A 144,179-nucleotide genomic window follows, 5' to 3' on the forward strand; every position below is an offset into this window, starting at 1 on the left:
CTTCTAATGAAGAAAAAAGGTTTTTCATTGCAACAGCCTCAGCTATGAGCACATATTTAATTTCCTAAAAACGTAAAAATGCAATTTTTGTTTATTTGACTTTTTTTTAAATAATAAATAATGATTGGGATTCATAAATCTTTTTGAGAGTAATTGCAGCATGCAGATCTGCCTCTTAGCCCTATGCAGTGTTTGTAATCGTGCAGGGAAATGAAAAGCTTAATTGGCACGCTTAACAGAAACGCTCACTGCCAAGGCCATCTGTGGATTCAGATCTGTCCAGCCTGTTGACTTTCTGCCAAATTACTAAATACTTTTTTTTTTTTTCGGTTCAACTTGATTCAGGTAGAAAATAAATTAAACAGCTTCTCTAAATTGTGGAGTTTGCAGCCTCAATAGATAATCTGTGGTAGTTTGCATTCAGAAGCAAAAAAGCAGCTTTGTTTTAGTTTATGCTTTTCGCGCTTACATTTTCCATCAGTTAAAGTGGCACAACAGTTGCATAAATGTTATATTCTGAATTTAATTTTAAAATATAAAATGCACAGTTTTAAAAAGAAAATTACATTTTTTAATAAAAGAGTAAAATCGCTGTGGAAACTCTTTTTTTCCCTCTTTATTTTATAGCCACAAGTCTTTCCCACATCCAGCAATAGTCTCCTTCTGTAAACCACTCAGCACTGAGTTGATATTAAAACATTTAATCACACTAATCCCATTTCCTCTCAAACCCAAAGGAGTCTTCTTTTGTTGAAAAAAAAAAAAAGAATTGCCTTAAATTACCAGTAAACAAGTTACGATGATGCAGATGGGAAATTCAACCCAAAGGGGGGAAAAGAGGGATCTGCGTGGGCAAAAAAAAAGGGCACAAAAAGGTTCTGCAGGTAGGGTTTCAACAACCATCTTCCCGACTGGGATGCTCAGTCGGGAAGATGCAGGTGCCTCTCCTTCACATCTGCAGACATGAGGTAGAGTCAGCTGAACTATGAGTTCCCGTCAAACATCTTTCTGCATGAATACTGGTTTTTGAGCTCCAAAAACCAGCAAAAAGGAAAAAAAAAGAATGAAAAGGCACTAACTACAAAAATATGATGGATGTGGGCTGTTCTGCAATTCTCCAAAATGTCTGTGACATTTAAAAAAGATGGAGCTCATTACGTCTCATTAGTGTATACAGGTGCAGCTCTCGTCATTAGCCAGTCTTTGATTGTTCCAAACATTTCATTCCTGAATGCATCACGTCGTAAAAGATGAATGCTGTGTGAGGCTTGTGTTCTTTGTGCACCCATATCATGTGCGAGCAGATGCCTATGATGTTTAATGCCACCTTGTGGATTTGCCCTGCAAATGCAAAGTCTCCAGGGACCGGTCAGAATCGGGGAGGTGAGGAGGATGTTTGAGGCAGCAGAGAGGCTGCTTGGATTCATGTTAAGTGCAGTTTTTGTCATTGCTGTCTGTATATTTTTTCAACCAGAATGTAAACTGTATATCTGAGAGGGTACTGCGGCTGAATTTCAGCTTTAAAGTCATGCCTCAAATCACTATTGCCAGAGATGTTCTGGAGGAGCATCTGTTTTAAAAAAATGGTCAATAATGAATACAATGAGTGAACAAAACTGCATGAAAAACATCTGTTAGTTTGTGGAAGCGCCAAAACGTAGGACTTTGAAAAATGTAAACAGGAATATAAAAAGCTTTTGTTTATTTTTTTAAATAAAGAGTCAAAATAGCTTAACAAAGAAAAAAAAATGCAAAAGACAAAAATTAAACAAGACAGGAGAAAATATCGTAAAAAACTTTCCACACAGTGAAGACCTGAGAGGAGTAACACGGAATTCCCTGATGATGTGTATACATACATATATACATTCTTTTATCATAAACATTACTTCACTGGTATTTCATTTTATTGCTTCCAAAGCACTTGGACTTGTTCTTCTATATTAAATGTGCTGCAATAATAAGTAAGCACAATCCTTGTTGCTTAAAAACAAAAAAAATAGACAATCCATTTCTTTCATGGTAAAGAATAAAATAATCGTTGGCCAGTTAACTCAGCTTTAAATTGAACAACTAGTGATCATCAAAAATTGCAAGTGTGCTTTTTGGGTGGGGTAAAATAAAAACAACTGATGATACATCATGACATTTTCTAAGTCAGGAGTCAGAGTTCTTATTTGGGTTATTCTGTCCTGGACTAGAAAGACCAGATTGTTTTCACATATATCTTCTTACTGCAAATTTGAGTGAAGTGTGAAAATTCTGGCAATTTTGCCATAAAACACGCAGACTATTTTAACAAAATTTCACATATAGACCATCAGCTTAAGACTGTTTCATTGACCTTTGACTTTTGGTGGAGGCGACCACCTTGTATTTTCAGAACATAATCACCACTGGTAGCCGATTCAAATTTAAACTACTCCTTCCTATCTTGTATCTCCTCGTGCATCACAGGGAAACTACTTGGGGGGTGGGGGGTCAGCCTGCGATGCACCTTTGGGGGAGGAGCTACTTGGCAGTGGTCCCCCTCCCATGGTTGCTGTATGGAGACAGGCCCCCCCTCTCGGTTTTAATTGCACCTAAGACCTGTAGTGACCCTTGGTAGGGGGGTTGCTGGGACTTCACTGCCAGCAAGCAGCAGATGTCCTCTCAGTGCCCCACCCACCAATTTTAACTGCACCTTCTAGTACACACATCCCTTAACCCTCAAAATGTACACTCCAACACAGACACACATACATGGACACACACCCTCACAAAGAAACAAACATGCATCTCACAAGGAAGGTGGGACCTCGGACCATCTATCCCTTACCCCATCCCTGGAGGGGGGTCCCAGGCGGCGGCCGTATCCCTTGGGTGCTGGCTTCCTGGGCCCGCCAGTCCTCTCTCCACGCAGGGAGAGGGATCCCTGAGTTCTCTGGCGAGACCAAGGATCACATCACATCTGAGCCTGGGGGTGTCCATGTCCCAGTGGTGTGGGTTCTGGTCCTTGCCCCTAAGCGCTGGGCCTCGCCAAATTTCCGACTGTGGGTGAGCCTGGTCGGGCCATGTTTACAACACTCCTTGTGGACCCCCTCTTCTCCTGGGTGTCTTCCGCCTGGGCGGGGATGGCTGGCCCCTGCCTTGCTGTCTCCAGGACCAACCGTGGGCCGGGTGGGTGGCTGCCTGGAGCGCGGGGCGGGTTTCCCTTGGGGGGGCCCTGACTCGTGCCTGGGGTTGGGGTGGGGTGCTCGTCTGGGGCTGGGGGTGCTCTTCTGGGGCGGGCTTGCACTTTGTCCCCCATGACTCCCTGGTCTCTGGCTTTTTGGGCCTCTGCGGCGGTCCTGCTGCCCCCTCCCCCCTTCTACAATCACCCTCCTATCCCCCCTCTCTAACATTCCTCTCTCTTCTTCCCTCCAACAAACAAAATTCAAATATGATTAACCCTTGTGCTATCTTAGATGACCCCACCCTTACATTGACGGGTTCTCCCTACCATAACAAAGGTGGATAAAGGTGGAAAGATTTCATGTAATCCATGGACAGTGAGTCTCACAAATCATTGAAGAAAAAAGGTTCAGGGCACTGTTTAGTAGGGTCTAGATGACCCAACTTCCAATGGTAAAGTGCCTACGATAGCACAAGGGTTACAATGAATAAAGTTTGGACTACATTACAAAAGGGGTTTACTCAGACATACCCAATCATGTTCATCAGAATAACCATTATTACTCTACTACCTTTTATTAACTCTTCTTCTTCCACTTTCGGCTTCTCCCATCAGGGGTTGCCACAGCGAACAAGTCGCATGGTAAACTTGGCAATGTTTTACGCCGGATGCCCTTCCTGACGCAACCTTCTCAAACCGGGCTTGGAACCGGCACAGAAGTAGATGTGACCGAACGCCCTCTTACATTTGTAACCCAAATGGAGACTGGATTTGATAGGTTAAAAACATATAATTTATTAAAAACTTGACACAAGTTCCATAAAAAAGAAAGTTAAAATAGGCTCGGACAGTTGGACCGCACTCCAACACTGCATGAGGGCGGCTGCCTCCAGGATCGCCTCAGTCCCACTGCACTGGCGGGTAGCCACAAACACCACCAAGGGAGATCTCTGATCCAACTCTCACCAGGAGTACCTGCTCAGGGCCCAAATGCACACAAAAACACACCACAACCCAAACAGTGATTAAAAGAAAATACAAAACAGAAGCGGTGCACCTGAGCAGGTCACCACTAATTTATGGGCTGAAAACAGGGGGGTCCCCCCTACACAATACTGTATATGGCACCCACCAGCTACCATAAGGATAAAAGGAGGAGGCAGCCACCCTCAGCCAGGTCCAGACACCAAGATACTAAAAATGAGCACAACAGTTTAAAAATGGATAAAAGCAAGGGTGTCAAGCTTGATTAAAACATTAAAAACAATGACTAAAAACACTAAGCAAAACAGCAGTGGCAACTCTGCTGGAAAAAGAAAAATAAGTTAGTTCTCCCCTGGGACAAACACATGTTTTACAAACCCTTATATTACCTCTCATGCCCCAGGGTCAGAACTCATGCCACCACCTGTTAATATAAATAGAATTTAAAATGTTGCAAACTCAAATGCTAAAAACTTTAGTAAAAGGACTCAAATGATTAAAAGCTTTAGTAAAAACGGTCCACATGTCAAGCTCACCTACCAAGGCCAAACCAGGAAACCAGCATCTAGATGGAACTCCCACTGCTGCTATTTATCAGCCTTGTGAGCCAATCACAGCTCAACAGATAGGTGCTGGCCATGAATGCTAAACTATGGAACACCATGAGGGACAAACCACCACCCACAGCTCTGTCTGTCACATAGAGAAGGGAACAGGGAGCAGCCCGGAGTTGAACCCTGGTTTCACAGATGGAAGGCGCTGCAAACTAGCACGAGCTAAACCGGCTCCCACTACCTTTTATTAACATGTTCTTGATAATCAAAGTTTTTATTAATGATATTTTTGCTGTGGTGCAAGTTATTCAAGTTATAAACTAACCAATCAGATATCTCAGTAAAAGCAGGTGGCTTTATGTCGTACGTTCAAAGCGTTTGATTGACAGATTCTCCAGAGCCGCCTTTCAATGGAAGGGGTGTGGCCTTCTAACGTGATCACTCCTGATTGGAGACAGTGGCTGCCACGGAAATGTAGGCAGGCCAACCACAGCTAACGGGAAGGACGTCTGGTTTCAACATGGTAAAGGACAGATAGCGGAAAATGGCAACTTAATTGACCTAATCTGGTTGAAACCGGCAGCAAGGCATTTTCTATGGGTGACATTTTCATTAATTATTAATTAATTAATTCACCTTATAAACCTTTTTTGTCCCATTCGGGGTCACAGGGTTGCTGAGGCCTTTCCCGGCCACTCGTGGGTGAAGGCAGGGGACATCCTGGACAGGCCACCCATGCACACTCACATTCACGCCCACGACAATTTAGAGTAACCAATTAACCTATGAAGCATGTTTTTGGATGGTTGGTTGAAAGCCCACACATGCACAGGGAAAACATGCAAACTTGGCACAGAAAGGTCCCCCATTGGTGTTCTGTTTCGTGTCCCCCCTTGGACAGGGGGCCTTCTTGCTGTGAGGCAAGAGCCTTTCCAATGCGCCACCGTGCAGCCCCGTCTATGGGTGACGTCACGTGCAATTCGCCCAGTTACTCATTATACAATCAATGGTGTGCAGCAGGTGATTAATCAGTGAGGGTGGATCAAGAGGGGTCGGCAAGTGCAGGACGGCTAGCAGCACTCCTCGTGGCTTTAATTTCTTTGATCTTTTAAGTGCCTTCAAAAGTGTATTTTCATTTTTACATATTTTCTCCTTTTTCAAGACAAAAACCATTTTAAAGTAGAAATTCCGCATTTAGGGGGAGGAAATCTGAGCAGGTGTTGTGAGTGATCCCTGCCGCAGGACAGAAACATCAGCTGCTGCTTTCATTGTGGATGCAGAGACGCTGCTGTCTGTGGAAACACAGCGAAATCTCTGTGAACACAGCAGCAAAAAAAAAAAAAGAGAGAAGACTGCATCAGACAGCTTGTCTTATTGCAATATCCATTTATTGTTCTGATCACATAAATCTCTACAAAACAGAGGGTTCTTCTGCAGTAGGTTCAAAGGAAGCGCAGCCTTCGCTCAGTGCTGCAGATCAGACGGAGACAGGTGCTTTTTATTCGCATGTCAGTCAGCCACGGCGTGTTTGTTCTTTGATTTTAAACAAGTTACCAAAGACTTTACAGGAAAGTAAAGCTGGGCATCTGACAGCTGAACAAAAGGAGAGTCTGTCTCTTCAAGAAGGGTGTTTCACTTTGAGGGTTCACTCGCCTGAATCTCATTTGTGATTTTCTGCTGCTTGGAGCAGCACTCGCACACCACAGTGATGACTCCACTCACACAGAGTCTTCACTCAACCCACAATGCACCATTGTTTAGAAACCTGCAGCAAATATCCCAAGGGATAATTTCAGGGCAGATGAGTTTGACTGGGATAGATAAGAATGCAGCAGACATTGTCACGAATGTTACGGCTGTGGAAAGTTGTGAGACCAGCAGACTTAGCTTTCGTTGGTTCAGTTTGCTCTCGCAGGTTGGTGGAGTGAACCACCTGTAACCATCATACTGTCACATGATGCGGTACCAGGAAGAAGAAAACTGTCAGGTTCTCTGATTGTCATCCTGGTAATAAATTTTTACGATCTTACTGAATAACGTGGACCTGAGAGAGATTTTATAACCTTTTCCTGACTCAGACCCTATCACAGTTACACAAACATGTCTAAGGGGTCATAGCATGTAGAATACGCAGAATTTGGCACTGTTCATCTGTTACAATGGCGCAAGCATGAACCATTTGGCAAAACTGACGTGAGATGTAGAGTTTGTATGAAGATGCCGCATTTTATTTTGAAAATCACATGGATTCTCTCGGGATGTGTGCCCTTAGCTTGCTCTTCACATCAAAGACTTTTTGTCTTTTGATGAAACGTGTGTGAAGTCACGTGATTCACCTGCAGCAACACAGCCTCCTGCTGCCTCATGAACTCTGTGGTCCAGTGCTGCATCACCGCATGAGTTCCATTCAAAGCAGCTATTTTCCACACCCAACGGACGTCTCCGGAAAGTCTGATACACTTAAGGTCACTAACACCCTCGTCTTCAGGTAGGCCAATGTCTCCATTGTTAAGTCCACACCGGAGTTTGAGCGATCTGTTCTATCTGCCCAGAGAAGCTAATAAACTGAGGACCGAAAATCTGGAGTGGTCCAAAAAAACCAATGTCAGAAGGCCCTAACTTTCATGCTAGGTTCACAACACCCTTAGCTGTTCAAGCAACCACTTTCATGCGCATTTTGGGTTTCTGCTTTCATCACTTCGCAATTTCCTATGGCCATTTTTGGGCTATGCGTCCAAAACGCAGGGCTATTAAACAGGCTTTGAAAGTTAAAGCAGTTGAACTTTAACCAATCAGGGACTTGAATTGGGTGGTGACGTCTGGATGGCGTCTTTTTTTAATTACTCAAGTGCCAAATTTGAACATTTAACATGGAGGAGGAACCAGAATAGAGCTCTAAACGAAAAAACCAGGAGCAAGATCTGTGACACTGCGACTTTTTGCACCACGCCTCGTCCAACTGTAGGTAACAGGCGTGTGCTGGTAATCGATAGCAACAGTCCGGTGTTAAGGCCACATGCTATACGCACAGGAACGTGCATTGAGTGAACCTAGCATCAGGGTGAGTGAACCAAACATCTACTTGATAAATATCAGGGCAGGATTTCACTGCCTTATAGCTTTTTGATCAGTTTGATTTCCAAGTTTTCCATTCAGTTTATTTCTGACATTTTAAAGTCCCACTCTGAGCATCATGTGATCCACTGTGAAAGCGTCCCCAGTGGTCTTTTATTTATAATTGTGCTGTCGCCAAAAAGAAATAAAAAAACCTGTGTCTTTTTCTAGGACATAGTTTCTGCAGAGCAGCAGGAGTTCATTACAAATTTACTTCTGAGTTGAATTTTTATCTCACCTCTGCCCTGATATCCCATCAACCCTTTGTTTCCATGCTCTCCCGCTTACAGCCCCCCACAACCTCAACCCAACGTTAGTGCAACAAAAATGGCGAGCAGTATTGGAGCTATCCAGCCCCACAGTTTTGATCCAGATGATATAAATTGATCTATTTGTCTGCAAGTGATTGTCATCAGGATGGAGCAGAGCCCCACCCAGCAAATTTTCTACGCAACAACTACAAGCTTTTTCAAACTGCCTTTTTTTTTACCTGCTCCTGATTCAACCCGATTTGAATACAGAAACACTCAGGATTGCTATTTTAATCTGAATTTTCTTAATGTCTGTTTTTATTTCTAGAAAAATACTTCAAGAATATGTCAAAAACACCAAAAACACAAATTTTATTGGAGTGGGGCTTTAAAATATCTATTTTTTTGTTCATCTTTCATTTTTATTATGATTATCAGTTTGATCCGCGACCCGGATAAGCGGAGGAAGATGGATGGATGGATGGACCATCAGTTTTCCAATAATGAGTGATTTAAATTAAATATGTAAAAATTCTTTCTTAGAAACTTTATTGATTTGATAAAGTTATATTGCTTATAAATAAAATTTTTGTTAACATTTTTTTACGGCCCAACTTTAAAAAACAGTTTTTCCCCTCAACTGGCAAGACATCAATAAAAATACTTTATTGCTTTTAAAAGGAAAACCTTATAATTATATTTGCCATCAAACAGTAAACAAACCGTTATCTTTAACATTGCTAAACCTAATTTATGTTAAAAGAATTCATTTTTTTAACAGATTTTAGCTCTAATTTTCTTACCAAACACCAACTTCCTCTTTGAGAGTCAACTAACATGGTTTCACGTCCACATTTGATCCCGTTTCCTTGTCCTGAAGACAGGTTAGAAGATTCCTTCTGCTGGAAATTTGGAAAGACAGGGGTCAGGAAAATGCAGAATTATCATCGCATTCCTTCAAACCTTTTAGGCTTTTATGAATCCAACGCTTCTGCTATTCCTGTTCAAAAAACAATTTGTTCCGTTGGTACGATATAAACAAACCAATCAAAACTCTGCAGAGGCGTCAGAAGAAGTGTTGTGCTTGGAGGTCCTTCAGGAGATTGTCTTAAACAGAAAAACAGTTTAATTAGACGGGAAGGGGGCAGGGATTTATTTAGAAAGCTTGCTATCTGCAGTTGTGTTTAAAAAAATAGGTAAAAGTTCATTTGTTAAAAAGAAAATAGAAATAACACCACTGCAGCCAATGAGAAAATATTAACTAAATTGCAGTGTTAGTTGCAGAATAAAGTCAGGGTCCATATCTTAATACCATGTCTAGTTCAATTAAAATAATGTCTTTGCTCTAGAGTAAAAAGAGAAAACATCAGATGTAACCCTTGTGCTACCTTGGCATTTTAACATTGGGAGTTGGGTCATCTAGACCCACTAGACAGTGCTCTGAACAATTTTTCTTCAATGATTTGTGATCTTCACTGGTGTCCATGGATTACATGAAATCTTTCCACCTTTATCCACCTTTGTCATGGTAGGGAGAACACGTCAATGGAAGGGTGGGGTCATCTAAGATAGCACAAGGGTTAAACATGTGTCAAGCATGGTGGTGGAGGGGTTGCTATATGGGGTTATTTGCAGGTTATCATAAGACTGTGAGAAATGTTCATCTTAAACATTTTAAACATTTTAGAGTTTACCAAAAAGCTAAAACGTTCATTCCCCAGAAAACAACTTAGTTTAAGACTGTGATTTAAACATAATGTTGTTTCGTAAGCACGTTTTTCTCATCCTCTAACTGTTTCACTTTATCATATATTTATATATATATATTTATGCATTTCAACATTGGGCAGTTTGACAGTAAACGATACTGGGCAAATAAATTTACAATTCCTAAAAGACCCACTCCGATGAAGATGGTGTTTTTAACATGTTCTTGTGGCATTTTTCTCATGATGGAGGACATTTATAAAGGCAACTAAGATTACAAATGCATGTTAAGTCTTTCCATTGTTCCATATAGGGGGGCGGGATTGCTCCATGCCAACGGTCCCATCCAAATCAGAAGTAAATCCTTGACCACAACTGCAGCTCTGCAGAAATGATCTCCAAAGAAACAATTCATTTTTTTTGTTTGTGGCTTAAAACAGCATAATCGTAATTAAAAGACCCCTGGGAATGCTTTGAAAATAGACCAGAAGATGATCAGAGTGGGACTTTAAATGCAAAAACAACCAGATTACAGGAGCCCTTTTGTCCCTTTATGTTTATACCTAATGTATATGACCAGAAGTCTTAACTTTTTACATTTCTAGCTTGTTTTTGCCGTAACATTTAGCAAATCAGCCTTCATATATGAGGCCCTTAGACACTTTGCATTCACTGAGTTGACCGTAAACTTCTCTGAATGCTGTAAGGAGAGATGAAAGGCCGTCTAACAGATAGGTTAAACTTCAGCTATTTCATTATTTTTTATGCCTTCGACATAAAAATTTCAAAATAGGAGGAAATACTTCCGCAAAAAGTCTGTAACAAAAAAAAAATGGGAGTTATAAGACGAATATTACGGTAATACTAGAAACTGTACATAAAATTTGTCAATTTAAAGAAGTAAATTATTGTTGCCAGGGGTGGATTAGAAGATGTTGAAAATGTTGTGTACCTTTCTATCCCCATATGTTTTTCAGTGTTCTAGCATTGCAAAATAAAGCATAATTTGGATTTATGACATACTCTTTTTTTACCAAAAGAATACAGAAACAAGAGATTAAAAGAAGGAACAACTTCTACTGACTGTATAGTTTTGGCCTCTTTTTAACTGGATAGAGTGATTTAGCAAAGTCACACGTAATTGCATCACCTTTACACAAATGCAAGAACTTTGACTAATTTTCTGAGACACTATTGTAGAAAAGAACTTCTCAGTACAAAAAAATTCAATGCACAGTATGATACAAATCAGTTACAGAGTAAAGAAGGTTACGTGAGAATGAGTGTGATGTGCTCTTTAAAAATGTTCCGGTACACAAACATGTGCTTCACAAAAAAATGTGTTTATTGTGTGTGTGTGCACGCTTTCTGTCCGTGCATGTGTGTGTTGTGTCCAGCAGAGGGAAATATTTCACAGCACAGTGGCGGCAGCACGGCCAGAAACCAGAGATTCATCTGACGCTGAAGGATGTCGGTCAAAAAAAAAGGAACCCGGATTAAAGGGAGTGTGCAAATCAAAATCAGCTCAACTGTGGTGCCACACGGGGCACCCGATGGCGAGCTGCAACGTATATACAGTACATGTGGAGAAACTTATGCTGAACCACGAGGGAATCACATTCTGAAGGGAAGCGAAGGAAAAAAACAGCTGGCAACCGTTTTTGCATGACAGTGCTTTGACTGAACACAAACACGTGTTCAGCGTGAGCTCCTGCCTGTCTGCCACTTTATCTGCTCCTGCAGTTTCACGCAGGAATTTGGCTAAGTTGCAACCAAATGATGATGAAAAAACAACAAAAAACAGAGATAGCTGGTTGAAGAGTTCTGCGCTTTCGTCTAGTTTGCTTCTGTGCGTCGCCTTTTGCAGAGAGATATATGGGTTCTTTGATCTGGGTGAGGCTCACGCAGGGCTGACGAGTGCACTGCTGCTCAGACTGCAGGTGTCTGTTTGTGCATGGGATAAGATAAGGAGGGTGAGAGCGTAGGGGTGCTTGGCTTCAGCAGTGTGCTCCTCTTGCTGTGGATTTCTTTGGTCCAGCGTCGCCGTCTTTGGGCAGCCCACCTGGAAGCGGCGTTCCTTTGAGCTGTCAGGATCTGCCCCTTCAAACGGGGGTAAGCCCATCCGTACAAAGAAGCAGAGGAGGAGATCAGTTTTTTTTTCTTGCAGAGTTCTCCACAGAAGATCAAAGTGGGCTTCATGTGTGGTTTGAGTTCATAACAAAAGAAAAGGGTTCACCGGCTGTCCAGTGAAGATACAAGTCTCAAAGAGTTTGCCTATCGGTTCCCCGGGGATTGAGAGGGCAGCAGGGTGATGTCCGTGTGCTCTAGACCTGGGTGGAGTAGGAGCGATGCAGCGTTGTGCGCCGTCCGGCGTGCAGGGCGGCGCAGCGCGGCGAGTGCTGCTCTGGCTGGTCTAGGCTTCGCTGGAAATGGAGCGAGACGGTGTGAGGACATCGGGGTTGGCGGGGAACCGATAGGGCTGCTGGTCATGTGATCTCGGTGAAAGGTGATCTCCGAGCGGTCTGCAGGGGACAGAGCGGAGTGAGAAAGAGAGAGGACGGGGGCCAGTGGAAAAGGCGAGAAGAGAGAGAGGAGTGAAGAAAAAGAATAAATCAAGAGCGATGCGCGAGGTGAGAAGGAGCAGGAGTTAAAACAGAAAAAGGCAAACAGATGACAAATGAGGAGAGGTCAGAAGAGGCTAGAATGGTTGGTAGGCATTGTACGGCTGGGAGGAGGCTGAGAGGGCAAGTGCAGGATGCTGAAGGAGTGTGAGGGGGAAGGGGGTGTTGGGAGGACAGAGGCAAGGTGGGAGACAGAGGAAAAGAGTCAGGTAAGGGTTAGTGACAGACCACAAAGGGTGCAAGACATTTTGACTACTGTCACTTCAGGGCGTCAACTCAGAAAACATCAAGGGTTCTTAGGAGACAATACATTTCCAGGTAACCTCTGATGTCACCAAGGTGTCCCGGGACGTTCCTCAACAGGGCCGCCCAATGCTGGTCCAAAAGATCTACCACAGTCAGAATGAGGAAACACCTGACTTACGTCTTAGACATCACCGTCGTTAAGGCTAGATATGGACGGTCGATGGGAAAAAATTGGGCAAACCTGTCCAGGGGACACAGGTGACCTGCATGAGATAGCAAGGCATGATATCTCATGCAGGTCACCTGTGTTTTCAAGGATAACAAGCAGGACAGTGTTTTCCCTGGGGTACCAGGGTTGGGAAACACACCGTATGACAGAATCACCTGTTTGGCATACGTGGTGCAGCCTTACCCATACTTCACCATAGACCTACCACACGCACGACAACTGTATGCTACATTTTCATGATGTTTCTTGAGGCGGCCAAACGAGCCTCAAGACACACCTGCACTCCCCTTAAGATCCGGTCGCTCCTCTCTATAACCGTCCACAGGCTCAGAAAAAAAACAAAATCCTGCAGCAACCACCGTACGAGTGCAATTAAGGTTTTAGCTAATCAGCAGCAAGGGCAGAAGAACTGGACATCAGACAGGATGGTAGATCTCAAGGACCAGATTTGCGTAGCCCTGTTTCATAAAGATCCATCAATTCAAGTGTGTCTGATCACAAAGTACACTTATTCTGGTTGGACATGACTCAAACAAAAAAGCAGTGGACGCACAGATCTGCTGTGATTGTGAAACGCATTGAGGTTGCCTCTGCATCGGTTAGGTGACAGACAGATTCCTACATGAGAGCCATGAAGGAGGCGGACCGTACAAAGAATCACACTCCAGCACGACTGCCTGCTGTGAGAAGTGTCTTACAAATTCTAGTTGTTTTAAATTACTCTCCAATAAAATCCCCTCAAGTGAAATAACTGGATCATAAACCAATTTTTAAGCATCTTCAAACAGTAAAAAAAAAAAGAAACCAAACATATATACTATAATCTGTTCTTGCTGCAAAAACTGTGGAGGTTTAGGACCAGAAAGGAGCTCAAACCATGCATGTTAGGGGGAATTTGTGTTTTTTTGGGGGGAAGAGGAGACTAGGGGTGTGACCACCATGCCTTGCCCCTTACCTGAGAGCCATTTAAGTTATCGAGCGGACTCTCCACACAGGGCAGCGTTACCATCGGCACCCCCAGGACTGACTCGGGGTGCTGCGCCAGCAGTGGGGGGGTACAGGGCTGCAGCTGCCTGAAGTTGTTAATTACACAAGTGACCTGAAGGCAGAGAGGTTCAAAATGAGCAAGACGGAAGAGGATGTCTTTTGTTTATTCTAACATTACCCTTTAAAAAAAAATTTCCCCACATAAGATGCTGCACTTTGAAAAAAATATATATATTTACAGGTAAATTTTTTATTCCTATTTAAGACATGTGGCTTTTTAATCAATCAGCTGACCGGTCAGTTCAGGCCAGATCTGCTGCAACGAAATAAAGTGCATTTTCTGGAAAATGCAATTTTATAAAGTGCAATTATGAGCCCTTCAACAAGATGGATTGTTTTAATTCACTGGGAGAGACCCGTTTTTTCTGCGTTTGAATGTGAGCCACAAACAAACTTTAGGATTGGAAGTTAAATGTTGTTTAGTCAAAACTACTGGTGTTTCATTCAACGGTGTTTTCACTGCAATATTTTATCTGAAAGATCATGTTTTGGTGTTTGCAAACCGGATTCATGCTGAGAGACCATTAAAAATGGAACAAAAGTATTTTTAAAGGGTTTCACCTCAAAACAATAGCAGAAATTTCCCCTTCGATTTACATTCACCAAATCTGGGTTTGAGTCTAATTTTATGCTTTTTATGCTGATTCTTTTTTTAAATGTAAGGGGGGGGGAAGCATTTTTGTTTGCCAAAGAAAACATTTTTATGATAAATAAAGTTCATAAATGAAAAAGAAAAAAAAGATTTTTTTTTAGGAAAATCCCAAGCTCCTGTAAGTAACTGAAAAAAATGACTTTAAAGAGCAATTGATGTATTTTAAAAACCAACGCTTTAAATTTGACTTGATTAATCTATATTAAAATCCAACCCAACATCTAACTGGGACTTTGATTCAAAATGTTCCATTTTGATTCAGTTATGTTTTGATTTTTGAGTGATGGATTTATTGATTGATTTCAAGCATTAATTATAGACAATACAATAAATAAATTTAAAAAAACAGATTTATCAAACTCATTGCAGAAATCATGAAATGCGTAGATGGAAAAAGCAAAAACAAAGACACACTTAAGTCAAATTTGCTTAATTAAATATAGTGATCATTAACTAAAGACATGCTGAGCTTGATTTATTGCTTGAAAAGGAGCAGGAAGAAGCAAACTTATATTTTCTCACCCCTACTGAGTGAATTCATTTTCTAGTTTTGCTTAGTTTTCTTAAACCGACCAATTGGTTACATAGGTTGGCTACCTATATCCGGCCCGTTTTGAAACACGGACCAAGGAGTTAACAGTTTGAGTGAATCTAAGTCTGTAAGTAGATTTTAATAAAATCACAACCATGCACCAGGAATGCATTGCCTTTCCTAAATAATGACATATTTAATAATGAAAAGTTTGAAATTGTTGTTCATCTGTTGCATCTTGCACAAAAAGCATCAATACCTTGATATGGGTTTTATTTATTTGATGATTTGAGTTTCTTTCCTTTTAAATTCAGACTGAAATTAAGCATTTTATGGTCATTTGACTGTATCTGCTGAGCTATGTCTCGTTGTTTACAGACTTTTCCAAAATGGCGTCACTTTTTACGTATCTTAAACAATGGCAACAGGCTAGCATAGCATCTCTAGCAATATACACATCTTCCCATTCATTTGAATGAGAAGGTGTGTCCAAACTTTTGGTCTGTACGGTATAACTCATTGGTTTTGATGCACACATTTGGCATCTCTGTTTTACTTAACCCTTGTGCTATCTTAGATGCTATGAAGACCATTTTTCACCATTTACTTTACTTTTAATCCTATTGCATAACTCCTGCCACATTTAAAAGACTTGGGTCCTCTTTCTTATTAGTGTGTTTCGTTCTTTATCTTTGCAGAACTTTGGTGCAAAATGCACTTTAAATAACGATGGATTGAATGAGATTCCTGTGATGAGGAGAAACTTAAAATCTAAAAAAGGCAGGCTGGAGTCAGTAGTTTTCTGTTAAGGTGTCATTTCTAGCTTTGAAGTCAGATGCGACCCCATGATGAACTGGCCCAAGTGCAAATCTGAAACCATTGTTTTTTTCTTTCTTTTGTATACTTTTATTGGTTCATTTAATCCATTTATCTCTGTGATAAGCTTTGATTTTTAAGCCACGTAACCACAGAAAACCTGCTAACTTAAATTGCCGGACTGTTCCTTGAAAAACAGCTTTAAATCCGAAATGATGAATGAAAATCCCTGCTGTAGATGAGCACAAAGCCTCCTTTCCTCTTTGACAGAAAGGGACCGAAAGGCTCTCTCTACTTCTGCAGAATACAACTTAGCATGCAGAAGGATTACAGAAACTTTTTTTTTTTCAGAAAGGGTTATCTTAACTGAGTTGAGTTCATTTTTTAAGTTGAAAACGCTTGCCTCTTATCTAAGAAGCATTTTCACTTCTGAGGTAAATCGCCTTAAGAAACTGTTAATCCACACGACCCTCTGATGCTGCGTTCACACTGAATGCAATATGCGTGGCGTATTTGCGTCCTCTGCCTCTGTTTCGGCGTGTGGTGATTCGCTGCTGGACGTTTGTCCAAAAATGCATTCATAAATATGCAGCTCTCATGTGTGGGAAAAGCTGCAGTCCAAGGTTTTTGGCCTCAGTGCTACTTGGAATCATTGATTTTACGTCTCTTGTAACAAATGGAAGATGCAGATGATATTGAGAGATCAGATTTATGAATTTTGGAGAGCTCTAATGCACGCCTGAATGTCTGGGTTCATGAGGTCATTCAGAGACTCCCCCAGTACGGGGGGGTTCACCATCTAGTACAGGAGCTGTATCTGAATGACGGTCGCTTTCAGCTGTACTTCCGTCTATCTGAGACACAGTTTGACGACATGCCGTCCCGCATTAGTCCAAGGAGGGAAAACATAAATACAAGAATAAAATTAAAGGATCCTTTTGTAATTGTCTGGAGAAAAAATATATATCATACAGATCAAGAGGAAAATCAGCTTCTCCTCCATGATGGTTTTGGACTCCACCCTCTGATTAAATCATCAACTCATTTATTGATAAATGCAATGGGAATTCTTTGCCAAAAGTCAGATATTTGAACTTGAGCTGGGAATTTTTGCCGTGTTGTCACACCTCCTGACACCAGAACGCCATGCTGCGGCCAACGCTCAAAACAGGGCCGCAGGGCGTCAGATCGCTTAGTCTTTAATGCTTAGTCCGATTGCGTCTGACTAAGCATTAAAACTGTCTCTGCCACGTGAATCATGGTGTGATCATAGCTTTCATTTTTTATTTTTTTGATGGGCTTTTTGCCAACGTATTCTGGTTCTAAATGGAAATTTTAATGGTTTCATTTTACTGCAGAATTTGAAACTCTCTTTTTTGTTTTTGTTGTAAAAGTTCTTTCAAGAACACAATCTTTGTTTTAATGAGTCATGTGATTTATTGATACTTCGTAATGACCTGAAACTGTATTGGTAAGGCATTGATATTTGATAAAAAGTTATAAACCGGATAATGATAAATCATGTAATAAAATGGTTAAGGTAGAGCAGGGGTGGGATTATGTGAAAGAAATTGTTTTATTATTAGCGTTGTTTAAAATTATTTGGTTAAATTTGTTTAAATGTTAACTCAGATTGACCTTTTTACCTTTTAAGACAGCTTTGTGTGTTTGTTCATCTGGTTCTCATCCCCATCAAGGCTGAGTGGGTTTTACGACACACTGTCCTGAGTTGATAAGGAATACTGTTTGAACTAAGAATCCACCAAATGGGTCATCATAAGACACCCCCTAATGAACTTTTCTCTTTGTTTTGAAATTGTGACCTCCCACTTGAATTCTTAATAGAAGGAACACAAGGGAGAAGCAGAACCTTTGAGAAGAGAAGCGTGGTGGACGTTTTCTGTCACACTTGCTTTTCTCCCTTGTGTTGGGGGAAACTTGATTCTTGTTGTGGTCTGTTGTTTATAATTGTGTTTTTCTTTAATGTCTAGATGCATTTATCTGACAGATTATATAAATTCATTTCCTTCCACTCCCTTTCAAGCAATCTTTGATTTAATGTCTAATTATCCTAAGTTTGATACATCTTTGTATGAATTCTAACTGCTGATTGTATTGTTTTGTGCATTATTCTTGCTTTGATTGCTTGAAAGAAAACATTTCAAATCTAATGTGTGTTGAATAAACATATTTCCAATCCTAACTGTCCCTATCTCGGCATTTTGACCCACCCTCCTTACCAGGAACACAGCTATGGCTCCCCCCGTGAAGAACCCTGCGAGGACGTCAGACCAGTGGTTGCGATATTCAGCGACTCTCACAACACCCACCAGCATGGCTAGGCAGAGCAGGGTCAGGCTTATGGTGGGCTTTGTGAGGCGTGTACCTTTGGTCCTGAACACTAGTGTCACATACATCTGCAGAAAAACATGCGAGGGGGCAAACATTCGGGGGGGTCAGGAAGCCACAAACAGCATGCAAGCACATCCATGTTTTAAACGGCTGTTTCAGCTCGCAGGAAGGTGTCAAATCTATCATATGATGAACTTTAAATATGGCAAACTGGTCTCTTCAATCCTAATCTCTGGTCTATAGAATTGCTTACATTGGAAAGGAACAAAGGTGGTGCAGCCTGCTCCAACCTACCACTGTGTACAGGGCAGAGTACACACTGAGCGCCGCGTCCTTACACGGAAAGGATTTACGCGCAGACATGACAACTAGCGGGTTGCCCGTGCAGGCCCGCCGCTCTGTGATGTACTGCATGGGCGACTGGCAGCCCAGCGCTGTGTAGTTTGGTCTGCAGGCGGACAGGAAGTGAGGCGTCTGGTTTCCTGTCACCACTTGGCCAGCATTAGAGAAAATGGTGGTGGTGAAAAAGCCGAAAGCATAGACACCTGAGTGAAGAAGAAAGAACACATAGCGATGACGCAACGTTTTTTTTCTTTTTTTGTTTTTTTTTAGGCAGAGGGTGAAAAAAAAATACACGTGTTCGCATGATTTAAACAACATGGGGACATGTTAACAGGTGAGGCATGATTTTCCCCCCAAAATAGCACTAACACATTATTAGCAGCAGAGGTGTCACTTCTGCTCATTCAGCTCAAGATACACACTTTCAAGCTGTTTAATATTCATGACAGTCTCTCTGGCAGGAAAAGCAAACATCTACATCTACAGCCCGCTTTCTCTTCCAGTTCACAGTAGCCGGTTACACGAAACAGAATCTTTGAAGAATTCTTTCCCTCATTTCTTTTGTTACACTGAACTATTCTTGATAAAGGCATACATGGAGATAAAGGATTTTCTTTTACAAAAGATCTAAAAGGCTCACCCAGGAAGCGGACTATGCGTCTCAGCAGGGGGTAGAAGTAGCAGCAGTCTGCGGTGACGATGGTCTTCTCCTGGGTTTCCTCTGCCTTGGTGAAGAAAGCACACAGCTCTCCAACGAGAATCTGGGGAAAAACAGACCAAATGCTCTGAGTGACAAATGTTTGAAATATGTCTTTAAAAAGTGACGCTTTGATTGATAACATTATAAAAGATCACGTAAAAAACTCTGAAAATGATGAAACGTCTTGCTCTGGAGAGACTGACATTTATCGTGAAAAAGAAACAAGGCAGGATAAAGGTATGCAAAATGTGTGTGTGTGTGTGTGTGTGGGGGGGGGGGGGGGTATAAGTAACCACAAAAATGTGATGGCCTTCAAAAATCCACAATTACCTAAAGAAAGAAAGAAAGAAAAAACTGCAAAAAGCAAACAAAATAACTGTAAAAAAATGAGAAAGTTAAATGTATATGTTTATATTTTTTTGCCAGACTCAAAATAATGTTTCAATGTGGTGTGTGGTGGTGAACAGGGGTTCCATAGTATTGTCTATGATCTTTTTTTATTATGCATTACAAGGGGAGAGGTGGAGAAACACGACCTGTTAGGCTTTTTGGCTGTCCACTCTCTCCGTCCTCAAGGCAAAAAGGCTTTTTTATTATTCAGTAAGGGAAGATGAAAACATACAAAATACGTCATTAGAATGGTGTGTTTTTGTATACATTGCGGGTGTCGGGGCTCCATAAACACTCCAGTGCAGAAAGAAAACAGAGACCACAACTCAAAAACAGGCCTACTGGTGACCTCGGCACATATTATCTGCTACTGAGGGCAGGAATCAAGCATATTTCTGCAATACAATATACATGCATATATAGAACCCATTAAATGCATAATAACAAGGACATAGAAAATATAATAGAACCCCTGTAATGCATAATAAAAAGATCATAGAAAATATTATGGAACCCCTGTTCACCACCACAGGTGTTTTGAAAAATAGAAATAAAGAAGAGAAACTCTAAAAATGTGTTCATGGATTCATGAATTGATGTATTTTCTATGCAAAATTATATTAAATCAAAAAAGATTTTTGGAAACCAATCCACAATTCAAGCATCACTTGTCAGACAAAGCTCATAACCTGTCATCTGCGATAGTTGACAGTTTAGAGGACCAGCGGACCCATGATCAGCATCAATAGCCTACGTGCATGATAGAACTTCCGGTTAACTTCCGTGTTTCGAGTGTAAGGCCGACAACTTCCTGTCGGTCGTGTTATTGTTGTGGGGAGTTCTGTTGAGTTGCTAGTTTTAAATAAATAGGAGCAGATTTCAGGTAAAAGAGAGGCGTTTGGTGTTTCAACGCGTGACAAAGACATCACAACGTTGTGTACCCGTGTGCGAATTTGTCAAAGTACAACAGTACTATAAGCTTTCATAGCTTTCCAGTATATGTGTCGGTGAGAGCCGAATGGATGGTGAACACGGCGGGAGGACTTCACCCCAAGCAAGACGAGTCGTGTTTCGTATTTGCAGCAATCGGAAAGAAAATGCGTCATGTAAAATGCGTCACTACTGCTCTGGTTAACGTCATGCATAGATGGTGTTTCGCTGAGAGAAAGCTTTGGAGCGCATACGGGACCAACCAGCCGCTCCGCTCTCGCCCCGCCGGCTCTCCCCTCTCTTTCACCCCTCATGAGGGAGATGCGGGGGGGATGCGTGCCCACTGATGTCTGGACCCGGCATCAACCGAGCTCTGCGTTCGGGCTCCGGTGCCAGTGGACCGAGCGAACCTGTCTGAGCAGAGCAGCTGGATTTATTAATGTGTTTGAGGGGAGGGTGCTTTGATACGTGTGCGTTTTGTTGTTTTGTCATGTGTGAAAATTCGGACTGCGAGCCGACCCGCCGCTCTGGGTTAGCGGCTGCCGGACTCACGAGAACAGAGCAGAGCTCGAGCCGCCAGCTTACACAGCCGTCTCAGTCATTAGAAACTGTTCAAAAAATCACACGGAATTGTGTTTCTAGTTGTGCCCTGACAAAATAAAGGCTGATGTTATTCCCAGACATTTACGTGCAGCCAGGATGCAGATTGCAACGTTTCCCACATGGTTTGTCCTGGATTTTGTGTCTAGTGGGTCTAGATGACCCAACTCCCAATGTCAAAGTGTCTAGGATAGCACAAGGGTTAGTAAAACTTTTTTGATAATGCATGTTCTCCTCGGTTTTACTGAACACTCATGTCAATATTTTCACATCTCAAATCAAAGTTGTTGCCATAACTTTAGTTGATGTTCCAATTTTTTGTGGATTTTACAAAAGGGCTTAAAAAACACCTGATTTCTAAAAAAAAAACGTACATTTTCTGTCAATTCTTTATGTAGTGGGCTTTACAGGATCAAGTAAAAAGTATTAGAAAGTTCCCACAAAGTCAGCCCTGAAAAACAGCTGAAACTTTAGGGAATAAAACAGCACTTTAAGAATCATCATGAGAAAACATTAGCCAAACATGCATTACTGCATAAGTACCACCTTTTTAATAAAGCGCACAGGCTCCCTGGCTGTGGGAGATGGATTTTCTGTGACTGAAATAACAGCCATCGCAGTCTCGCAGAGATGTGCTCTCGGTTTCCTTTCTCCTTTTGTTATGAGTTTCTGGCTCTGAGTTTGGTCCGATGGCTGTGTTTAATTTGCTCTGTACGTGTCAGAGCAGTGGTGCCACCTCATGCCGGTGATCACTTAATGGGCTGAGACCGTGAGGCTCATCTATATGAGAGCTGACAGCTCTCAGATATGCTGGCCTGCACTAAAACCAAGCTCTCTTGATAAATGCCTCTCACAGCAGAGAAATACTTCATCTTTAAAATCATCCTGACAATTTAAACGTCCTCCTGTGACCATAATGGATCCCACTTTATCAGCGGGCTGTTACTCGGCGCCACCATCCCCATTCCTCCTCCACACTTTTCATAACTCCACATCCATCCTCCAAACTGCCCGTGTCAGGAACGCTGATGGAGCCTGTGGAGCGGTAGCCGAACGGAGTGAAACGGCTAACTGCATCAACCAAGTGACCCGCTTCCAGTCAGATTTGGTGGTTCCAAGCACTTTCAAGTGTCTCCAGCCAACTCAAGCACTGACAGCATGTGAGAGGGCAGCAGCGCTGTGAAGTGAGTGCCCAGCCAAACGGTTCCCTCCATTAAAACCACAAAGCCCCACTGGGTGTTCCATGGCAACCCTCTAAACACTGACGTGAGCAAGAAATCAAAGCTGAGCAGGATTTAATCAGTGGCTTCGGATCAGATACATTAGGAGTCGTATTGCACAGCAAGGGGTTGTGGAGCAATTAAAATACAGTTTAATGGCTGTTTCCATGGGGACCGCTGGTCTGCGGAACAATGGAGCCGAGATACGGATAACAAGGTGGTGTCACACAGGGTCAAGAATAACACGGTGCCGTGTGGTCTCCCTGTGTTTCTAGCCATGAGAGGTTTTTGTTTAGCTGCTCCACGCATGCTAAATTCATTATTCACGCGTTTACATTATTGTTTACCTGACAGAACTTCAGGGTCCTCAATCTTCCGTATTTAAATACAGTCTCAGAATCATTGTGTTTTTGCATTTATAATAACACTAAAAAGCAAGAGTGGAACTGGGACGCTTTGGGGGCTGCACAGTAGTGTTAAACCGCACACCGAGAAGGCTTCATTGGTTCATTGATCATTCCAAATTCTCCCTATAAGTCTGAATGTGAGTGTAAATGTGAGTGTGTGGTCCTGCAACAGACGAGTGACTTGGTGTACCCCACCTTCACCAAACAGTAGCAGTGGGATAGGCTCCAGCAACCCTTTTGACCCCAAAAGGAACTCAGCGGTTTCTGAAGACGGGAAGTTTTGAAAAACGACAACCGTCAATGTTTATTGCTGCATTAAGTTTCAGTTTTGGAAAAAAAAATACATTTATATATATGAAAAGAAAAAAAGAAAACACCACAGCGGGACAAATCCGTAAAACAATGAATGGGGCTTGGAAAAAATTCAAAAATCCAATAAAGAAACCAAAACACACATTTTTATGGAATGGGCACAGGATCTGTGGCTGGGCAGCCTTTTTGTGACAAAGGTGGAATTCTGTCAATGTTTTCTAAATTTTCCACAGTGTTGGAAAAAAAATGTATTTTAACGATCTTCATGAGAATTCACACACATGCCACCAGGTTAAGTCTAAAACCTTTGACCTCAGGGAGAGGCTGCTATCTGAAATCTAACCCCAAAAAAAGTTCTTTGAAGCCCAGATACATATTGAAAGTTCTCGTGGTGATTTTGATCTATCACCTCCTAACTCCTGAAGCATCTTTGAGAAGCTACTCAGGAAAAATCTTTTGAAATGATAAGTTGTAGATTTTGAACGGCGTTTATTTTTTACCTGAATATTGTCAAAACTGAATATGAATCTCTGGCTTAAGCTGATACGATGTGTTCACGCCGTGGTTAACAAACAACCCCAGTTGCCAAGGAAATACAAGCGTTTACTTTTGCAGATTCTTCTAAAACTTTGTCCCCAGGTGACCAAAAAGAAAACCCACGGCGGGTGGTGTCTGCAGCCCATTCAACGCCACTCCTGGCTTTGGTTTTGGATTGGTTTCTGAAGCTCCAAAGTTATGTTGTTCAATGTCAGATCTTGAAGGTCACCATTTAGCTTTTAGCTTCAGGTTTTGTCTCGCTAAATGCTTTTGCACTGACTATAAAATTCCAATAAATGTGTCTAATGGACACAGATCAATTTTGAAAAAACTCGCATTCATCAAAAAATGTTTTAGCGCTTGGAGGAGGTGGTTTTTGAGACGTATCGAAATGGACATATTTAGCAAAACTGCAATGGAAAACTTTTTTCACGTGACCAACAACCAGATGGCGATGCACTTCTTGGTAGGAACTGGCATCCTTGGGCGCTGCAAAGCAGGCGCTACCGGAGGTCCCACAGCGTCATGCTGCTCATCAATAGTTGAACGTGTCATGTGGAAGTGTTGAATCCACAACTCCTCTGGAAAATCACCAACCAACAATTTCCAAAATGGCTTCATTCGTAGCCCCTCCCACGTGTAAAGAGCCCGCCGCTCCATGGCCTAAAGAAGACGCCAACGTCTCCTTTAATAGATGATGATGAGCACTAGTGACGTATCTGCTGTCAATCAAAGTATTGTTTACATCCACCGCTGTTTGTTTGAAAGAATCATCACCTGAGTTGGTTTGTGTTTATTTGCCTAATGATTATAAGGTGACGTTAAATCATATACAACAGTATCATTGCGAACTGGTGGGTTTGTTTTTACATTTCTGGAATTTTGATAACTTTTTGCGCACATGTAATGGAAACGCTGTTACTTTAGTTAGGTTTGAAAGTTTTTTGATGGTGTTGGGGAAGGTTTGGTTGCCATTTTTCTGTTCTGCTGCATTTAGATCCTTTAGAACCACCAAGTCATCACTTTGTTGACCATGAAAATCTTGCATCCAACCCTAAAACAAAAGCTCGTTTTCAAAACAAATGGATGGACGGATGGACTTTTGCTTCATTTTTTTCAGCACAAAAAAACAAAGACAAAATTAGAAAAACCAGAAAAAATGTCAGGAAAACCATAAGAGCTCACAAAATTTTGGTTTCCAGTTCCATTTGACAGAAAGATAGAGAACTAATCTGACAAGATTCCCAATGGCAAAGCTTTCTGATTGAAAAAGAAATCTGTAAATTGTGCATTTATAATTTTCCCTTGGAAATAACTCTTTAGATTTTGTAGAAATGTTGGGTTGTTGGGAGCAGAACTGCTAAAGGTAACAGTCATGCACTGATGAAATCCATGTGAATTATGAAATGCATCATTTTACCCAACACTTCCAAACTCTCATCTTCTCTTCTCTGATGCGCCCCACCTCTCTGCTTTCTGATAATTCTGCTACCAGTGCAGGGTAAAGCCGGCAAAATTAAAACTTGTTATAAAAAATGACTTTGGAGGTCAGTCTGGAAAATAACAACAACTCCTGCGTGTGTCATTGCAGAACATGTTAACAGGGCTGCAAAACACACGAGGGCAGGTAAGGGCATGCATGACTGTCCGTGCACATTCCGATGCATCCGTTATTTGTGGAACAAGAGGGAAAAGAGAAGAATGAAACATTAATGCAGACGCCGGTTGAGCTTAATTCGCCGTGTCACGACTGCAGGGCCCGTATCTATCCGCATTCAGAAGCCGGGCGACTCTGCTCTGCTGTGTGGAAGTAATTACATCTCAATTTGTGTCGCTGGGTATTGGTCAGATATCAAAGCGCATTCAAGCTGGAGCTTTTTTATGAATCCCACAGCAAAAAAAGCAAGGCTGTTCTCCCCACGGCCCTAAAAGGGATTGTGGATGCTAGAGATCCAGGAAATTGAGGTGGGGGGGGGGGGGGGGGGGTCTGAATTTGTAGTTCTAGATTTTTTAAAATGCATTTGGACTTTTCAGAAATATGGAAAGAAAGACTTCTTTAAAAAAACAAAGAGAACAGAGAGCGAACCGCCGGCTGTGTTTCCATCACCACGAGGGTCGTCATTAAAGCTGAAAGGAATAAATCACTTCTGATTGTGCCTCTGAGTGTTCGCCTGTGCAAATATTTGACCTAGATCCTTCTGTGTTGGTGATAAACGACGCAATAATCAGTCAAAAACCGGCTCTAGTCACTTGCAAATGTCAGCACTTCCTGCAGAAGTTTCCTGTTGGTGTAAATTAGCAACTATCACCCGACTGAAGTGGGTTAGGAGGCACAAAGAGGGCTATTTTCATCCAGGAGCTGATAATCATGAAACAATTCTGAGCTGATGGTTTGCAGATGTGCAGAACTCTCTGAAAGCTACTTTGTTGTTAGTTTGCTTGAGTCTGTTAACGTGTTAGGAGAAAGTTGGAGCATAAGCTTGTATAAGTTCACGCAAAACCCTTAAGCTTTAGTCACATACAGAGGTTGAGCTGTAAGGGGGCTGCTTTTAAGTAGTCTGGGAGGCTTGTGGAGATAAGCAGCTTCATTTGAAGAGGAGTGCAGGTGTGTCTTGAAATTTCTTTAAACCATGCAAAGTCTTTTTTTTTTTTTTGCTTTTAAATTCATTAGAAAGTAAATCCCTCCAAAGCGGTATTTTGATATTATTCCTCTAAATACCTGCGCTCTGACTACCAGCCCCTCCCAACCCACGAAAACAAGCGGGTTCTCACATTGTGATGTAGACCAGAGAGAACAGCCCCCTCCAGGACGAGTCTGCTCCGCCGGTACCTCCCCCAGGCTAACACACCCACTTTTATCTGTGGAGCTATATATTCACAATATGCACATCCAGCTTTGAAAAAGTTTGAATGTTGTTTGTTTTTGTGGGAGAGACGCAAAGACGCTGCACAGGCCAAGTCCAAATGGGCGGCACCCACAAGGAGCGAAAGCTAGTGCCTTTAGAGATGGGGTCATCTTAATTCCAGGTTGGAAATAATATTTAATAAAATAAATGTGATCCTTTTAAATCCGTATTGTTAAGTTTGCTGAAAACCTGTGCAGACACCTCAAACACTTGTGTTACTCACTGCTCCCTTTTCAATCTTCTTACTGCATCTTTTATTCCTTCAACTCTGTGTTGCAGCATCACTAATCCTTTCCTTTTCCCCTTGTCCTCTTTTACCTTTCGTTGTTTTCTGTATACCCCACTATCAGAGACAGTCCATTTTTTTGTTTTTCTCCATCTATTTTCAAACCCTCCATTTCCTGCTGTCTTTTTTCTGCCCGTTGCTCCCTAAAATATGCATCAATGAGACTTGTAGTGTTTTTTTTTTTTTACATCTCTGATCTATGACCCCAGAGTAGAAACAGTTCTCTAATGGATGACAGATTAAAGAACTGAGTCATCAAACCAACTCTTTTCTCAACATAGTTAATGAGATACTTACAGAAAGAACAGGTGAGAAAACCAAAAAATATCAGAAACAAATTCACAAATTATTCCAAATATTTCTTCAGAAAGGTTTCAAGGACAACCTTTAGGTCCTTTTAGGTCCTAACGAGCCACCAGGTTCCTAAAAGGGCTCTAATGATACCGGCTCCCCATGCTGGAGCTGTGGTTGGAGAAGCAGATGGTGCTAGGAGAAGCTACAGGTTTTAAATATAGGTGGAAAAGTGTTTCATTTGTTTAGCTTTTTACGAAACAAAAACATGCAATTCAATAAATCACAAACACAAAGATCATTTTTGATCTTTAAGACAACTGTTTCTGACACCCCTACCCATCCAATTCCCCCCTACAATTTTAGGGGTAAGGAGAAGCGGGGAGAATTTGGATTCAGCCTTAGATTCACCAATTAACCCTTGTGCTATCCTAGGCACTTTAACATTGGAAGTGAGGCCATCTAGACCCCACTAGACAGTGGGCTTAACTTTTTTCTTCAATGATTTGTGATCTTCACTGGTGTCATGGATTACATGAAATCCTCTCTACCTTTGTCATGGTAGGGATAACACGTCAAAGCACAAGGGTTATCTTATGAAGCCCGGTTTGGGACTGTGGGAAAAAAGTGACGCTTAAATAAGGTGAACATGCAAACTCTGGAAAGAACCCAGCTGGGATTTGAACCAGTACCTTTTCACTGTGAAGAGTGAGTTCTAACCACTGCACCATCATGCACATTAAAAAAAAAATGTTGAAATTAAATATATTAGACACTATGCAGTAGGTTGCACAGTCTTATGCTGCTAAATTTCAGTACTGCTGACCTGTCTGAACATTATCTATCCTAAGTGGTTAACAATTGTTTCCCACACCTTGAGTTTAAGTTCTTTCATAATTATCCTCACTTGTCTGGCTAATAGGACCCGACCCACTTTTCACGTGTTCAATTGCTTTAAAATTTCACAATTATCTGTCTTTCTCTTCTCCAGGCTGCTTATTCGCTCACATTCCCCTTCTGACCTGCTGCCACCTCCTCCATCATCTGCTCTACGCCCAACAATCTGTGCATGAAGGATCTCCTCATTTGGATCTGCAGACATGTCAAACTTTTTCATCAGCTGTAAAAATCTAACTCCATCACAAACACTGTTGCAGATTCAAACAGTTATTGAGTTTGGAAAGAGTTTTTAAAAGGCTTCAAAGCTTCAGATGGTATCAGAGAGAGCCAAAATGTCTGTCAATCAACTAATTTGAATCACTTCAATCATTTGATTTAATTATTTGAAAGTTTATATCAAACTTTCAAAGTTTATGATTCAATAAAAGGCAAATAAAAGAGGTGTTTTAAGTCTAGAACCAATCTATTTGGATCTTTTATAAAAGAGTTACCAGTGGTCTAACCATCATGATAATGTTTTTTTTAGACAAAATTAAAAGACCTGTGTTGTTTTCTAGGACATAGTTTCTGCAGAGCGGCAGTAGTTCATTAGTTGATGCAGAGTAAGGCTGCCCCCTTCCCATTCCCGTTGCTGAGGGCTTGGAGCAACGAGCTTGGGTCTGGACCAGCATATTGTCTACATCACAAAATATGATATTTTCCATCTGCTTCTGATTCACAACAATTTGAATAAAAAAAAAGGATGAAATGTAATTTTAAGCTTAATTTTCTTTATATATATGTCCTCCAACTTCAAAAAACTGCAAAAAGAAATACCAAAAACCCAATTTTCATCGGAGTGGGTCATTAAGAAGCCCATCGAGATGACTATTGTTGTAAATATTGGGCAATATAAATAAAGTTGAATTGAATTAAGAGAGAAAGACACTCGACACTGCAGGGCCTCTGAACCAATATTTTGCAGACTGATGAGACAAAATGTGCAGTGAATTTTTTATTTTATTTTTTTAAAGCTATTCATCATCACAAATACTTAAGTGTGAATGCGGCTTCAGCATTGTCAAAACGAGTTTTTAGGGGGCAATTCTTTTCCTCGAACTTATTATTTTGACCGTTTTCCTCTTGAAATAAATGTAAAATCAACCAAAAAAAGTGTCACAAATGGCTGAATATCCAGGAAGACAGACCTTTTTTTTTTAGCACCTCACTTGTTAGTACTTCCTCAAGACTAAATAAAGCTAAAGAGACATCCTGCATTTTTTTAAATGAGCTGCTGTTTTTGATGTGTTTAAGATCAGCTTAAATCACCCAAAGAGGGTGAAGCTGAAATATAAAATCCAAAATGCAGAACCATGCTTCTACTGTTGGTTTCTTTCTGTTCTTCTGGCTGATATCAAAGCTTTGCCATGTTGTCCTGACAACTTGTGTGTGTTTTTGTGTCTTGTGTTTTTTTGTTTTTTTGTTTTCCTGCCATGTGACCAGATGAGACTGAGACAAACATTTTAATTGGTCAGAGTGTGGAGACTGGGCCTAGTGTTCCCATGAGAATAGAATAAGCTGTTCTGATATGGGACACCTGTGTTAGTCAGAGGATTTTGAGACACTTTTTGAGCATAACAGTCCATAAGTGACGCAGGACCCCCAGAGCGCTGTCTGCTTTCTGTGAGAGTAAAAAATGCATCACACCTCAGAGGCAGAAATGACAACACCATTGCATCTAATCTCGTTTCGCTGCGATCGGGGGTTCTGTTGAAACCACAAGACAGACAGCTGGGGAGCATAAAATGGATCTCTGCCTCTTTGCTCATCACACAGCCAGTCTGGTTGATGCAATAACTGCTTTTTCAGTGCTGCTGCAAAGCTACCTGCAGAGAAAGTGGCAGAGAGTAACTAGTTAGGGTGACAGAGGAAAAGAAAGGTGACAGCAGGAACATGCAGACGGTTGATAGGGAGAGACGATGATGCAATCACAGCTCGGATTTTCATCCTAATCAATTAGATGTGAGCTGCAACAAAGGAAATGGTGGTAAATTGTCCATCTTCATGGATTTCAGCAGCAGGAATCTTCAATATGAGAAATAGCAGGAAGGAATTCCTTTTTTGGAGCTCCATTATTTCCCATCCTTTCTAGTTTTACTCATGAACAAATGCAGGAAGTCAGAAGGACTTTAATCAACAAAGGTGCTCACGGTTACACCGCAATCTATTCCGGCCCTCTCCATCCATGAAATACAATTTGCCATCTGTCTTATCAACTTTGTTAGTTAGTCTGTGTTTGGCTAAAAACAAACAAAAAAAACGTTCACAAGTGAAGCAAATTCATTCTTTCTGTACATAAATCCAAAAATCTGAGTTTTCTTCCGGGATAAGCCTGGAGCAATGGCAATTTTTAACGAAAGAGGGGATTATTCTTACAAATAAAATGTTATTACACAGAGATGAATATTGTACAGGTCATTGCTTCATTCAGAAAATAAAAACACTAACATCTGCGAATTTAGGGCTCATGGACTGACCCACTTTCTGTCTGCCTGACAAAGCAATTTTTTTAAGGATGGAGATGAATTTTTTTCCCTGAGTCTTTTGCTTAAGCCCGAAGTGAGCAGACATCCTGGATGCTCCAGCTGTAAACGGACATCAGATGGATCTGTTAACAGTAAAAACATCACAAAGTATCAAGTTTTTATTCATTTAAAGGCCGTGTCACACAGCCACTACGTACATTTTATGCGAATTGCACGGATAAAAATCGGTAACATGTGAATATGTGTAGAGAAAGTGAAAAAGGTTTTGGTCTTAACATGACATTTTTCACAGATTTATCGTGAATGAACCCTGTGAAAACCATGGTACGAATAAACCACACAAAGAAAACAAGTCAACGTAGACCATGAACTGTGTGTGATTATTGCTCTGTTTATATGCAATTCATTGTGATTCATGAATCAGTTTCATAATTTTAATGGGGTATGTGCGCCGTATACGTGCTATAAAAGTAATACATTGGTGGTACATGCGTGCAAAGTCCGTTAGACATGCTGCGACGTATGAGGAAACTTGCGATGCATCTTGCAAAAATCGCACACAATTGTGTTAGATTTACGTGATAATTGCGTATAATCCATGTAAAATACGTGAAAAGTACTTAAAAACGCCCCCAAATTTTGAGAAGCTCAAAATAGAATTCACATAAAGACCCGTTGGCTGAAACCTTCGACAGATGACGAATGCAAGAAACACTACATGTATCAACACATGTGTCACGAAAGACTGAAATTTCATACACAGAAAAAGGTGTGGTGTCACAAAAGGATCATAAAGAGCCCAAAAGGTCAAATGGAACCAAAGAGAAACACTCAAACGCTAACTTTGTTAGCAAAAGTCATTTTGATAATAGTGCAATCAGAAAAAGTAAATGTGTTTATGTGCTGGAGTGATAAATGAAGCACACAAAACAAGCAATAACAGTAGAGATTTCTTAATACTCTGTCAGATTTTTATTTAATTTTACAAATACAAAGACATTTCAATGTTTTAAACTCTTTAGCCAAATTGAATAACTGATTTATAAACCAGCTGTTAGGGTTTAATGATCGGACATTTGTGATTTAATCCTAATGATGCACTCTCAAGAACTTTTTAAATCTCACAAATGCTCAGTCACGGCTGCTCCAGACATTTATGACATTTATTTAGACATTTAAGGAAAACTAAAGAGATATTACTCAGACGATACAACGTCACTGCGGCTCTTTGTGTAAAAAAATTTGACTTTTTCCTTATTCAATTCAGCTGTTCCTAATCATTTTAAATGATTCTAGAAGATTCTTGAATGAGCCGCCTGGTCTGCTGATGTGCAGCATTATGCTGAGGTACGATGGAGGACACACGCACATGCAAAAGCGGAACACATTTCTACAGTTTTAGAAGCTTTGATTAGACATACATTTTATTTCACTTAATACTGATGTGCTTTTCAAACTGTTTCTCAGCATGGAAACTTTTTCACACCGCTAGAGCAACAGTGGACAGTTGTTTACAACCAGGTTTTATTTTGAAAAACTTAAGATTCATTAAGCTTTTTCAAATACTGCCTCACTAACTTTATCCTAGTTAAAGACTGCCAAAGAACAACTCTAAAAAAAACTAATTTTATTGCACAGTACATTTTCAAGAAAATCAGACAACGACGAAAATAAACGAACATCTCTTTGAAGGGCATGTACCATGCAAAATCAACTTTTTGAGCTTTATATGTATTATAAGTTTAAGTCCTCATCAAAAAACAACCCCATAGTGGTATCTTACTCCATCCACACATTTCTCAGAATTCCTCTAAAACTATAAAAACTCCATTGACTCTAACAAAAAACCTAAAGTTGATATGATCAAACCAACTTTTATTTATGGGAGATTTTTTTCATTCCAGATTAGGCAGCTCAAAGCACTGTACATAAAACAAAAAACAAACAAAACACATTCATACACACAGGTTCACACAAATGACCCTCCACCCTGAGTTCTGAAGCAGAACAAACAAGCAAACGACTTGAAAACAAGGGTCAATGATCATTTGCAAGTGAACTTTAATGCGGTTTACATTAGTATGAATGCAGTCCGACAACCAGCTCAACCAGGAAGTGGACTTAGATCCAGAAAAATAGCTGGTATCAGCAAGTGCATTTGGGAAAAGAAAAGAAAAATAACTAGCCTGTTAAATGTGAAGAGCACAAAACCTTTGGTTAAACAGACACATGGAAAAATTAGGGTTCAATTCCCAGGGGGCACAATGAGCTTCATCCAGTGTGGGTCCTTGAGCAAGGCCCTTCACGGTATGGTTGACAACCCACCCCGTGTGGTTAAGAGCATCAAATGAAAATCTAAGAGCAATATTTTGACATTTCAGTGCCTATGATTAGCACTTTTTTCTATAAATCGTGAAGTGCAGTGAGAAGAATCACGGGTTTCGAGGTGAGATGATGTGCTAATTGATAAATGTAAAAAAAAAGAGGGATATGAGGAAAGTTCACAGTAGGGACAGGCACGGCGGATGGAGAAAAGAGAAGAAAAGCAGGTGTTGATGAGGGAGGTAAACACACAGGAAAAACAAGATCAATGTTTTTTTTCAGCAAAACAATACAGTCACGGAGGAGCAGCGAGACGAGAGTAGCTGTAATAAACACAGCGTGAGTGGAAAAAGGTCACTGTGGATGCGGGGAGGGAATTAGATCTGACACGTGAAAAGAGCAGAACACGGGTAAACAACATGTCTGCAACCTAAGTGTACTGGGAATAAAATATTGTTAAAGGCTTTTATTTTGGTAATGAACCAAGGTCAAGTGTGTTCAAAGGCGAAGTTATCAGTGAATTTGTGTCAAAAACCAGATGGAAAACTTCAATCTTCCGTAAATAAGGAGATACGTATTTCTAGGGAGTAATTTAAGAATGTTTACATTGATTTGTACGTTTAATGCTCCAAATTTTGATACATCAGAGGAGGGAGGACAGGCAGCTCCAGGGGCGGAACTACAGGGGGATAAAGGTGCCCACCAGCAAGAAGCTCATCCCCACACTTGTTTTCCCAATTTTTGTGTCAATATTAGTGTCTTTATTGACAAGAAGACGATAACAAAAGCAACATTTTTAAATTAAAAAAAAACAATAACAATAAACTTGTTAGAAATACATATTTTTGATCCTTTCATTTGTAATGGCCTTTCACTCTGATGTTTTTCCATCCTTCGATATTAAATGAACAAGCTCCGCCCCTGGCCGGCACAAACGACAGATCCTGTTCGAGAGCGGCGATGACGTCACCATAACCTCAGTCATGTCCCAGAAGCTACTGGGCACAAAGACATAAAATTGGGCTAAAAACTTTTGAAATGAAACAGCAAATTAGGACTGAAATCCAAAAAAAGGCAGCAGCTGTTTCAAATATTATGAAAAAAATTAATTTGAATAAAGATTTATTAAATGCACAAAGGAGAAGTTCAGCCAGTGTTAAAATTGGTTTCAGTACAACCCAAAAGCAAGATCGTCCAGACAGCAGAAATACACACCTAGAGGCGATACACATAAAAGAGCTCTAAATTGGTAACAATATAGAGCTAAACATAGCAACAATATAAGGGTTTATTCAACTTTTCTACTAATTTTAATTATATATATATATATATATATGTGTGTGTGTGCGTGTGTGTGTGGGGGGGGTATTTTTATAATATCTTTTTTTTTAAATCTACAATCTGGTTTTCCTAACTGATTCTAGGGAGCCCCATATGGTCATGGAAGTTAAAAAAGAAAATAAAAGTATGTGTTTCTCGTGCGCACTAGAAACTTGTGCTCCGTTTGATCTTGATTTGACCCCAAAGGGAACTTTGTTTTTATAACCCTAAAAAACGTTTGTTTCACAAAAAATGTGCTTAATTCTCTAGTTTGTTTCCACATAGAGGATATTTCCATCATTGGCTTTCAGAATTTGTTAAACCAAATATTGCAGTTCATTCAAAGACTGCTGGGAGTAGTCTAAAAGATTGCAGCAGGTATCTATCGACTCCCATGGTAAAAAGTCCAAGTTTACATTTATAAAAAACATATATAACAAATTAATGTGCATTTTTTTCATTTTAAGAATCAGATTCAACATCCCAAGGGGGTGAATGTTTTAATTAACCGTTTAAATGTTATTTGAGCTCAACTGTTTACAGCGGTGAACAAAATTGTTGGTACCCCTCAGTTAATGAAAGAAAGTCCACAATTCTCACTGAAATGACTTCAAACGTTCAAAAGTAACAATAAATTAAAATTTATTGAAAATTAAATTGTCAAAATCTGCCATTACTTTTGAGTTGTTGATTAACAGAATTATTTAAAAAAACAAACTAATGAAATAGGGCTGGACAAAAATGATGGTAACCATAACTTAATATTTTGTTGCACAACATTTGAGGCAATCACTGCAATGAAATGGTTTCTGTATTTGTCAGTGAGCCTTTTGCACCTGTCCACAGGTATTTTGGTCCACTCCTCATGAGCAAACTGCTCCAGTTGTCTCAGGTTTGATGGGTGTCTTCTCCAAATGGCATGTTTCAGCTCCTTCCACAGATGTTCAATGGGATTCAGATCTGGGCTCATAGAAGGCCACTTCAGAATAGTCCAACACTTTTCTCTCAGCCATTCTTGGGGGTTTTTGGCTGTGTGTTTTGGATTGTTGTCCTGTTGGAAGACCCCTGACCTGCCACTGAGACCAAGCCTTCTGACACTAGGCAGCACATTTCTATCCAGAATGCCTTGATAATCTGAAGATTTCATTTTCCTTTGCACAACTTCAAGACACCCTGTGGCAGATGCAGCAAAGCAGCCCCAAAACAGAACTGAGCCTCCTCCATGTTTCACAGTAGGGACAGTGTTCTTTTGGTTGTATGCTTCATTTTTGAGTCTGTGTGTCTTACCAAAAAGCTCCAGTTTGGTCTCATCTGTCCAAAGGACATTTTCCCAGAAGCTTTGTGGCTTGTCAACATGCATTTTTGCAAATTCCAGTCTGGCTTTTTCATGATTTCCTTTCAACAGTGGTGTCCTCCTTGGTTGTCTCCCATGAAGTCCACTCTGGCTCAAACAACGACGAATGGTGCGGTCTGACACTGATGTATCTTGATCTAGGAGTTCACCTTCATTGTCTTTGGAGGTTGTTCTGGGCTCTTTGGATACAGTTCAAACTATCCGTCTCCTCAATTTGTCAGAAGTTTTCCTCTTCCGGCCATGTCCAGGGAGGTTGGCTACTGTCCCGTGGGACTTAAACTTCTGAATAATATGTGCCACTGTCGTTACCGGAACTTCAAGCTGCTTAGAGATGGTTTTCTAGCCTTTACCTTTACCATGTTTGTCTATAATTTTGTTTCTAATGTCCTGGGACAGTTCTCTCCTTGGCTTTCTGTTGTCCATGTTCAGTGTGGTTCACACCTTTTCACCAAACAGCAATGTGACCATTTGTCTCCCTTTAAATAGTCAGACTGACTGATTATCGGTTTGAAAACAGCTGTGATGTCAATTAAAGGACAAACCTGAGTTCATCATGACCCCCTGGGCAATTAGTTCTTTTATGGAGGTAGCATCATTTTTGTCCAGACCCATTTCATTAGTTGTTTTTTTTTAATAGTTCTATTAATCAACAACTCAAAAGTAATGGCTGAATTTGATTATTTAATTTTCTATCGATTTTAATTTATTGTTACTTTTAAACATTTCAAGTCATTTCAGTGAGCATTGTGGACTTTCTTTCTTTAATTGAGGAGTACCAACAATTTTGTCTGCCACTGTTTATTTTGGGGGTGTGTACTATCAATATTAGCAGGTTAGCTGTCCAGGTGAGAGCTTCAGAGGTGAGTATGAGTCTGTGGTTAACCTAAAATGTGCTTGAGAATTGCAAATATCTTACAGTTTAAGTAGATAAATACACAAACTACTCAGTTGTCTGCTACATTATACATTTGTGCAAAGCAAATGTTTTGTCCAACAGCATTAATATGGCACCTTGTTCACTTTTCACATGTTGCTTAAACTGCCCAAATGGCTTTATCAAAATGCCTTATAGAGCGGTGTTGCTTAGCAACAATTATGCTGCAATTTAGCACAGTTTTTTTCTTCTGTGCATCCACTTTACCCGAAGGCAGATATTTACTACCATGGTGAACAAGAGATAAAGCTTTTTTAGCACAAACTATGACCGTGTGCAGCGGACTGGACAGGAGTTAAAACCCGACTTTATTTGCTGCTGTAACACGCGCCACAGTCTTTGCCAGTGGAGGTTAGCACACACTCACTGCTGCATGCATGTCCTCTGACTCAGTTCAGTGTTGAACATTAGCCACTGTTAGAGCAGATTCAGGGTCTGTTTGCTTCAGGTCAGTCTGCCTTCTTTAGACAGAACGTAACCCATTAGTATACCCATAAAGTTATATAATGTTGCATTTTATACAAAAAAACAGGAGCAATATTTACTGTAAAAACAAGCACATAACTGAACAGAATAAAATGCAAACTTGTTTAACTCTTTCAAAGTTTTTTTCTTTAACTGGAATACTTCTGCAAGTTTAAAGTTTAAACCGTGAATTTTACTTTTTTATACATATTCAGCAACAACAGTAAACCTCATCTTGTTGGTTGATACCACATTGCTGCTAAGTTTATCTCCAGATGTCACTGGGGTCATGATATTTTACCACAATAATACATCTGCATGGTAAATGGTGTATACTTATATAGCACTTTCTACCCTCTTTCTATGTGCAATTCTGAATTATGAGACTGTTCTGGCCTCATATCTTTCAAAGGCCCAAAGCGCTTTACAGTCACAGTCCCATTCACCCATGCACACACACATTCACACACTGATGGCAGCTTGAGCACTGGCACCAACCTCCCACCAGAGACAAGGTGGGGTTCAGTGTCTTGCCCAAGGACACTTCGACACATGGGCGTGCAAGGCGGGAATTGAACCTGCAATCTTACGATCATGGGCTGACTGCCCTACCGCTGCACCACGGCCGCCCCGTGGTGCATAAACATGTTTTTATTTCTTCATCACTTTATTTAAATTATTTATTCATTTCTCATTAGAATAGTTTTAAGCCGCTACTATATAGTGTAAAAAAACAAAATAGTCTGGAAATGTTGCATTTAAGTCAGAATTTGGCTATACCTGCAAGCTATCGTGTCCTTTTTCAGTACTTTGATACCAAACATATATACAGAGTTTAATGTTTATCTATATAACAAATGCAATTTTCTTTGAAAAGTTGTTCTTTTCAGCTTAAGTACAAATGTTCAAAGATTCAAAATCGAGGAAGTAAAAGTCTTCTGACATGTTGATGTTACAATAACTTAAGAAAAGCTGTCTGTCAGTACATTCGCTGTACTAATTGAAAATTCTAACATGACTCTAATTTATCATTTTAAAATATTGATTAGACATATCAAATTTGAGATTGATTGGAACATACTTATACATCCACATTCAATTGTTACTATTAATCATTAATTGACACATAAACTCTTATGTATATAGAATATGACACATAAGACCATTAAATATTAAGTTTGTCAAAAGGAGTTTAATTGTTGCTTGAAAGGGAGTGGAAGGAAGCAAATTTATATAATCCCACCCATGTAATATGAGTTTCAATGTTATTTTCACATATTTAATTTTCACATTCTTAGTTGGCATTCACAATCTTTTCGTTTGGCATAAGGCTCCGTACAATTCCATGAGATAATTTTTTCCATAAAACTTTTGGATAATAACCCCGAACGGAGCCTACAGGTGGAAGCCGGGGAAGAGGGTGGGGCGACAAATACGGCATTGCGGTAAGGAAGAGAATGAACGGCTGCACACCTGGACTTAAATAGGACGCTGAACAGGTGAGTTAATTAACTACCCGCCCTGGGGGAGGGGGGGGGGGGGGGGGGGGGTTGGGTGCCGAAGCAAAACACTGCAGAGTCTGCCTTCCTGAAAGGCGAACTCGTTCGCTATTTTCTGCACAATTGGTTCAATTTGACCAAATCCATTTAGAGCTTCATATTCCAGTTTGGCTGTGAAACTGAGAAGTGCCCCGCCGTTTCTCTCCTCTGTTCTTCAAAACCAGTCATTTTTCAAACGGCAGATTGCTTTTTACATTTATAAATAGTCACTTAGCTTATGTTATTTGGTCGGCAGATGGCTGCTCAACCCAGTGACCTACAATCACTACCCATCTTAGCCTTTATTAAGCTACCCCATCACATTAAAATTCAGACGTAGCACCGAAAAGTTGTTTCAAATCTGTGTAGTCGGTTTGCCTTGAGAGATATGATAGAAATAAAGTGGGAAAACTCCTTATTTGCGACTAAATGGCAGAGAGTTTTTGTTTTACAAAAAGTGCTTCAGTAAAAGCCCAAACGAGAGGACTGTCAAACAATACAAAACGTGCCTTTTTGTGCATAACTTTGAAATCACATATAAAACCATCTAGAAAGACACAAATAATTCCTTCCTGAACATTCCTGAAAAGATGAGGGAGTTTTTGAACCTGTACAGCCGAGATGTGGAGTTGAATAGGCCTCTGGAAACTTTAATCGTTTGACTTGTTCATTGTTCATACTTTGGTCTTTTTATTTTCCATATAGAAATCTATGACAGTTTTTGGTTATTTAATGTATGCCTGTGCAGAATTCTACAGACATTTCATTTTGTAAGAGAAAAAAATACTTTTTAACCATGAGACTGAATACTATTAGGTAAAAAGTCAGATAAAGTGACTGGTGAGCCTCTGTGGTACAAAGCCATTTTTATTTTATTTTTTTTAAAAGGAGGGTCCTGCAAGTGACATGCTGGCATGGGAGGCAGGTGAGGCACCACCCCTGCACCCAGACTGCACCGCACACAATGACAGGAGCTACAGGTGACGGACACTGTTTCAATCTTTCTATCAACGTAAAATACGCTTTATTTATGATTATACCATGGTCCGGGTAAATACAGGGTAAATAGATTATTCTGATTGGCTGCTGCGTGTACATTAAAAAGTGACAATGCACAGGGATAATGCACACCTAAAAAAGTAGTTCACATTGTTCAAATGTGCACTGTGCTGGCTTCTTTAAAACAAACTTTTGCTTCATCATCTGGACAAAAACAAGCGGTAAGAGGTGAACATTCTTTCTAAACTGATGCTTTATTCAACCCCTTGTGATGACCACCATATATATATATATATCGCTTGCCTTTGCCGTTGCAGTCGAGGTTGGTGCCCTTGTCAGGGTTAGCAATTAACGCACTACGCGAAAGCATCCATTCTTAGCTTTGCGACGGATGGTACAGGCTTCCACGGCGTGCATTAATTTCTCATAATGCACACCTTGAAGGCCATTGTCAACTGTCTGATTACATTAGTGAAAGTTTGTGACCCAATAAGTCTTCTTTATCCACTAAAAATGTGCTTTAGAAATACACTAGGTGAGGGACGCAGTACGCATGCCTCAAGGCAGAGGGCGCTGGTGATCCCAGAGAATGTGAAACTGCGGCTAAGGAGTAATGTCAAGTGCAACCGTCCAGTTATTCTTTAACATTGTTTAGCATAATTTTCCAAATGGAGGATTACGTATCATGAACTTATTCAGACACGTCTCTGGCAGTGATCTTTATTGAGATGGAGAGACGAAGGAACACTTCTACATGCAGGGGAACTGGATTCATTTAAAAGTAAAAGCAAGCCAATGATTACAATTTTGGTGATTTTTCTTTTCTTTTCAATGCCACAGTTTGTGAACGGATGTTCCAATACTTTTTTTTTTTGACAACACACTTCAACTGTTGTCAATCGAATGTTGAATAAGCTAGTCTCCAGAGTTCATTTGTTTGTAAAGCTGACTGATGACGTCTGTGCCTCACCAGCCGTGAACCTCACTGCACGTCACTGGGTTCGACTGTACATCAACCACCTCAGTTATCAACTGAACTGGTCTGGATCCAGTTACTTTTGTTTTTAAAGTACATTTTGAGGCAGAAATGCAGTTTCCTTGGTGGTACAGTTCAGTTCATGTCAGAATGGACAAGCGTGTAAGTCTGCCCAAGTGCCCTCTCCTTCGTCAGTCCTCAGAGTCCCAATCTGATCATTTTTTTTATCTATTGTAAAAGAATTCCAAAATCAAAAGAACCTTCCCCTCCTCACCCCTTAGTTGTTGAGAACTCAGAGAGCTTGTGTCCCGCGCAGCATCTTCATCCCAACTACAATCTGTTTACTAAACTGAATTTATTTAATCTACTCCTTATTCACAATGATTTGAATGAATAAATAAATACTCAGAAATGCAATTTTAAGCTTTAGTTTCTTTAAATATGTCCTCCATCATCAGAAAAATGTCATCAGAAAATGTGAAAAACACTGTTTTTATCAGAGTGGCTCTTTTAACTTCAGCTTTCACTCCACAGCAGCAGCTCTCGGGTCAAAACTGATGAAAGAGTCAGACACAAGAGCCACACAAATCACCTGAGATGCAAACTTATCAGAGCTCAGATAAATGTAATTCCACAATAACTCTCCTGCACTCAAATCAACATTAACAGCGCTCTGGAAGCTACTGAAGTATTCAGTCCGAAAGCAGACAAGCAGGGCAGAATCATGCTGCACAAACATCTTCAGAGTTGTTTTTTGGTGATTGTTGCTGCACGGTTGATCTTTCTGCATAATCGGCTTTGCATTTGGGCTATCAGCTGCCTCTGTTGGAATTATTTCCTTTTTTTTTGCAGGCTGGACACTGGAGCTTGTGGCTCTGCTTAAAGGCAGATAAAGAAATACATGTTCCTCTTCAAATGAGCTTTTCTTGTCCTCCTTTCATCCCAGTTTTTTTTTTTTTTTTCCATCAGCATCTGCTGCCTGTCATTATCATTCAGTCTCCACTCCAACTTCTGGTCTCCTTCCTTTCTCATTCGCCCCACTCTGCTTTTCTCTAATGACCTGTCTGCCTGTTCCCATTACATCTCCATGTGCTCTGCATTCTGCATTGTGTAGGCTTCTTCTTCCCTGTCATTCACGCCATGCTTATCCGCTCACTTTCTTAACAGTGGAGTCAACACGTAATATGTTTCCTTCAACTGTGAGAAGTCTTTAAACACAACTTCTGCTCATCTTTTCAACACACAGTCCGCATCTTATGCACATGTCATGCCGTCAGCCTAAAAGTAAATAGATCCGAGTCTTACTGTGAATGTTGGGATGGCTGTGACCAGCGAGTAGATGAGCACAGGAGGGATCTTGCTCCGTTCGTCCGGACCGGGGTAGGGCTTGGAGAAGGACTTGTCGTAGCAGAAGAAGCCCTGGATGTGCACGGGGAAGGTGTCAGTGTACTCGAAGTAGTAAGCCAGCAGCACCGTCCCAGCCATGATCACCAGCTGGAAATAGAACATTATCCCCCCGTTAGGAAGTGTGAGGATGAAGGGTGAGGCAGAGGAGCATCGGGAGAGGAAGAGGGGAGAGTGGGCTCCCTGTTCCCCTCACTCAGGAGGAGATGCATATGGAAACAGAAGCAGAGAGAGGCAGCGTGTTTGGATCCAAAATAGAGGGAGAGAGAAAGGAGGAGGAGGCTTTTTCTCTTTAAAGGATGAAAAGGGGGAAATGTCAGAATAAAAAAAGAGAGAACACAGCGAAGGTAGAAAGCATAAAAACAAAGATGGACACAGATGTAGAGAGGTGGGCGGCAGAGAAAGGGGTTTATGCTGCTGGCACTTGTGAAATACTACAGTTGAGCTGTGGGCGTATTTGTAGGCACAGGCGTGTGAGGTAAGAGTGAAGTGGGTTTGTGCAGACGAGAGCTTTTATTCATCATACTAGGTGCTCCGACAAACCAAAACCAAGCAGTGCATGCAGATCAGTTTCCTCACAAAACACAGATTTAGCTTTTCCTCAACTTTTGAGAGGGTAAAGTTTATCTTCATCCTCTGTAAAATATCTGAATCCGGTTTAACCTTTACTTGTACAATAGATTATGTGTAGGATTACATTAATTTCTCATAGGTCCTCTCCTCTTCCTTAATCCAAAACGCTCCACAATGGTATTTTCTAAATCTAATAATAACTCAGTCATTATATTCTATTCCGTCTACTTTATGGCACCTTTTATGAATGTTTTTTCTGTCTGTTTGTTTTTATGATCCTGTCATTTGGACCTTGACTCCATAATAAAACCTTCATTCATTCATTTGAACAACTTTATTAGCAATATCTTTGTAACATGAGACAGCCGGTTGTTGGATTTTCTTCATGATTATTATGGTGTGTTGGAACAACTGTTGCTATAAATCCATATTTGGAGGAAAGACTCCTGGTTTTTGTCAACCTATACTGCTATGTGGGGGCGGGGACTTTCCAGTTTCTATAAGAAAGAAAACAACAGTAAAAGTATTTAAGATGAAGATGAGATTGCCTGAAAACAGAAAGTTATGGTTTTTACTTTTAAATGGCGTAAATGGCGTATGGCACATACTTATATAGCGCTTTTCTACCTACAAGGCCCAAAGGGCTTTACAGTCACAGACGCATTCACCCAGTCACACACACAATCACACACTGATGGTGGCTCCGCTGCCAAACACTGTTGCCAACCTTTCACCAGAGGCAGGTTAACAGAACATGGAAACTCAAAGCTCAGCTAGTCCAGGAAATCACCCTCCACAAATAAAAAATGTACATACATATATATATATATATATATATATATATATATATATATATATATATATATATATATATATATATATATATATATATATATATATATATATATATATATATATATATATATATATATATATATATATATATCACATCTAGTCCATTTCCGTCTTGTTCCGTCTTGTCTTGTTGATTACAAGAAGGCCTATGACTCAATGCCACACACATGGATCACTGAATGCTTGGAGCTGTACAACCAACATCAACAGGGCTCTAAGAGCCTTCATAGGAAACTCAATGAAGCTGTGGAAAACCACCCTTGAAGTCAATGGGAAGCCACTTGCACAAGAGTCCAACAAATGTGGGATATACCAAGGTGATGCTCTGTCCCCACTGCTGTTCTGCATAGGTCTGAACCCCCTCAGCCAAATAATCAACAAGACTGGCTATGGATACCGACTCAGAAATGGGGCCAACATCAGTCACCTCCTCTACATGGATGACATCAAGCTATATGTTAAGAGCGAGCGTGACATTGACTCCCTGATCCACACCACCAGGATTTACAGTACTGACATTGGGATGTCATTCGGGCTCGAGAAATGCAGCCGGATGGTGACAAAGAGAGGCAAGGTAGTCCACACAGGAGGGGTCTCACTCCCAGAAGGAACAATAGCAGACATCGAGGACAGTTACATGTACCTTGGAATTCCACAGGCAAATGGCAACCTGGAACAGGCAACAAGGAAAGCTGCAACAGCTAAATACCTCCAACGAGTAAGGCAAGTCCTGAGAAGCCAGCTCAATGGCAAAAATAAGACCCGGGCAATAAACAGCTACGCACTGCCAGTTATCAGATACCCTGCAGGAATAATAAGATGGCCAAAGGAAGAGATACAGACCACGGATGTTAAGACACAAAAGCTCCTCACCATGCATGGAGGGTTCCATCCCAAATCCAGCACCCTGAGACTGTATGCTAGCCGCAAGGAAGGAGGCCGAGGACTAGTCACTATCCAGGATGAAACATCCAAGATCCATGAGTACATCAAGCTCAAGGCCCCAACTGACAGTGTGCTCAGTGAATGTCTCAGGCAATGGAGAGCAGAGGATACAGTGCTGGAGGACAGATCCTGATGGGAGGACAAACCCCTGCATGGGATGTACCACCGGACCATAACTGAAGTGGCTGATATCAAGAAGTCCTACCAATGGCTAGAAAGGGCTGGCCTACAGGACAGCACCGAAGCGCTCATCCTGGCAGCCCAGTAACAAGCCCTGAGCACCAGAGCAATAGAGGCTCAGATCTACCACACCAGACAAGACCCAAGGTGTAGGCTGTGCAAAGAGGCGCCTGAAACAATCCAGCACATAACTGCAGGATGTAAGATGCTGGCAGGGAAAGCATACATGGAGCGCCACAATCAAGTGGCTGGAATAATATACAGGAACATGTGTGCAGAATATGAACTGGAAACCCCAAGGTCAAAATGGGAAACACCTCCGAAGGTGGTAGAGAATGAGAGGGCAAAGATCCTGTGGGACTTCCACATCCAGACTGATAGGATGGTAATGGCGAACCAACCAGACATTGTAGTGGTGGATAAAGAACAGAGGAAAGCCGTTGTGGTGGATGTGGCAGTGCCAAGCGATGGGAACATCAGGAAGAAGGAACATGAGAAACTGGAGAAATACCAGGGACTCAGAGAAGAACTGGAGAAAGCCTGGAAAGTGAAGGTGACAGTGGTGCCTGTGGTAATTGGAGCACTCGGGGGCAGTAACCCCCAAGCTGGAGGAGTGGCTACAACAGATACCTGGAAAGACTTCAGACCTCTCAGTCCAGAAATGCGCAGTGCTAGGAACAGCTAAGATACTGCAGGACCCTCAAGCTCCCAGGCCTCTGGTAGAGGACCCGAGCTTGGAGGAGAAACCACCCGCAGAGGGTGAGAGGGGCGTTTTTATATATATATATATATATATATATATATATATGGATTCATCTGAACACCTATCATCTTTAATCGTCAGTCCTGAATCAAAGGATTAGACAAATTGAATAATTTTCTGTAATCTGTAATGACCCGTCTGGTGTAGATGTAATTGGGGATTTCATGCATTTTGGTTCAGACAATTGATTTGAATGATAAATATCGATTTGATGCAGACTGGAAGACCCACTCGCCAGAAAATCATTTTAACCCATGCACAGGGTCCAAATTTGTCCGCAGTTTCTTTCATTTTCTTTTTTTTGTAATTTTAAATGTTTTTTGCCATTTCATATTTTTATTCCTTTATTTTTTCAGCTGCTGTCAATTGCTGCTACCTAAAATGAACAAACAATTTTTCTAAATGGTCAAATAAACAGAAGGAAATAGTTTTTGCATTTTTCAGAGTTAAAGGCAGCAATGGGCCAAGATTTTTGTTCTTTGCACTGATCTGTTTTGTTTCCTAGCTCCTTATAGGGAGACTCGTTAGAAGTGTGTGGTTGCCATGGTGAGGAGATAATGGTGTAGCTCTGTTTGCAACATTCTGTTTGGCAATTTCTGTTGGGGTGTGCAGACATCATGAAAGCTCTTTACGTCTGTGAAAGTGACGACGGGCTTGCATTGGAGGATCGGTCTTCTGAGTGTGACTCATAAAGCCTTTCCTTGTTGTCGTGTTTGATGGCTCGCTGCTCCTCCCCAGCATTTACCCAGCACATTGTGACCGGCTCTGACTCATGAATGCTTAACTAAACAAACAGCACTAATTCAGAGTGACGCCCCGGAAACTGCAGCTTGCTCGTGTAGAGTCGAACACGCTTCTCGTCGATGTAAAAAGAAGGAACAGTCAGGAACGTGTTTCAGGGAGAATTGTTGCCTCAAGCTCTCTGTTTACATTTGTTGATCTGCGCTCAGAAGATCTGGATGTTGGAGCCTTAAAGTTTTAAGCACCTCAGCAAGAGTTAAACTAGTTTTTTCAGGCTTAAACAACTAAAACGTGCCTTTTTTTAATTAGATGAATAAGTTATTAGCTTACCCATCAGCAGGGATGCAGGTGACGGTAGCCTGTTTACACCCTGGCAGCTTTTCAGTCTCCCTCTCCTTTTTCTCCACTCTTCTGTGCATTAATCTGTCTGATTTCTCCCCACTGACCACATTAAATTGAAAAAAAAAGGTACCCTTGACAGCCTAAAGGCTTCAGAGTGAAGAACCCCTCCTCTTCTAACCGATTCTGAAGATGGAAAAGCAGTTCAATAGTTGGAGAAAAAAGTGTGGTTTGTCAAGAGGAAGGTCCCATTAAGACAGTTGAGGCTTGGAGCTGTCAGAAGGAAACAAGAAGCTGCCTTTTCAACCATGAAAGCAAGAATGAGTCAGAAGCGCCTTCTTTTACGCCGAAGCCTTTTAGGACGTCATCATCTCCCTCTGAGACCGTCCCTCACATCACTTCTGAAAATATCCTTCACTTCTGTCAGAGCGTCAGAGCCTGGAAATCCTCCACACACACCCCCCCCCCCCCCCCCCCCCCCCTTCATTCTGTGTTACCAGACCTCAGTCTGTTATTTCAGGGACTAAATCAAAAACATTTACATAAATTTGGTAAAAAAATATATGGATCAATCTTATGTTTTAAAAATGAGATTTGCTGACATGTTCAACAACTAAAGCATGAAAGAGCTTTTTTATCTAAAGGGTACCTTCGATTGAATAACACTTTCTTTAACTTGACAAAGAAGAGGTTTTTTTTCACTGAGTTTAAAAACACATTCACTCTTAAAGTTGGAAAAAAAAAAGCGCCATACATCTTTTCTCTCTGAAAATGTCAAAAAGCTTGATTTTCACCAAACTCTGAGGATCTTTTTTGTTGTTTTTGAAATAATCTCCTGATACTTGAAAATGTTTTTTTTGGAATTACAATGCTGCTCTGTGGTTTTCTGAAAGTTAAACAAGTAAAGAATCATTGTTTAGGATGAAATACTCAGCTTTTGAAAAATTTGCTTTTTAAGCACAGTCACTGTGAAACTGTCCTCACAATCATTTTTGAGGGGTAAATCATCTCAGTCCACATTTCTATGGCAACCACTCTCGCCAATTAAGAGTGAGCTTTATGGAAGTCCAAGCCCCTACCACTTGAAAGTGGGCTCGTAAGAATCGGTCAAACATTTTGAAAATGACACGTTAGACCACATACTTTGTATATTTTATATTTTATTTAGATTTTTAACTATTTATAAAAAAAACAACACAGTGAAACAAACAAAAACAAAAAAAAAGGACAGGGCAAAACGTTCTGGGCTAAAAAGAATAAAAATACAATAAAGGCTAATTAGTTTGTGAAATACCTACATTCACACATGTACAACACACATAGGTCGAAAAGCAGAAGGTGATATTGACTATGTCACATGTGTCAAACTCAAGGCCCGGGGGCCAAATGTGGCCCGCCATGTTATTTTATGTGGCCCGTGAGAGCATAAATGTTTTTAATTTCTTAAAATAAAAATTTTCTTTAGTTGATTACATATTATTTATGTGTAGTTGCTGTAAGTATTCAATGTTTGCAGGTCTTATGTCTTTATGCAGACAAAATGTTACAAGTGTAATACATGTTCTTTCTAGCTCATTTTTACGTTATTTTTCTTTATTCACTTGGACAATTTGATCCTTCATTAATGGAGTTATGTGGGTTTTAATAAGCGGACTAAATTAAAATGCTAGAGTGACAAGCAAACATATGTTTTCTATGCAACTGTAATTGTCACTTTAAAAATTTATAATAAATAGTTGTTTAAGAGTTATTTAACATTAATGAGTAGTCACATTTATTTTTCATTACATTTAGTAAGATGTATAAGTTATTTCTGGCCCTTTGAGGACAGCCGCTATGCTGATGTGGCCCTCGGTGAAAATGAGTTTGACACGCCTGTCATCAAGCAGATAAAACAGATAAGACCACACATTATTATTGAGGCATCTGATTGGTCAGTTTATACTCTAGAATAACTTTGTTAAAAAAAAGTTATCAGATCAGGAGTGTTTATTCTGACCAATAGAATGACTGTTTATTTGTCGGTAGACGTTTATGGGATTTTGGCTTCCTAGAGCCAGCAGGTACTTCCTGTTTGGAACGCCAGGGGGAGGAGCCACTCTGTCCAATTCTTATGTACAGTCAATGACGTAAACACAGATTGTTTCTGCAAAATTTCAAGATTCCAAATGTGAGTGGAACGGTGCTCAACAGCGATCCGCACAAATGGGCTGTTTTATGAGGGAGACTGCGTTTTGCTCAAATTAATGTGAAACCAATATAAGGCTTTTATTTTGTAAAGGTGGTCACTACAGTTGAGCCTAAATCAAACGGACTGACTGTTTGATTCACACGCGGCAGTTTTAGTTGTCAGCTTGATTGACAGAATGTCACTGTGTCACCGGGTGAAAATATTTTCAGAACAAACTTCACAAATGAATTTTCTTTACAGAAACAGGTTCAAGTGAGGAAAAAAGACAGCTTTTGTCAATAAAACTGGTGCATTGTGCAGGAATATTACAATATGACGTTTCTGTTTTTGACAGAAACAGAATAGGCAAAAGAGAATTTTAAAATAAAGAAAATGAAGCCGCTAAGAACGCTGGAAAATTTAGTTTATGATGTTATAAATGATGTAGATCTATTTGTCCTGTTCTACTGCAATTAGGCTCTTTATTTCCGTTCGTTTTGATGTGAATGCCAGTGCAGGAAGTAGACTGAAGAAATGTAAAAGATAGATTCAGACTTTAAAATAGAAAAAGACTTGTGAGGCTGAGGATTAAAACCGTAAATTTATGGAAGCCTTTTAGTGCTAGACATATCATCCAAAAATCGCCATCTACTAGTTAAAAAGAGTGACTTGAACGATTTTTCTGCTCAGATACAGAAAAGCCGTTATAAAAATGTTATAAACTGTGGGAAGATGGTGGCTGGCAGTAGTGTCATTAGTGACTGCTTCTACTACCATTGAGTAAAACACTGAAACAGCTCAATGCATTAATAAAACCCATTTTCTGCTGCATACATGCACTGCTTGAGCATCCCAAACAGATAGACAGACAGCAGCAAATAGACAGCTGTTTAAGAGCAAAAAGTGCAAATCTGCTGTCAAATTCGGTGCAATTGAAAGCGTGGCTGCACCAAACCCAGTGCAAACAGGTAGTGTCTTTTCTTCAGAGGAGCATCCTGCTTCAATCTGTGAGTAAAAATCTGGAGAGGTCACTTTGTGGTTCATGTTTTGTGTTTTCAGATTACTAGAAGAAGAACATTTGTTTTTCTGTTTTATTCTTAATCATTTCAGTCTCCCAAAATGCCTAAAAAACACAGCAAGTATCAATTTGAATAAAAGATTAAAGTTATTTTCTGCTCTAATCTCAACGTCTGTTTTTTTCCCCCCCAATCATTCCTAACAGTTTTGAACAGTTTAGAAGTACGCTGCTGGTTTTGAGCGTGCATCATGCATGCACATGGAAAATGACTTTTTGAGAGTAGTTGATTACTTTACTTTAGTTACTGGATGAAAGTGTAAGGAAATTACTTTACTCATTCCTCAGTTTTAAAAGTAATTCACTACTCGTTACTTTATGTTTTCCCAAGCGAATAAAGCTAGCACAAACAAGATCCCCTCGTAAAATCCACAAAATAAAAACATGGAGGCTAAACAAAGGCCATCAGGTTTTTTAGCACCACCTCATGAATTTCACCACATGAACATGAGAAAATGTGCATTGTATAGTAGCCTACATAGCGTTTAGACAGCAGTGGAAAGCAGTTCATCTCCAGGACAAAACTTTCACTTAACTGAAATATTGTTGTCTTTGTTTTTTTAATAAATTGGAAGTAATCAAATATCTCCGGATGTCCTGCCAAATCGTCCACGTCCATATTCCCACTCTTCTCTTCATCTTACTTTGACCAATCTTCAACTCTCCAACTTTTTTTTATTAGTGCCTGTTTTGTTCGATTTAACCATTTGTTTCATTTTTTTGTCAGGCAACTGTTTAGACAAATTATTGTGTTTTATTAGTCAGCAATAGTTTCAATGCACCAAATTGTGAGTAATGAAGTAATGAGCTGAAATACATTATGTTACTCTGTTATAAAAGTAACTAAAGTACTGTCATTCATTCCTTTGAAATCCATTACCCACAACACTGCATGCAAAACACATTTTTCACTCAATCCTGCAGACGTGAAAGTGTATGCAGGATTACTGGTATGGGTCATATATGTTACATTTTGCACATAAGTATCTGCACTGGAGCTGAAAAAACAGTCTTGTGTTTAACGAATGGAGGCTTCCAGCAGAATATTGGGGATCCGCAGGCGTCCACGAACAAAGACGTTACCCAACAAGATGCCTGCTCTCTGAATGCACTGCGATGCACCTGCTCACCTGTCAGTGGTACTGCAGGACGAGGACGAGGACTTGATGATAAGTAGGAGAAGATTTAAAAGGAGGAGGAGATTATCTTTTTTCGTGGTGACTTCACCTCCCCGACTTAGTTTAAATCCAGTGCAAGTTCTGTAAAGCACATGTCAAGCTCCCATGACCCAGTTCTCCTCTCAGGAAGGTTCCTGTGATTCTGTCCAAACTAAAACTTTGCAGCAAAAGTTGGAAACGCTTAATTCTGGTTTGATCTCTAACTTTCTCAAGAAATTATGAGCTTTCCAGACAGAGGAAAACTGGTGTTTTTTATGTCTGCATTCTGTAGGTCTGAAATATTTAACTTCTGTGTTTTTGGTCAGTTTTATGTCACGTAATAAAATAAAAACAATAATCCTGGTATATTTTACCAAATACACTATCATTTGTTTTCTTTTGTTTTGTAGCTTTCAAGATTACTTTTTTGAAATTCTTGTTTTAAAAGCAATCTTTGCCTTTTGTTATTCCCATCCCAAATGAATTCATAACTATATTTCCATATCCTTTCATCCGAGTTGTTTATTGGAAAAAAAATCAAATATGAAAAAATCAATATGAAAAAGCAGACACGTGTAAGGAAATGTGTGAACACATGCATGTACCATGTATGATTTTGATTGTTTTTTTAAACTTTTATTACAAAAAGAAATCACGCCACTCTGACGTTCCTGTTTTTTAATAACTGATAATTAACTTTAAAAAAAGAAAAACTTTAGTTTATTAATGTTGGTTGTAGGTTTATTTGGGTTATGTGTCTTTTATTGTTTGGTTTTAACAGTTGTGATGTGACCTAAAACACGACAGTTTTGGTAAAAACTGTGAACGCAGAATAACTTGAAGTTTTTAAACAAAGCAGATTTTCCCATTTTTACCTGTTTGAACAAACTGATATCAATAAAAACAGAATCAATAATCGCACAATCTCACTTAATACAGAAGCAGCTATGATGGATGGAAAAAAATCAGCTAAATTAAACAAAAACAATGTAAATCTTTAAAAGGGCCGCACAACAGCAATGATCCAGAAGGACCTGAAGGATAACACAGGAGTTGTTCAATTGGAACATATTTTGACTTGGAGACCCATATTTACCGCTGAAATCCCACCAAATGCTCAACGTGGCTACATCAACATCATCACGGCACTCCAAGGAAAAAAAGGGGCTTACAAAATGCCACGGCTGCAGCGTAATGGTTAGGGTTTGCTTTTCTTTTTGCTTTGCTCACATCATTGATGACTCTTGGCTCTGACACTTGGATTTTTGTCTAAGAAGGTCAGCTGTGTGGAGAAAAACTGATGTCACAAAATCTGTTGACATAGGGTCACCATTACTGAAAAAGTAAAGTTAAGCTTCACTCACATCGTAAGGAGGTTTGCGGGTGCTGCAGGGTTTTGAGTTTTTGTCTCAGACAGGAGTGAACCGCATCTTAAATGGAGCGCAGGTGTATTTTCCAGTTCCTTTAAGGCTCAGACAGCCACCTTAACCCTTGTGCTATCTTGTGGGGTCCAGATGACCCCACCTTTACATTTTCATGTTTTCCCTACCATGACAAAGGTGGATAAAGGTGGAGAGGATTTCATGTAATCCATGAACACTAGTGAAGATCACAAATCCTTCAAGAAAAAAGGTTCAGTGCACTGTCTAGTGGGGTCCAGATGACCCCAAACCCAACGTTAAGAAGCACAAGAAGGGACATCATGAAAATGGAACGTACCATTATGGTAAGTGTATTGTGAAGTATTTGTGAGTTTTGCACGCACTTACAACAGACGGGGTGTGCAGGTGATACTAAAATGCCAGGATGTCCACACAAACTAAGATAAGATAAGAGATAAGATAAAGCTTTATTGTCATCGTACAGTCACACTTGGTACAACAGTACAACGAAATTGCAAGTGCTATTGCAACTACTCTAGTTGTCTAATTTCTTTATTTCCAACAGCCAGGCTGCAACGCAGGAGTGCACACTAATCATGTGAACAGCACTAACGGGCTCCATCGGCAGTCCACGGGGCTCAGAGGGGTTAAAAAAGTCTGTTGAACTCATCAGCGTCTCACTCACCTTTACTTACCCTTGTTTTCACTATAACCTGTTGCTTGATCATGGGAAAAAAAACGTGCACGAATATTTTGACAAAATCAGCTGCTGCTTTCAGAAAAAAAGGTTCTATCGAATCAATCACCTCGATATTTTGCGCGGATCATCTGCATGCTTCTTATTGGTTTGCCCATTTTTCCTCTGCAGATAGCTCATATCCACCTTTAGGAACAGTGGTGACTTGAGCTACGTTCACACAGCCCTCAGCAAAAGTTTATGAGATCACACGTATATGCACGTTTTGAGATTCTGCATTTGCTACTCGTGTTTTAAAGTTCATTTTCGGACTCCACTTTGACCAATCAGGGACTCGGATTTGGTACTGACGTATGGTTGATGTTACCTTTAACTCACGGAACCCACCGTTGAAAAAGTGATCATGGAGGAGAAATGAATTATCCCGGTTTGTGTCCGGCTGAAAGTGTATGACACCAAGTCTTTCAAATGTTGAAATAGAGCTGTGAAAGAAGATTCCCAGATTTGCACCGCTTCAACATTTCGCATCACGCCTGTTTCAACTGAAAAAGAAAAAAGAAGGAGATAGCCCTCTCTGTTCGTCCAGTGTGAACACCATATGCCAAGAGCGTCTACAAGAATGAAGTTTAAAATACTAACCTATGTGGTTAAGGTAGCAAAGCTAAAGATTCCATAAACCTAACAGGACTGACTCTCCATGATGCTTCCATCCGATATGGCGTCATGCCAGGGAGCCGAAGAAGCCTCTGTGTGAAGACACTCTTCTGCTTTGACGGATATTGTTCAGAGTGCCTGAAACGTCGCGCTCCTCTTGTCTCCGCGCAGTCCTTTCTGTCTGCAGCTCAAAAGCTTTTTCCAGAGTCTCTCTGGCAGCGAAGCTGCTCCCTTCAGAAGACTGCATGTAAAATAAGCGATCACGCTGACAGCTTTATGAATTAATTATTAGTCTGTGTTACTCTGAAAGGCTGCCTCTCTTCCCTTCAGAGGTGGAGACAGACCCGGTGTAAAGCGGGTCTTTTAAGGGAGTCACTTCACCCCCACAGCTGGCAGATTATGAGTCAGCAGCTCCCTTCACTTATTTGAAGCCACGCTACCGTCATTGATTCAGTCTATGGCGCTCGACCAGCTCGGCTCCATCTTAAGTAGATTTAGATTGATGCAGCCTTTGTTGTCTGCTTTTTTTCAAAGTGTCCACCATCTGCACATGAAAAGCTCTGTCAGAAAACCGTGTCTTATGCTTACTCCAGCACTCAAAACATGCAAACATCCAGACAGAGGAGAGTCCCACAAACTACTGTTTGAAGAGGAGTGACGGTCTCACCGAACGCCGGCCGTCAAGCGTGGGAGAAACTTCAAGATTTCATGCCGTCGCCCGACTTTGTAAAAATCGTTAGCATGTTTATCAAGGTAGATGTTGGGTGGCCACAGGGCAGTGGCAGCTGGATCACCGGCCGGCAGCAGCTCTGATTGGACGTTCAAGAAAACAAAGGTCCAAGCGGTCCAACCACAGCAGGAGTCTTCCGTGGATGAATGCAGCTTCAATGCCGTCTCCCCATTTGGACCCGCGGTAGGCGGGAGCGCCTGACTGACATCTGATCTTCGCCGGCCCATGTCAACAGCTCTCGTTGGATGTCCGTGCTGCTACCATCTGACTTCTGACAATCTGCTGGTGGCAGTGGGACGACAGTACCGGGGTGGCTGGAGAGTGGCAGTCTGAAAGCGGCCGATCATCAGACGATTTTGGGGTCCTTGGAAACCCTCCTATCAGTCAATTATTGTGGTGCTGCCATCCTGCTACCCGCCTGTTGCTGGACTGCCACTGTGCAACCTCAAAATGTACCCAGGCAGCCTCTGACCAATATCAAAAAAATCCTTCAGTCGCTGTAAAATGTTGAGTTTTTTTCCTGGAGCCTCTGCAGCTATACCGCACGGCGTGTAAAAATGTGACTGTCGTCTCCCGATCACAAATGCACAGCCATCTGCTCAATTTGCTAAAAAACTTGCATTTAGGTCGCCGAGCGATGGCATTTTGGGACATGTGACCGTAGTTTTAGCTGGGAGTACTTTAAAAACGAAAAAACAGACGAGCTGGTAATCCTTTTAGAGAAGTAATGGGCTCCTAGATGAGAACAGTAAAGTGTGATGGTGTGAGCAGGTACTGTTTGCTTCATCTTTATAGGGATCTGTTGTAAAAGCAAAAAGGAGAGAAAAAAAAGCTTTTGCACTTAAAAAAAAAAGAAGAAATTGAGGAAAGAGAAAAGAAGTCCAGTGGGACCAGGAGTTGTTTCACATATCCTCCGGTTTGGATCTATTCCCCCCCCCATTACAGCAGGTTTTACACCTCTGTGTGTGTGAGAGGAGTCCTGGTATTCATCGCTGTAGCATTTGGACAAATGCTATAACGACACAACTGAGGGTTCGCACTTCTCTTGGTGTCTGCAGCGAGGTCAGCTGGTGCCCCTGGGGGGGGGGGGTGCATGCGCATCACAGCGCTGATCCTGCAGCACAGCAGCTGTTACTGCCACAGCCTCCAAACACACACTTTAACTTTTCACTGCCCATGAATAAGTCATGTGGGAGAAGCAGGGAGAGCTCTTAGCAGCAGTTAAAATTCGAGGCTGTGCTCACTTTTTTCAGTTGACAAATCTGTTTTCATTTGTCTCATCTCAAAAATAAGAAAATAAAAGTGCTTGTTAATGTCTAAACCAGGGATGCCCACATCTTTATTGACTATTTTTGAGCAGCTTCAAAAGATGATACATTGAATAAAATCATATGTAATTAAATCATAACTTAAAATGTTCATGTTTATGTACTGAAATACACAGACTTATGTTACCAGCTACATCCACGATTAGGAGTCTGATGCTGAACACTCACACTTTCCTGAAGTTTAGGAGGAATAAAAACTCCATATATGCGAGCAGAGAGTGGTGCTACGTTTAGTTAAACACATGTGCAGAGGTACATGTGTCAGATGATGTTCAACTGGCTGTTCTGCATGTCAATCAAGTGACCTACTTCACGGCGAGGATGACGATTGGCTGATGACATTTTTAAAAACTCTTCTTTTTTTTGGCTTCTTTACTTTTGCTGTCCCGTGATTTGCCCACACATCCTTCACGATTGACGTGTTGGGCACACGCACCACAATGGTACGTTCCATTCTCATGACGTCCCTTGAGGTATCGGTCACCCCTGATCTAAACCAATCCCCCACCCTCCAGTCCCAACATGAAGCCATCCCGGAATTACAACATGCTGCCATTTCTCGCAAGTTGCACAAGAAAGCAATGAGTCCCATTAAAAAGTTGTTTTACACCAAAAATAAACTTATTTACGGTCTGGCTTGGGAATGTATTTGATCTTTATTGTTCTATTTTCACTTTTTTACAATTGCTACTTTTTTTTTAGCAAATGTGATTTCATCAGAGCTCCAATTTTTGGATGATCATAGGTGTGTCTTCTTTAGGAAAAATCTCATGTTTCTCTGTTTCACTATCGCCCATTTTCGGCGTGCTGTTAACTTCCCTTAACTTGACTGCTCTTCTTCCAGCTTTGAAAAATCAACGAGTGATTATTGACTGTATTAGACAACTGGAACGAGCAGGTGTGACGTCACCCATTAAAAGTGCCGGTAATTTCCGCACCTGTTACTTATCACGCCCTTCCCCCAACTCAGTGAGTTCAAGAGTCATGGGATCTTTACCCATGACTCAGCAAAGATCATTCTACATTATAGGTTACTCAATTGTGCAACTTGACGAATCAGCAGAGAGCAGGGTCACATCAAATTTCCCTTTTTCTGCAAAATCAGAAAAAGTTGCTTTTGCAGCTCAGTTCACTGGACATTTTCAAAGGAATCGTCAAAACTAACCATGGTAAGTTGATGAAACTCATACATTTTATTGTTGAATAGTTGTGTTAAGTGTTGACATATAAGTTGTTTGCGGAGAATTTATTGAAATGAGTGAAAATACGGCATGAAAAATGCAGGCACCATATTTGATCATACGCCCTATTCACTAAAAACAAAATTTTACTTGGTATGTCTGTTTTTGGACATATGCCCTATGCATCTAACAAACCATATTAGTGCATTTTCTTGACAAATAAAGAAATACAACTTAGCATACTATGTTTTAATGTTGCCAAATGTTTTATATCACTATACAGTGATTCAGGGAGAATTTAAATACTGTTTTTAGATTATGAATAGTGATAAAGAGTGATTTTTGTCAGTTTATGATGTTATGACAGTTGTTTTATTGCATGTGTTTAATTTTTAGCTTCCATCAATTTTTTATGGCAAGAGGAGGGAGACTGCTGTTGTGCCAGTCCACCCTGACATTAGTGATGTTGATGAGGATCAAGATGATGATGTGTCAGACCCCGACTTCGCCCCACCCACCAACAACCAGGACATTCCCAGACCCTCACACACAGTTGTGAGGGTCTATTCAACACTTTTGTTATTAGCACTTTTTGTTATTAGCACGTTTATGTTCTAAAAGTGATGTTCAAATGTTCAAATACATAATATGTGTTTTTCTTATATTTATATTTATATGTATACTTGTTGGAATTTGTTTTCCCACTCACGGGCAAGTGACCAAATATGGTAACTTCATTGGCATTGATTTTCTACATGAAAATAAAAAAATTGAAAAATGTCACCAATGATATGAAGTCTTGTTATGTTCTCCAATAATACTCTAAGGTTGAATTTTTGAATTTTAGAGTATTTCATTGAGGGCCCTATAAAGGGTTAATTCCAGCTCCAGCAAAACGAAGCCCATTCAGTCGCCATTTTTCAGCAATATAGATGTTGCCGTGTTGGAGCCAGGTGACAGTTATTGGTCCGAGTTGGTCTGAGTCAATGTTTCTGTGGCAAGTACTATCGCCAATCAGGAGTAAGTGTTGGAAGTCCACACCCCTACCACTGAAAGCGACTCGGCAGAATCAGTCAATCAAGCATTTGAGTTGGGGGCCAGGCGTTTATTGAGAGATCTGATTAGTCCGCTTACAACTTGAACAAATTGCAATAAGGAAGAATATACTTTTAAAAATTCTGGATTAAAAAGAAGATGTTAAGAAAAAGGTATCCAGGCAAGAAAGTTCTGATAAAGCGGATGACTGAGTGAAAGCTGTTTATTTCTTTATAGAAGTCAATGGGATTTGGGCTTTTTGGAACCAGCAGGCACTTCTGTTTGGAACGCCAGGGGGGAGGGATCACTCACTCCAGTTCTCATCCACAGTCTGTGGATCAAGCTGAAGTTTTTATACTGAATGAAAAGTAAGAATCTCAAGCAATACACAATTTCCACTGCATTATACAGTAACGTCTTTACCGTGACCTCCTGTCACATGTATGTTCAGACATGGCTCAGGTGGTGTGGCACAAATGAAGAGGCTCACCATTGATCCAACTGAAAGAGCATTATAAATGAAGATGAGTAAAATCAAAGCAAGAGGGACAAAAGATGCAGCAGCTGAGACCAGTGAGTCCTCCAGAACAAAGTAAAGATGGAATACCTAAAAAAAAAAATGGGTTTATGCATCCCCAATAATTAGCATGTTGTGTTAATGACACCATTAAACTGGTTCAGTCTCTTTTATCTCAACGTCTGAAATAACATACAGTCATTAGTCACAATTAGTCTTCACATTTCAGAGATTTTGACTCATTTACTTTCATGGGTGCAAAAAAAAAATCTAATAGTTCAGGCTTTAGCAATGAAAAAGTAACTTTTGCTAATAACAAGTGTTACCAAATCTATAAAAACTCATTTCTTACTTTTTCTTCTTTGTTAGACTAAAAATGTTAGCATGTAATAATCAGTTTATGTATTCAAAATATTTAAAACCAAGATCTTAAAAAGTAATCACCCAGACGTAAAGAAGAATTTTAGAACGTACATGTATTTACACAATTCTGCTTTAATATTTTTCTATATAATTTATTCGGATTTGCTTGCTAACTCAAAGTCATTGTATTAATGTGTCTTACTATTCTATTGCAATGCTCATTATTGTTCTAGTTTGATCTTTTTCTTTTATTTCCATGCATTCAAATGTCAGCAAAATGCCTCCATTCAGGTTATTAAAGCAAAGAGACTCTAAAGAAAAAATCCGCTTCAGACAGGAAAACTTTGTTGTGTTTGTTTAAACTTTAGAGACACAAAAAGTATGGAAAGCTATTTAGAGGTTTGATTTTTTTCTGTCCAAACCCTTTGGGATTTTTATTCTGTTTTTTATCTAACTTCTGTGTGTTTATTCATTTATTTTTTATCATCTGAACATGTTTCTCTAATTAAAGTTTGTGCCATCATCAAGACTTCTGACTCTGATGTTCAGCCTTTATTTATAGTTTTTATTTCTTATGAGAAAAGTGAGAAAACGTTTTCGGAAAATGTGATCGTTCAAAGCATGTGGTGATTAGAGTCAAACAATGTGAAATTCTGAAAAGCTCAGAAATTCATGAGTATTAACTGCTGCTGCTCATTGAGGAGAAAAACCTCAGCTGTGGTGCAACAGTGCCCCCTAGTGGAAGACTGATTGTCAGTGTCTTCAAGTCTTATTGTAAAATGGTTTAGAGGAATGCAAAAGTAAAGAATGCATCCGCAAAAATCATTTTAATTAGTCTCACATCTGGCATTGAAATAAAAACATTAAAAATCATCATAAAAAACAAAAAAACAACATGAATTATATTTCATTATCTAGCAGAACTTTAGAAGACAAATATGAGTTTTGATGATCGTGACAAATGCTCATTTTCATTTAATTACAACATTATTTCCAAAAAAGCATGACCTTTTCTTATATATATATACATATATATATATGCATATTTGTTTTTTATTTTTGTCTCTGATACTCCAGCGAAAGAAAAGGGAGACAAAAAGACAATAAAATCCTTTTGATGGGATAAAAACTTTTTAAAAAGGATTTATCTTAGGACACAAGTTAAATGTAATTAGATAAATTAAAATAGCATAATACTAATATAACTGTTTATATTTTAAATTATATAAATCACCTGACAACAGAAGGCAACATCCTTTGGTAGTTTTAATCTTCAGGTAAAAGCCTTCGAGGTTTCATTCAGATAAATCCGTGTCAAACAGGTTGTATGACGGTTATATAACAGTGTAGATGTTTAAAAAAAACCACACAATGTGAGGTTGTAAATCTGTGGTCTCTTTAAAGGGATCCAGCCAAACCAGGAGGATGTATAATGTGAGGAAGCACAGAAGGAATGCTGCAGGAAAATGGAAAATGACAGAATAAAATGGAGTGGAAGGAGCAGATGTGGTTCACTGTGACTTGTGATTAGGAGGAGGGTGAAGAACGGAGAAGAAAGAGAGCAGAGATGAGCTGTGAGTCTGGCTGATTGGTTTCCATGGACACTGCTGATGAGGTGTGTAGGGCTAAATAAAAGCCCTGGTCCATTTGGGTTGGGGAGGAGCCCTGTCATGATGTAAAGGATGTAAATTTTTTCCAGCGAATTTGATGTTTGTTTTATAGTTTGGCTAATTTTCCTCTGGGACTTGCTATTTATAATTGTGTTTTCTGTTTTTTTTTGTTTTTTTGTCTTCAATTAGTGTGATCTGAGGTGTTGCTGCCCCGCTGCTCCTCAGGCTTCCGTTAAGCCCCTTAAAAAGAAAACAAGTGATTTTTATTTAAATGTGCAAATTAGAGTACTTCAACTTTGGGCAAACATTGTGAATAATTGCAAATTGTCAATATTTGTTCATCCTTTTGTTAATTCAGTTTGTACAGACATACAACTAATTATTAATAATCAATACAAAAAGGCTTTGCACATTGATAAAATAATATTTATTTCTTTATCATGTGTATTCTTGAAAACATTAAGCACCTTTCACTGAAACACTATACAGAAAATTATCTCTGAGTAAATAAAATAGGAGCTAGAGTCGCTTTGAAGACATTTCTAGCTTTTATTCTCAGATCAATAAAGAAACAAAATGTTAAATACTGAGCAGAGGCACAGCTAATAATTTCCTCTCCCAGATTTCTCTGGTTCTGGTTTTGAAGATTGTGGTTTTAACCCTTGTGCTATCCTAGGCACTTTACCATTGGGAGTGGGGTCATCTAGACCCACTAGACAGTGCTCTGAACTTTTTTCTTCAATGATTTGTGATCTTCACTGGTGTCCATGGATTACATGAAATCTTTCCACCTTTATCCACCTTTGTCATGGTAGGGAGAACACGTCAATGCACGGGTGGGGTCATCTAAGAAAGCACAAGGGTCACGTTGTGTTTACCTTGATTTCTCTGGAATATCTGAGCAAAGACCCGAAATCTCTATGCTAAATGAGAATTAGGACATTTATGACATCCAAAAAAAAGTTTGGATCAACCAACCTTTGAAAGTTTAGAAAGGAAAAATCAATTCCTGCATAAAAATAGACTTGCATGATAAAAAAAACATGTTTTGTTTAAGTTGACATACAGGTTTGCAGATAATTTTCCTTGTTAATAAAAATAAGATTAATCAACAATAATCTTAATTTAAGAAGAAAATATTTTAAGAAAACAGTGTCTTCAGATTGTTTTTTTCTTCTTCAAATTTAGTTTTAGCTTCGTCAATAGGTTAAAGACCAACTCCAGCGGATATATTGTTTTGGGCGTTTTTAACAAGTTTCTGTGGCATTTTTCTCATGACGCAATACATATATAAAGAAAATTAAGCTTAAAAATGTTTTTCTGAATTTTTTTTAACATTCAAACTGTTAAATCAACAGCAGACCAAAAAAAGCAGTTTGAAAAAGATGACAGAAAAAAACGCCACAAGCTCTGTGTTCTGAGCGCTCAGCATTGGGGGGGAAAGGGGTGGGGTCGCCCTTGCCAACAATTTTTAAAGAACTCCTGCCGCTCTGCAGAAACTACATCATAGAAGACAACAGGTTTTTGGATTTTGGCCCAAAACGGCATAATTGTCATTAAAAGAACACTAGGAATGCTTTAAAAAGAGATAAAACTAACAAAAAAGTGCAACCGGGAGCCAATGAGCAGGCATTATCTAAACCAAGGTCATTGGCTGACATAGCAGTGTGGGGGTCTCAGGTGAACAATTACATAGGGCTCCCGTTTTATAAGAATTTAAAAACTGAAATCACATTTAAATGTTAAAGACATTTATTTTATATCATATACACTATTTTTACTTGAAATAACATTACATTTATTAAATGCACTAATGTGTTGATCCCTCACTTCCTAGAAGGATCAAATGATGTTATCTGCCTATTCTTTTATTTGTCAGCTTTTACTAAAGAAAAAAAAGAACATTTTTTTAAGAGTTTTTTTTTTCTTTCTGTTCTTGTTTTTCCTATTTTATTTATTTTATCCCTCCTTCATGTGGGAACCCCTGAGGTTTCTTCTTTTTTTCCGGAATCCGTTTTTTTTAGGAGTTTTTACTTACCAAGAAGGAGGGTCTAAGGGCAGGGAGGTAGAGTTTGTTAGTTCAATTTAGTATTTTCCTATTGAATTCTATGCATTCATGATCCTTTTGATTTTATGTTTAACTTTTTCAATTACCGATCCGAAGCCCATCGAGACGACAGTTGTTGTGAATTTGGGCTATGCAAATAAAATTGAATTGAATTGAATTTCTCTTACAGCACTTTTGGAAGTTTGGCTTTCTCTTTGCCTTTTCCTCTCATCACAGCCCCTCAGATCAGTCTGCTTCATTTGACCATTAAAAAAAAAATGCTTTAAATCATTTAATCTCTGCTAGTGTTGCCAGATAGAGTCATGGTTTTCCAGACTTAAACTCATCTATAGACCACCAGAACCGGCAAAAAAAAAAGTGATCAGTGATTTATTTGCAGTAATAATCATCCATTATTCATTACTTCCTGATTTGATTGAAAGTCCAAGTTTAACATATTTTTAACGATATTACATCCACTATTTTTGCAGTCAGAGCAAAACATGAAATACTGGATTTCTATTGAAGTTTACTTACAACCACTGATTCTTTTGGTCAAATATTAAGAATAGTAAAACAGGAAAGTGAAAAAATATAATTAAATTCTGTAGGAGTTGTAGTTTAACTCATTAGTTTAGCATGAACTAAAGTAGAAATTGTTTTGTATTTTTAGGAGGTCCCAGGCAATCGCCAACCTTTGCCTAATGTTAGGACCGCCCCTCTAGACCCACTTTCTGCTCAATATTTTATGAATATTTAGGAGAGATTGTTAGGTCAAACCAGAGGAAACTGATGTTTCAAGGGATTTCATTTTAAAAGTAAATAAAAATAGAAAAAAAAACACAAAAGAAAAAAATCAAATAAAAATCTAAATTAATGTGATATATTTATTGTTGTATTTATTGTGGTAAATTGATAAAATATTATGTCTTGTATAGGTTTTTCACCATACATAACCAGCACCTCACCATTACTGTTTAAACCTCTCAAGAAATTGAATAAAGCAGAAGAAAACCGAATAGTGGATGGTGTGTGAATTCCTGCTTGGAGAACTCCATGGATGCTTTCCCCTTTCAAGTGGGGCATAATACCTTGACAGAGATAATAAGGAAATCATGGGGCAGTTCTCCACAGTTTTCCACACGGTTCAGACTCACTTCTAAAATGGAGTTTAGAATCTTAAATAAAACACATGAAATATGATTTTATTCTAAGAAATCACATACGCTCTACCAAAAACAGATTTGAATGGCGAGATGGTGCAAACATTTACACAATTTAGCAGCATGCTAAATGAATCCAAACAAAGCCCAAATGATCCACCTCCCACTGCCATGCCTGACATCATTAACCATTCTTCTTGTTTGTTCAAATAGTATTCTTCTGAAAAGTGTGAAGGCAGAGCCCTATACTGTCATCAGTAATCATAGAGATCTAGACACGTGGGAATCTAACCCGGAATTTAGTCTGTCTGGTGGGTTGCTGGTGTAACGGTGAGCTTATAAAGACACAAACCTTTTCCCTGGTCTGTTTCAGAGATTACAGACTGGCCTTCCATTTAAAACATGCTATGGGTACCTCAGCAAACTCTGGGGTCGTCTGGGTGCAGGAAAAGAAATTGAGATTCATAGAGTGTATGAAGCAGATCCACACATAAAACCCCGACAGCTGGGTCTTGCACTATTGCTCAAATGAGAGCAGTGAGTGGTATGCGTGTCCTCTGCAGAGTAAAGACTTCGGGGGGGGGGGGGGGGGGGGGGGGGGAGCTTCAAATATCTGCAGGGTTGGACGTTTTTGGGATGTTGATAAGGACTTCTGCCAAAGAGGAAAAAAGGGAAGGGTTTTTATCTGCACCATGGCTCAGTAAAAGACAGCAAAATTACATAAAATTGCCACTAGCAACTTGTCTATTTGCAACCTTGCTGCATTGAAAAGGCTGCTTCCCAGCAAGCAGAAACTGACCTGACATTAACAACACAACTCACACTCCCAAAAGAGATGGATACCCTGAAAAGAAACCCTGAAAATATCCATGAAGTTCTAGAGCAATGTTTGCATGATTTTACAGTTTTTGTCAGTCGCTTTAGTACATTTCTCAGATCAGAATGAAATTCCCAAAACTATTTGTTCAATCCTCACATCATGATGTCACTTGTGCACATCATATAAGCAGTTTCTCACTTCTTTGAACAAGTTGCAATTGCTTTGGTACATCCATGCAAATGATTATGTGCAATTCTCTGCTCTTTGCTACATTATCAATTGTTTATCTCATGTTGATCAAAATGTATTATATAGTTCACTGTGCAATAGTCTTACTCCTCAAAACTCCTAGTCATTAGTTCATCGTATAAGTCATTAACTGCAAAATGGTTGACCAAGTTGTCATAATGTGACAAACATATTTCGCTGCATTGCAAGAGAGGATATTCGCTGTGATGTGGATGAGAATTTGTGGCCTAACATACAGGAACGACAAGAAGTGTAGGAAGACCACACCAATTCCTACTGCACTGCCTGTACTTTTCCCTTTGTGTTACTGTTTGCAGTGTTTTTTTTCTATGTTGGTATGACATGGTCTGTCAACAAATTACAATATGAACAATAAAAGTGTAAATGTGAATCTTGTCCAGTTTCTTTGAATCAAACAAAAAAGGTGTAACTTACATTTTACAATAATTGTCATCCAAACTTTAGCCATAGTTTCCATCAGAACCTCCCTCTAAAGTACACAGTTACATTGACAACATGACTTAGTCATTTGACTGTCTTGTTCGTAGACAATGACACAAGGACTTGACATTCTGATGGCACTGACATGTTCAATGACAAAAAGACTTGAGAGATGAACTAAAGATTTTGAGCAAGTTACAGGCTTTTGCAAGAAATCCATAGTGTTTTGCTGCTTGTACAAATTGTTGTGAGAAATGCACACACGTATTTGCAAACTTCAATTCTGATCTGAGAATTGTACTAAAGCGACTGAGAAAAACTGTAAAGGATTCAGGTTCATAAGACAAGTCACTTCTCTTTAGGTGGATGGTTTAAACATCTGGGAGGTCTGTTCGCACATGGAGGACAGGTGGAGCACATTTTTTTTCCTATGGGTGCTGCAAGCAACAGGTTGTAGAGAACACTTATAAAACACATGAAGTCAAGTAGGTGAGACGCAGGCATGTCTTACAGATTTTACAGTCAGAGTGAATGCAGCATTTGCACATCAGTAAGGAGCCAGTACTCGCATCTTACAAACAATTAGAGTGTGGAGTAAGGATATTGTATGACATAGGTGTGTGCAAATTACATTAGCCTTATGAACACTACTTCACATTACACTTACAATACCACATTTACAACAATGGTACAATCCTATTTTTTGGCATCTCTGACGGTGACTGAGCCCCAAAAGAACTGCCAGAAATACCTGTGCTCCCTTTAAGATGCATCTGCTACATGTCTGCAACCCTCTACAACAGGCCTGAACAACCAAAAAAAAGTACAGCTCCTGGACGGGTCAACCTCCCTATGGGTACATGTGACTATGGTTTCAGCTGTTTATCTTTAACACATATTTACCAACACAAATACGGGAGTTGAAAATGAACCTTAGCTGGGGAAGAAATCTGTAGGAACTCCGGTTAAACTTCACACTCCTCCATGACGAGAGAAGCCCTTTGTAATGGTACTATTGGAGAGAAAAACCTGGATGCGTTTCTAGCTATGAACAAGTCCAACCAGGAAGACAACCTATGGAAGAACCAGAACGTATGGAGAATGGAGAGACTTCATCTTCCAACTGGCTAAGAAATGGATTTAGGACTCTAGATCCCCATGATGACACTACTGGATGAGTAGATAGATAGATAGATAGATAGATAGATAGATAGATAGATAGATAGATAGATAGATAGATAGATAGATAGATAGATAGATAGATAGATAGATAGATAGATAGATAGATAGATAGATAGATAGATAGATAGATAGATAGATAGATAGATAGATAGATAGATAGATAGATAGATAGATAGATAGATAGATAGATAGATAGATAGATAGATAGATAGATAGATAGATAGATAGTCTCCAAATTTAGCATGTTATCAAATCACATTGTTTATAAAAAGCGCTCTTTATGTATCGCAGCTAAAAGCGCTTCTGATCTATTATTGCTCTGTGATGCTTTATGAAAACTTAATTTCCAAAACGGCTCTTTGTTTCAGACATTTGCTGTGAATGCACAAAGGTCTCCAGTTCAGGAACTTATAGTTGGTCCATAAAAATCTTATGAACTGCAGTTTGTCTACATGAATCACAGCGTCTGACTGCATCAGCAGCATGGGCCCTCTTACAGCTCAGTTTCAATAAAGGGATTGCTTCAGGACTTCCTCTGACTCATCTGACTGCTTCTACAAACAACGTAGAGAGAGCTTTCCTCCAGAAAAGCGCTGGTTCATGTGTGCGCTGCGGTCCATTAGTTTGTTCACACCAACATACCCCGTCTGAAACAATCACCTCTGGGTTGTTGTGTACAACATGACTGAATCCTCAAGAACAACCAGCACCAGCTTGATGAATCATGTAGTTTGCAAATGAACTGCAAAATGCTCATCGCGCCACAGAACTACTTTGCAATTCTTAAGATGCTGCTCTGGCTGGAACACTGGGGGATGTGTCACCAACCGAAAATGTCAGAGGCAGACAGCATGTTCACTGAACTGCGCCAAAACTGGACCATAGACCCTAAAATATTTACTGCTGAGATTGCAGAAAATCTGTGAAAAGGGGAAGTGCAGAAGCCCTAAGGGTTAGAGTCAAAAGTCCCCAAAGAAGTTTGAGAGAGAAAACAAAAGGAAAACTGCAATTTTCCAGCAAGTGTAGACCGTACCATGGTTTCATTAAATCAATAGGGGAAAGTAGAAGTCGTTTTAAATCTTGTCATCTTACCTCAACAAACAGGAAGCACGGGAGGATTGTGCTGCTGCTCTTCACACCTGGTTTCTGCTCAGCTGCCATCCCTTTGTTTTTTTCTCTGAACCAACCCATCTTCCCAAGTCCTTATCCTAAAGATGAAGAGACCAGAGAGCAAAAGTTGAGAGAAATTCATTTAAAAAAATGAGCAGAAGGGATTTGCTCAGCTTCTAATCTTTATCTTTGCTAGAGATTTCTTTTAAAGAGAATTAAAAAAAAAACTTAATACACATAGAGAAATATTTAGTTGGTCATTTGCAGTTGCAGAGATATACAAGCAGTCTTGTATCACTAATGAAGAGTTCGTACCAATGAACAATAACCTGACATTTCTTTAAGTGTGGTGTTTTTGAAGAATCCTCTCTTTTTGTAGTTTTTCCAGTCTGCTTCCTGTGTTTTACCCTTTTCAACCACCAGAGGTCCTCTGTTCCTGCGGACTTCCCTCTTTCATGCACCATATACCCTCCCAAGACTGGTGTTTTTCTTTGGAATCAGTTTGAGGTGATCCGTGACGAGTTGAGAATGCATTTTAAGCATATTAAATATGCTGCTGCTTCTGAAGGCTGCATTGTACAGGGTGATTGATGCCACCACAGTGTCATAGAAGGTCCTCAGAAGTGGCTCCTTGACCCCAAATGACTGCATTTTCCTCAGGAGTTTCAGCCGGCTTTGTGCTCACAGCTCACATTAGTCATCAGAGTTCTGTGTCATCATCATTGGAGACGTGCCTAAAGTCTTGTCTCCAACGATAAAAGTCGAGGAGTCTTGTTAAGCAAGAGAAAGGGGCCCAGGACAGTCCCCCTGGGGGCCCTCAGACTTCAGCTTAGAATACTTGTGAATTTTTTAGAACTTGTGGGGTGAATATACAGAGCATGATGAACTGCACTGCATTATTTATTTCTATACCAGTCTTTACACTAAATTTTTACTAAAAAAAAATCCTTTCTATTCAGAAAGGCAAGTCAAAGAGCTTAAAAATGCAAAAAGCTTTACCACCATTAAAACATTTAAAAGAAAATTCATAAAAATAGAAAAATCATCGTGATGTAAAGCAAATAAAAAAAACTAATAGTAAGCGATCACAAATGATTCTGATTCATTTATCTGTTAAAAAGTAAAAGCAATAGAAATTTAAAGAATAACTTGATGCTTTGGCTTGTATGTTCTTTAATTTTAAAGTTGATCAAGTTATTTAATTTGGATATGGATTCTTAACTATAAATTTAAATTGTATAAGGTTTTTAATTCTTTTCCACTCCCCGGGTAATGTTGATAAATCTTAAGTTTATAAAAGCATCAGGAAATGTGTGGTGTGTTCCATGATGGTTTGTTTTCTAAAACTCTTGCAAGGTTTTTAATAAACTTAAGAGCTCCCAAACACTTAAAGAGAACTGCGTTTTGACAGTGCCTTTAATCATGTTATTGGCCCCTGAAAAAGTCTTGTTCGGGTCTCAAAAAACTACAAATTGGCTCTGCAGTACCTCACACCCACTTTTAAACATACATTATTGTAATTTTTGCTATCTTAATCAGTGATTTATAAAAATATGTTTATGCATATCTGCAAGATGATAAAACAAGCTAAAAAACATCTTTTTACATTGAACACCTGACAGATAAGCTCAAAAAATGTAAAAGGACGAAATGAAGAAAGAGCAAGAATCCGCACACACAGCTGGTGAGCTGAGATTTGGATTTGCTAGGGTCAAAGGGCAGCACTTGATTATCCAGCGGTATGTGAGGATTGATCAATTTCCTGTTCATTTTTTTTATTTATCATGCTTGATGTTTAAAATTCCACTCCAATCATCTTTGGATTTTAAAAAAAAAGCGTTTTTGTTTTTTTAAAATGACCAAAAAAATGGTTGCTTTTCTAGGTCATACTTTCTGCAGAGGGGCAAGAGGTCATAAAAAATTCACCTCTGAGTTGTATCTGGAACTGTTGGCCCTGAGTAAGCCCACCGCTACTTCCCATCATCCATCTATTTACACTGCTGTCCTGCTGGTTTACAGCCCCTCACAATCCCAACATAATAATTCCTGCGTAACAAAAGCGGTGAGCAGTGTTGAAGCTATCCAGCCGTCCAGTTTAGATCCAGATTCCAGCTCAGATGAGGAAAACAAAGACGTTTATGGATCTATTGGTCTGACAGTGGCTGCATCAGAATGGAGCGGAGCAGGGAGCTTGTGGCCCACCCATCGTAATTTCTATGTCACAAATACAACATTTATTAGTAATTTATTAATACAAAGATACTCAGAAATGCAGTTTTAGGCTTAATTTTCTTCATGTATGTCCTCTGTCGTCATGAAAAATGCCACAAGAACATGTTAAAAACATCACCTCCATCAGAATGGGCCTTCAAGTTTCCTTTTGTCATGTTTCCTTTTGAGAAATACCGTCTAGTATTTCCCCACCCCCCTGCTGTCTATTTAATACCTTTTTGGTCTTAATTTGACTTGTTCAAGTTGAGAATTTTGACAGATTATTTATCTTTTAGCTTTGTCATATTTAAGTTGAATTGTTTTTGCTACTGTATGTATAAATGTATATGAGCTTCTGCCACGATCCTTCATCGGCTGCATTTGGTTCCTCCATCAACTGCAACTCCTGACAATGTTGTTACCACCCTGAACCGACATATTCTTTGCTACAGTAGCAGTCAGACAGTCCACTTCTTCCGTATTAATGTAACTCCACGAATCCCAGTTGGGCACATTCTCTCACTTGAAAAGATAAGAGAAGCCTGTAGTTTTCATTTACCACAACTATGAGAGACAAAATAAGAAAGAGAAATCCGGAAATTACCATCTCTGATTTTTTAATAATTTATTTGTATATTATGGTGGAAAAAGTATTGGGTCACCTACAAACAAGCAGGATTTCTGGCTCTTACAGACCTGTAACTTATTCTGTAAAAGGATCCTCTGTCTGACACTCATTACCTGGATTAATGGCACCTGTTTGAACTCGTCATTGCCATAAAAGACACCTGTCCACAACCTCAAACAGTCACACTCCAGACTCCACTATGGACAAGACCAAAGAGCTGTCTAAGGACACCAGAAACAAAATTATTGACCTGCACCAGGCTGGGAAGACTGAATATGCAATAGGTAAGCAGCTTGGTGTGAGGAAATCAAGTGTGGAATTGTTAGGAAGTGGAAGACATACAGGCCCCTCCAAAGTTTGCTAGAGAGCATTTGGGTGATCTAGGAGAGGATTGGGAGAATATCCTATGGTCAGATGAAACTAAAATAGAACTTTTTGGTAAGAACTCTACTCGTTGTGTTTGGAGAAGAAAGAATGCTGAGTAGCATCCAAAGAACACCATACGTACTGTAAAGCATGGGGGTGGAAACATCATGCTTCAGGGCTGTTTTTCAGCAAAGGGACCAGGACGACTGATGTAAAGGGAAGGATGAATGGGGCCATGTATGGTCAGATTTTGAGTAAAAACCTCCTTCCATCAATCAGCAAGGGCATTAAAGATGAAACGTGGCTGGGTCTTTCAGCAGGACAACGATCCCAGACACACTGTCCTCCTAGCCAGTCTCCATCTCAACCCCATAGAAAATCTTTGGAGGGAGTTGAAAGTCTGTGATGCCCAGCGACAGCCCCAAAACATTGCTGCTCTAGAGGAGATCTGCATGGACTCTAAGAAGTATATTGACTGATTTTGCAACTGATTTTCTGTTCAACACTGAGCTTCTCTGGAGCAGCAAAATTAAACTTTTAAAAGGAATGCCCGAACTACAATCACAATCGGTTTTTTTAATCATAATGTTTGAATTTGATCATACAGCAGAAAATTCTGACTCTTGTTTTGAGTCAACAACACTTATCCTGAAATCAAACAACCATTTAAACACTGAGGCTCGAGCAAAAACACTTACAGACAAGAATTTGACCCACAGAGAAATATTGATGTTTTTTTTTGGTTTGGCAAGTAGTATCAAAGAAGTTAGAATAGTTATATTTTAAAGAAAATAAAGTCTTGATTTAAACTTCTTTCACTTTTGGCTTTGCCCATCAGGGGTTGCCACAGTGAAACAACCCTCCCCTGAGGATGGGTCACATAGTTAACTTGGCAATGATTTTACGCCAGATGCCCTTCCTGATGCCACCCTCTCAATCCAACTGGGCTTGGGACTGGCACAGCAGCAGAGAAGGGAATAGGGAGCAGCCTGTAGTTGAACCCTGGTTTCATGGACGGAAGGTGCTGCAAACCAGCACGAGCTAAACCAGCCCCTGTAAAGTTTTGATGTAACCCTTGTGCTATCCTAGGCACTTTAACGTTGGGAGTTGGGTCATCTAGACCCACTAAGACAGTGCTCTGAACAATTTTTCTTTAATGATTTGTGATCTTCACTGGTGTCCATGGATTACATGAAATCTTTCCACCTCTATCTACCTTTGTCATGGTAGGAATAACACGTTAATGTAAGGGTGGGGTCATCTAAGATAGCAGAAGGGTTAAACAAAAATGTTCCTTCCTTCAAATTCTAGCTTTACCTGCACAAAGGAAAGGCCTGAGAGATATATAACAATGGGGCGGCCGTGGTGCAGCGGTAGGGCGGGTCGACCCATGATCATAATATTGCAGGTTCAATTCCCGCCTTGCACTAAACAAGGCACTAAACCCCACCTTGCCTCTGGTGATAGGTTGGCGCCAGTGTTTGGCAGCAGAGCCGCCACCAGTGTGTGACTGGGTGAAAAGCAATATATAAGTATAAGCCATTTATACACCAAATAAAGCATCCAGCCAGGCTCTTAGCAGGCTTTCAAACATCATAATATGCCCACCAAGTCTGCTTTCAGAGAGCTTGTTTTTGTGTGTGATGCCTGTTCCAAACAAAGGAGTATCTGTGAGGGTAAAATGCAAAAGTCTCCAGTGCTTTGAAGCAACATGCAAAGCAGAAGAAACAAGAAAGAGAAGGAGCAATGCAACCAGAGAAACAGAGATGGGAACTTGGACTTAAGACTCAGACTTGAGTTGCACTTGAGTCCCACGCTGAGGCTTAAGCTTTGATTCGAGTTTTAGGTTTGGGACTTGTGAACATTATTTATTTTCTTATCCTCATTTTTAGCATAAGGATTTGGCTGTCAGCTCTGAATATAGGAACTCTCTTTTGAGTAATTTTGCACGTGTTCTTGCAAGTTGGTTTATTGACAATGTGTGACGGTAAAATATTCATTTTAAAATTACAACTGAAGACTTGAGACTGGACTTAAACTTAAACGCAAAGACTTGACTTGGACTTGGAAACAGGGACTTGTGAGCATCTCTGATGAGAAGTAAATTACAAACTATCTGTCCAGAAATGGTGGGGGGAAAAATCAAGATTTAGGAAGAAAATTCTGAGCTAACATGTTTGATGGGAGTGATTTATTCTCAGCCTTTTCTAAACTCTGACAAGGGTGACGAGCCTGCAGCTTAATTAGTATGGAAAAATCTGTCATCTGCTCACTGTGCAGAACATAGAAACAGTGCTAAAGGCTGAATAAGTCACTTTTTTTGTCTGCTTTTGTGCTCTATTTGCTTATCTTCTGAAATCTGTGCTCACAGAAAAAATGAAATCGTATTTAAGCTGCTCTCTTCTTGTTTATGATTCAATCTGTTTTGATATAATTACAGAAAATGAACTTTTACACGTGAGCTTCAAAATCCTTTTCAGGACCATTCAAATAGTTTCATGTTTACAGCATTATTATCAAAACAAATTAAAACCCATCTTCGGTTATATTTCTCATGATGAGCTGTCAGTCCTCCTTTGCCAGCTCTGAACACACTGAGTGAGGTGTAAAAACATGTCATGAGTGTTGATTTAAAACCAAAACCAGTCTCCTTTAGACAACTCTCAGTAAAATCCACCTGCCTTTAATATATCCGTAATAACATGACAGACTGAAAAGTGTTTTTTTTTCCAAAATAGACTCAATTATCTGATTGAAGGTTATGAGAATGTTATTATTTTCAAAAAAACTATATGACCTTTGATCATGGCCTCCATTACTTAATAATTAAGCAATTTTACACGAATTAAGTGCATAAAATGAAATAAACAATTTCGGAAAAAATGGACTACGATGTGATTTATACTTAAAATGTAATGATAGAATAGTAAAAGTAATGATATTATGTTCTAAAGATACTGAGAGTTGGATAGTGGTACTGCTTGCACCTTTAGAGATAACCAACAAAGAAAAGATTCACATGAAGAACTCTTCAGGACCTCCACTTTGCTGAAGGCCAAGAAAAGGAGAACTTGCAGGACTGATTCCAGAAAAAAAGAGGAGCGACAGAGGGACATCATCGTCCTCCTTCTGTGTCAGGTGTGTCTGAGAAAAATACTGCTCCAGCCCAAGGCCAAAACAGAGCAAGAAGAAGCAAAGCATTGTGGTCCAGTGCTGTTCAGATCAGTCAGGAGGGTTATGATCTGTGACGAAACAAAACAACCCCCATCCCATAAAGGATGGCAAAGCATAAAAGAGCCACAGCATCGGAGTTCACCTGAACCTGGAGGTCTGGGATCTCTGCTGTCTGCCACCTTCAATCCTGCTTTGACACCATTTACACCCAGCAAGTCACCACTGGGTTTATCACAAAGTCAGAAGACCTGCCAAGATACCCCATTTTTAAAGAAGATCTAACAAGAGATTGCAGATTCTCACGGGCAGAATCTGACTTGGCAGCCTGGACTAATTTCTAACTCGAGACATATGAGCACAATTTAACTATTTTACCTTCAAACACATTGAATTCATCATTTAACAATAATGTTGCATTGGGTTGACATGTTGTGCTGCATTTCAACAGTAAACTTCTTTGCACACATGTTCTAAGGTTGTTATTTTGGTGGCCAAAAACCAGAGCAGCCCAAAGCTGTAGCTGTCAGGTAAGAGGAGTGTTACCATAAAATACCAATCTTTGAGAAGAAAGTAAATAGTATTTACTTAAGAACTGACTTTAGTCAAAAGTAACTGGTGATATAAGTGCTAGATAACAATATAAATCTTGTTCATGTCCCTTCAGGGGTCCCCACCGCAAATCAACTTTCACTGATTTGCACAGCTGGTTCTGCAGAGAGTTGACCCCCGGATGCCCTTTCTGACGCAACCCTTTATTTTATGCGGGCTGGGGACCAGCACAGGTCAATGTCTGACATTAAATGGTTTTCTTATTTATTTTCAGTTCCTGACTGTGGTTCTGTGATGGCTTAAATATGAGTTTTAAAATATTTTTTTTGTTAAATATGTTAATGATAACAGAAACCCATAAGTGATGCTCTGAAAATGTCCTGAGACATTATGAAAACTCACCTGCAAATGTCATTCATTTTTGCAAACAGTTGCAAATAATTTTCTTTTAACTGTGACACGTTACACTTGTATTAAAAGTTGCCAAGTTGCAACTAAAGTGCAGTTTTTGAAATAGAATTGTGATGCGAAGGGCCTGCGACAGACTGGCGACATGTCCAGGGTGTACCCTGTCCTCCCCCACGAGTGGCTGGGATACAACGGGTTTAGAAGATGAACGAATGTTGAACGGCTCCTGGTTTCAACTGTTTTACAGCAATGGAGCAACATTTGCAAGTTATTCTGACAGTGAAAAAGCAAGACTCTTTGTAGGTTTAGCTGACGGCTTATCAACATGGTTTTACTTGCAAATGAATCTTAGTGTGAATCAACAACAAGGATTGCACACAGACTCTTCAGTGAATTGAAAAATCAGATAGTAGGAGTTACGTTCTAAAAATAACTTGCGATAAGTGAAATCCACAAAGTAAAGATACAAAGACAAAAATGCAAAGAATTTTTTAAAGCGGTAAAACTCCTCAATACACACTTTATCCACTTTTCTCTCTTGTTTAAATGTCATTTAAATTGTAATAATGAACGTAGTTTGCATAGGTGATGTGGCACGAAGGGGATTGATTGGCAAAATCAACAGCCAATCAGGACGCAGAACACAGGGCGCTAAAAATAAACACAAGTAAGAAACATTGCAGTAGTAGTATAGTTGTTGCTACTTGATTTTTGGACATTTCAAAATGTTTTGCTTCTTACAAACGATGTTTAAAAGCTCTACTAACGTTTTGAGACACTAACTGCTTTGCTTTGACATGTCGACATCAACAGTTGTCTGAGCAATGAGATGAAGCCCTTACTCCAAGGGATAAACGTACTTTGTGTCAGTGTAAATCTATGAAAACACCAGTTCAAATGTAAGCCAGTACATGGAGGGATCTAGTTAATCTTATAATCCTATTCCATTGGTTTTAGGTTCAGTTTTCCTCAAGTAAATATTACTCTTATTCTTTTTTGCTATCTGGATTTGGTCTTATCTGCTTCTCGTGTAACTATTTTCACAAGTTTCAACTAAACTAAGCAAAAAGCTTGAAGGGTTAAACAAAAAGGTCCATCTGGACTTGATTGCATTAACCATGGCTGTGTGAAAAGAAGCTTAATCTGATCAATCAGTTGGAGAGCATAAAGTCTACCTGTTAGTGGAGACAAGACCATAATGGGTTTGGTCAAAGAGACAATCCCATCAATCTATTTAAGCTGGGCGGGAGTCAAAGTCAGGAGGGACAAAGAAGACACATCAACACACACATTTTTTTGCAGGTCATCTGAATGCAGCATTTGCAGCTTTATTTGAAGAGCATAGACCCAGTCAGACACATGTCCTCTGCTCTGCTGCTGCAGTCCCACACTGTGCTCCAGGACAAACCTCGTGCATGCATGCTCATGCAACAAACGGACACAGCAGTGTGGATCAAACTGCCCTTGCCAGGAAAGGCGCCTGCATGAGAGTTGTCTCTTTTAATGTTTGAATCCAAACCTGTCTTCTGATTTTTTTGTATTATTTCTGTCATTATGAGAATCAATTTATAGAGATGGGAGATTTCTTTTTTTTCAATGGGTTTGCCCTGAAACTCTTCTGCAGGCATTATTGTCCCATCAATCTTGCTCCTGTCAGATCCATGTGTTTACTCAGCAAATGCAATCCCACTGACCATATGCCGAGCACATGCACACACAGAGGCTCTGCGCACAGGCAGATGAAGACATTATCAAAGAGCTCCCACTCCTCGGATTATTTTCAAGAGCCTCCCGCAGCTTGAAGAGTCAAGGATGAGAAAGGAATTGGATTAACTGTGCCGGCTAATTAAGCTTCTGTTTGGGGAATACCCCCAGCATGATCCTAAAACACAACAGAGATAACCCTCCCATCAGCAGGCATGTTCAGGCGTGGAAGGGCAGCAGACCCGTTACAAGAAAATAATGCAAAGTTGTGACTCAAAGAAGACAGTTTACATTGCTCTGCCTAGAAGTAATAAGAAGCCATTCCAGTTATTGTAATTTCAGTTATTTCAACCTACCTTAAATACCTTTAGGAACGTCTGCTGTGTTACGACTCCTAAGTGCTGGCCATGTCAGCTTTGATTAGGGTAAGGAGATGTGGAAATATCCAGTCTTTGTTTATCTTCCTCCTCCTTCTCCCTGTGCTCACCCTGCTGGTCCACAGTGAAGCACGACAGAGCAGTCAAGGAGACAGCAGGAGTGGCGTTTTCAGATCGTGTACAGACACACACACACATACAAAGGCGTCCTTTTAATTAGCTTGTTCCAACAACCAGCTCTGGCTAATAAATCAAGTGGCTGAAATCACCTCCTGTGCTGCGACGCTCCAGATGAGAAGATGCAGAGACAGAGGGAGCCCGATTGTGAGTGTGAAGGAGGAAGAGTGTGTGAGGGAGGCAGTGATGGAGAGCACGGAAAAAAGGGAAGGAAGGGAGGGCATGCGTTATGTGTGTCAGCTCATTTGTATTCAAAGCCTGTTTGCCTCTCCATCTTTCTCTTTCACACTCCCTCCATCCTTCTCTCTCTTCATCTCCCCCCTCTGCATCTCTCCATTCAGCCCTGCCCTTTCCTTTCCTGGGAACCTGGCTTGAACATTACAGTAAAGAGGAGCGAAAGGATGCTGCAGACCAAAGAGATGGTGTCTGAAGTGTGAGAGTCCTTCAGTGGAGCAGGATTTGGAAGTGGGTCAGCGATAGATGACTATTAATAGGCCCGACAGGAGAGGATGCAACATCTCAGGTCAGAATTTATCACAAAGACAAAGACCAGGCTGCTGTCTTTGTGAGAAATATATATATGTATATATATCTTTTTTATTTAAGCTGATAGAAGGGGAGGGCAAAGGGGTGCGGGGTTGCTCGGTCTCGCCCCCAACTCAGAGGTGAATTTCCAATGACCCCTGCTGCTCTGCAGAAACTACAGTGGGGCAAAAATGTATTTAGTGAGCCACCAATTGTGCAATTTCTCCCACATAAAAAGATGAGTCACTTTCATCATAGGTATACCTCAACTATAAAAAAACAGAACGAGAAAAAAAAATCCAGAAAATCACATTTTAAATTGAACTGAATTTTAAAGAATTTGTTTGTAAATTGCGATGGAAAATAAGTATTTGGTAAATAAAAAAAGTTAAACTTAATACTTTGTTAATTACCCTTTCTTGGCAGTGACAGCAGTGAAATGTTTTCTATAAGTCTGCACAGGGTTTTCACAAACTGTTGCTGGAATTTGGGCCCATTCCTCCAAGTAGATCTCCTCTAGAGCGGTGATGTTTTTTCGGCTGTTGCTGGGCAACACCGACTTTCAACTCCCTCCAAAGATTTTTCTATAGTGTTGAGATCTGAGGACTGGCTGGGCCACTCCAGGACCCAACATTACTCCTGCTGGTTATAGGTAGGGCTGAAAGCTAGCCTAGCTAGTATTTTGATCCATTCAGGCATCTCTGAGTACGGTATTCCTCTAAAAACCTGCTCTCTGAGCACCAGCCCTTCCCAACCCACGAAAACAAGTGGATTCTCACATTGGGATATAGACCCAGGCTAACACACACACCCACTTTCTCTGCTGAGCTAGCTGTGTTTGGCATAAATACTTTCATTTTATAAGCACAATAAGCATATCTTTGCAAAAGTTTGGATGCTGTTCGTTCTTGTGGGCAAAATGCAGAAACGCTGCCAAGGCCGGCTCGAGGTTGACATGATGAAATGGGCGCCACCCACACAGAGTGAAAGGCGGTGCAAAAACAGCTGAAAATCAGGGGAAATCTTTAGCGTGTATTCAGACTGGACACATTTGGTATGCTTAAAGTGAACCAGAGTTTGTTTCCCCCCTTTAATCCAAGCAAATTTTCAGTCTAAATACAAACAAGCGTACCCTGGTCCAGGACCAGGAACCACTCTCGTACCCATCTTTTGAGTGTGCTCAGTTCATTTCCGATCAGACTGAGCTCCGGTTCGCTCTGAGATTCCTCACTCTAAATGTCCTCCGTGCTGAAATTGATCAGTGAAATATAAAGTTTGAATAAACGAACTATCCCAAAAAAGGATTGCAAAACTTAGGACTTCCATTTCTCTCATCACTTTGCCTCACCTTATAATTCCAAGGCCAATGAGTGAAGAGATCTTTAGTCATGTGGTTTTTTTCACAAGCTTTGGTTCTGAACAGAAATGTCAGGTTGATGGCAGTCTAAATATAGACCAAACACAAGATTCAGGACTTGATTGAGTGGACTGGGTCCAGACCAAATATTTTTTCTAGTCTGAATGCACCCTTAACTATTTTTCCCTTCTGGGTCAGATATTGTTAGGACTTTCCTCTCCCAGTCCAACATCAACATTTGTTGGAGTAAAAAGGAGACGTCAGCGTCTTACTCCAGCCATGAAGCGGCGAGCTTCTCACACGTGGGAGCGGCGACGGAGGAAGCCATTGTGGGAAATCAGGGCTGGTGATTTTCCAGAGGAGCTGTGGATCCAACAATTCCACATGACACGCCCAACTTATGATGAGCTGTGTGACACTGTGGGATCTCTGGTGGCGCCCGCTGTGCAGTGACCAAGGATGCCAGTTCCTGCCAAGAAGCGCATCGCCATCTGGTTGTTGGTCACGTGACTAATTTAATTTGAAAAAATGTTTCTATTGCAGTTTTGCAAAACATGTCCATTTTGACACACATCAAAAACCTCAGTTCTCCCTTAAAAATAGTCCCAAAAACTAATATCAGATATGTGGCTGTATTTTTATGTTATAACATTTTTTATAAATCATTAATATCTTATTTAGTTCTCACTTAAACTGGATCAATAAAAAGTTGAAAGATTAAGTAACGTAAAAACTATCTGGCAGCATTATGATTACTTTACTAAAAATTTTGTTTTCATTTAAAACCTTTTCGATTCAAAATGAGTGATTTTCCGATCTGACAACCATAAGACAATAATCAGGACACAGAACAGGGTACGCTGTTTAAAAAAAGCAGCATCATCGCTCTAAAAGAATGAGCTAAACCGGGAAAGATGAACTGCGACGTAGAAAGGGAAGACTGTCCTCTGTTCTGTTTGACAAAGATTTTAGATGGTTTCAGATCGGGACACAGACTGCAGAAGGGGGGAATAAACTGTCACGTCTTGATCGTGTGGCCAGATTAAAAAGAAAAAAAAAACACGGGTCTCTACTATTGTTCAGTGGGCCGGACCAAACAAGGAGACGGGCCGGATCCAGCCCGCGGATATATATTTTTACATTCCTACTTACCATTTGGGATTTAAGGATAACTTAGAATGTAAGATTCTGCAAAATATGTAACCTGCAAAAGTTTCTGGTCATAGTGGCAATGTTCAGCACAGGCTTTTTGCTGGCTTGGAACATATTGTGACTGTTATGAATGCATATTTTTCATTTATTATTTAATTCAACCATGTCGCATCTCGCTGCAGCATCAGATCTGACTGCCTCAGCCTTCGTTATCTAAATTTGTCTCATTGCATTGCCCCGTCCGCTCCGATGGCATGAAGAAGAGGGCAGGTATACCTCTGGCAGCCCAGAGTCCCAGGGGCATTAAATGAATCAAGAGACTGCTTTCAGCTAACCCAGCTTTTGGCCCCATTTGCCATGCGCTCTCTTCATTAATATCACATTACATCAGAGACATTAGAAGCTGCTGAATCCATTTTATCCACACAATTTCTGACCTATATTTTCCGAATGACAGGTCTATTGACGGGACAATGATTATCTGAATTTTGGTTAAAAACTAAGAGAAGAAGAATCAAGCATTTCCCCAAATTTTCAGCTGTTGAAACCATTCATGGTCAAGCTCTCTGAATTAGCACCTCATTGGGTTCTGCCCCTCCTCCAGAGTTAAGAGTGCTCTTCTTGGCTTGCTCACATCTCAGAGGGATTGTCACGACGATCGATTAAATATGACCTGAGTTTCTTGGAACTGAGAAATCGGCTTTTTCCTGTAGCCATTATAGTTTACAGCACACTGGATGTACGTCCCGGGGGTCTACTTTCCTTGCAGTCCATATTCTGGTGCATCCGAATGTCTAACCCCCACCCACCCACTCACCCACTCCCCCTTCTTCAGCAGTTTGTGGCATCTCCAGCTTATAGCCAAAAACTCCTTTCGGAAATCTCAGTGCAGATAGCTGCAAATGAGCAGCGTGACAAAGGAAAACTTGCCTTTGCGCATCCAACCATGCAAAGAAGCAAATGTTAGTCAGTGGGAAGTAAGTGTGCCTTAAAGCATTTTACTCATTCATGAACGCCGTGGAGCAAGAGTTCATGTAAAGCAAGCTGCATGCATCAATGTAAGAATCCTCAGTGCTGCTTTGTGTAACCCTTTTAAATAATTAATTGGATCAATTTAGGGTCACTGGTTCTTTTTAGCAGTTCTAATGCAAATGTGGGATTATTGTAATAATTCCAAAGTAGAAATGTTTCTATTTAACACAAAAACACAATTTTGAGACAAGTTGGATGCTCTTCAAATCTCCCCCTGAGGCAAAGAGAGTCAGAGAAAAGTGACCGCTAGATGTAACATCTATGAACGCACAAGACTCGATGGTGAACTGAGAAAAACAAAATAAATGACTTTCATTCAGTCCACGTCGGTCAGTAAGGCTCTTCTGCATTCTTTCAACTGAGATTTTCTAAACTGATTTTCAGGGCTGGACAGGACAAAGTGCATATGCTGCAATTCAAGAGGCAAACCCCTCCCTTCCCAAAATAATCATCCTGCTCCCCAAACACAAACTGGACTCCCCCTTGCATCATTCTGTCAGCAGCTCCAGCTGTGATCTGCGGGAAGGGCTCATTAATCAGCTTTGCAACAAAGAACCAGATTCCTACACATCCACAGTCCTTTGTGTGCAACGCAGAAACGATGTAGAGCAGGAAAAAAATGCAGGATTTCTACGCTCTCGCTTTCTTTTACCATCATTCAAGTTTATGTCAGTTTTTTAAGCCTAAAGTAAAGCATCAGAGTCCAAAAAAAAAATTTTTCAAAGAGCACTGAACAGACCAGCTTTTTTATTCCTCAACGTTCAGGGCTGTTCTGAACTGATGGACACCACCAGAAGCAAATCCTAACTTCCAGGTTGGACCCAGGATCCCCAAAATAAATGTAAAAGCAAATTTACATTCTTGTTTTAACCTTTCCCAAGAATCTGTGCTGCTCCGTTCCACTAATGAAAAATGCCGTTACTGCCAAACATCATTATCATCAACACATGTGGGCTCTGCAAACACCAAGGGGGGGTGGGTTTATGGCAGGTGTTGTCCTCTCCCACCGTGATTGGAACATAAACTCCTCCTCGTGTATTAACATTCTCTGAATTTGGATTGGCCAGAGGTCCCCCCACTCATTTCCACGGAATACACTGAAGCCCTTCGCTCATTAGCTATAAAACCCTCAGGCAGAAAACGAAACGATGCACGTGATTATGAACACAGCAGATGGGGCCCCAGAGCTGACGGCACAGGTATAGAGCCGACGTTTTACTGGAACGATATTCTCATAGTGGTCACTCTAAGAGTCGCACGGAGGCAACCTTCGTGGAATTAATGGTAGAACAAAAAATGACAGTTGGCGAACATCCGTTGAAATATTTGTTGACCAATATGGGAACCTACCAGCTATCACCAAAGCTCCTGATATCAACACTTCAACACAGTGTAAACACCAAAACGTCTTTATTTTTTGGCTTCTATGGTTTGATGATTTATTTCCAAGACAACAGTACACAAGTAACTGCAAAAGTGTGAAAATTCTGAGAGTTTTCTACCAGTTTGAATTGAACCCAGGGGAATGTTCTGTTGTAAACGCAGGCGCTGTTTCACGTCCAGCTGGTTTTGACATCTTCATAGAGCTGCATGGGAAACCCTTCTCGGTTTCAAAGCTGTTTACAAAGCATGACGACTGTTGAGCACAGAGGTTCAGAGGGGATCATTTATGTTGGTTTTGAAGCGAGGGGACAAAGACATATTTGTAAGAATCACGGACTAATACTAACAAACACAGGATATTCTGATCCTATTCTGATCAAGTAAAAAACAGATGCATTTGGGTGATTGGCTAAGGTTACCAAAAGATTATTTCTTTGAATGGTTTGATAGCAAGCAAACACCTTATTTGCAAAAACAGCAGAAGTCCTTGTTTTTTTTTTAAATAATGTATTTTCTTCACAGACTAAACATGTTTTCTGGGTTAAAACCCATAGAAAAAGACTACCTCTATCTAGAGTTTTGACAGTTTTGAGTCCAGATTGGTTTTTATCTAATAAGTCCGTCAAGCTTCAGCCGATGGTGTTAGCAGGTTAATAACTGCATTACGGTGCTGCGTGGTACCTGGACTACCGCGTCAACTTCCTCACCCTGATAAATTCCTCCAGAATCAAATAAGTCACACACCAAACAATTCCTTTTTCTCTGACTTCACTCTCAGCCACACACCAGGGGGTATTCCAGAAAGCATGTTTAAACTACCCTGACGTTAACCCTGAACTCTGGCTGAAATCTCCCTGAACTTGCTCACTCTGGGTGTGTCTGTTCCAAAAGACCGGATATGAGTTAGCGTAACCAAGCTCGACTTGGTAACCCTTGGTTTTAATGCGCCTGCGCGCCAAGTACATAAAGACATTCTCAATGGATCACCGATTTCCGGAGTCACCATGGAAACGCGTGGAGAAAAAAAGAGAGCGCTATATTTCAGTGAGATGGAGTTGGAGATTTTAATGACGGCATATAAAGATTATAAGACCATTAAAAAGTAATACAACTGCATCAGCAAAAGAAAGAGTTTCTGCTTGGAGAAAAAGAACAGATGAGTAAACGCACAAGTTTCTATTTCATTTCTACTTTCATTGTGACACATATATATATATGACTTCTCCAACTTATCCAACTTCAATGAATTAATTCAATTGGTAAAAAGTACTTGAGTTAAATTTCTTCAACCTAATTTCTTATGTCTATCCAATTCAATATCTATTTTTAAAACTAAAATGTACATATTTATCAAACTAAATGTCATATTACTCCAATTCCATTCAATTGGCTGGAATGAAACATTTTGATTATGCAAAGCTATCTAAAATACCGTAAACAGCGGTAGAAGAAGAATTAAGTACCCGTTCACTCATAATTTTCTAAATATGTGTGCCCAGTGCTTTATTCTTGGCCGCACAGACCCAGAAGAAGGATGAGGTTAGTATGTCCCAACAACATTTAGCTTTGGATGCACTTAGAATCAGTGCGGGCAATGATGTAAACATGTGGGAATAAGATCAGCCTTTATTTTGTCTGCACACGATTGGAAACACAAATTCACTTGATTGTTTACACGGTTTCTCAGGTCTGCATGGAGCGGCATTTCTGCATTTCAAAAGCCGCCTTCGCCAGCTCACACTCCATCCCAAGGCCGATTCTCTGCTCGGAGAACAAAAAAAAATGGGAGAAAAGGGGAGTTAAGGAAGTAGGAGGGGGTAGACACACGAAAGGGCAAAAAGTTCCTGGAGGTTTATCATTATTCCTGACAGATGTCAGTCAAAACAGGGGGGCCTGTCTACACACACACACACAAGTCTTACAAACATACCTGTTGGTTCCAAAAAAACCTTCACAGCCGTATATATCAACACGTACACAATACAAATCACATACACACACTTATGCGCGTCGGAAAAGTGAATACATTGATGAGGAGTGAGCTGATGTGCTTGGAGTGTTTCTGCTTCAGAGGAGTGAGACTGGGAGGAGCCCAGGGTTTGTCGACATTTCAAGGATCCAGATCCCTGCTCAGGGCTGCAGAGACTGAGACACCCACATGCTGATGCACAGCGCCTCATTAGGCAGGACACGCAACCACGAGGGCGGAGGACCGAGAAGGGATGGGTGGGAGGATGAAAGAGATGAGGGGGATAGATCCCAGAGCTCCATGTGGAGGGATTTCTTTTTAAGAAGAGATCCTGCAGAGTCAGTACCTTCAGCTGGAGGTTCACAGAGCGCATGCGTGGGGCTGGGAAAGAGGGTTGAACAACGGTGGCAAATCCTGAATGTGGCTCTCACTGATAATAAGGACGTGAACTGCCCACAGCTGCTTAATGTGTTATCATGATTAGCCATGGCTGACCAAGCAGACATGAGTGCAAAGAGGAGTCAAGAGGCTAAAATGTCTTCAGTGAGCCCCAGAGAATGATCTGCCATTTTTTTTCTTTTTTTCATGTTTACAGCACAAAAAATCACAGCATAGAAAAACTGATCTCCATGTAAAAAGGAAGCCTTCTAAAATCATTTAAAATTCAGTTTAGACCAGCAGCTACAATCCTCTCCTCAGCTGTTTGTCAACAACAGGCCCTTGTGGTTTGACACATGAGGCAGCAGAAATGTGTGGGAGCAGTTCTCCTCATTTACAAAGCCAACTTTGTTTGTTGAGGCTTGCTGAAGGCCATGATCACAGCACAGAGGTCAGCTTTGGGTCCTAAAGGAAGAGTTTGGAACAAACACTGAAGAACATGAAATGCATGCTGCAATGAAAGACCGTAGGAGCTGCAGTGTAATTCAACACATTTCAGAGGTTTTCTGACATTAAACGGCCTATATCATGCTTTTCCTCAGGCTTTCAGAGTAAACCATTTTCATATCATAATATATTAACGTTGGCACACTGAGGAACATATTTTTAAATGAATTATTAGTCATTTTTGCAGCTCATTTTCTAACCCAGAGGTAAGCCGACCTGATCTCTAAGGCCCCGCCTTTTGCTCCTTGTGGCTGCTGCCCATTTCAAGATACGTTTTGATGAATGTCACGCTCTGAAGTTTCTGATTTCACCTATCGTTGGGCTTTTTTGGGGGGCCATAGTCATCCAGAGCCGGCCTGTATCTGTGTTTTACCAACAAAAACAAACATCATCAGAACTTTTGCAAAGATGGATGTGCATATTGTGCATATAAAATGCATTTGTTTTTGCAGATCACCGCTAGTTGTGCGGAGAAGGTGTGGGTGTGTGTTGGCCTGGGGGCGGTGCTGACAGCACAGACTCTTCCTGGAAGGGGCTGTTCACCACTTTGTGACATCATAATGTGAGAACCCACTCGTTTTTGTGGGTTTGGAGGAGCTGTTACTCAGAGAGCAGATTTTTAGTGTAATGCTTAGAGATGCATGAATGGAGCAAAATACCGCCTAGGGGTAATTTTTTTGTTTTTTTGTGAAGAGTTAACATTATAATACACTTCAATGCTCAAAAATGAAATTTTGCACAAAATGTGCCCTTTAAAATGTCCGGGAAAAAGAGTGATTTTGTTTGCTTTGCCCTTAATGTTGGAAATTTCCCAAACTTCAAAAGTATCCTTTGGTTAGTCCCATTGATTTTATATGAGAACTTGAAAGAGTAACCCCCAACGCCCGATGTTCCAAACAGGAAGCTCCAAGCTAGCTCCAAGAACCCAAACTCCCATAGATTTCTAATGTGAAATAAACAGCTTAACTCAGTCATTGTCAGAATAACCATTCATGTTCTTTATAGTCCTCTTTTTTACATCTTTCTGTAGTTTGAGTTATTCAAGTAAATAAACTGGCCGATCAGATGCTGCAATAAAAGACGGTGGAGCTGGTTGATTGAAGCTGGTTGATTAAAGCTGGAAGTAAGCCATTTTCTATGGGTCAAATCACGCTCACTAAGTCCAGTTCTCTTATACAGTCAATGGCTAATACACCTTAACCCTGGCCATAACTGTAAGCAGTGCAGTTGAACTAAAGCAGGATACTTTTTAATAATAATGAACAGTAATGCACAACTGCACAATTTGAAAAAAGGTTTCCAGTTAAGAACAACATCTTAAAACTAAGTTTATCAAAATGTTTATGCCAAAAAGTGAGCAGACTATGACCCCCCAAAAAAGATAAGATAATAAGTGAAATTGAAAACTTCAAAAAAGTACTTGGGGACTTGACTGAGAGCGTGGCAGTCATCAAAATTCTACAGAAGCCTAACTTGATCTTGACAAACCAGTTGCAAAACTAACTGAAGGTCATCATTTACATGTGGATGTATATGAATCTCTTTTACTCATGACTAGTCATCTTAAGTATGATATCTATGTAAATATGAAGATCTCTTTTTCTTTTCAGGCTTCTTTTGTAATTTTTGTTTTGATAGCTTGAAATAAATAAATTCAAACCCAATCAATAAAACAATACAATGATTTTAACATGTGTGCTTGTGTTCAAATATAAAAGCAACCATAGTGTTGCTAATTTTCATCCCCTGATGATTTGACGGTTGGCACTTCTGTGTCTTCAGAAGAACGCTATTGTGCATACCAAAGGAGAGTCCCCGATTGGTTAAAAGTAAACTGGCTTAACTTAAATGCTCGCACAATTGCCAGGCGGCCTACTTGTTCAATTGTTTTGTACAAATAGCCCACAAACTGACATAAATAACATGTGATGCGTGAACGCAAGAGTTTTGAAGGTGGAAGCCCTAAACGCGCTTATGCATGCATTTACCTAGACTTTTCATTTTGACGTGGTCGCTCGTAGCACATTTCTGAGCCCGGTATAAACATAGCATCAGGGTAAGTAAGGGGGCAATACATGAGATGCAGACATATCTCACAGATTTCTCTTCTTTTTTTACCCCCCCCTAATACTGCACACTGCACAGGAAGCCTGTTAAGGCTGTTCAAGGGAAAGGTGCGTGCTCTTTGTGCAACCATTGCATGAAACCTGACTGTTTAAATGAGAAAGTTAGGCAATCAGTGTGTAGCTTGCTTCCTTTAGGCATCTCACAGGTGAATATATCACAAGCACATCCCTGGGGTGAAGCATGTAAACAATCAGATAGGAGCCAACCCACTCACATTACTAATGGCTAGAGTGTGGCGTAGGGATACCATGTGACAGCGTCACCTGTGTGTCATGGGGTGCGTGTATATTACATTATCTTTACTATAGATTACTGATACACATACCACATGCTCGAAAATGGTACGTTCCATTTTCACAACATCCCTTAAGGTGGTTGAATGAGCCACAAGAGAACTGCAAGACGCACCTGCGCCCCCTCTACAACTCTCTATGGGCCTGGACAACGCAAAAAAACTGACCCGTACAGGTCAACTCAAGGGTACATGTTACTAAGGCTTAACACAGTAGGCCACATCAAAAATATTAAATAAATGGCAGAAGTCGGAAAGGTGGTTCTCCTCCCAAAAGTGGCAAGATGCACCCCACCTCTGCCCAACAGTGGATAGATCAGTTTCTTTAACACTGTGACTATGCAGGTATAGAAAATGGATGGATGGAAGTAAAAACCTCCAGTAAAATAGTCTAGGAGGTACGTTTCAGGCTCCACAGGCCTGGCTGAACATGCTAAAGTCCAAGACATGGTGGTTGGACAGAAAACTGAGCATGAACCATTTGCAGGGGAAACCTCCATGACTGAAAAAAAACACAAGAAAATAAAAAATCATGGTTAAGCACAGAAACATGAACAACAGCAAAGATAAACAATCTTCTGATAAACAAAAACAGAAAAATAGGGTGAAACTCCCAACAACACATGCTGAACCATTACAGCTGACGATGATAAACCCTGTGGGAATGAAGGCAACTGTAAACAGAACAAAACAGTCTGCTGTGTCTCCCAACAGTTGTGTCTCTTGTGTTCCAAAGACCCAAATGGCTTTGACAGCGTAGCTCTGCATAAATGAGAGCAGGTTGGCTGATTCCTCAGTGGGTGAACGCTGACTCTAGCATCGGTGAATGTCTGAACTCAAAATCCAGCCCACATCAGCCCATATCCATCGTGGTTTAAAATACTCTCTGTAAACATGGCAGTATAGGATTTCAAAGAGACAACAGAGCTGTCTCTTTAATTGCTGTTTTCTGTTGTTGTTTTGCACAATTTTCTGAAGCTCTGTGTCCGTCAGAGCCATGGGGTAACCCTACTTACTAGAAACAATTATTCTTCTCTCTGTTTACCATCAAACACTTAATACGGTTGGAATTTCTCAAACCAAATCATGTTTATGGCCGATTTCCCTCACTACTCCCTAGCTCCTGGGACTACATAGTGCAGCTCTATCTAATCCCCTGGATTTAAGCGCAATTCAGTCACATGCTCACTCTTTTTTTAAGTTTTTTTAAACAGTAAATATGACGTCACCCATTTGCCGAGATAAAAACAAAATAAATGTGAACATTTTACAAAGACGAATAATGAATCCACTGTGTTCTGATGTTGGAAATGTGGATGCTTTATTAAAAAAATAAAATTAAATACATTCTTTTTCAAATGAAAATGTGTTGAAATCATTGACTGTATAGGAGAACTGGACTGCGTGATCCCTCACCCCTGGCATTCCTAATAGGGAGTACTTGTTGGCTCCAAGAAGCTAAAATCCCATTGACTGCCAGAGAAATAAGCAGCTGCTCCTCAGTCATTCTATTGGTCAGAAGAACCTGTTACCTTTTTGTGACATGTTCACAATAATCCTTTTTTTCCACAACATTTTTTTCTGTTTCGCAAATTATTCAATTAATAAGCTGATTGATCAGTTGCCTCAATTAAAGTCGGTGGTCTCACATTCAAAACGTTTGACCGATTCTCCCAAGCCCACTTTCAAGTGTTAGGGGTGTAGACCTCTAAAAAAACTCACTCCTGATATGGGAGAGTGGTAGCCTTAGAAAGCTGACTCAGACCAACTTGGACCAATAGCTGCTTATTGACGATTTCTGGTTCCAACATGGCAACATCCGTACTGCAAAAAAAATGGCAACTGAATTGACTTTCTTTCATTAAACCAGAACCAATGGGTGATGTCAAATTCATTAATCCAGTTATCACAAGTCAATGGTTAAAACCCAACGCATTGTGGTTTACATTAACCAATCTAATGATGTTTTGCAGCTAACCCTGCTTCAGTAGATGCTGATTAGCTGAAGCAGTATTGGCTCCAAAAGAAGCAGGAGGAACAGAGCTGATGACCCCCGCTGTAGACTGTGGGCCGTTTTTGTGACCGGTCTGGAACATCCTGTGATGCTTTTCATACGGAAATCCTGATTCCCAAACAGGAATATTTGGCTTGAATATTTCCATGCCTTCAAGGCACAGGAATGAGATCACCAGGGTTTATTTTTAAAGAAGACAAAAGTATGTCAGTGAAGCAGAACTGCAGTGCGATATGAAGAACAGAAAGACTGTAGGTCATTTGGAGACTAGAGCTATTTTCTTCTGCCAAAACGGCTGTCTCCCTCGATGATAATCATTTTCACTCATGATGTTGGATGAACTTTTTTAGCCCAGACAGTCACCAAGATCTGGTCAGCAGGAAAATAATTGAAAAGTTACCGAATCACAGAACAAGTGCCCGGAGGTGAACCTATATGGAAGGGAAACGTGCCATTAAGAAAAGGCTTCTGTAAAGCATATTTTGCATATATGCATGCATGATGGGCCTTTCCTTAGAATGGATAATGGGATTAGTTTTTGACCTTCAGTAAATTAAATCTCCCAAGACGGCCCAACAACCCATGAAATCCTATACTGCTGATCCTTGACTCCCTTTTCTTCCTGTGCTCTCAGGGGATGACAGATATCCGGGATGAAGGACAAAGAAACAGCAGAACTGTCAAGTATGTTTGAAGCTGGAGGAAACAAAAGGTTGCGATTTCTTGTATTTGCCAGTAAATTCTGTAATTTCCACACTATAAAGCACACTGAAAGCTTTAGTGTTTCCCAAAAAAAAGGCAGTCGGCTAATGTGTAGCGATGTCAGGCTGTTTTTGTGTTTTTTTTTTTACATATTGCTAACACGTTGGGAGTTCAGAGTCATTTTTACTTCTTTGGACTTGGCACATTTCTTCAGGGGGACTCTGAACCCTCTAAAGACACTGTGATGAGCTAAGCAGGCCTTCAGTGCAGAATGTAGAACACACACGTTTCAAATTATTATACAAACTGTATTTAAGTGTACAAAATGTCTTTGTTTTTCAATTAAACTCAAGGATGATCTCAGCCACCTGCAAGCCTTCAGTTAAAGGAAAAATGAATAAATATTGGTGATCCACATTATTGAGCAGACAAACATTTTCAAGTAATATGGCAAAGAAAAATGATCTCTGCTGCTGAAAATTGTTGAATGCCTTGTATACGGTATGGAACTTTGTATATTTCACAAAAACGTAAGCGTGATCATCGTACTATTAGTAGATTTGTGGTTGATTCAGGGCAAACACAGGTTCATGCAGATAAAAGGAGAATGAGGAAGGTTTCTACCTGATACATACATCAGAAGGAAGCAGCTGCTAAAATACCAATACAACGCGGCAAGCACAAATTTGAAGCTGCTGGTGTCTCTGGAGTTCCACCAACATCAAGGTGTAGGATCCTCCAGAGGCTTGCAGTTCAACGTAAACCTTCTATTTGGCCCCCCTAAACAACACTCACAAGCAGAAAGGGCTGCATGAAGACTCATTTTCAAACAGTCTTATTTACTGATAAGTGTCGTACAACCCTGGATAGTCCAGATGGATGGAGTAGTGGTTGTTTGGTGGATGGCCACCATGTTCCAACAAGGCTGCAATGTCAGCAAGGAGGTGGCAGAGTCATGGTTTGGGCCAGAATCATGGGGAAAGGGCCGGTCGGCCCCTCTAGGGTCCCTGAAGGTGTGAAAATGACCTCTGAAAAGTATGTGGACTTCCTGACTGACCACTTTCTTCCATGGTACAAAAAGAAGAACCGGGCTTTCTGTAACAAAATCATCTTCATGCATAATAATGCACCATCTCATGCTGCAAGGAATACCTCTGCATCATTGGCTGCTATGGACATAAAGTGAGATAAACTGATGGTGTGGCCCCCATCCTCCCCGGAACTCAACCCTACTGAGAACCTTTGGAGCATCCTCAAGCAAAATATCTATGAGGGTGGGAGGCAGCTCACGTCTAAACAGCAGCTCTTGGAGGCTATTCTGACATCTTGCAAAGAAATTCAAGAAGAAACTCCAGAAACTCATAAGTTCATTGGATGCAAGAACCGTGAAACTTTTGATTTCAGTAATTAGGATCTCCTAAAGCAGCAAGTTCAATAAATGACCATTTTCAGCTCTTTAGAATCTATCAAATGTTGTGGAACTCTGTTATGTGTAAAATTGTGGATTCATGTATTTAAAGATTTTTATTTTTGAAAAAAATCTTTAGGAGGTTTATTCAATAACATTTAATATTTCTTAAAGTAACAGAGCCAGTCAGACTTTGTTCTGTTTTCCAAATGTTAAAATGAGAATTTTAAAGATGTGGAAATCACTGATTCAAAGCTAAGAAGAAAAAAAGGGAATTCTGTCGTCCGTACAGTTTATCCCACAAATAGACCTTTTAGCAAAGATGTTTGAGTTTGATGTTTGAGTTTCTCAGATGTCATTTTTACGAGATGGTGCTTTCCTTTTCCTGAGATGAATAAACGAGTTATTTCAGGGAACGCAGAGACACAAAGCGCACAGACTCCTCATCTGGGTCATGTATATATAATAAAGTGGATCTAATGTTCTTGCCCTGAGCGGGTTCCGGTACCGACATGTCACGTTCTACCGGCAACTCAAGAAGCAGATCAGTGTGTGCTCAATTGGTAAATGTAAAAGATTTTCCCCAGAAATATGTGGGTGATCGCATGCAAGCCTACAGAATGCGTAGGCTGCTGATGTCCGTCACAGGAGAGGGGATCCTTTCAGAAACAAAAAGGCATTGTATTTAAATTAAACTTCTGTTTTACTCGGATATTTGTGGATTCTTTGGAGTTTAACACTGAAGTAAAGCTGCCTTCCTTGTGTCAACTGGATGATTGATGGGTGTTGGAGACTCAAGTTATGTGCAGAAATCCTCTGTCGGTCTCAATTTTCAGATCTGAAGAATTCTGCAGCTGTTCTTTGTGTTGAACTTATGTCATATATTGATGCTACAACATGCTGCCACTCGAGTTTTTTCTTGTTTTTTTTACCGTTGCGCTCAAACCAATGATTTCTCTAGGGTTTTACCTCTGAGCAGAAACCTCATATTCTACACTGACAGTTCCATAATTCATTATTGGCAAAACCAAAGCTGCTAATTAATCTCTGAATATTCATAAGAAGAGGACAGGAGACAACAGGCGTTCACACACAGCTGAGTGGAGGAAGATTAGAAGCATTTTAGGTTTTACAAATTCTGGAAATATTTCTCAAACCTGCAGATTTTAGCATTTGAGTGTATGATTATGATGTTAAATTTAAGCATTGACTATTCACATTACATGTTATGGAAATGTCATTAATTATTGAAACAAACACGGGAGATTGTAATTTTATTTGATTCCTATAAGGGTTAATTTATTACACTTTGGGCTAAGAGCTCGAACAGGAAGGTGTCCTTTCTTAAATTATTTGTATGAACTTCAAGAGGCAAAAAAAACAAAAAACAATCCAGATCATTTTCTGTCTTCAATATGAATTTTTGTCATATCCTTAGTCACAACTGCCAGATTGTGATATGTTGAAGGAGGCTGTTTGCAGGCGAAAAATGATCAAACCTGTATGGGGCATGCAGGTATAAAATATTATGGTTATAGACCATTTGATGAGCCTGTAGAGATAATATGTTTGTGCATATTTTATTTTTTGTATGGCCATGCTGCCGGCAACCGGTTGGAGCAAATCCTTATGCAACAAGTAAGGGGGTAGTAGGTGAGATGCAGGCATGTCGTTCAGGTTTTTCATTTTTTTTCAAACACCCCCAAAACCTGCAGACTGCACAAGGAGCTTGTTAGTTTTATTCATGTGCTAAGGGCGCGCTCCTTCCGTGCAGCTTGACTGTTAAAATTTGAAAATCAGACAATCAGAGCATACTTTTGTGGGCATTCTACGGGCATGTCACAGGCACTTACATGTCGTGTGCACACCCCATGCGTGCAGCATTTGTGCACGGTCAGTAAGGAGCTAGTACTCGCATCTTACTAACAACTAGAGTGGAGTAACGGCACCATTTGACAGCATCACTAAAATAAATAAATAAAAATAGATATGCGGTACTTACATGAGCCTGACGAATACTTCACGATACACTTACCACATGCATGACAATGGTACGCTCCATTTTCATGATGTCCAGTAAGGTGGCGGTTAAAGCCTCAAGGTGTGGAAGACACATCTACACTCACCATAAAGGCTGTGTCAGACTTCCGTACGTACAATTTGGCCACAGATGAAAACTTGTCATAGGTGAATATACGTGGAAAGAAGTGATAAAAGTTGTGGTTCTTTACACGAAATGCTCACAGATGTATCACGAATGAACCTTGTTAAAACCATGGAATGAATGTAAAAAATAAACCACCCAAAGAACAGGTAAACCTTTGTAAACCTTGAACATTTGAATATTCAGGGCAGTGAGCAGACGTCACATCTCATCAGCACCATGGTCAGCACCCGCCGTGGGGCCCTGCAATGCTTTGTTTCAATGAAAAAATCCCCTGAGTCCGTGTCACACAGCCGCTAGCTACATTTTGCGAATTTTTCACTGATGAAATTTCGGTATTTTGAGAAGCGTGCGATATATGTAATTCATGACTGTTTCTTGCGTGTGTCATTGATGTGCGCAGATGTCAGTGGAGGGTTTAGGCTGACACAGGTCTTTACGTAAATTCGGTTTTGACCTGTTCAAAACTTTTAGTCAGTTCACACATATGCGTAGTTCAAACGCAATTATTACGTGAATCACACGCAGTTGTGGGTGATTTTTGCAAGACGCATTTGCAAAATTTGTGGCTTTCCATGACCATTCCACGTGTGTCCACGTATGTCTAACAGACTTTACACGCATGTACAACCGATGTGAAACTTTTACATCGCAGATACGGCAAACATAGCACGTTAAAATTAATTAGTGGGCCTACGAATCATTGATAAATTGCTTGTATTCAGGGCAAGAAAAACTCCCATGTTTCTTGCACAACTCAAGTGCTGCTTTAGAGGACTATAAATTGGCAATCTGTCACCCCTCCAGCAGTCTATGCCGAGTGGGGGTCTATCCCTCCCAATGTGGTTTCTGCTCAGTGCTTGGAATGTCAAAGTGAAGACATTGAATGAAGCGCAGGCTTAAGCGTTCTTTGCATGGTTTATTTGTATGTGTTCCGTGGCTTTAACGTGGTTCCTTCATGACACGTCTTTGAAAATTTCACATAGCCACTGACCCGTCTTCCAAGCGGCCCCGGACACGGCCCGCGAGAAACTTATGCATGAACTGCAACCGACTAAATGTTCTGAACACCTCAAAAACGAATTCAAGTACAGACCCGTAAGCCGAAACCCTTGACGGACATCTGCACAGATCGACGATTGACGAACGGAAGAAACACTTATAAATTACGTATATCACACATGTGAGATAAAAGACAGAAGGTTTTTACTTGAACAATGCACAGATTACACAAATCGGCAGTGTGACACGGCCTTTGGATGCGGCTGCTCCTCTCTATGATCCTCTACCCCCAAAAACCTGCAGCTGAACCCCTTGAAACGGCATGGATCTGTCACTTCTCGCCTGGCTGATAATGCTGAAGACTGAGATGCAGATGGTCGTCTTGTCTCACCGAGCAGATGGAGATGGAGAGCAGATGGTTAACAAATAGGCTACTGTATTTACTGACATTTTTTTTTTATCTCATTGAGACCATTTGTATGGAGTTTTTGTGACCTCAAGAAATAAAAAATTGTCTTCATCCTTACATCCTTACAGTTAAAATGTTTTGGGCTCAGAAAGCCAATTTTTTTAAAAGACACAAACAGCTGAAGGAAATGCAAATAGAACATCAGATTCGAGGAAATGTGTGGAGTTAAACACTGCCAGCTTTGCAGGGCAGCTTTCAGCCTGCAGAGAAAACATGGGTGTCTTGTTTCAAATTAACAAGAACTTGACAGAGCTGCCCAGACAAACAAGGCAGTGGAGCACGCAGCAGCCATATGCAATAGCCTCGTCTGCTGGGGCTCTTGCTGTTGATCTGAGCCAATTATGAAGTGAGTCACTGTGACATGAAGCCTCTGAAGGAAGCCACAAACAAGGCTCGCAATCTGTGCTGTAAGATGAGAGCTCCTCCGAAACAAACCCACCTGACAAGAAAGAGGAGTGCAAGGCTGAGATGAAAGATGAAGATTCAAAGGAAACAGGAGTGCATGCTTGCACTGGGAGTCACTTATGAAACAGGATCAGGTAACGGTGTGAGGGAAGGAAACAGCACAGCAACATACCCAGACATACCCAGAAGCAATGGCTGAGCCAAAATTCATTCATTTAAGGGAGAAAAAACTGAAAGTTCAGACCATTCTGAACCTTCTTACTAGTTTCCTTCACCAGAGGTTTTTCTGGCATCTTCATCCCGATTAAGTTCTTTTCTGTAGAATGCACAGTTTGAGTATTCCTGGATCTTCAGTGAAGATACATTTAAGATCATTTGTTTTTCTGTCAAAGCCACAAACAAAATTAAACGAATCTATTTTATTTATTTATTTTGGAGTGAAGATGTTGGGTGTGCCTCCTCAGCGACTACTCCACACCTGCTCCTCATCATCACGTCACCTGCAGCTCATCACAGACACTATTTATTCTGGGATGGAACCTTCAGCAAATGCCAGATTATTTATCCTCATGAAATTCTGCCAGCCCGTTAGCAGCTCTCCTGTCCTCCAATCATCGCCTCTGCCTCATAATAATAAACCTGATCGCCCCTTTTTTTCGCGTCTGCGCTTGGATTCTTCAAAACCCCACCAGTTTCCATTAAAATAAGAAAAATATTAATTTTTATTGGCCTTAAACTTTTTTTGTCACGTGACAAATTCAGTGTTCCCCCGCATATTCATGTTTCAACATTTGCCCTTTCACATGTTCGCAGATGAGACTTTTGAGTCCAAAGGCGACGCTGCGAAAATTTCTGAGTGGGGACACGTAAATGAAGAGGACATCTGCTTCCTTACCGGCTGCCACGGAATATTTTACAACTGACTTACAACCGAAGTGCAGTGAACACAAACTGAGGTGAAATAAAAGGCACACTTGCTAATGTGACCCTCAAAAAGATGACAGTTCAAATCTTTAAATGGAGAAAATATGCAATCCACAACCCAAAGGATGTGATCCTCCCAATCACTGAGGTTGAACAACACTTGGGCTGAATCCTAATTGCTTCCCCACCCTACTGACTCCTCCCTATTGTTCCAATTGTAGGAGCATTTGAAGCTGTAGTGGTGTCCGAAAGTGTTTTTTTTTAGTTTTTTTTTTTTTTTAGGAGGAGCAGTAGCAAGTCAAAGCTACCTATCCCTCTGGCGGTAGGGTGATCCGCATCGCGCTGTGCCACAGAGACAAAACACATTTCTTTACGTTGGTGTGCTCTGAAGCACAAAAGTTTACATTTAAATGTACGTTTTTAAATCTATAAAAATGATATGTATTTTCTGAGCGCAGCCAGCAATGCGCTAACGTAGATGACAGCCAGCTATTGATGATGTCATCGAGTGGTTGTAATGTCCAAATTGGAAGGCACTACTTTTTCCATATCTCTCCAGTTGGATGGATGAATATCAGGATGGGGAGAAGACATGTAGGGGTTGGGAAAACAGTTTGGATTTGGCCTTAGTTACTGGTAAAACAATTTTTCTAGACATCTTGAACCATAAGCTGCCTTTCTGCACAGACTTGATCTTAGGAGTCTCCCAAAGAACGTCCTTTATTTTTACCTCAAATTTTAAAAAAATATGGAGAACGTAAAAGAAGCCAACTGGAAAACATTCGTCACATTGATAAACCTTTGACCATTTCATGTGGTGCCATTTCTTGACTTGACTTGAAGAACACAAAAGGCACTTTACAGGAGAAAAGTCCTCTTTTATGTACACCAAAGGACAGTTCAGGCAGGCCTTAAGACAAATTCATGTTGGTTTGTCCTGAGGAAAATGCAAAGCAGAAGGAAATCCTGTCTGTGAGTGTGATGTCCACATTTAGAGTCTACTGTCAGAAAAAGATTAGTTCCATCTCAAAGAACATTTGACCACTAAGAGCGGTGTTTTTCAGCTACTTGTTCTCTGTTTTTGACCAAAAAATGTTGCTACCCATGAACCCACACCAATGTTTTTATTTGATTATAACAGATTAAATTGTAAGAAATCCATTAATTCTCCTCTGTATTCACTTTAAGGAGGCCACTCATAGACCCACCCATAAATGTGGGGCTTGAACCTTTCCCCCACTCAGACTGATGAAGCTAATTGGATGGGTGATGAAACATTTCAAGAAGAGAAGACTGGAAGTGACTCAATGTAAACACATCACCTGGATAAATAAGAATCATCTTTGACAAAAACAAAATTCTTTCAAGCTTGCACACAGAAGTCTCTGGTTTGGAACTAATGCTGAAGATCTGTTGGATGTTAAGTAACACAAAATAAAATCTACATGGACAAACATTGACAGAGGGAATTAACGCTGCAGCTAAAGTGTATGTATTGCACCTGAGCACAAATGGTAAAGGAGAGGGATTGAGTGCTCAAACCTCTTCTGCTATTGGTCTGGTTCTGCACAGATGGTGTAAAACACTCATCAAAGGAACCCTTTGCCCACTGGGCTGTAAAAGTGAATTGTGATGCATGTGGCAGAAGCTGAACGGTCACATTCTGTGTCGTACATGCCGACTCTGACGGATCAAAAGAGTCATGTGACAGCTGAGAGTACCGTCCTTTCTGTGAAAAAGAGAAAAGGTGCAGATATGCCACGATTTTGTTGACTCCCCAAGCTCGAGGGGATCACTGACACTTGCAAAAAGAAACCGAAGGGCCCAAGATTGTTGTGGCGATTAGAAAACATCAAGCTTTGTGCGTCAAGGTTTTACCCAGACAGCTTGATGACAGATCCAGATCTCTGGAGGAGCGCTGATCTGCAGAGTGCTCACACCCACTACCAACACAGTCCCACTGCTCCTTCAGTCCAAACCTGAACAGTGAACGATGCGCTAAAAGGAAGTGACAGTTCTAAAAGGACATTCTTAACCCCCAAGGAGAAAACAAGACAGGGGGAGATAAAACTGTGTCCTCCACAGTGAATGATACAGACTGTAAACTACATGTGTGGTTCTTTTTAAGCATGGAGGAGTCAGATAGGACAAAAACAAAAAGAAACAAAAATAAAATGATCTCAAGATGCTATTTTTTTTCCATTTCAAAAGTGAACTTCAATATTGATTGCAGGAGGCAGCCAAAGAAAAAAAGAGTAAAAAAAAAACTATCCAACTTGTATTGATCAGCATGAGCCGTTGAGGTTGGCCTGCAGTGGGAGGTTGTGAGAAGATGTGTCCTGGTTTATCCTTTTCATTTTCCTCTGAGCTTTTTTCATATAAACAGCTGCAGAAAACATATCTGCAAATGTTAATTCCTTACACTTTGTTTGAAACAGTTCCCACCACGTTGGTGGTGGTGGTGTGGTTGATTTAAAGTTCCTTCATTCGTGGATGCTGTGACATAAAACAGAGGCTTCTTGTGAGCTAAATGTGACCCCTGTGGGCCCAACACCTGCAGAATGAAGGTGGGTGCCTCACTGGGGCAACACTTTCTCATGGAATCTGGCTATGGATGATCATCTCTCTTGGAGGAAGGAGCCTGAGGTTGGGCTCTAATGGGAGAGGTTGGCTTCATGAACAACCTGGGTTCAAAAACTCAATCCCTTGAGAAGGATTTGGACTCTCTGGAGTTGTTCATGGTGAACAACCAAGTGTGGGAGTTCATCCCAGTGAATGAGAGGGTCGTGGCCCTTTGGCTTCAGACAGAGATAGGTCTCTGACTGTGGTTTCAGCCTATGGGCAGTCTTCTTGGGTGTTTTTGAAAAACACCCTGACCGGGTCGACTACAGTGGCACCTGGAGCGGCGTGCTTGGGAAGAATGGCCTCTCTGATCTGAATAGTGCTCATTTCAGTTTTTTCCATAACAAGCACCGCACAGTATTCGAGCAGAAGGGTGTCCATCAGTGGCACACAAAGCAAGGTGTTGATGACCAACTATGTAGTCTTTTGAGGAGACCTTCGGCTATGTGTTTTGGTAGAGAAAGGAACAGAACTGTTAAGCAATCACCATCTGGAGAGGAGTTGGATCTGCTGGTGTGTGATGAGGCAGTAAGACTTGGCAAAGGACCAGACGTATTGTGAGGGTTTGTTGGGAGGTGAGGGAAGTTGGGAACATTGAGTCAAAGTGGAACCATGTTTTATAGTTTCACTTCAATTGTCTCTGGGGGTGTTCAGAGCTGTGGGCCTAAGGTCTCTGGTAACAGTTGCAACCCCAAAACCTGGTGGTGGACACCAGAAGTAAGGGAGGTCGTCCAGTTGAAGAAAGGGTCCGACTAAGCAGAGCTGGCTTATGAAATTCCAGGCCATGGAGAAAAAGCAAAAGAGTAGCCTCGAAGAGATTCTGGCAAACTATCAGAAAGGGCCCATCAGGAAACGGATCGGTTGACTTTGACTGGGAAAATAGTTTCCGTTCTGGTCGAGGAACAGTGGACCAGCCCTGCACTCTGCATGGGGAGCTGGAAGGTTACTGACAGTTCACTCATCCAGTCCACATGTAACTCTGGGGTTTTGAGCAGGGCGTCTTTTAACTAGAATTATGCTGTTTTTAGCCACAATCCAAAACTTTGAGTCATACTTTCTGCAGAGCAGCATGAGTTCATTAGAAATTCACCTCCAAGTTGTGGGCGGGACAAGTGGATGCATCACAATGGAGCGGAGCAGGAAGTTTGTGACCCATCGAGCGCATTTTCTAGGTAGTAAATTAAATCTTATTCAAACTGCATTTTATTCTCCTGATTGACAACAAGTTGAATAAAGAAATACTCAGAAATGCATATCTAAGCATAAATGTCTTTCTAAATGTCCTCCATCATCAGGAAAATGATGCAGGAGCATGTTCAATCACCACTTCCATCGAAGTGGGGCTTCAAGGAATAAATTAAAAAAATAATCAGGTGATTAAACAGAAAGTGGAGTTTTTGCTTTTATGGTCCTTAAATGTTTGTGTGACAAAGATGTCTAAATGTTCTACTTTGCTAACTAAGCTGAAGTTTGTTCTTTCTTTGTAAAAACGTTTCCCAACATCAACAGTGAATATTGAACTTTGAGGTGAAGATGGAAAATTGTTGTACAAGCTAACAAAGTTTAGTGAAGAGAAAATATACTAAAAGAATGGAAGTCTGAAGTTTTACACAAAAATAATTTAGACAAAATTAACAAATAAAAACTAAAAATCCAGAACCACTGTTACGTGAAACCAAGGGGGTTAACCCAGATGCAGGAAGAACAAGGAGACTAATGAACTCTTAAGGCTATTTAATGCCAAAGCGCTAAACCAAACAGAGAACATCCAAACAAGACGCTGCGACAAACATATGCAGGGACAGAGACCTTAAAAAGGAACCAAATCAAAGTAAAATGAGAACCAGCTGTGGGGAGAAGCAACAGACAGAGAAGAAGAGCGACCTCCAGAGGGAGTACGGCTGAGCAGCAGGAGGGTGAACGTATCATAACCCCCTCCCCGAAGTCCGGCTACCAGACGGGGCTGATCCGGGTGGAGGCGATGGAAACGGGCGATCAGCCCGGGGTCATAGATGTGGCGCTCTGGAACCCACTGCCGATCCGCAGGGCCGTAACCCTCCCAGTCCACCAAGTATTGGACGCCCCGTCCCACTCTCCTAGAGGCGAGAAGCTCCCGAATGGTGTAAACAGGTCCTCCGTCCACCATCCGAGGAGCAGGAGGAGGAGCTGGAGCAGGCTGGAGACAAGAGACCTTAGCAGGCTTCAACTTGCACACGTGGAACACTGGGTGGATCTTCAGAGAGGAAGGCAGCTCCAGTCGTACAGCCACCGGGTTGATAATTCGGGTGATGGAGAATGGGCCGATGTACCGGGGCTGCAGCTTCCTGGAACCACCCTTCAAGGGAACATTGGTAGCAGATAACCACACCTTGTCTCCCACCTTGTACTCCGGGGCAGGGGTCCTCCGACGGTTAGCCACCACAGTGAACCGCTCCTGGTTCCGCAGGAGTTCTTGGCGGAACCTGCTCCAGGTACGGCGACACCTCCTCACGAAAGCCGCCAGACCCGAAGAGGAGGCCAATTGTTCTTGGTGCGGGAACAAGGGGGGCTGGAATCCCTACGCGGCCTGGAATGGTGAGTATCCTGTGGAGTTAACTAGAGAATTGTGGGAGTACTCTACCCAGGGAAGTTGTGCAGCCCAGGTCTTAGGATTCTTACTGCACATTGCCCGCAGGGAAGTCTCCAGATCTTGATTGTACCTCTCTACCTGGCCGTTGGTCTGAGGATGGAATCCAGAACTCAGACTGACCTTGATCCCGAGGAGGTTGCAGAACTCCTTCCAGAAAGCCGTGATGAATTGGGGGCCCCGATCCGAGACGATGTTGAGGGGAAGTCCATGAAGACGAAACAGATGCTGTGAAATCAATGCTGCTAGTTCCTTGGCCGAAGGAAGTTTCTGCAGGGGAATAGCATGGGCTAACTTGGAAAAACGGTCGATGATAGTGAGAATGACGGTTTTACCCCTTGAGTTTGGCAGTCCAGTGATGAAGTCCATTGCAACGTGGGACCAAGGTCTGGACGGCACAGGTAGAGGGTGAAGCAGGCCGGCGGGAAGGGTCCTGGGGGTCTTAACACTGGCACAAACGGGACAGGCAGACACAAAGGCCCTTATGTCGGAGGACATAGTAGGCCACCAAAAGCGCTGGGCTATAAGAAACCCCGTCCTCGTTACTCCGGGATGGCAAGCTAGCCGAGAGGAGTGCCCCCACTTCAAAACCATGGTGCGTAGGTCAGATGGTACAAACAACCGGCCCTCTGGACAGCCTGAGGGAATGGAGGCCGGATCAGGAGCAGAAGCCTGTGCCCTCCGTTCCAGGGACCAACGGGTGGTTCCAAGCACCAGGTGGCCAGGGATGATGGGTGTGGCCTCTGTGGGGTTCTCCTCCACCTCCTCCTGTTGGAATTGGCGAGAAAGGGCGTCGGGCTTGATGTTCTTGCTCCCTGGCCGATAGGACAGGGAGAAGTTAAACCGGTCAAAAAACAGAGTCCACCTCGCTTGGCGAGGATTGAGGTGCATGGCTGAACGAATGTACTCGAGATTTTTGTGATCGGTCCAAACTAGAAATGCCCGCTCAGCCCCCTCCAACCAGTGGCGCCACTCCTCCAAAGCCACCTTCACCGCCAGCAGCTCTCTGTTCCCTATATCGTAGTTCCTCTCCGCAGGAGTGAGCTTGCGGGAGAAATACGCGCAGGGATGGATTTTATTATCAGACGCTCTCTGTGACAACACAGCCCATACCCCAGACTCAGACGCGTCCACCTCCACAATGAATTGTTTGGAGGGATCAGGCTGAGTCAGAATAGGAGCTGTAGAGAAACGTCTCTCTCTTCAGTCTGTCCTCCACCTCCTGGGAGATCAGATCCCCATCAGACCCCGAGTCAATAAGAGTGTCAAATTCCACCTGGGCTCCAGCATATGCCACCAAGACCTTGGTGGAGGGACGAGAAGGAGAGGAAAAAGAATGGTTGCGGCTCACCAGTCCCCTCACTGCTAGGGAGCCCTGGCGTTTCCCGGACAGTTGCGCACAACGTGTCCCGAACGTCCACAATAAAGGCAAAGTCCCTCCCGCATGCGGCGCTGCCGTTCAGTTGGAGAGAGACGGCCCGCTCCGAGCTGCATGGGCTCCGGGGAGGAGTTTGAAAGAGGCGGGGGAACCTCCGCGGGACGCGGTGGGCGGTAACCAGGAAGGCTGCGTTGCTCGTTACCCCGTTCCCTCATCCTCCGGTCGATACGAACCGCCAGGTCGATAAGCTCCTCGAGGTCGTCTGGAAGTTCTCTCGCTGCCAGCTCGTCCTTGAGAGCGTCAGACAGGCCCTGCAGGAAGACGTCGAGCAGTGCTTCATCTGGCCAGCGGGTGCTGGCAGCCAAGGTCCGGAACTCCACCGCGTAGTCCGAGACACAGCGGGATCCCTGCTGAAGGCGAAGAAGCTCAGACGCAGCAGCACGATGAGGCGTGGTGGGATTGAATACCGTGAGAAGCCGAGCGGAGAAGACCCGAAAGGAGCGACACAGCTCCGATCCGCGCTCCCACTCCGCCAGTCCCCATCGTTTGGCTCTTCCGGTTAGGTAGCTCAGAGCAAACGCCACCTTGCTCTGCTCGGAGGGGAAATCGTCAGGATTAAAGTCAAACTGCAACCGGCAGGAAGTAAGAAACGCCCGGCAGTCTGCAGCAGTCCCATCAAACGGTTCAGGTCTGGTCTGCCGAGGAGAAGACGAGGGCGCAAGTTCCAGGTGGGAGAGGCGTTCGTGGAGCTGCTGCATACCTGACATGAATCCTCGCAACTCCTGAGCCAGGTCTGCCCGTTCCGTACCGGTGACGGAACCATCACCGGCGGAGGATCCGGGTAAGTCTCGTCGAGACGAATCTCCTGCTGGGTTGGACATGGTCGCAGCATAATGTTACGTGAAACCAAGGGGGTTAACCCAGATGCAGGAAGAACAAGGAGAGTAATGAACTCTTAAAGCTATTTAATGCCAAAGCGCTAAACCAAACAGAGAACATCCAAACAAGACGCTGCGACAAACATATGCAGGGACAGAGACCTTAAAAAGGAACCAAATCAAAGTAAAATGAGAACCAGCTGTGGGGAGAAGCAACAGACAGAGAAGAAGAGCGACCTCCAGAGGGAGTACGGCTGAGCAGCAGGAGGGTGAACGTATCAACCACATTGAACTTTGAACTGAGTGTTTAAGTCCATCCAGCTTCATTCACATTATGTGCCATTTTAGCACAGTCAAAATCAAATAACAATAATACAATCATAAAAAAAATTGGAATAATAAAAGATGCTAAAAAATAATCAAGTTTAACCCGTCAAATTTAGTAAGTTAACATATCACATTTACAAACATTTAAATCAAAACGCAAAAAAACAGCTGCTCAGACAAGAAGCCTTTAAAAACTCATTTGTCTCAATTTATGTTAATGAAAAGTATCTTTGAAGATACTGATTTTTTCTGAGCTTTTTTTTAACATGTTTTTATTCTTCAAAAAGTAGTTAAGGATGGAGACGGGGAAAACCGAGTGACACGTTTTGTGAAAGCTCTCTGGCTGTTGTCAAGCCAACCTTGATCATGCGTCATGAAAAGGAACTCTGCCGCCCTCTAGTGGACTCGTGGCGACAGACCACCCAAACTGTGAGAAAATAAGAGCACTTCCTTGCATAGACATATACGGAGCCCCTAAAGGGCCATTGAAGAAAAAACAATTTGAAGAAAAAAAAGTGAAGTTAAAAAAAAAAAAGCTAACTAACCAGTTAGTATCGGGTGCGCACCAGTCATTAGGTAATTTGCGCACAATGTTCCCAAGTTACCTGGAAATGGCATTACGTGAGCTGATTGAGTTTTACTTTGCTTTTTGACTTTTCTACAAAGAGACTGCAGCTTCGCTTGCTTACCATCACAATTACATCATCTCTGAACGCCATCTTAAACGAGTTTTAAAGTCATGTGGCTTGTTTTAAAAAAGGGTCCAAATTATATTTGGCATTTGCATTCTTATTACATACTAAAGCCATGTGTTATTTGCATTAATGGCTATTAGTAACTGGTGATAAAAAAACAAAAAAACATTTGAAGTGCACACCCGTTCGTTTTTTGTTATTTTTTTCAAACATTTTTTGTCTTCAATGGCCCTTTAGGAGCTCCGTAGAAAATTCAATTTTAGGGGGAAAAATAAATTTTGTAATACTTAAAGCACACAGAAGAAAAAAAAGATTTTGTGTTTCAATTTGTCGAGTGAAGCTGGGAAAATAAATACAGAAATATGATCATTGATAAATATGTACAAATACAAATCAACACAGAACATCAGCATTTGTAATTCTGCATGCTTATAAAATGAGATTGTGTAATTAATTTGGCTGTTTTTGAAATGAGAATTACATGTGCAGCTGTAGTCGAATATACACGGGTAGGGCCCTAGACTTTGATGGTGGGTGTACTGGGTTTAGTTAGGAGAGTAAGGACGTAATGTAAAGGGGGTGAAAGTCTACAAGATCTTTCTTCTTCTCACTTCCTTTTGGACTTTTGTTGTTTATATAATAAATAATTATGTAATTTTGTCTTGTCTTGTTTTATATAATTATTTTTACCTTATATAATTTTGTCTTGTTTTGTCTTATATTGTTATTCTACACTTGTTTCCACTTGTCCAAAAAATATATATATATTTTGAACTTGAACTTGGACATTATTGCACCTAATGCAGAAACATACATAATGCATAAATAAATAATCAGTAAAATAAATAATCTCACTGCACTGATTTATTTGAGCAACATTTTAACCTATCAGCAAAATCCACCTTAAAAAGAATGGACACACCTGAACAAGCTCTATATTTACACATCACAAACACAGAATTATTGTTTTTTTTTTATTTTACACAAAAGAGATAAACTGATCCTTCAGAAATAAGCAGTCTGGGATAAATACCAAATATTTACAAAATGTTTGAGAAAAAACTACAAAAAATGTTTAACGTGTCTCAAAGATCTGGTCCTGCAGATGTCGCTGACCTTTTAGCTGCACTGAGGTGGCCTCAGTTCAATCAAGTTCCCCAGTGAGGGGGCGGAGCCTGAGTTAACCTGGCCACATCACAACCTGCTGTGATTCTTCTGGTGCAGACTCTGAAACACAACAACATCAGAAGCTGTGTTTCCATTACACGAATGTGCAAAACTTTATCGAAAGTCTAAAAATGTAGACAAAACACAATTTCGCAATCAGATGGTTTCCATTCAATCGTAAACGTGGAAAAAGACAAACCAACTCAAGCGATAAGCCATTCAAAACCATTGTGATGGTGATGTCGTTTCCCTAAAAAGGCGCATTTGGATGGTGTTACAGCGCTGCGGAACCGCTGACAGTCTCTGTACTGAGCCAGACTCAGAGACGCATGTGGGAAGCCTGTTCAGCAGCTGGACCCATTTTCCTTTTTGATAACACGACGAGATTCATTCAGGTTTCTGCCACGGCAGTAGCGCTCAGGAAAGTGCGCTCTTAGGGCACTAGAGGTGCTTGAGCACCTGCCCTTTTTGTCTTGTAATATAAAGTACCGGTACCCTAATGCCCAAGTGCCAGAATGAGAAAGCTGCAGGTGGCGGACAATGACGCTGTTAGTGTGCTTTTAAATAAGCCAAGGAGGACGAGTGTTAGTGAGCTGTTTGTTTCTCTCAGTCTCTGGGTTTGCATGCGCTCACTCATGTTCAAATGTATCTACAGACTAAATTCTTCAGAGAACACTCTAATCTTGGCTATAAGTAACATTATATTTAATGCTATACGCTCCCGGTCACATTTATGGAAACACTGGAGGGACTGTCTTTTTATTTGTCTTTGTAACTAATGTTTATGGTGTGGTATGTTTAAGTAATGTTTTTATTTTGTTAATTTATTCTTATCTGTTTATTTTTTTCTTTTCTGTTTTCTTCTTTGTATTAACGCTCATAAAGTTCTGTTCAAGAAAAATATGTGGCTACACCCCCTTCCCTCCCGGTATTCTATTGAACCCATTATAACGCGGAGGTTCTGAGCTGCCGCTTCTGTGTTTGCGGCTCCACTTGGACTCAGAGCCGCCAGAGAGAGTTGAGGACGGCGAGAGAAGCTGCAGAAGCAGAAAACTGAAGAGACGTGACAGCGCAGCAACTTGAATCTGAGCGTTCTGGTCTAACCAGTCACCGTCCACTGATTTAACAAGCTTAAATATGGTTCATAGTTTAGAAAAACACACAGCAGTCACTTTTTACTTGTGAAAGACGCCTGAACATGGAGCATGAATTAAAAACAGAGCAGAACCTGCAGTGACTGGAAGTGGGGTACTGAGCTCAAAATAACAGTATTTATGGCGACTTCATAGCTTCCTCACTGCCGGTCTGACATAGAATTGATCTGTTTAACGTAACATTTTCTGATTAGAAATGCCAACTTTTAACTCTGCATTATTCACTTTCACAATCCTTTGTATTAAGGATTAAACACCTGTGTTTAGAGGATTAGATGCAAAAGAGAATTTAGCTGTCAATCCCAACATAAAACAAGAGTCACATTGGATCCAGCTGTCAGGAACTGAAGGTGTTGAAGCCAACCAGGAAACTGTGCTTGGTGGCAGAAACTTAAGCATTTCATAAATACACTAAAACAGGACAAACACCGTGGAGAAACAAAAAGCAGATAAAACAGACAATCTTACAATGTAGAACTGAAAACCGGACACTTCTACTCACTGAGGACAATGAACAGAAATGAAGACAGCTGTGGATGATTAACATGAACATGATAGAGGACCACTGACAAACTGAACTAAACTGCAGAAACTTCACAGCAACAGTATGATTTAGTTAAATATTACTAATCATTTAAGAATTCTGGGGATAAAAGTTGTAGGATGTCAGTGTTTAAAATATTACCATCTGTAATAAACTTTATTCATGGTGGTTATTCCTGCAGCACATTGTGCCAAAATAAATAGCCTCCAGTGTTTTATTGCTTTATGTTTTCCATAAAGTGAACAAACTCATGTTGACAATAATTTGTTTACATAAAAGAAATGACAATTTTATCACTTTAACCTACAGTAGCTGAGTATTTATCTATAAGTAGTTTATTTTAAAATTAAACTTAATTTCCTTATTGTTTAAAAGATCAAAAAAAACATGTTTGTGCTGCCCTTTTCCGACTTTGAGCCACTGCCCCTCTATTCTCGCCCTATCCACTCCCTCGCTCTATCCACGTCCCTGCTAGCGCTCATCAATTTCTGTGGACAAATTAGCACGGTTTATCAGATTTTTTTTAACCACTAATGGAGGCCTCAGTATTTTTCCTCTCTTTTAATCAATATTATTTACAACATTCTTTACAAAAAAAAAAAGTTGGTTCAAGCCTGCAGTGTACCATTTCTATTTTTTTATACCATTTTTTGTACCATTTCAATTTTAAAGGATGTTTGTTCCATGGTTGTTTTTACAGAATACAGACACATTAGTTATTCATTTAAAAAAAACTTTTTAAATATAATATATTTTATAATATCATCACACCATAAATACTTTTATCGATCTTGAAAAAAAAAAAAAATCCTGACGTGAAGCAGATAGTACTCTTCCGGACCTTTAGGGGGCGTTCGCGAGGCGACAGGTGTTTGTTATTTCTGTGCAGAGAGGAAACTAAAGTTAGCTTGTTATGGTGTAGGTAGATATAATTAGAATAGAAAATATTAAGGGCAGCTTGCTGTTGTGGTGTATTTTTCACGAGTCTGAGAGACTTATCAAAAAAAAATTAAGAAGGACATTTGCAAAAAACACAACATGGAAAATAGACTTTTAATGCAAACTAATACTGTCTTCCTGCTGTACCCTAGTTAGGAAGTAGAGCAGAAAGTAAAATGAAGTAAAAGAAAAGAACCTGTCTTTAGCATGAATTAGAAAAATTAAAAACTAATGTTGTGCAGAACAGACTGCAGCAAACTGTCAGTTTAACACTCAGACATTCTCCAGGTCTGAATGGTTAATTTGATCAGTAGACTCCCTCCCACAGTCAATACTACTGAGAGAAAAAGAGGTTTTAGAGCTGACCTTGGCATGTTTGCAGCTCACTGCAGTGTATTTATGCCTGAGCGAGAGCGTAATGTGCTGCGTCAGTGAACTATATTTCTCTCTGCGTTTCTTCCTGGCATCCCAGCCGGCTATATCAACTCCCTTTTAACGTGTCGGTCTCCTAAAAATATCCCTTCCTCTGTCCCTGCTTGTTTTTCGGATTGACTCTGCTGCAGAGGAAGTCGTTGTCTTTGGAAAAAAAACAGGGAGTGACCACAGATTCAGACTGTTAGAGCGGGTGGAACCCCACAGCACAGTGCTCTCAGATAACACCAAGCAGACTCAGTCTCTTCTTCTACGTATGAGCTGCTTTTCAGACCGGTGCAAGTGAGAGGTGAGTAATGACCCGCATGCTTTAGATGACTGTTTTTCTGCACGAACCCTTTCTTAGACAGACAATTTAATGTGGTTTTTTTTTCTCATCTTGTTCAGGGAAGGTCCTGAAAGAGCAGCGTAAGCTTGAAAAAGACCGTTTGTGTCACAAAGGGTAATAAGCTAATTATTTGAAAGCAGGAATAGGGTTTTTCCATAAGCTGATGAATGCAGATCCATCTGTTGTTTTTGGAAAAATGATATGAAATGAATTCTTATTTCAGATGAGGGTAGGCTAATGCAGCATTAGTTGTTTGTGTTCATTGTGGGTTTTTTTTTTAATTGTTTTTTTCTATTGCTTCTCATCAACATCTGATCACTGTGGTGAGCCATCCTCTTTCCAAATCGGGCTGAGCTGCCTGCTGCCTGACGTCCTGGTCTGATGTTTTGGGTGGGACTTTGTTATGGTTGTGATGTACTTTCAGAAACCTGTTTTCAATCATATCAGGGGGATTTAAACTGTTAAACACGCAGTGATGTGTAGAAAAACAGCCCCTCGCCTTTAAGTCCAAAGCTTTTAGTCCATAGAAACAAAGTAAAATTCATTTGATCACTCTATCTTTTAGAGTGATCAAATGAATCTTAATTCAAACATGCTTTTTTTTTTATCCAGACTTTAATATTAGTGAGAATGTACATAAGACTCTTTATTTATTTTGCAGCTATAGGCTGTGGGCCATGATGATGAAGCAGGTGTATAGATTTCTATAAAAGCATACCTCTAAAAATGTTATTTCTATGCTTTAAGGCTATCAGGAGTGTGAAAGCCTACATGAAAAACTACAAAGAAGCCATTCCTGCTTTTGTCTGCAAAGGGTTTTTAAAAAGGACTTATTTATACAAAGTGGAATTGAACATCCTAAGCAGGATTATTCACTTGTGCAAAGCTTTAAAGAGAATCACAAATCTTCTTTAGAGTGTGGAGTTTTACCCAGAGGTTAGGGATGTTCAGACACAAACATACACAGCAAATACACAATGACACATTGCACAGGTTTGCTGGGCATCTTGAATTCCACAGCAGAACAGTTAAGCTTGAATCTCATGAGGCTGCAACTCACCTCAAAACATGAAAGAAATAAGCAGCAGGTTTGATTTGAACGCACATCAAATTTCACTGCAGGTAATACAAATTCCCTGGGAAAAGGGGTTTTCTGCAAACATGTGGAGGATGCACACATTTGGGGAACTGCTGTGCAAAAAGGTTTCCAAGTTGGACCTTATGCAGGCACCTGAAGACATTTCATGCCTCTCTCTGACCAGGAATTTACAATCCAATTCCATAAGATCTTCTTGTGAAGTGTCAGTTGGCATGCTTTCCTGGACATCACATTAGGAAAAGTAAAAAAAAAAATGTTGGTTTCATATCTGTATCAAAGTTTGGTTCATTGTATCTTGTGGTGTCTTTGGAATCTGTTTTCATGAGTTTGGTTTTATACATATGAAAACACTGATCTTTTTTTTAACTTTATATGTTGCACAAACCTCCAATCTACAGTGTCTAGAAAATCATTTCAACCCTCTTAGGCATCAAGTACAGTGGTGAGAATGTAATTAGTGTGGTCTAATATGGTGTGTCCACATATTAGAAGTTTATCTGATGGTTTGGCGGGTTTTCCCCCCCTCTGCCTTGCATGTTGGACCACTCCACTTTTCCATTGAATTTAAAAAAGGGGCCTCGTCACTCCTGGATTGCCATTTTTTTTTATCCTATTAAGGAATCTCTCCATCCTTACGGCGTCCACTACACATTGAAGTTTCTGGGTGTTTACATCATTTTATTGCCACACAAATGTTCTGATTCTGAAACAAATGTCTTTTTGTTTTCTCAGTTAATGAAAAAGCTTTGAATCCCCTCGTCATACAAATGGCTCACAGGATGATTCATGATGATGAAGAAGATGGACGATCAGGTGAGACACTCAATGAACAAAAAGATCTGATATTCACAAGTGCTGTATGCCCCATGAAGTTATTCATTCGATTCAATTCAATTTTATATATATATAGCCCAAATTCACAACAACAGTCGTCTCAATGGGCTTCGTATAGGTAATTGAAAAAGTTTAACATAAAATCAAAATGATCATGAATACATAGAATTCAATAGGAAAAATACTAAATTGAACTAACAAACTGACTGGACATCCCTGCCCTTCGACCCCCCTTCGCAGTATTAACGGAGAACATTTCAACAATTTCAGCACAAGTGAACTCAAAAAGGGACAATACTTTTTATTATAATATACTATACATTTCTATTTCCTTAAAAATAAAAGTATCTTTTATTCATTAAGGATTTGGGTTATAATTGAGGTATGACTAAATGCACACATCCCAGTAAACAATTACTTGTCTGTCAAATTTTGAACAGGATTTAAAAAGTGTATGATCACATTTGAATAATTTTTCCTTATCTTCTAAAGGCTACTGGTTTTCTTTAGTCCCTTAATCCGTTTTTAAAAAAGGATTGAAACAGTTTTGAAACTGATTTTGTCTTATTTTTGTGTTAGTTTTATTGTCAGACTATTCATTTTGGTAGTAAAAAATTGCCTTATTGTTCTGTTAAAGTAGTTTTGTGAAAGATTTTTGTTATAAACACATGAAATGTAATTTAAAATAGAGATTTGAGCAAATAAGATCTATATTTAATCAAAGAAATAAAAAAAAAATTGTGAATCAAAGCTGTTCTTTTTTATTTGGCTCTTGTGTGTCATCCAACCTCGCTCATATTTAAGTCACATAGAAATCTGTCTAATTCAGTTGTGTTTGTGATTCCAGTGTTGGGGATGTTAGAAGTGCAGGTTGAGAGAGACCCAAAGACAGGAGTCACCGTTGTCAGGTCCGTGACCCCCGTGTCTGCGCCAGCTGCTGCTCCCAAGGCCACGCCAATCTTTGATGATGGCAGGAAGAGCATCCACACCGTTGGCGGGAGTCCAGGTCAACCCTCGTCTGAGGAGCTCAGGCAGATCCTGAGTGTTGCAGACGGGTTTGGGATGAAAGTGTTGTTGGACGAGGTTGCAGCTTCGCCACATGAGGCACAACTGAAGACCCTGGATGTGGAATCTAGTAGAGTTCATGTAGAAAAAGTACTGAGCACCAAAGATGCACCGCTTAAGGAGAACCCCACACAGATACAGATAGAGAGAAAAAAACACATGGAAGCCAAACAGAAGATTGAGAAGGAGCCGCTGAATGTTGGATATGAAGAAAATCAAACTACCACAGTGGTTATAGACAATGAAGTGAAGCTAGACAGTCAGAATCTGGAGGAAAATCCAGTCACTCTTCTGTTCCTGGGCTACGCCGACGATCCCGACGATCCCAGTCAGGAGGATCCTGAGGGGATGATCACCGTTGAGAGAGTCATGATCACGGAGGATGGAGAAGAGACACTCTTAGGCCATGAAACACCTTCCTCCCTTCAATCAGCATCAGGACAGGAAGCAGAGCAGGAGTGTGACACGGAGACGCCGGTCCAAAACCCTCCAAATGCCGCAGAGGATGAGAGGGGGGTGGGAATCAAACCTCCTAAAGAGGAGGAAGAGGCCTGTAAAGGAAAGCAGAAGACCTGTAAATGTTGCTCTGTCATGTAGGAAGGAAGAGAAGGGACTGACGTGCACGCCCTCACAGCCTTAAGAGCATGATACTCTTGAAATGGTTTTGCCTTGAATACATAAAAGAGCTTCCAGTGAAACATGTATCCTACAGTGGGTTTAGGTTTTTAAAATGTTTTGATTTTAAATCCACTTCTTCCTCCTGATGGACTAAGCAGAGGACTGTTTTATTCAACACCCCAATATGCCTTGAATGACTGAGCTTCAAGTTTCTGTGTGAAACTTTTCCCAAAGATTCCAATTAATTTTTCATAATTTACCGGACAACAATAGGGCAACAAATATTTAGTCAATTTTGATTAAATCAATCAATCAGAATCAGAAAGATCAAGCTATCACCCATCAAATGTCTGTTTTTTCCATAGGTAGATGTCTGTATTTTTACTCATTTTTTGCTATAACCAGTCAACTTAATGAAACTGTGCACTTATTTAAAGAGTAATAAAAATAAAACCTTCTGTTTTACGGTTTCAATAGGAGTTTTTGGACCTTCAGACAAACAAAGTTTATATTTGTATAGACCCTTTTTGTATGTGAGGCTAAGCTTTATTTATAGTAATTATATTTATATGCATTCCCTTGTTGGACTGGATGAAGAAGAAAAAGAAAGGGAGAGATTGGGATGTTAGAGATGGAGGATAATGGGTTAAGATGGAGGGTGAGGGGTGCAGTCGATAATACAGAGTCATAACATAAGAGTGTCATAATTAGATTACATGACTTAGTCCTCACACACACACCAACAAATAAATCTGCAAACAGCTATTTACAGGTTTTAGATATATTCATAAGTTAATGATGAAAGATTTATCTCACACTGACTTCTGCGCACAGACAGGTACACAAAAGATTTGCATGACCAATATTCTTGGAGAGGGGTGTACAAACAGTACCAATGCCCATAGTTGTGCAAAAGTGAATAAGTGGGTGGGTTGAACATGTGCTTCTTAGTGTGTACCTTGATCACAATGAATGTGAACAACCTCCTTCACGCGCAACAAACCCCCACCTCGGAGACGGCAGCCCGCCGGTTGGGGAGCAGGAGGAACAGAGTGTGTGCAGGGCCGGAGCCCCGGCCAGGGCAGGAACCAGTCCTACCCAAATGAGCTCCGGGCCCAGACTCCCCAACCGTGCAAGAACTATGACGGCGCTCAGATGAGAGGCACGCCACTGCCCGGGAGTCCTGATCCCCCACACCCCCAGAGGCAAGCCGGGACCACCCATGGCCAGCCCGCACTGCACACCCAGGCAACCTGACCACCAGCCCTACTGAGGACAAACCAGGGGAAGGGACAGAAATGGACCACCCGACTGGGAAGGTGGACACCGGCGACCAGCAGAGGTCCCTGACAGTGCCAGGGGACGGTGAGCCTGAGGACCACACTCCAGTTGCTGTGAGCAATGATGGAAAAATTGGGGTGCCCCAGTGGGCCCAGAAAAGGAGCCTTACCAGCTTCTCGTGGGATACGGTCCATCTAGCTCCGATGTTGTGGACTCCCTCACCGCATGGAAAAGAGCTGCAAGGTCAGGGGCACACCAATATCCTGGCAGAAGAAGCTGGTCCGCCCCATCCAGTCTGAGGGAGCAGTCCACAATAACACCCAACCAAATATTTTGGAAACAGGAAGAATATAAGTTTTCATAAAATTCTTTAAATGTGATGTCTGTTTCTTTGGGTCGTGGGTGATATTTCCTGATCCTTCCCTAATTGAGGAGATTGTGGATTTTTTTTCTTTCTTGTTTTTTCATTTATTAGCTAAGAATTTTCCAGATTGTTGTGTGTGGACAGGCCCCGCCCTTGTAGACCTGTATTACATCTGAACCTCACCATAATGAGTATAACCATCCAGAAACTTGTTGCTTTATGCTGCTTCATGGTTTTACACCCCCCCCCCCTTCTATAATCACCCTCCTACCCCCCCCCCCCCCCCTCTCTCTCTTCTTCCCTCTTTTCCTTTTCTGTCCGGTCCAACACCAAAGATTTTCAAATACGATTAAAATAAATAAAGTTTGGCCTCGATTACAAAAGGGGTTTATTCAGACATACATTTGGTTTGTCTGAAAATTAATAACCCCTGTTGTTAAGGTAAAATATGTCCAACACAAGAGGCCCTCAGCTCTCATCTGTCTGCCCAGCTGTTGGACAGGACAAGTTAAAAAAAAAAAAAGAATTTATCAGATTGGTTAGCTTGTGTAAACTTTTCCAATCGAAGTCTTTTGTCATGTTTGCAGAGAAGGTAAACCACAGGTGTCAAACTCCAGGCCTCAAGGGCCAGTGTCCTACATGATTTCTAACCAACCTGCCATTGAAGCTCCTTATTGGCTAAACACACCTGATCCAGGTAATCAACAACAGATGAGGCAGATTTCTGAAAAACCAGCAGGAGGTCGGCCCCTATGATGGATGCTGCCATGTGGCGTGAAGTCGTGGCATGGCTGGAGATAAAGTCTTTGGGTGAAACTAGACGGTGTGTAGATGTGTGACTCAGGTCGGCACTAATGGTGGTTGATCCTGTAGAGAAGGAGGTGGTCATGAGTGAAAGAGAGAGTAGGAAGAAGATCTAGGCATGACTACCTGAAGTACTAGAATTACAAGAGACTGAGTACTGCACCATAGAGGGCAAACAAACAGGCAATGAATACTGGAGCAGGCACATCTTAAATAGAGGTCAGAGGAGGAGTGCTGATGAGGTAAGTGAGTCCAACTGAGTCCAATTAGGAATGGTGGAGCCCATGGATAGAATCTACCTGGAGAGGAATAGAAGAGAAGGGAAGGGGGAAAGGAGTAGATGCCCTGAGGCACCATGACATCTTTGTAGCTGAAATTTCGTTTATAAATCATATTATTTAGTTCTAGTTTAAATTTATTAAGATCTTTCAGAATATGGTCTTGTCCAGAAGAATACGCATCATCAAGGGTTTTCATATATTTTTCCTAATTCAGACATGGCTGCCTTTTATTTCTTTTTTGTTTTATTAGATGAAAAGGAAATGATTTTACCTTTCATTACTGCTTTTGTCGCTTCCCAAAGAACACATAGTGTAACATCCAGAGTAGGGTTGTGCCGATGGACGATACCATCGTCCGGAACTTCCCAGCATGCATTCAGTAGATCATAAAGCTTTTGTTCTCCACACGTGAGCGGACGCCTGAAGTGGTTCCCACAGGTACAATCAGTCCCAGAGATAGTTAATTTATGGCCCATGTCAGACCTACAACCAAATGGCCTCTGAATATCAAAAGCTCTGTTTCCCCCTGAAGGGGGATGAACTTGCAGCTGTAGTACTGAAATCTCCTTACATATGCAAACTGCAGGATGTCCCTTCAAGGATCAAAGAACGTTAAAACACACACAAAACCTTAATAAAATGAAATGAAAATATAAATTCCTTCAACGTAAATATGTGGGAATACCATCAGCCTTTATTTTGTCGGGACACGGCTGGAAGCACAAATCCATGTGATTGTTTGAACGGTTTCTAAGGACTGAGCGGCCTTTCTGCTTCGAAGCTTATTGCGTTAGCTAGCGCTCTGAGCTCTGCCCGACACACACTTTTACCGGGAGACCTGGTTCTCCTAAATTCCGGTTGCTCGTTCACGTAGAGCTGCGAGATCACAGTCCTAAGTCTCCCACACGTAACAAAGCACCCTTACTTCCCCTAAAACACAAAACTGTAAGTCCGTCTGCTCAGCTAGAGACACGGTCGCTCGCTCCACTGGTCCACTTGACTAATCAAGTGCAGGACCGGACCACTTCTTTTCCATTTTGTTTATTTTATTTCTCTTTAAAGTCACTTCCCTCAGTTTAGACTGGATCATCGCGGATGAGTCATTATTTGGGAAATAAAATAAAGTAATAAAGTAAAATAACGAATTGCAATTATATAAGAACGAAAAATTAAAAATAGCCCCCCCCCCCCCCCCCCCCCCCCCCCCCCCCGACGATATCATCGTCCATCCTGATGGTTTACTGCAAACATCGTCAACTGCCAATTTAGGGGACATCACCCAACCCTAATCCAGAGTATCATTAGTTTCTATAAAGGTGTCCCATTTAAAATAGTTAATGAAATCTTCGTCTTTAAGCAGAGATGTATTAAACCTCCAGCTCCTAAAAGATACATCTGATACGTTCTCAGATATAGTAAAGGAATCTCTAATGTCTATAATCTCTAATATGTTTCATGAAGGAGTTGCTGATTAGCAGATAATCTAACTTGGGAGTAAAAGGGGTGAACAGAAGAAAAGAAAGTGCAGCTTTTTTGGTGTTTTGGTGACAGCAGCGCGAAATGTTGCAGAGACCCACTTTGTCCATATACTTCCTGAGAGTTCTTGCTGATTGGCAGCTCCACTGTTTCCCCACTGAGCTGAGTCTGACAACTTCAGGGTCTAGGACCAGATTAAAGTCTCCTCCCATAACAAACGTGGAGCCAGAGCGAACCGATAGTGATGTAGAGAGTCTGAGAAAAAAGGAGGAGTCATCTACATATTGGCCATAGCTAGTTATTTATAGTTAGTTATAGCTAGTAAAGCTAGTTCTGCAATATTTCCTATTCCAAATAGATATATTAATAATTATGTATCTACCTTCTGGATCTGACAGTGTCAGTGTACGGAAATGTTGATTAAAATAGCAACACCTCTTTGCTTTTAGTTATGACAGGCTGAGTATTGAAACGGAAACTGTTGGGAGGAAAGAAGATGATCTGTTGAATCAGTTGAACGTTTAGTTAAATTAGTTAACTTACGGTACTTCAATATCAGTAACAGTATTTTTCTGAAGTTGGCGGTTAATGAAGCAAAAGAAAAGCCAGTTTTACCCGAGCTACACCAGTTTGATAGTAGTACAGTGGTCTTGCAGCACTTCCTGTTCACTCAGGTGACATGAGACACTGATTCTCGGCAGACTTTTCATCCATGAATTTATTAGTGCTTTACTGCAATGGCGGTTCTGGCACAAATGACGCCCTGGGCGAGCCACACCAGTAGCGCCCCTCTGTACCCCCCAATTACGACCCAGAAAAGTACAATTGCTCATTATGGTTTACTTTATTGTTCAAATGCAACTAGAGGCTTGTAAATTCTAACAGTTTACAGGACTGTTATAAAGAATACTAAAAGTAACAGTAAGTGCTACAAGGATAACATCAAACATGTTTGCCTGAGGTTTCAAATGACCTCCATAATAAGAATCAGTAAACTTTACTGATTCAAGACATATCCAACCTGCTGGCTGAAAACATTGGACGAGCCGTTTTAACGACTTTTCTTCTGTAAATAGATTTCTTCTCAGGGCATGCCTACACTTTTGAGACCTGTTGGTACAGACACCTCTGCTGGAACACTCCCACCCCCACCACCCTCGCCTAGAAGCAAACTTTTTCTTCTTAAAATGAATTGGTTCTGTTCTGTTTACTTATGTAGAGTCTACATAGTTAGTAATATAGTCTATATATTATAAAAAATTATTTAACTTCAAATTAACCCTCATCCGTACACGTGCCAAGACTGACTAATCTGTACACGTGGGGTCCATATGGACCCCAACACTTTATTGTGAGCTTTGTTGCTGTCATCGATGCAAGGTTGGTTCAAATTTGTTTTGATGGTGTGCCTGGCTAACTTTGTTAATAGCAGGAGGCAAAAAATATAATCATAAACAGTTTTTGTAGTTTCATTTTAAGAAAACAAGTAAACAAAAAATAATAATAATAATCAACTCTTTTATTTTTGAGGGAAATTCAACAAAAAAACTTTCTATGGATGTTTTTCCAGTGTCAGAATAAAACTGTGGTTATCCAATTTAGGAAATTGAAAGGAAAAAGCCATCCAGGCGCACAATTTTCAGTCTGATTGAGAGTTCTCCAAGTCTTCACTTGGTCAGGATGGGCAGCATTCCACTCAGCAAATACGCGACTAGCTTCTCTGTTTTTCTCCCTCATGATAATGTCTAAGATTTCATTAGTCAGGAATAATCCAAAGGCATTTTTGATGTTGTCCACTCTTTCCCCTGCTGTTACACCGACATGGTGGTGTATAACATCTTGGGGACCTCTTCTGTAGATTGCTGGTGGGGTGATGTTCCAAGCTTTGCTATTTCTGTCATTAATCATTTGAGGTCTCTTTCTCTATACTGCCTGTGCTCTTCATCTCTCACTGGTAAAATATTTACCGTCTGTTGTTGAAGACCTGTCCTGCCTACATTCTGCTATTCAACCTGGTCTTTAGCATCAACATCACTTCCCTCCAAGTCTGAACCAGACACATGATCTTCAATTTCAGAATTGTGATCAGAACCAGGTATATAATCATTGTCATCTTCATGATCAGAATTGTCTAAATCTGAAGGTTCCGAGTCACTTTGAAGGATTCTCTCTAAAGCCTGAATTGCAGAATATCTTGCTTGGTTCCTTGCCATGTTTCATTTAGAACCAGAACAAAAAAAATACATGGGAAGGAAATCTATCAACTGGCAATCAGTGCATCAATGTAAAAAAACATGTCTGAGAAAAAAAAACTAAAAAAGTTGACAAAAGTGAGAAATATAACATCCAGAAATATAAGATTATTTAGCAGTTTGGATGGGGTCCGCTTGGACCCCAAATAAAAAAATTGTAATAAAATAATAATGAAACACAGGAAAGCAATAGTATTTGGTATGCAGGATGACAACTTGATGTGTAAAAACTACCTAAAATACCAGAGAAAAATATTTACATACACATCAAAAAAATGCAAACAATGTAGTGCTGGGGTCTGCTTGGACCCCAGGTGTACTGTTTAGGGTTAAATAGTAAGCTTGCTAAGTAAATATTTGGTTAGTAAATTCAACATTTACAAAAACATCAATTAAAAGGTGATAATGTGCATTTGAAAAATGAAACCTGTTTTATTTATTTATTTTACATAGAAATAACCCAAAATATTGCAGGTAATATTTGACTGTGTCACTTTACAAACGGCACCCCATACAGACATCAACTGCCTATTTTAGAATAAAGGCTCGGTTTCCAGTTTTTCATTATATTTGAGTTGCGTGCTCCGTTGTGTTTTCCACTGGCAGTAAATCGTCCTCTGCTTCTCAAAGAGGAGGATTTTGTTTGTTCACATGACCCAGGAGGATACAGATAGTAAGCAGATCAGCTTGATGCTTCATATTTCCGCCGTGGGTTCACGCAGACGACGACTGCAGCTCTGTCAGGTGGGTCCTTTCTGTTAATGCTTCTATGATGCATAAACCTTTTATTTACTTTTCCTAAGTGTTAGGTTTATGATAGGGTTTTGAAAACTGCAATACATTGTATTTCCATCGCTATTAATAATACTATAAGGGAATGGGTTTGAAATCCTTTTATACATGTTAAAGCATCCTCTCCTTGCACTACGATAATCATCTCTTATCTCATGTTGGTTAAAGCTTTTCCAATGTTCCATTTAGGTCCATATCTAACCATGAAAAATGAATGTTACCTGAAAGGAGGCTCAAGTGAATTAGTTAAGCTCCTTAAGGTGTATTAATCTGTCCTGTTGCTTTAGCTTTATGTGCTGTGTGATTCTGCCTCTGTTGTTAATCCCAAACTGCCTATAAGACTCATAATGCAACAGTAAATATAGATTTCAAGATGCAGCTGAGTGAAGCAGATTTTTATCAGGCAATAAAAAGGCACCAACTGAAAATTAGAGGGCATTCAGGTTTGGTAATAACCACCTGTCACTGTGATTACATGGTGTCAAGGGTTAGTTTGCTTAAAAAGCCTGAATTTAAGATGTATGAAAGGTAACCATTGACTCATAACTCGCTTTTTTTTTCTCAAACTGTTGGTTTAATGAGAGTTGCATGCCAGTCAAGCTGCCCCATTCTGAACTGAGCACGTGTCAAACTTGACAGAGGAAAGCCGATTACTCTTTCCCCTTATCAGCAGATTTGACAGCAGGAGTGTGCAGTGAAAGTCCACAGATACACATGTTTTTAAGGCCTCTGGTGAAAGGTTTGTGTGTGCAGCGGTAGCTGCGGTAGATTAAAAAGAGACTGATATTGCTTAAAGAATAACATCATTGTGACTAACCTGTTAGAAACACATAAAAGACAGTCTGTCACCGCTACACGTTAGCTGCATCAGCGTATTCACAATAATACCCAACCAAACATTTTGACAGAGCGCCGTTTATCTCTCAAAATCACTACGACATACATAAATACAACTAGAATGAATCCATATATAAGGCGCTCTGGATTATAAAGCGCACTCTAATTAAAAAATAATAATAATAATGGTGTAATAAGACTGGACACATTTGGTCCAGAGTTCTTAACCCCCGATAATCCAGAAAAAATTTTCAGTCTGAATACACCCAAGCGCACCGTTGTTCGTGACTAGGAACTGCTTTTAGACCCATCCTTCGAGGTGGTCTTGGTTCGTTTCCAATCGGACTGGCCTTCGACTCGCTCTGAGATTACTCAGTCTGAATACAATCCCTTCCCGGAGTGGAACAACTGAACCAAAGTGACCACCGTAGCTGACAGAAGCAGAGTTAGAATGTAGCAAACAATGAGAAAAATATGAAGCAACAATTGTCGTGTTTTAAAGTGGAAAAAGGGTCCAAGTGTTTACTTGTATGAACGTTTAGTTTAACACAACCAAAAACACATGCTAGAAAAAATAAAAAATAAATGTCTTTGTCTGGGACTGTTTCTGCAGAGCGGCAGGAGTTCATCATAAATTTGCCACTGAGTTGTGAGTGGGACTGTTGGCCCCTAAGTAACTCTCCACTAATATCCCATTTTCCTTTGGTTTATACTGGTTTCAGCCCCTCACAACCCCAAGATAGCATTAGCGGTGCAACAAAAACAGCGAGCAATGTCGGAGCTATGCAGCTGTACAGGAAAACAAAGACGTACATGGATATATGTCTACAAGTGGACTCATCCGTTACTGCATCACAACTGAGAGGGTTTTCAAACGGCAGATGTTTATTTGCTCCTGATTTGACCCAATTTGAATGAAGAAATATTCAGAAATGCAGTTTTAATCTTGAGTTATTTTATATCTGTCCTCCATCGTGAGAAAAATGCTACAAGAACACCAAAAACACAGTTTTCTTTGGAGTGGGTCTTTAAGAAACAACTTTAAAATACACCCATGGTATCAGGACTGTAGTTGGACCAGAGGGTCATCTTCCAGTATTTTATTGCCTTCATTTCTACTTTTGAAGATATCATAAAAGGGATGTTTTTGTTTTGTTACGTTTTTTAAATTCCTCACCTCCAGAGTTAACTTCTCAGTGTCTGTGTTGCTACATTTGCTCAAACAATGATGACATAACTGTCTTTTTTTTTTTTTTCGGAACTGAAAGCCCTGTTTCCTGTGTTTCTCCAGCTGTATCTCTGCAGATTGACTCAGAGATGCTGGGAAAAAAGAACTCCAGTCTAATTTGAGCGCTCATTTGGAGCGAGTCATTTGGCATACGTGCATGACATCCCCAGTGGGAATTGTCAGACTAATTTAAACAGGAAGCAGTTGAATCTGACATAACACTGCTTTGGCTATTAGGGGGTAACCATTACAACAAAGGCCTTTCAATCATCGCCATGTCTCATTAGCTTTGGGGTGCTTTTCAGCCTTTTTGTGATTCTATCATCTTTTTTTTTATTTCCATAATCATATGTTGACTGTGTTCACACGGTTTATTTAAAAAATGTCAAAACCTTCACTCTTTAAGCCAAAAATATCAGATATCATCACATATTTCATGGTGGTCAAACCTAATTGTTTCATTTTTGCTAGTCTCAAACTATAAAAACGAATGTTCCCTGAAAGGAGGGTCAAGTGAATTAGTTAAGCTCCTTAAGGTGCAATTCTATGTCCTTTTGCTTAAGCTTTATTTGCTGCATGGTTCTACCTCTGTTGGTAATCTGCTGATAGACAGCCCTACATGTCTGGAGTTTAATATCACAGATGTTTGGAAACCACACTAAGGTTAATTTGACAGTGATACATTTCCCGGAACACCAGAGTTCACTAAAGACTTGCACCAGAGCTGCCAAAGAAAAAAGGAAAAGCCTTAAGACTTAATTGTTGAGCTACTGCAGCTGTATGAAAAGTAGATCAGGTGACCTCCTCTAAGTAGGATTTTACTCCACATGGTTGTGTTGTTTGGTCTGCACTAGAGTTCAGATGAGCTTCAACAATCGACAAATGAAGAAGAAACTAATCTGGTAAAAATTAAACAGCTCAGTTTAAAAGGTTTTTTTGAATGAAGCGTCCATCATTATCACTGGAGAACAGGCAGTCTGAATCAGGGCTGGTCAACCCTGGTCCTCAAGAGTCAAAGCCCTGCCTGTTGTTCAGGTTTTCCTGGACTGCTTCATGCTGACCACCTAAACCGGGTGTGTTCAGTAAACCAGGATGTGGAATCTACTGAGTCAGCTAATTAGCAGCACACTGGGCAAGAAGATCTGGAATACAGGCAGGCTTGTTTCTCATGAGGACCAGGATTGGCCAGCCCTGACCAAGTGCATACCATTCTGTGTCCCAAGATAAACTAAAGCGGGCCAGTCCTGGTCTCTTGAGGACCAAGGATGACCATCCCAGGTCTGGTTTCTGCACCCTCTCCTTCTTTAAAAGTCTACAAACCTATTTTGGAAAACTTTTGATTGTGTGAATAGAGTCCAACCCAACACGTCCAGAGAGATGTCTACAGTACTTTTACAAATGGGACAGGAAATAATTTATAATATCCTATCTTCACTTGTTTCATTTTAAAGAATTAACCTTACATAAATGAATATTGTTTCAGAAAAAGTCTTCAGATGTGGTTCATTTCACAGCCCTAAATTGTGTCCCTGTTCTCAGGGAATATTATTGGCTTTTGACAAAAAACAATAACAAAGATTCCAGTTAATTAGTTTCAAAAGCAATGAATAATCCAAAGAATACACGAATATCTTCATTCTTCATTCTTGCTGAATCCCTTTCAGGGTCAAAGGGTTGCTGGAGCCTATACTTGCGCAAAGGGAAGCCCACCTAGACAGGTCGCCAGTCTGTTGCTGTGCCACACACTTACATGCACACCTTGGGCCAATTTAGAGCCAATGATTAACCAATGCAACACATTTATGGACAGTGGAAAAAAGCTGGGGTGCCCGGACACAACCCATACATGCACAGGGAGAACATGCAAACTCTATGTAGAAAGGAGCCAGCTGGGATTCAAACCAGGACCATTTCACAGTGAGGCAATAGTGCTAACCACTACACTACAATGCTGACCATTGCATTATTATTAAAAGTTTGCTATTTTTTATGGAAAATAAATTCCCTTACCTCAAAATATGGCAAGCGAAAAGACTAAAGATTTGTCTATTTGTTTTGTGAACAAATCCGTTTTTAAACTCTCTGCGGCTCATAACAGCTTATCCTCAGTTGAGGTTTGTTCAAACAGGTACGAGCAGTACATTGACAAACTTGATCTTAACCTCGTCTTCAAGGTTTACTCCATCTCTACTTTTACAGAAGTGCTATAAAGAAACCCATAAAGTATTCACATTTGAACGTATGGCAGGGGGGGGAGGCAGAAGACTTTAGAAGGGGGGTAAATGAGAACATACCATTCTAATTTAGTCTATTACTAATTTAATGTTATTTTTTTGTTATTGCTGTGTTGAAAATTTTAAACAAGGTTGTATTGATGTTTTTTTTATCTATATCTATATAATGATACCAATTTTGGCTCAAAGATGGGGGGGCAAGTGGAGAGGCAAAGTTTTTTGGCGGGGGGAGGGACTGTCCTCTTGCCCCATCTTACCTCTGCCCCTGCAAAACACTGAAAATAGCCCTAAAGCCAAAACATATTTAAAAAACTCCCAAGAGGTATTATGAGAAATATCTCTATTAAACATGTCTATGCCTCGGGTAGAGGTCTGAGACAGTTATTTATCCTCACTTTCCATGTTTTGATCGTAGCTGAACAGCAAATGTGATGCCAAATCTCAGCCAATTAAATTTAAAGTGTTCAATTCAAATTCAGCGCTTATATCTTCTTTTTTGTTATTTGAGAAGGCGTTAATAGTTTGTGCCGTCATCTAATGTTAGTGCTTGTTTCCTTTAAAGCTCTGTCATCTTGACTCTTTTTTTGTTTCAGTATAATGGAGGCTTGAGGGTAAAAACAACAACATGGACGAGGAATCAGAGAGTTTAGCAGAAATCTTTGACACCAAGCTGAAGGTGCAGCCCAAAGTGTCTCCAGCTGCTCCTGCCCCAAGAACAAAGTACTTCAATGTCATGGATGACGAAGGTGCCTATAATGTCTTTGTGAATCCACCCCCTCCTCTAAGCGGCCAGGAGCTGCCAGCAGAGGGAGGCAAAGAGACGACAGCCGACCGCTTTAGCGTGACCCTTCCCCATGGAGAAGCTGACCCCACAGATGCTGAGGCTAATCCAAGCGGCTTAGACCGGCACCGTGGTGAGAAGCACTTAACGACAACACGGAAAGAGCTGGATGAGGTAACAGCAAGTACAGTGCAGCCTTCTAAGGAGTCTAAGGAAAGCGTCACACTGCTCACTGAGAAGGATTTTACACCATCTCACCAAGACCCAACAGGCATGGACGGAACAGCTCTGAAAGGATCAGGCCATGATGAAACTGTGACCCACTGTCTGGATTACAAAAGCGGAGACATAGAATCTGATCCGCCAGCTAACGATTTTGCAACGCTGAACGCTGAGGAGCCACTACAGTGCGAGATCGATGCTGAAAGAGAAATGTTTCCACCAGAAACCTTGGAAAATGATAGAATCCAGGTTTTTGATTGTTCTGAGGAGAGAAGCGTCCAGCTATCTGGAGATCATTTAGATAGTGGCATTGAGAAAACAAATCCCTCATCACCTACATTTGAGGAAAACACGATAAAAGCAGCAGCCAATCAGCCACAGGTGTCTGATCAGGCTGCATCCAATGACAGAGGAGGACATGTTGACCGCAGATCTTGGGATTACAGTCAAACCGAGTCTGACTGGGTCAGAAAAGACAGCATTACCAGTGAAAAACAACTTTCTCTTTCCATAGATTCGGAAGAAATGGTAGAACAAGTAGATGGAAGCCGAAGAATATCTGACATCCAACAAGGAGAGCAACTGTTGCAGCGCTTGCAAATGGTCCAACTGCGACACGATGAGAACCTCGATACCCACCAGCAGATCCTGAAAGGAGCGAGAGGTGAGGAAGAAGGGGAAACTGATGGCGAAGAATGTTTAGGAAGAGGCAATACGAGCGATGGTGATGGCAAACAGGACAAAACAAGGAGAAACTTGACTGAGAGCACCGGAAACGAAAAGACAGAGGAGGATCAAACTCACATTGAAGGGAGGACATCTTCATCCACAATTCTTGGGCAGCCAGAACACCAGAAGGTCACCACAAAAGACAGCGACTCTGAAGATGACTGCCCCTTACCTTCTGATTTATTTACTAACCCAGCCTGTAAAGAGCTGCCCTTTACTGGACACAGGTTTTCAGCAGTGGTGACCACAATAGAGAAGCAAATCCACGAGGTGGCCCAAGGGACGCAGAACCTGCAGCGAGCTGGGGGGGTTTTCAATCTTGCAGGTGATCCAGATGTGCTGGAAATTCCCTTTAAAACCGACGTTTCTCTGGAGTCCCTCCTTCACAGTGCTTGCTCTAGTCATACTAGTCAGTGGCAGTTCTCTGAAAAAAGGATGCAGAAGGAGATAAAACAGGACATTCAGAGGGAAATAGCACTGGTCAACATAGGAAAGATCCCAGGGGGGTACAGCAAAGGGGAGGCTCGTCAGTTGAAGGAGACAAAACTTATTTTTGAAGCTTTCCAGCAAGACAACACCGAAGGTCCCACAAGAAACCGGAAACCACGTGCCACGGTGGTGAAGGGGCAGGGTTACCCGTCTGTCCTCGAGCGCACGCGAAGCCTTGAGAGGTTTTCTCTGCAGAGTTGCCCCTCCATCGCCAGGACTCATTCCCTCAGGCTGCAAAGTCCTGCAGAGGAAAAAAGCCTTGAAAGCATCAGGTTAAGAAGCCCAACTGGAGGACTTCAAGATAAAACCCGGTTATCCCCCTACCCCACACAAGACAAGCCTCTGCGCCTGCACAGAAGCATGGACTCCATATGCAGTGAATCTACCAAGATGGCTTTGGAGGCCAGAGGCAAACCCCTGGAGGGAAATCCAGGATCTCTCCTCAAACACAACCCCTTCTTTAAGCTGCGCCCCGCTCTGGCTCTGCAACCTGAAGTGGAGAAAGACATCCGGGAAGCCAAGGAGAGGGAAGAGGAGCTGAGAAGACAGAGATGCACTTTGTATGGAGAGGACAGGCAGAATAGTGAGGAGGAAGGAAAGTCCCTCAGCGCAAAGTCACACAGTTCAGGTTCGTCTCCATGTGGTCTTTTGAACTAAATCACATTGCTCGTTAGACTTTCACATTTAGCAAAAAGTGATCAAATAATAATCTTTTAATCCTGCAAATAACCTAGAATGAGTATAGTACAATATATAACAGTTACGTAAAATAATTAAAACTGTTCTTTAGCTTTAAAATGTTCCCATATCATCAATAAAAATATGTGATAAATGACAAGAACCCTGAGGATAAAACGACATAAATACCTAAGTCAGATCTTCATCCATTCTGTATCTTCTGGAGCTCAGACTGTGGCTTTAGACAAATGCCATTCTACATTAGCATCACACTGTTAGCCAAGAGAAGTCTCACTGTGAATTTAGTGTTATTCCCGTCACCCCGAGTTACATCATTCTAACTGCCTGTCCGAGTCAGCAAGTGCAGAAACAGGTTTTTTTATGAAACAAGTTCTTCTCTTCTGTGGTTTTTACTTAAGCAACACGTAGTTCATGAAAGTGTTTTGACTCAAACTGATTAAGATGGTTAAAATAAAGTCAGAAAAAGACCGTAAAGCAGATCAAATTGAGGTTTCACAGAGAGGTTTGTAATAAAATCATGATTTTTCAAACTTTATTATTATTATTATTATTATTTTAAGAACCTGTTTGATTTAAATGTGTTGATTTGGAGTTGCTGCTCAACAAGCAACCAAAGTTTATAGTTGAAAACACAACATTGTATTTTTAAGAAAAAGTTGATTACAGACAACTGTTTTATTCACATTTTTTGTCATTCTTGGATTTAAATTGCTATAATTAAGTCTTTGGTGACACATCAGGAATGTATGTATTTTAAATCGTGTTTCCAGTCAGATATCAGTAATTTTAATGCATCGACTACTCGTGAAATATTATTTCTAACCTTTTAAAAGGGAAATTTTTAAAAACTGATGTGTGAGACTCCCATGAAAACTAAAAAGAAAACACAAAAATTAAAACTTCATGTAAATTAATTAATGATTAATTATTAACAGTAAATAAATAATGTGCAAACTCTTCAAGCAGGATCCAAACATAAGACTTTTTCTTAAATACTCTTTATCAACACCACTGACTATATATAAGAACTGGACTGAGTGCCCTCTACCAACAGGGAGTTCTTCTTGGTTCTTCTATGGTTCCAACCTGGCGACGTCTGTTTTTCTGTGGGTTTTTTTTTTTTTTTTTTTTGGGGGGGGGGGGGGGGTGGCGACTGAATAAACCTAATTTTGTTTAAGCTAGAGGTAAACCATTTTCTATGGATGACATCACACTCACTCAGTCCAAGACTCCTAAACAGTCACTGCCAGTGGCAAATTCTTCAACTAGCATTTTTTCCAAGAGCTAAGGCTAGTATCAGCTTTAAAAAACTGTAGCTAAAGCTTTAAAAGGATCATATGGGCGTATTTGCATGTTTTACTGTACATCTAAGAAAACATTTAGTCACTGACATGATTGTAGCAAAACATTAGGAGTTGAGCTCCCTGAGAAACCCAGTCATTCCTTCATACTTAAAGCTTTCTTGTTGAATTCTGATGTTTTACTTTTCCTTTTAGGTGAGAGGCAAAAGTCATGGGGGAAACTGGAACGGGTCTGGCCCCCACCATCTCAGAAGAAATCTGACCATCCACAGGTGATACCCCACTGTAGCATTGTTGTCTACCATGACAAAGGTGGATAAAGGTGGAGAGATTTCATGTAATCCATGGACACCAGTGAGGTTCACAAATCATTGAAGAAAAAAGGTTTAGCGCACTAGTGGGTCTAGATGACCCAACTACCAATGTTAAAGTGCCTAGTATAGCAAAAAGGTTAACTTGTTCCTATGATGGGTGGAGAACTGAAGAACAGATTATGTGTAATCCTTTGGTCAAACATCCACAGACATAAGTGTAATATTTTGTATGTTTGTCAAAAAACATCCAGAGGAAGACATGGATAAAACTTGTTCTTTTAGCACTTCTTGGATAAGCAATGATTCTGTGTCAAAGTGAGAGGATCAAGAATCCGGAGCTAATCTCCTGCTCTAAATCCCGTCTTTTTCTGTGTCTGCAGGAGTCAAAGGTTCACAGAGCGGGGAGTCAGAAGGCTTCTCTGTGGCAGCGCTGGGAGTCCGGCCAAATCAACGGCCAGACAGTGAAAAGTGAAAAAAAGTGACTTGTGAAGGAAATAAAAGTCACAATACAGGTTCCATGCAACATCAGAGCAACAATATGAGCTGTAATCTGTACCTTTCCTCTCTGCTTTTATCCAGATTAAGTTTCCTTTTTTATCCATTAGAGCCATCTTTTAAAGCAACAATAACTATTTTGTTTACATCCATTCGATGATACATGTCATCTGTACCTGAGATTTTTACAAGTCAGTGTTCACAGTAACTAACAATCATCATTAGTAATAAATGTTCCCACACTGAGTCAAAACAGAATTTGTGGTTCATCCTGTCTGCATGTTGTTCCACTTACAAAGCTGAGTTTGGTCTGTGATGTACATCAGAGATACACTTCAACTGTGAGAGACATCATGTAAACAAAGAATCCAGGAAATCACATAATTTGATTTTTTTTATTTATATAACAGAGCAGAAAATAAATATTTGGTAAATGTTTTCTGTAGGTCTCCGCCAGGTTTGCACAGTAGCTGCTATTTTGGTCCATTGTTCCATGCAGATCTCCTCAAGAGCTGTCAAGTTTTTAGGTCATTGCTGGAAAACATGGACTTTCAACTCCCTTCACTTGTTCCTTTAGACTTGGGATTCAGAGACCACTCCAAAACATTCAAAGGTTTTTATGTGGCCACCACTTTGTTGCCATGACGATGTGTTTGGCACCAGTGTCATGCTGGAAGAGCCAGACATTTTTCATCCTCAATGTTCTCACTGATGGAAGTTTTTTGACCCATATCTCACCATCCATGGCCCCATCCGATCCGCCAGCTAACGATTTTGCTGATTGAAACAAATCAGTCACCCTGTCCTCTTTAAAAGTATCCCTAAACATGATGTTTCCACCCCCATGCTTCATAGTGGGTTTGGTGTTCTTCAGCATTGTTTCCCCTCCCCATCATCTGAAAACATGACCTTCCCCAACCCTCCTCTGGATCATCCAAATGGTCTCAGGAGAACTTTCGATGGCTCTAAACATGTATTGGCTTGCAGGGGAACCTTTGGAGCTCTGCAGGATTTGAATCCATGATGTCGTGTGTTACTATAGTAACCGCTGTTAGGTATATTTTTCATTAACTATTTTTCTAATAATTGCTCCAACAGTTGATCTCTCCTCATCAAGCTGCTATTTTATAGTAGATGGGTTCATCCCAGTCTTGTTCCGGTCTACAATCTTGTCCCTGGTGTCCTTTGACAGCTCTTTGGTCATAGTGGAGAAGTGCCAATCTGACTGTTTAAGGATGCGGACAGTAGTCTTTTATACAGATAACCAGTGGTGGAAAAAGAGCTTCTCAAAGGAGAACCAAAAAGTCTGAGAGGAACAGAATTCTTGTTTGTTTGTAAGAGATACATCATTATTTTCTGCTCCATGATATAAATAAATTGTTTAAAAATCAAACAACGTCATTTCCTGGAATCCTCTTTTTTTCTGTCTCTCACAGGTGAAGTGTTTCTATGATCAACATTACAGACAAAACTCGTCTCCTAAAAACGACCATCTTTCAGAATAAGTGACTGTAAAATTCTATTTTTTAACAAATTAAAGAACTGATGTAACTGTGAATTGTTAGTACATTTTGTTCCAAAAAAAAATTGGATTATTAGTTTACATTTAAATCTTAAAAAGTACATGAAAAGTATCAAACTTGGATATAATTAGATTAACCAAGTCTGAAAGTTTCTCTAAAATCCTGGATGTAGCTTTAAAATTTCCTTTAAAATAGTTTATGACAGAAATACTTTGAAGGCGGACCTTAACAGAGTCACCTTCCACCTGCACTGGGAGTACCAGTGAACTTCTTATTTTAAATATATGTGAAAATACTTTTTTTTTTCTCATTCAGAGTTTTTTTTTATTTTCATGACTATGAAAATTGTAGAGTCACACTGAACACATCAAAACTGTGAATCAACCCATGTGGAATTATATACATAACAAAAAAGTGTGAAACAACTGAAAATGTGTCATATTCTAGGTTCTTCAAAGTAGCCACCTTTTGCTTTGATTATTGCTTTGCACACTCTTGGCATTCTCTTGATGAGCTTCCAGAGGTAGTCACCTGAAATGGTCTTCCAACAGTCTTGAAGGAGTTCCCAGAGATGCTTAGCACTTGTTGGCCGTTTTGCCTTCACTCTGCGGTCCAGCTCACCCTAAATCATCTCCATTGGGTCCAGGTCCGGTGACTGTGGAGGCCAGGTCATCTGGCACAGCACCCCATCACTCTCCTTCTTGGTCAAATAGCCCCTCACACAGCCTGGAGGTGTGTTTGGGGTCATTGTCCTGTTGAAAAATAAATGATGGTCCAACTAAACGCAAACCGGATGGAATAGCATGCTGTGGTGGCCATGCTTGTTCAGTATGCCTTCAATTTGGAATAAATCCCCAACAGTGTCACCAAAAGCACCATCACACCAACACACCTCTTCTTCCATGCTTCACAGAGGGAACCAGGCATGTAGAGTCCATCTGTCACCTTTTCTGTGTCACACAAAGAGCAAAAGATCTCCAATTTGGACTCAACAGACCAAAGCCCAGATTTCCTCTGGTTTAATGTCCATTCCTTGTGTTCAACAAGTCTCTTCTGCTTGTTGCCTTTCTTTAGCAGTGGTTTCCTAGCAGATATTCTAGCATGAAGGCCTGATTCACACAGTCTCCTTTGAACAGTTGTTGTAGAGATGTGTCTGCTGCTAGAACTCTGTGTGTCATTGACCTGCTCTCTAACCTGAGCTGCTGTTAACCTGCCATTTCTGAGGCTGCTGACTCGGATGAACTTATCCTCTGCAGCAGAGCTGACTCTTGGTCTTCCTTTCCTGGGCGGTCCGCATGTGAGCCAGTTTCTTTGTAGCGCTTGATGGTTTTTGTGACTGCACTTGGGGACACTATCAAAGTTTTCTCAATTTTTAGGACTGACTGACCTTCATTTCTGAAAGTGATGATGGCCACTCGTTTTTCTGTACTTAGCTGCTTTTTTCTTGCCATAATACAAATTCTAACAGTCTATTCAGTAGGACTATCAGCTGTGTATCCACCTGACTTCTGCACAACACAACTGATGGTCCCAACCCCATTTATAAGGCAAGAAATCACACTTATTAAACCTGACAGGGCACACCTGTGAAGTGAAGACCATTCCAGGTGACTACCTCTTGAAGCTCATCAAGAGAATGCCAAGAGTGTGCAAAGCAGTAATCAAATCTAAAGGTGGCTACTTTGAAGAACCTACAAAATGACATATTTCACACTTTTTGTTATGAATATAATTCCACAGGTGTTAATTCACAGTTTTGATGCGTTCAGTGTGAATCTACAAATTTCATAGTTATGAAAATAAAGAAAACTCTTTGAATGAGGTGTGTCCAAACTTTTGGTCTGTACTGCATGTTACCTAATAAAGGGACTTATAATTAAAAATAAACATGAGTAATTCTACTATTAACTAGGGCTAGGTGGATAAAATCAACTAATTGATTCAAATCAATCCAAACTTAAAAAATCAATCATCGATTCATAAAAGTAGAGATTAACCTTTTATTCCTTTCCTTTCAAGGGGACCTTAATGCTACTACTCAAAATATGGATTTTGTGAGATTAGGCGAGATCAAACATTGAAACAATCATGGTGAAACTACTAGATAGTTTACAAAATACAACCGGAAGGTTCATGGAACATTACTGATATACTCTGATACATCTGTCATAATAACAATAACAGCCGTAAAACCGAAGTCCGTTAACTTGATGCTAACATGTAATGGAATTTCCCACAGGATCATGTAACACTGTGGTGTTAACAACCAATTTTGCAGCGGCTGAGTTGTATCAGATTACTATTCATAGTAATATCTTCAAAATATATACAGATTATTATTCTATTACTATAAAAATATGTCTAAACAGTGCAAATTCAAAACTGAACTGAATCAAATTGAATTGACTTCCTCTCTCTTTGCATTCAACATAATATCATTTATTTTAAATAACACCTATAGTTTTTCCATAATGTTATAATTTGTCTGGGAAAAATGTGAAGCATTTTTTTTATGAGATGCTCAAGCTAGCGGTAGCTCCCAAACATCTGCTATTATTGTTTTACAAACATTTTGACAGCTTGTGTTTAGTTGAAATTTGTGTTAGAGCATATTTCCAAAGGAGATGTTAAAATGTTTCTGTCATTTTTTGTAATTTTTGTTAAAGAATGTAAAAGGAGAGAGGAAAAAAATTGATTAAAAATCAAAAAATCGAATTTGGTGCGAAAAAATATGTTATTTTTTTGGCCATAACACCCAGCTGTAGTTTCTACCTGTTCATCTATCAACCCTCATGACATCACCTGGTAGAAATATGAGTATATGGGGTCAGGTAGCCTCAGAAGGATATTTTTTTTATGTTGCAACTGGCAACAGTTAAAGCTTTATCAATTCCCAGATTTTCACCCCAACCCACATAAAATTTGCAGAAAAGGAATAAAAATAAAAGGAATAAACTTTACAGACACTAATATGTACATGTGCTGCAGCTGAGTCTATAAGGACTTGAATTTGTCTTTTGCATCTATTTCAGGCTTCTTTTTTTTTGATACTCCAGCAGGTGAGCATTTTCTTTTTATTAATAATACTGGTAAATTTACATTTAAACTTCTACTTTTTTTTTTATTCTAACACATTGAAAAACATTACTTTTCCACTATTTGTTTACAATTCTGCTGAAAGTTGAGTTTGTCCACGTCAGAAGTTACGAATATGTTTGGTCTCCCTTTTCTGTTAAATCTTCATCTTCAGTGTTGAACTTGTATGTACAAGTGATATGCAAAGTAAAATAAATATTTGTAAATAAAAAAAAAAACAATAATTAAAAATAGCCTAAAAAATCAAAATAATGCCAGAAGTGAGGAGTTATGTTCTGATCATTCGATTAAATCCAGAAGGGGGCGCTGTAGACTTTGCATTACCTTACGTTTAGGTTTTATAACCTGAAGACATATAAATAACAGCTAGGAGAAATAACAATGTCACTTTTAAATCATTTTTTAACACAAAGACAAATCAAATTACAGCTCTGTTTATTTTTAACTGTTGTGTTCTAGTGAAATAGAAGGAAAAACAGGAAAAATATACAATTGAACCGGACAAAAAAACGACCACAAACCACATCAACAAAACACAACACATGTGGGGGTTGAATCTCTTTCCAAGAACACATTCAGTGTCAGATTTGAACCCTCAACCAAACAAGTAGGAATAGCAGTTCAACTCTGACAATGATATGTAGAATGCAAACAACCAAACCATTCCTGACAGATGCATTTTAACACATCACTCTCTGATGGAAGTGAAAAAAATAACAGGTATTCTGGTGATTCAGGTATTTCATTTTAACACTGTGATAACATGACATCTGCAACTTTGTTTTTATGTGGCAGCAATAAATGACAGTGAAGTTGTGGAGAAAACACTCTCAATACCAGTCAGATCAGGAAATATCAAATATCTAGGTATTTATTTCTTCCCCCAAACTATCAGAACTGGTGCAGCTGAACTACACCCCATTACTGAAAAGCATACAGGATGATCTAACCCGCAGGGTCAACCTGCCTCTGTCCCTCATGGGCAAGGTAGCCACAGTAAAAACGAAAATGTTGCCAAAATTTAACTATCTCTTCCCGATGTTCCCACATAACCACCACTAAAATGGTTCAAAGCATTTGACTCATCCATGTCAAGCTTCGTATGGAACAATAAACCTGCAAGAATTGGTCTAAAATCTTTGAAATCTGCAAAAAGCTGTGAAGGCTTAGAATAATCTAACTTCCAAAACTACTTTCTTGAAAACAGACTACAATACATCTTAAAATAGTCAAAGAACGATCCAGAAACCAACTCATGGTTAGACTTCAAAAGAAAGATCAAACTGTCTGATCTACCATTTATTAGCCAAACAGTTAAAAAGCAGGACTGCTTCCAAAGTATTAATATAAACGCCACTTTGACAGCCTGGTGGGAATTTCTTAAAGTGTCAAACTCCTCTCTTTTACCGTGCAAAATGAATGACACCAATCTGGAACAATCCAGACCCCTTCATTAAGAAACAAATGATACACTTCCCAGCCTGGCAAGCAGGGGGCGTAACACCACTACAGCATTATTGATGGAAGATTCATAACACCCAAGGAACCTCAGGAAAAACAAAGAATAAATAACTTCTTGGAATATCAGCCACTTAAATCTATGATTACTAAAAAGTTTAAATACAAAGACAACGACCTAAAGCTACCAGAACTAATTACCTTTTTGATTAATTCATCACTGAATAAAAACTCTTATGAAACTGATAATAACATTTCAATTCCGATTAAAAAATGGGATGCAGACTTTAGCATCAGCACAGATCAAAGCTTGTGGTCAGAAATTTGTCTAAACACCTTTAAGCTGACAAAAAGTCCAAACTTGCAGCAAATCCACTTCAAAACTCCACAGAATTTACTACACTAGACAGAGGATGTTCAAGATGGATTTCAGAAACTCAGACATATGTGAGCACTGTTAAAGTAATCGGTAAATGTTTGTAACATTTGAGTGTGTGGACAGGCCCCGCCCCTTTTAGATTTATTATACATATGCACCTGACAGTAATGATTATGTTACGTCCAGCAACTAGTTGCTTTATGACCCCTCTAATATCCCTCCCTCTTCATCCCTCCTCTTCTTTTCCGTCCGGTCCAACAAAAAACAGTTACAAATGAATTAAGTTTAGCCTAAATTACAAAAGAGGTTTATTCAAGTGTACAGCTTGTGTGTCAGAAGATTCAGAACCCCTGTTGTCACTGTGAAATATTTCCAACACAAGAGACCTTCAGCTGCTCGGCTGTTGGACAAGTAAAAAAAAAAAAAAAAAGATGAAGAAGTTGCTTAATGGAACATCTGCGTCACTTTCTGCAGCATGTGGGCGGCAGTCTCTTCATGCTGAGTCATCTGAGGGCTGTCGTGTTCAGAGCACTTAAAGCAGCGTCACAGCGGGGACTGTCGGGACACTTCCCTGCAGTCTTCACGTTGACTACTGCTGATGAGCGAGCGGGCCTTCCTCCTTTAAAAGCCGGGCGTTGTTGTGCTGCGGCCTGCAGTCCAGGCAGCAGTACCAGGAGCTTTGTGAGACAGCAGAGAGTGGTTGGTGACGGCCCTGACATCACCCATGAGAGATGGGATCCGCTGCAGTGCCAACGACCTAATGGACAGATGATGGATGACTCATTTCCACGGCCCACATGACTTCCTTTCATTCACGTTCATCATCATCTCTCCTCTTCAAAGTCTCTCACTACTTTTCTTTCACCAACAACAAAAAGGCTCTTAACTTGTTTTGGGGCTTATGTGCACTATTCTTTTCTTTTAATTGGATGATTGTTGATTCTGTGTGGCCCATGAAAGAGCATCCAGAAAAATACTCCACATTGCTCAAACTTACTATATAAGCCTTCATTTGAGGCAAATCAATCTGCACCTTCTTTTGATTTGGTTCGTGTGGGACTGAACCAAATGCTTCAGCGTAATAAACACCTAGACAAACCAACAGCAGCTCTATTGGATCCAGACGGGCTCTAATCGGAACTGAAAAAGCAGAAGAAAAATCCATAAAGCCTTAGTGTCAAAAATTACATCTCATTTATTGATGCGTTTTATTTAGCAAAGTCCCCTTCCTACAAGGACGCTCCATAAAGTGTTTTACTGGAAGAACCAAAGCAGCATTAAAGCAAAGCATTTAATATAAAAATTAGAAGAAATTGTAAAAGTATAGCATTTTAGGCAAAGGTAGAATAGAGTAAGCCTGCTCCCCTTCCCGTCATCCATAACTGAGCTCTTTGTTTACATCAAGGGTCTGCAACCGTCAACACTTAAAGAGATATTCAGGTCGATTTTCACGACCCAAAAGGAGTCATTAAGCCTTTCTTGTAGAACAAAAAGACACTGATTTGTGTTCATGTTTTTGTTATTATTAGGATAAATATAAACTGTTGTTTATTGGCACAAATAAACATAAACTTAAAAAATAGCCTTTTTCAATATAAACTATGACTTGTCAGAGGTTCAGCTGACTTCCTTTCAAAATAAAAGACATTGTGTGTCACATAAGATCATCCTAAACTGTCTATTTTAAAGTTAGTTGTGCAACCTTATTCAGAAATGTGTAAATCTAATGACTTAAAATGAAATCAGAGCTTATTAAGTGAACCTTGTTGTATTTTTCAACCTATAAGGTGCATTTAAAATCCATTGATTGGTTCAAAAATAGAAAATCTGCCTTAAAATCCAGAGTAATCTGTCAAAATATTTTAGTTTTACTGGTGATAACTTCTGTCCTTGAACTATTTAAGAATGAGTTGAATTAAATTTCATTTATTTCACTTTTTTCACTTGAACTTACCACCCTGCGACAGACTGGCGACCAGTCCAGGGTATCCCTTGCCTACGCCCAAGTGGCCGGGATAGGCTCCGGCAACCCCGTGACCCCGAAAGGGAATAAACGGTTAAGAAGATGAATGAATGAATTTTCTCTTAACTGTTTACTTTTTACTTTACAATTAAAAAATTGAATAACTTTTTTATTTTTCTTCAACCAGAACCCCAGAATTGTTGAAAAAAATAAAAAAAAAGACACACAAGATGAAAAACAGAAACAATTAAAAAAAAGACAGAAAAATAGAAGGAAACAAAAAAAGGAAACGCTGTGACTAAAATTTGAGGAGGCAGGATAGACAGGGTAAAAGCGCAGAAATAATAAACCATGAAAGCCACAAAATACTTAAAACCCCAATTAATAAATAAATAAGTTGGTTATTTAAAAGTTAAATTAAAAAGAATTGTCTTTAATTTACATTTAGAAATCTCCAAAGAGGCAGAATCTCTCAGATCTTCAGGTAAGTTACGACCGAAAGGAGTCCTGCCTCTCATAGTGGGTATAGCTATTGGTTCTTTCATGCAGATCCTGCAAGAACAGACATTTTCCAACTCCTAAGTGCTTCATGATTTCTTAGATTAGATTTTGTCTAGTCAGAGATCACGTGATTTACTTCCTTTGACTCACCAAGCCTCCAAAGTCCACATTAAAGTGCATCTGAACTCACGAAGACGCGAACCGCAGTTCATCTGTAAATAGGAGCTGCAAAATTTCCACAATGATTAAACTACATTTTTAACTTTCCATATAACAAATGTGCTCAAATGGTTATGTTTGGTAACATAAAATTCCCTTATTTGTTGAAAACATTTCAAACAAAATCAAATTATTCACATGGCAAAGATCTTTGTCGAATAAAAGTTGAAGATGTATTATAAAAAAGTGAGTGTTTCTTGGAACTAAAATGTATCCATTTGCTCCTTCTGTCTATACGTTTATTTGAATAGAAATGCAACAAATGTACCTACTAAAGTTTGAGTTTTTGCAGTAAAGGGTTATTTAGTTGTTTACAGATCCAACCCACCAAAATAAAAGCTGCCTTCATTAAAAATGGCCTCCTCAAAAACAGTGGATAAAAACTAATTGAAAAGCTAAAAATATGACAGCAGCTTAATTGATGTAGAAGCATAAATCACATTTCAAGTAAAGAATGCTATAGATAATCTCTTTTAAACCCCCTTAAAATAAAAATAAAAAATCTCTAAATGGCCAACTCTAAACACAAATTTAGAGGCAGTTTTTAACCCCATGGAGAAAACTCAAATTTTTCTTGAGAGGCAAAAACACATATCAGTGTTGTTTAAAGAGCATTAGGTTAAAATACAACATGCAGCCATGTCATGTGGTCAAGGCCTTCTGGCCCAACAGAAGAGCCTCAGAAAAGCTCCACAAAGATGAAAACAAAAACATTCAACATTCATAAACTGTATTCATGGATTATTCATACAAGCTTATAAGTACTTTTACAGAGACTTTTGACCAAAATTTGATATTCATTTAAAAGCATCAAGCATGGAAACTCCTTGATCAAATTTCACAATTTGACAAACATTTGAAAAAAAATAATCAATGCTGGAAAAAGAAATAGATCATTCAAGAAAGTGAACAAGTTAAAAAAGGCAAAGAAAAAATATCTACATTTTTGCACAAAAAAAGAAAGAAAGAAAAAATAATCACAATGATCCCAGACTTGTTTACAATAAGTTGCCACGGATCCTCTGGAAACGGCTCTTCAGACGAGGACAGTTATTGGGAAACTCTGATACGCTTTACTTTTTCTCAAACTAAAATTGAGATATTTGAAGATCTGTTGGAGATTTGTCTATAATTTAAGGCTTTTGCAAGGATGTGAAATCCTTTAGTGATTTAAAAATGAATCAAATGAAAAGTCAGTGCAGAGGCCTAAGAGTCTGTGAAACGTGTCCCTGGCGGCTTGACTGACGCAATACTTATGCAGCAGAATTTTGCACAAGCTGAAGTTTAAGTAAGATCTGCTGACAGGACAGCTTTTCAGTAGACGTATGCAAGTACATTCATATCTCTGCATTGACTCGATTAAAAACACTCATAAGTCCGCTGGAGAGCCCTCTGAAGTTTAGAAACTGAAAAACACCACGTTTTGATAGTGTATTGGAAAGTTTAAGTTGCTTTGTGATCAGTGACATTTCAGAAATGTATTTTATAAATTATGGTAAATTATATTGACTTACTCTCTAAAATTCCAAGAGATTTTTAAAAAATGTGTTGATAGGTCTCTGGGAACTGTTCTTGATTTCCTCTCTTTCTCCTCTCCTCTCTGTTCAGACCCTCTGTAACCCTGTCATTTTCCAAAGTGTGAAAGGGGTGCAGTGGTTAGCACTCTCCCTTCACGGCAAGAGATCAAATCCCGGTTGGGTTCTTTCTGTGTGGAGTTCGCGTGTTCTCCTTGTACATGTGTAAGCTTTCCCCAGAAACTCTGGTTTCCTCCCACAGTCCATACAGAGGCGTTTGTGTGAATGTGCGGCCCTGCGGTAGACTGTGACCTGCCTATGACCAACAGTCGCCCCGTGATCCCAAAATGCGTTTCAGCGTCAAAGCGATATTTTCTCTGTAATTAACATTATCAAAGGCCTCAAACGTTTGATTGACAGATTCTTCAGAAGAGTGTTAGGGGTGTGGCCTTCCAACAAGCTCACTCCTGATTAGTGAGAATAGTTGCCATAGAAAATAATGACTGAGACCAGTCACTGATTACTGACGACATCTAGCTCAACATGTCAGCATCCGTATTGCAAAAAAATGGCGACTAAATTGACTTCATTGGCTTGGAGCTAGAAGCAAACCATTGTCTGTGGTTGACGTCACACTAACCAGGTCCAGTTCTCCAATTATTCTGATATAAACAATGGGGCTTTTATCTGGAAAGTGGTGATCAAACTTCACTAGTGATAGCAAAACAATAAAAAGATAGAATGGACTTGAATGATAAAAGGATATGTGCTGGTGATCATGTGACAGCAATGATGCTGTCCCCGAGCACCCCTGGCCCACCTTGCACATGTGCGTACACAAGAAGGAGTACACATCGCCCCCTACTGAATGGGAGTACATGTTGGCATCACTGATGGCTAAAGAGGTGATCTATGTGGCACGGCTGGCTCGGCCCCACCAGTTCGGGATGGCCGAACTGATGTTCTGTGAATAGATTCTCAAAACCATTAACCCATCCAATTATGTAAAAAACATTCAGCATGTTTTTTCTGGTCAAGGGGATGTGGAATACCGGATTAAATGCGCTGCGATTTACGGCATAAAGGGTTTAAAGTAAAATTCCCAAATCTTTTAAAGGCCACTGCAACTAAAGCTAATTTCTTTGTTATGCTTCATGAAATAATTAATTCTCTGCGACTTAACCTTTACAAAAAGTAAAATCCACTTATGACAGTGGGTTTTACACTGACGGAATCTGAGTGGCTCCAGTAAACCTTGTGAATAAATAGTAGATAGTGAGAGCAGGAGGTAAGACAGAATAGACCTCAGACGGCCCTACTAAGTTTAGCAATTGTCTTCAACAAAGCCCCCCATTCACTTCCCCTCCTCCTCCTACCCTCAGCCCCCGCTTTCCCGTCTTGCAAAATAAAAACTCGACTGTCTAAATCTATTATCCCATATCCCGTAACAATAACACAAAGAATTCACAGACTGCAGAGAGAAGGGGCTTGGGAAAAGCCTTCAACAAGAATCCACAAGTACAGCTTCTAGTATCAGAGAATATCATTGTGTAAAAGGCAGATTGGTTTTATACGACAACCCCAAAACGTGTCTGAATTATACTCATCATTTGTGCTGCCTTTTTTCCTCGCTCCTGTTGTAAACATTTTCAACCTGTAGGAGTGTTTCAGTTAAAACAAAAATATCAAATTTGTAATTGATAACCAAAAAAATTCTCAAATATTTGACCTTTTGAGAAACAAAAATGAGAAAATAGATGCCAACAGGTAAGCAGTGAGAGGTCTGAGCTCTGGAGGATCTATAGCATTTTATCAACAGGAAGTCGAGTCATACAGTACATGTGATAATGCTGAGAATCCACTCCATTCTCTGGAATAATGAAAATCAAGAAGGTTTATAAGATGATGTACAGTCATGTGAAAAAAATTAGGATACCCTCATTAAATAATCAGCTTAGTTTTATCAAAGTTCAATCTGAATTTGAAAAATGTCTTAAAAAAATGTAATAAAAGTTAGACTAAAACATTGCTATTTTCCCATAGAAGAGAAATTGGAGCCAAAATTAACTTTATTTGCTCCTTTTGCTGAAATTGTTTCATTGAGACACTTTTTGTAACACCTACCAGTGCCTTAAATTAAATGTGTCTAAAGTATGAAGCGTCTAAACTTAAACATAAGTAGAAATGGCATTCTTTTGAAATTACATTTCATATAAAGTTTTAAATAGGCTTAAAACATTTATTTAATGTCAAGTTCTATCACTTGGATCACTCAGTGATGTTCCAATTGATATTGAATGTGTCTGTATCCAAATATGTGGGAAAACATACAGGTTTTCATAGGTTGTCCTAATTTTTTCACCTGACTGTATTCTGTAAATTTGTGTTTTAATCCACCATTGTTAATAGATTCATTTAGCAGATATTGTTGTCTAAACGCATGTACCAAACCTGAACCTACTAAACCGGTCTTGTATTAGATTCAACTGCTTTTGATGCAAAGCAGTAAATTATGTGGGGTTTAGGATTAAATGTTGGCGTGTTTGCATGGCGCAGCTGCATCTGTGCTCTTATTAGTTTGTCATCTTACATTGTTTAGTAGGGGGTGAGGTTATGTTGTGTTTCTCTCTTGTCCTTTCAGCTTTGACTCATTATGTTCCCCAGCAGGCTCAATAAAAAAGAGCAATGGAGAAAGAGACAGAGAAGTTTTTCATGTCTTCAAACACCTCTTCTCTATTGCTATCAAGATTTTGAAGATATTAATATTACATGAAATGGATCTGTACTGTGAAAACCATTAAGCCACGCAAGCCCTTGTTCAGCCTGACACTGAAAATGGGTTCTTGAAGTGAACGGTGTTCACACTGGACTGTCGCTACCCAATAGTACTCTCACCGACTCAAACCACAATTATTCATTTCTCAACCTTGATCAACTTTTAAACAGTTTTGCGAAATATGTCGATTTCCATACGCCTCAAAAACCAACTCCTCCAAGCACAAAAGCTTATATTTCAATAAATGCCTTTTTTTTTTAGTTGATGTTTTTCCATTAGGCAAATTCATTATCTCAAATACAATTTGTGCAATTTCATAGTCAATGAAAACGCCTCTACTGTTAACTAACCCTTGTCTGCCACGTACAATTGAGAGGCAGAGGCTCGGTGTTGAAGCGGTGCAAATCTTGCTCCAGGCTTTTTCTTTGATACTTCTATTCCAATGACAGAATTGGTGTCATATATTTTCGGCTGGGCACAAACCGCAATTACTGATTTCTCCTTGATGATCATGTTTACAACAGTTCCATGTTTTGAAAACGATGCTACCCACACATCACTACCAAATCCAAGTCCCTGATAGGTCAATGTTCAGCATTGTCGTGATTAGCATTCATAAGTTCAACTTTTTTTTAGACCATGTCATGTCCTTGACATTAGAAGGGACCCTGTAAATTCTTGTACATGTTAGCAGGTATGAGGTGTTCAATTTCTTTGCTTGACAGATTGATAACATGGTATATTACTTGTATATTAATTCAATATTATTTTACCTATTTATTTATTTTCTTTCTCTTTCTTTGTAATTGTGTTTTTGAATTCTGTCTTTGAAAGTTT

General features: G+C 40.3%; 3 protein-coding genes and 1 long non-coding RNA gene across 11 annotated transcripts; 3 read left to right on the forward strand and 1 right to left on the reverse strand.

The window, feature by feature from the left end:
- Window positions 1-6,058: 6,058 nt before the first annotated feature.
- plppr2a (phospholipid phosphatase related 2a) lies at window positions 6,059-77,048 on the reverse strand. Of its 6 annotated transcripts, none has more exons than XM_020705500.3 (9): window positions 76,911-77,048; window positions 76,621-76,755; window positions 67,207-67,322; window positions 41,819-42,007; window positions 19,242-19,362; window positions 18,554-18,804; window positions 18,148-18,324; window positions 13,816-13,959; window positions 6,059-12,522 (listed from the first exon to the last, which is right to left on the reverse strand). In XM_020705500.3, the coding sequence occupies exons 3-9, from the start codon at window positions 67,303-67,305 to the stop codon at window positions 12,463-12,465; spliced, it is 1,041 nt and encodes a 346-aa protein (XP_020561159.1). In that variant the 5' UTR covers window positions 67,306-67,322; window positions 76,621-76,755; window positions 76,911-77,048; the 3' UTR covers window positions 6,059-12,462. The 6 variants fall into 6 exon arrangements, with proteins under 6 accessions (XP_020561159.1, XP_078806948.1, XP_078806949.1 ...); XM_078950822.1 differs by having other exon boundaries at window positions 6,059-12,286; window positions 76,911-77,047; XM_078950823.1 differs by having other exon boundaries at window positions 6,059-12,286; window positions 76,621-76,752; window positions 76,911-77,041.
- Window positions 56,569-57,470, forward strand: LOC111947838 (uncharacterized). The gene is made up of 2 exons (XR_002873788.2): window positions 56,569-56,675; window positions 57,084-57,470. It is a non-coding gene; the product is annotated as an uncharacterized LOC111947838 (long non-coding RNA).
- Window positions 77,049-109,502: 32,454 nt separating the features above from the next.
- On the forward strand, window positions 109,503-113,808 carry LOC101162370 (uncharacterized). Of its 3 annotated transcripts, XM_011478600.4 has the most exons (4): window positions 109,542-109,679; window positions 109,778-109,832; window positions 111,550-111,630; window positions 112,499-113,808. In XM_011478600.4, exons 3-4 carry the CDS (start codon window positions 111,585-111,587, stop codon window positions 113,311-113,313), a joined length of 861 nt encoding a protein of 286 aa, XP_011476902.1. In that variant the 5' UTR covers window positions 109,542-109,679; window positions 109,778-109,832; window positions 111,550-111,584; the 3' UTR covers window positions 113,314-113,808. The 3 variants fall into 3 exon arrangements, with proteins under 3 accessions (XP_011476901.1, XP_011476902.1, XP_078806950.1); XM_011478599.4 differs by lacking the exon at window positions 109,778-109,832 and having other exon boundaries at window positions 109,503-109,679; XM_078950824.1 differs by lacking the exons at window positions 109,542-109,679; window positions 109,778-109,832 and adding an exon at window positions 110,005-110,108.
- Window positions 113,809-120,459: 6,651 nt separating this feature from the next.
- On the forward strand, window positions 120,460-131,299 carry LOC101162131 (uncharacterized). Its single transcript, XM_004071984.5, has 4 exons — window positions 120,460-120,536; window positions 125,477-127,732; window positions 129,300-129,376; window positions 129,799-131,299. Exons 2-4 carry the CDS (start codon window positions 125,509-125,511, stop codon window positions 129,898-129,900), a joined length of 2,403 nt encoding a protein of 800 aa, XP_004072032.1. The 5' UTR covers window positions 120,460-120,536; window positions 125,477-125,508; the 3' UTR covers window positions 129,901-131,299.
- Window positions 131,300-144,179: the final 12,880 nt, after the last annotated feature.

Source organism: Oryzias latipes, chromosome 8 (genome assembly GCF_053564925.1).
Source record: "Oryzias latipes strain Hd-rR chromosome 8, Olatipes_Hd-rR_3.1".
Lineage (NCBI taxonomy): Eukaryota > Metazoa > Chordata > Actinopteri > Beloniformes > Adrianichthyidae > Oryzias > Oryzias latipes.

What these genes read in the sequence shown, in the direction of transcription:
- LOC101162131 (XM_004071984.5), top strand. Translation starts at nt 125,509, where the DNA reads ATGGACGAGGAATCAGAGAGTTTAGCAGAAATCTTTGACACCAAGCTG. An exon ending in CGCAAAGTCACACAGTTCAG is followed by an intron (nt 127,733 to 129,299) that starts GTTCGTCTCCAT and finishes TTTTCCTTTTAG; the next exon opens with GTGAGAGGCAAAAGTCATGG. An exon ending in AGAAATCTGACCATCCACAG is followed by an intron (nt 129,377 to 129,798) that starts GTGATACCCCAC and finishes CTGTGTCTGCAG; the next exon opens with GAGTCAAAGGTTCACAGAGC.
- plppr2a (XM_020705500.3), bottom strand. Translation starts at nt 67,305, where the DNA reads ATGGGTTGGTTCAGAGAAAAAAACAAAGGGATGGCAGCTGAGCAGAAA. An exon ending in ACTCTGCCCTGTACACAGTG is followed by an intron (nt 18,325 to 18,553) that starts GTAGGTTGGAGC and finishes GTTTTTCTGCAG; the next exon opens with ATGTATGTGACACTAGTGTT. An exon ending in ATAACTTAAATGGCTCTCAG is followed by an intron (nt 12,523 to 13,815) that starts GTAAGGGGCAAG and finishes ACACTCCTTCAG; the next exon opens with CATCCTGCACTTGCCCTCTC.
- LOC101162370 (XM_011478599.4), top strand. Translation starts at nt 111,585, where the DNA reads ATGGCTCACAGGATGATTCATGATGATGAAGAAGATGGACGATCAG. An exon ending in TGAAGAAGATGGACGATCAG is followed by an intron (nt 111,631 to 112,498) that starts GTGAGACACTCA and finishes TTGTGATTCCAG; the next exon opens with TGTTGGGGATGTTAGAAGTG.